The 138,578-nt window shown below is 42.2% G+C and overlaps 2 protein-coding genes and 1 pseudogene across 6 annotated transcripts; 1 reads left to right on the top strand and 2 right to left on the bottom strand.

Annotated features, from left to right (window-relative positions):
• Window positions 1–48,880: 48,880 nt before the first annotated feature.
• Window positions 48,881–77,096, bottom strand: SOX30 (SRY-box transcription factor 30). Of its 3 annotated transcripts, XM_055285453.2 has the most exons (6): window positions 74,067–77,096; window positions 71,626–71,865; window positions 69,613–69,792; window positions 61,215–61,707; window positions 54,917–55,044; window positions 49,817–49,920 (listed from the first exon to the last, which is right to left on the bottom strand). In XM_055285453.2, exons 1-5 carry the CDS (start codon window positions 75,031–75,033, stop codon window positions 54,933–54,935), a joined length of 1,992 nt encoding a protein of 663 aa, XP_055141428.1. In that variant the 5' UTR covers window positions 75,034–77,096; the 3' UTR covers window positions 49,817–49,920; window positions 54,917–54,932. The 3 variants fall into 3 exon arrangements, with proteins under 3 accessions (XP_055141427.1, XP_055141429.1, XP_055141428.1); XM_055285452.2 differs by lacking the exon at window positions 54,917–55,044 and having other exon boundaries at window positions 48,881–49,920; XM_055285454.2 differs by lacking the exons at window positions 54,917–55,044; window positions 61,215–61,707 and having other exon boundaries at window positions 48,881–49,920.
• Window positions 77,097–78,911: 1,815 nt separating this feature from the next.
• C7H5orf52 (chromosome 7 C5orf52 homolog) lies at window positions 78,912–125,898 on the top strand. 3 transcript variants are annotated; one of them, XM_055285463.1, is made up of 4 exons: window positions 78,912–78,998; window positions 115,823–116,044; window positions 119,296–119,404; window positions 125,581–125,898. In XM_055285463.1, exons 2-4 carry the CDS (start codon window positions 115,833–115,835, stop codon window positions 125,728–125,730), a joined length of 471 nt encoding a protein of 156 aa, XP_055141438.1. In that variant the 5' UTR covers window positions 78,912–78,998; window positions 115,823–115,832; the 3' UTR covers window positions 125,731–125,898. The 3 variants fall into 3 exon arrangements, with proteins under 3 accessions (XP_055141438.1, XP_055141437.1, XP_055141439.1); XM_055285462.2 differs by lacking the exon at window positions 78,912–78,998 and adding an exon at window positions 115,498–115,633; XM_055285464.2 differs by lacking the exon at window positions 78,912–78,998 and having other exon boundaries at window positions 115,984–116,351.
• A 9,532-nt stretch (window positions 125,899–135,430) lies between these two features.
• LOC129486092 (transcription factor SOX-30-like) lies at window positions 135,431–137,067 on the bottom strand (annotated as a pseudogene).
• Between the last annotated feature and the right edge of the window lie 1,511 nt (window positions 137,068–138,578).

The raw sequence follows: 138,578 nt of genomic DNA, 5'->3' as shown, positions 1-138,578 counted from the left end.
CTTCAAATACTCCATGATGTAGCCAGGTAGGATGATTATATTCATTTCAATGAAAGGAATTAAAGCCTAAATAGAGTCTTTTACTCAAGTTTTATGGGTATATTAAAGACGTCAGTCTTTATTTCTGTTTTTTTTTTTTTTTCAAATAATTCACAAGAGAAGCAAATCTCCCTAAACCCTGGATAACTCACAAAGCTCATGAAATCATTCATTCAGCAAGTGTTCAATGAGTACCTATTACGTGCCCAGCATCTGCTAAAATCTACAGAGAGTCTGAGATAAGGTTTCCACTATAACAATTATGGTAGGGGGAGGGGCATAAAAGAAAGGAGCTGATAGGAACTGACAGGTAAATTAAGTGACCGATTACAGAGGAAGATCAAGTTTCTTGACATATGACTTGTGTCCTTAGATTTGTCAGCATTGGGTACTGTCCCCAGCGTGGTGCATAATAACTACTATCATATCTGGAGCACCCTGACTGGTTCCAAGCACAGTGCCTACATCATCTCATTTAATGCCCATAACAGTCCCATGAAGAGATCTTAGGTTAAACTATGAGGAAGTGTTGATTTTGTAGGTCAGAAATAGTTAAGCATTGGTAATGTCATATGGTTCAACTGAATAATAATAGTTACTATTGATTGGACAAGGCTTACAATGTGCCTAGTGCATCACCTCATTTTATCCTCTCTGGTAAGTACTACTGATACTCCTACTTTACAGATGAGGCAACTGAGCCTGGAGGTAGTGGTACAATGGGAACTAGAAAATATTCATACAGAGTGAACAGGCAACCTACAGAATGGGAGAAAATTTTTGCAACCTACTCATCTGACAAAGGGCTAATATCCAGAATCTACAATGAACTCAAACAAATTTACAAGAAAAAAACAAACAACCCCATCAAAAAGTGGGCGAAAGACATGAACAGACACTTCTCAAAAGAAGACATTTATGCAGCCAAAAAACACATGAAAAAATGCTCATCATCACTGGCCATCAGAGAAATGCAAATCAAAACCACAATGAGATACCATCTCATACCAGTTAGAATGGCCATCATTAAAAAGTCAGGAAACAACAGGTGCTGAAGAGGATGTGGAGAAATAGGAACACTTTTACACTGTTGGTGGGACTGTAAACTAGTTCAACCATTGTGGAAGTCATTGTGGCGATTCCTCAGGGATCTAGAACTAGAAATACCATTTGACCCAGCCATCCCATTACTGGGTATATACTCAAAGGACTATAAATCATGCTGCTATAAAGACACATGCACACGTATGTTTATTGCGGCACTATTCACAATAGCAAAGACTTGGAACCAACCCAAATGTCCAACAACAATAGACTGAATTAAGAAAATGTGGCACATGTACACCATGGAATGCTATGCAGCCATAAAAAGTGATGAGTTCATGTCCTTTGTAGGGACATGGATGAAACTGGAAAACATCATTCTCAGTAAACTATCACAAGGACAAAAATCCAAACACCACATGTTCTCACTCATAGGTGGGAATTGAACAATGAGAACTCATGGACACAAGAAGGGGAACATCACACTCCAGGGACTGTTGTGGGGTGGGGGGACGGGGGAGGGACAGCATTAGGAGATATACCTAATGCTAAAGGACGAGTTAATGGGTGCAGCAAAACAACATGGCACATGGATACATATGTAACAAACCTGCACATTGTGCACATGTACCCTAAAACCTAAAGTATAATAATAAAAAAAAAATAAAATAAAATATTCATATGGTAGCCAGGTTGGAGCCAAAGCCTGGATTCAAACCACAACGTGAGTAACACTAAAGTCACTGTCTATAAAAACAGTGCTACTCTGATATTACCATAGATGAGCAAACTGAGGCCTGAAGAGGTGATATTGCCTGAGGGAGCCATGGACTGTCATGCCAAGGTTCATGGGTCATCCCAGCTTCAAACTCCTGGCCAAATAAGTTTTTCTCATTGCCTCCTTGTCACTCTGGAAATTGGGCTGAATTCAGGAGGCCTGTCCTTGGAAACACTGACATCTGAATGATGCCTCCTCAGCTCAAAGAAGAGCCAGGAAAGAGGCACCAATGCCTGTTTTCTCCCATATGACCCTAATAGAAACATTTTTTTAATTAATAAACTTTATTTTTAGAGAAGTTTTAGGTTCATAGCAAAATTGAGAAGCTAGTACAGAGAGTTCCCATGTATCTCCTGGCACACATAAACAAAACCTCTCCCCCAACTATCTATATCTCACACTGTAGATTTGTTACAATTGATGAACTTATATTAACACATCATCACCCCAAATTCATAGTTTACCTTAGACTTCACTCTTGACACATTCTATGGGTTTTAACAAATGTATGCCATGTATCCACCATTACAATGACATATGGAATAGTTTCACTGCCCTAAAAATCCTCTGTGTTCTGCCCATTCATCCCTTCCTCCCCACTAATTCTTGATCATCACTAATCTTTTTTACTGTCTTCACAGTTTTGCCTTTTCCAGAATGCATGCAGTTGGAATCACACAGCATGAAGCCTTTTCACACTGGCTTCTTTCACTTAGTAATTGGCATCTAAGTTTCCTCTATGTCTTTTCATGGCTTGATAGCTTACTTCTTTTTTTTTTTTTTTTTTTTTATTATACTTTAGGGTTTTAGGGTACATGTGCACAATGTGCAGGTTTGTTACATATGTATCCATGTGCCATGTTGATTTCCTGCACCCATTAACTCGTCATTTAGCATTAGGTGTATCTCCTAATGCTGTCCCTCCCCCCTCCCCCAACCCCACAACAGTCCCCGGAGCGTGATGTTCCCCTTCCTGTGTCCATGAGTTCTCATTGTTCAATTCCCACCTATGAGTGAGAACATGCGGTGTTTGGTTTTTTGTCCTTGGGATAGTTTACTGAGAATGATGTTTTCCAGTTTCATCCATGTCCCTACAAAGGACACGAACTCATCATTTTTTATGGCTGCATAGTATTCCATGGTGTATATGTGCCACATTTTCTTAATCCAGTCTATCGTTGTTGGACATTTGGGTTGGTTCCAACTCTTTGCTATTGTGAATAGTGCCACAATAAACATACGTGTGCATGTGTCTTTATAGCAGCATGATTTATAGTCCTTTGGGTATATACCCAGTAATGGGATGGCTGGGTCAAATGGTATTTCTAGTTCGAGATCCCTGAGGAATCGCCACACTGACTTCCACAATGGTTGAACTAGTTTACAGTCCCACCAACAGTGTAAAAGTGTTCCTATTTCTCCACATCCTCTCCAGCACCTGTTGTTTCCTGATTTTTTAATGATGGCCATTCTAACTGGTGTGAGATGGTATCTCACTGTGGTTTTGATTTGCATTTCTCTGATGGCCAGTGATGAGGAGCATTTCTTCATGTGCTTTTTGGCTGCATAAATGTCTTCTTTTGAGAAGTGTCTGTTCATGTCCTCTGCCCACTTTTTGATGGGGCTGTTTGTTTTTTTCTTGTAAATCTGTTTGAGTTCATTGTAGATTCTGGATATTAGCCCTTTGTCAGATGAGTAGGTTGCAAAAATTTTCTCCCATTCTGTAGGTTGCCTGTTCACTCTGATGATAGTTTCTTTTGCTGTGCAGAAGCTCTTTAGTTTAATGAGATCCCATTTGTCAATTTTGGCTTTTGTTGCCATTGCTTTTTGTGTTTTAGACATGAAGTCCTTGCCCACGCCTATGTCCTGAATGGTATTGCCTAGGTTTTCTTGTAGGATTTTAATGGTTTTAGGTCTAACATATAAGTCTTTAATCCATCTTGAATTAATTTTTGTATAAGGTGTAAGGAAGGGATCCAGTTGCAGCTTTCTACATATGGCTAGCCAGTTTTCCCAGCACCATTTATTGAATAGGGAATCCTTTCCCCATTTCTTGTTTTTGTCAGGTTTGTCAAAGATCAGATAGTTGTAGCTATGCGGCATCATTTCTGAGGGCTCTGTTCTGTTCCATTGATCTATGACTCTGTTGTGGTACCAGTACCATGCTGTTTTGGTTACTGTAGCCTTGTAGTATAGTTTGAAGTCAGGTAGTGTGATGCCTCCAGCTTTGTTCTTTTGGCTTAGGATTGACTTGGCGATGCGGGCTCTTTTTTGGTTCCATATGAACTTTAAAGTAGTTTTTTCCAATTCTGTGAAGAAAGTCATTGGTAGCTTGATGGGGATGGCATTGAATCTATAAATTACCTTGGGCAGTATGGCCATTTTCACGATATTGATTCTTCCAACCCATGAGCATGGAATGTTCTTCCATTTGTTTGTATCCTCTTTTATTTCATTGAGCAGTGGTTTGTAGTTCTCCTTGAAGAGGTCCTTCACATCCCTTGTAAGTTGGATTCCTAGGTATTTTATTCTCTTTGAAGCAATTGTGAATGGGAGTTCACTCATGATTTGGCTCTCTGCTTGTCTGTTATTGGTGTACAAGAATGCTTGTGATTTTTGTACATTAATTTTGTATCCTGAGACTTTGCTGAAGTTGCTAATCAGCTTAAGGAGATTTTGGGCTGAGACAATGGGGTTTTCTAGATATACAATCATGTCATCTGCAAACAGGGACAATTTGACTTCCTCTTTTCCTAATTGAATACCCTTTATTTCCTTCTCCTGCCTGATTGCTCTGGCCAGAACTTCCAGCACTATGTTGAATAGGAGCGGTGAGAGAGGGCATCCCTGTCTTGTGCCAGTTTTCAGAGGGAATGCTTCCAGTTTTTGCCCATTCAGTATGATATTGGCTGTGGGTTTGTTGTAGATAGCTCTTATTATTTTGAGATATGTCCCATCAATACCTAATTTATTGAGAGTTTTTAGCATGAAGGGTTGTTGAATTTTGTCAAAGGCCTTTTCTGCATCTATTGAGATAATCATGTGGTTTTTGTCTTTGGTTCTGTTTATATGCTGGATTACATTTATTGATTTGCGTATGTTGAACCAGCCTTGCATCCCAGGGATGAAGCCCACTTGATCATGGTGGATAAGCTTTTTGATGTGCTGCTGGATTCGGTTTGCCAGTATTTTATTGAGGATTTTTGCATCAATGTTCATCAAGGATATTGGTCTGAAATTCTCTTTTTTGGTTATGTCTCTGCCAGGTTTTGGTATCAGGACGATGCTGGCTTTGTAAAATGTGTTAGGGAGGATTCCCTCTTTTTCTATCGATTGGAATAGTTTCAGAAGGAATGGTACCAGTTCCTCCTTGTACCTCTGGTAGAATTCAGCTGTGAATCCATCAGGTCCTGGACTCTTTTTGGTTGGTAAGCTATTGATTATTGCCACAATTTCAGAACCTGTTATTGGTCTATTCAGAGATTCAACTTCTTCCTGGTTTAGTCTTGGGAGGGTGTATTTGTCGAGGAATTTATCCATTTCTTCTAGATTTTCTAGTTTATTTGCATAGAGGTGTTTGTAGTATTCTCTGATGGTAGATTGTATTTCTGTGGGATCGGTGGTGATATCCCCTTTTTCGTTTTTTATTGCATCTATTTGATTCTTCTCTCTTTTCTTCTTTATTAGTCTTGCTAGCGGTCCATCAATTTTGTTGATCTTTTCAAAAAACCAGCTCCTGGATTCATTAATTTTTTGAAGGGTTTTTTGTGTCTCTATTTCCTTCAGTTCTGCTCTGATTTTAGTTATTTCTAGCCTTCTGCTAGCTTTTGAATGTGTTTGCTCTTGCTTTTCTAGTTCTTTTAATTGTGATGTTAGGGTGTCAATTTTGGATCTTTCCTGCTTTCTCTTGTGGGCATTTAGTGCTATAAATTTCCCTCTACACACTGCTTTGAACATGTCCCAGAGATTCTGGTATGTTGTGTCTTTGTTCTCGTTGGTTTCAAAGAACATCTTTATTTCTGCCTTCATTTCATTATGTACCCAATAGTCATTCAGGAGCAGGTTGTTCAGTTTCCATGTAGTTGAGCGGTTTTGACTGAGTTTCTTAATCCTGAGTTCTAGTTTGATTGCACTGTGGTCTGAGAGACAGTTTGTTATAATCTCTGTTCTTTTACATTTGCTGAGAAGAGCTTTACTTCCAACTATGTGGTCAATTTTGGAATAGGTGTGGTGTGGTGCTGAAAAAAATGTATATTCTGTTGATTTGGGGTGGAGAGTTCTGTAGATGTCTATTAGGTCCACTTTATGTAGAGCTGAGTTCAATTCCTGGATATCCTTGTTAACTTTCTGTCTCGTTGATCTGTCCAATGCTGACAGTGGGGTGTTAAAATCTCCCATTATTATTGTGTGGGAGTTTAAGTCCCTTTGTAGGTCACTGAGGACTTGCTTTATGAATCTGGGTGCTCCTGTGTTGGGTGCGTATATATTTAGGATAGTTAGCTCTTCTTGTTGAATTGATCCCTTTACCATTATGTAATGGCCTTCTTTGTCTCTTTTGATCTTTGTTGGTTTAAAGTCTATGTTATCAGAGACTAGGATTGCAACCCCTGCCTTTTTTTGTTTTCCAGTTGCTTGATAGATCTTCCTCCATCCCTTTATTTTGAGTCTATGTGTGTCTCTGCACATGAGATGGGTTTCCTGAATACAGCACACTGATGGGTCCTGACTCCTTATCCAGTTTGCCAGTCTGTGTCTTTTGATTGGAGCATTTAGCCCATTTACATTTAACGTGAATATTGTTATGTGTGAATCTGATCCTGTCATTATGATGTTAGTTGGTTATTTTGCTCATTAGTTGCTATAGTTTCTTCCTAGCCTCGATGGTCTTTACAATTTGGCATGTTTTTGCAGGGGCTGGTACCGGTTGTTCCTTTCCATGTTTAGTGCTTCCTTCAGGAGCTCTTTTAGGGCAGGCCTGGTGGTGACAAAATCACTCAGCGTTTGCTTGTCTGTAAAGTATTTTATTTCTCCTTCACTTATGAAGCTTAGTTTGGCGGGATAGGAAATTCTGGGTTGAAAATTCTTTTCTTTAAGAATGTTGAATATCGGCCCCCACTCTCTTCTGGCTTGTAGAGTTTCTGCTGAGAGATCAGCTGTTAGTCTGATGGGCTTCCCTTTGTGGGTAACCCGACCTTTCTCTCTGGCTGCCCTTAACATTTTTTCCTTCATTTCAACTTTGGTGAATCTGACAATTATGTGTCTTGGAGTTGCCCTTCTCGAGGAGTATCTTTGTGGCATTCTCTGTATTTCCTGAATCTGAATGCTGGCCTGCCTTGCTAGATTGGGGAAGTTCTCCTGGATAATATCTTGCAGAGTGTTTTCCAACTTGGTTCCATTCTCCCCATCATTTTCAGGTACACCAATCAGATGTAGGTTTGGTCTTTTCACATAGTCCCAAATTTCTTGGAGGCTTTGTTCATTTCTTTTTATTCTTTTTTCTCTAAACTTCCCTTCTCTCTTCATTTCATTCATTTCATCTTCTATCAGCGATACCCTTTCTTCCAGTTGATCGCATCTGCTACTGAGGCTTCTGCATTCTTCGCGTAGTTCTCGAAACTTGGCTTTCAGCTCCATCAGCTCCTTTAAGCCCTTCTCTCCATTGGTTATTCTAGTTATCCATTCTTCTAATTTTTTTTCAAAGTTTTTAACTTCTTTGCTATTGTTTTGAATTTCCTCTCGTAGCTCAGAGTAGTTTGATCGTCTGAAGCCTTCTTCTCTCAACTCATCAAAGTCATCCTCCATCCAGCTTTGTTCCGTTGCTGGTGAGGAACTGCGTTCCTTTGGAGGAGGAGAGGTGCTCTGTTTTTTAGAGTTTCCAGTTTTTTTGGTCTGTTTTTTCCCCATCTTTGTGGTTTTGTCTACTTTTTGTCTTCGATGATGGTGATGTACAGATGGGTTTTTGGTGTGGATGTCCTTTCTGTTTGTTAATTTTCCTTCTACCAGACAAGACCCTCAGCTGCAGGTCTGTTGGGGTTTACTAGAGGTCCACTCCAGACCCTGTTTGGCTGGGTGTCAGCACCGGTGGCTGCAGAACAGCGGATTTTCGTGAGACCACAAATTCAGCTGTCTGATAGTTCCTCTGAAAGTTTTGTCTCAGAGGAGTACCCGGTTGAATGAGGTGTCAGTCTGTCCCTACTGGGGGGGTGCCTCCCAGTTAGGCTGCTCAGGGGTGAGGGACCCACTTTAGGAAGCAGTCTGTCCGTTCTCAGATCTCCAGCTGCGTGCTGGGAGAACCACTACTCTCTTCAAAGCTGTCAGTCAGACAGGGACATTTAAGGCTGTGGAGGTTCTCGCTGAGTTTTTGGTTGTCTGTGCCCTGCCCCCAGAGGTGGAGCCTACAGAGGCAGGCAGGCCTCCTTGAGCTGTGGTGGGCTCCACCCGATAGCTTACTTCTTTATCCCATTGTCTATATATACTGCAGTATATATATTAATTCCCCTATTAAAGGATACTTTGGTTGCTTCCAAGTTTTTGGCAATTATGGATAAAGCTAGATTATGAATAAACATTAGTGTGCAGATTCTTGTGTGGACATAAGTTTTCAATTCATTTGAGTAAATACCAAGGAGCCTGATTGCTGGATGGTAAAATAAAAGTATGTTTAGTTGTGTAATAAACCGCCAGACTTTGGTGGGATGCAGTGGCTCATGTCTGTAATCCCAGTACTTTGGGAGGCCTAGGTAGGTGTATCACCTGAGGTTGGAAGTTTGAGACCAGCCTGGCCAACATGGTGAAACCCCGTCTGTACTAAAAACACAAAAATTAGCCAGGGGTGGTGGCACATGCCTGTAATCCCAGCTACTTGGGAGGCTGAGGCAGGAGAATCACTTGAACCTGGGAGGCGGAGCTTGCACTGAGCTGAGATCAAGCCACTGCACTCCAGCCTGGGTGACAGAGTAAGACTCCATCTAAAAAATAATAAAAATAAAAAATAAAATAAACTGCTAGGCTGTCTTTCAAAGTGGCTGTGCCACTTTGCATTTCCACCAGTAATGAATGAGAATTCCTATTGCTCCACATCCTCATTGGCATTTGATCTTGTCAGTGTTTTGGATTTGGGCCATTGTAATAGCTATATAGGTAGTGGTATCTTGCTGTTTTAATCAGCAATCCTCTAATAACGTACGATATTGAACATCTTTTTATGTGCTTATTTTCCATCTGTGTATCTTCTTTGGTAAGGTGTCTGTTCAGGTCCTTTGCCTATTTTTCATTTGGGTTGCTAATTTTCTTATTGTTGAGTTTTAACAGCTCTTGATATTTTTTGGATAAAGGTTGTTTATCAGATATGTTTTCTGCAAATATTTTCTCCCAATTCATGGCTTATGTTCTCATTCTCTTCATATTGTCATCACACTGCAGAAGTTTTTATTTATTTTTATTATTATTATTATTTGAGACAAGATCTGGCTCTATCGCCCAGGCTAGAGTGCAATGGTGCACTCTTGGCTCAATGCAACCTCTGCCGCTGGGCTCAGGCCATCCTCTCACCTCAGCCTCCTGAGTAGCTGGGACTACAAGTACGTGCCACCGTGACCAGCTAATTTTTTTTTTTTTTTTTTTTTTTTGGAGAAACCAGGTTTCACCTTCTTGCCCAGGTTGGTCTCAACCTTGGGAGCTCTAGTGATCTTCCCACCTTGGTCTCCCAAAGTGATGGGATTACAGATAGAAGCCACCACACCTAGCCAGAAATTTTTAATTTAATGAAGTCCAGCTTATCAATTGTTGCTTGCAAGAATCATGCCTTTGATGTTGTGTCTAAAAAGTCATCACCATACCCAAGATCATCAAGGTTTTCTTCTATGTTGTATTCAAAGAGTTTCACAGTTTTGCATTTTATATTTAGGTCTATAATATCCATTGTGAGTTAATTTCTTTTTTTTTTTTTTTTTTTTTTTTAAGACGGAGTCTCGCTCTGTCACCCAGGCTGGAGTGCAGTGGCGCAATCTCGGCTCACTGCAAGCTCCGCCTCCCGGGTTCACGCCATTCTCCTGCCTCAGCCTCTCTGAGTAGCTGGGACTACAGGCACCTGCCACCACACCCGGCTAATTTTTTGTATTTTTAGTAGAGACGGGGTTTCACTGTGGTCTCGATCTCCTGACCTCGTGATCTGCCCGCCTCGGCCTCCCAAAGTGCTGGGATTACAAGCGTGAGCCACCGCGCCCGACCGTGAGTTAATTTCTTAAAGAGGGTAAGATCTGTGTCTAGATTCTTTTTTTTTTTACTTATGGGTGTCTAGTTTTTTTGTTATTGTTGAAGTGACTAGCTTGACTCCATTGTATTTGCCTTTGCTTCATTGTCAAAGATCAGTATTTTATGAGTTTTATTTTTGGGTTCTACTACTCCTCATTGATCTATTTGTCTATTCTTTCTCCAACACCACTGTCTTGACCGCTATAGCTTTATAGTAAGGCTTGACAGATAGGTCCTCCAAATTTGTTCTCCTTCAATATGGAGTCGGCTATGCTGGGTCTTTACCTCTCCATATAAACTTTAGAATCAGTTTATTGATATCCAAAAAATAACTTGCTTTTTTTTTTTAAATACAGTTTCACTCTGTCGCCCAGGCTGGAGCGCAGTGGCATGATCTTGGCTCACTGCAACCTCTGCCTCCAGGGTTCAAGCAATTCTCATGCTTCAGCTTCCTGAGTAGCTGGGACTACAGGTGCTCACCACCACGCCCAGCTAATTTATTTTTTCTTTTGTATTTTTGGTAGAGCTGGGGTTTCACCATGTTGGCCAGGCTGATCTCAAACTCCTGGCCTCAAGTGATCTGCCCACCTTGGCCTCCCAAAGTTCTGGGATTATAGGCATGAACCACCACACCCCGCTGTTTGTGTGTGTGTGTGTGTGTGTGTGTGTGTGTTTTAATGGAATTGTGTTAATTCTACAGATCAAGTTAGGAAGAATTGGTATCTGGACAATAGTAAGTCTTCACATTCAGAACATGGAATAGCTCTCTATTTAGGTTTTTTTAGTTTTTGTAGTTTTTCTCATCTAGATCTTGTACATATTTTGTTAGACATATACCTAAGTATTTCATTTTGGGGAAGGTGCTAATATAAATGGCATCATAGTCTGCTTTCTGTTGCTTGCAACAAAATACCTGAAAACTGGGTAATTGATAAAGAAATGCATTTGTTAGAATTGTGGAGGCTAAGAAGTCCAAAGTTGATGGGCGGCATCTGGTGCAGGTTATCTTGCTGGTGGGGACTGTCTTCAAAGTCCCAAGGTAACACAGGGTAGCACGTGGTGAGAGGACTCAGCATGCTAGTCCAGTTCTCTCCTCCTCTTATAAGCCACCAGTCCCTTCCCATGATAACCCATTAATCCATTAATCCATGAATAGATTAATCCATTCATGAGGGCAAAGCCTCTTAAAGGCCCCTTCTCTCACTACTGCCACATTGTGGATTAAGTTTCAACATGAATTTTTGAGGGGACAAACATTCAAACCAAAGTCATATGTTTTTAATGCAAATTCCAATTGTTCATTGATGGTATATAGAAAAGTGACTACCTTTTGTATATTAACCTGTATCTTATAACCTTGCTATAAGTGCATATTAATTCCAAGAGTGGTTTTGGTTATTTTGTTTGTTCTGGTTAATTCTTTGAAATTTTCTTTTTTTTTTTTCTTTTGAGATGAGTCTTGCTCTGTTGCCCAGGCTGGAGTGCAAGAGCTCCATCTTGGCTCACTGCAACCTCTGCCTCCCAGGTTCAAGCAATTCTTCTGCCTCAGCCTCCGGGGTAGCTGGGACTACAGGCATGTGCCACAACGCCCAGCTAATTTTTTGTATTTTTAGCAGAGACAGAGTTTCACCACGTTGGCCAGGCTGGTCTTGAACTCCTGGCCTCAAATGATACATCTGCCTTAGCCTCTCAAGTTGCTGGGATTATACAGGCATGAGCCACCATGCCTGGTGAAAGTATTTTTCTAAATCTCCAAGTATCTGGGGATTTTCCATCTATTTTTCTGTTATTGATTTCTAATTTCATTCAGTTGAAATCTGACTGCAGCCTTTGTATACTTTCTATTCTTTTAAATTTGTTAAGGTGTGTTTTACCGCTTAGAATGGGGTTTATCTTGGTGAATGTTCCATGACATCTTGAGAATGTATAAATCTGCTGTTCTTGAATGAAGTACTATTGGGTTCAACTATGCCCTTACTGATACTCTGCCTGCTTTATCTATCTCTTACCAACAGAGGAATATTGAGGTCCCCAACTATAATAGTGCCTTCATCTATTTCTCCTTGTTGTTCTATCAGCTTTTGCCTCACATAGTTTGATGCTCTCTGTTAGGTGCATACACTTTAGGGACTGTTAGGTCTTCTTGGAATATTGACACCTTCATCATTATATAATGTCTCCCTTTATTCCTGATAACATTCCTTGCTCCGAACTCTGCTCTGTTACACTACAATCACTTTTGATTAGTATTAGCAGAGTGTATTTTTCTCTATCCCTTTCCTTTTAATCTGTATATGTCTTTATATTTAAAGTTGAGTTTATCACAGACAACAAATAGTTGAGTCTTCTTTTTTGATCTACTCTGATCTGTCTTCTAATTGATATATTTAGATCTTTGACATCTAAAGTGATTGTTGATATAGATGAACTATTACCTATCATATTTGTTACTTTTTTCTATTTGTTGCCCTTATTCTGTGTTCCTATTTTTGTCTTTCATATTTTCTCTGGTTTTTGTGGCTTTGAGCATTTTCATGATTTTCTCTCCTTTTTCAGCATATCAAATTGTCCTAGGGTTTGGAAAATACGTTTACAACTAATCCAAGTCCACTTTCAAATAACACTGTACCACTTCCTAAGTAGTGTGAATACCTTATAACAAAATAGTCCTGATTCCTCCCATTCCTTGTATTATTGCTGTGATTCATTTCTCTGACAGATAATCATGCACAAGTATATATAAACATTTATAATTGAATACATTGTTGTTACTATTATTTTGAACACAATGTTATCTCTTAGAAGAATTAAGAATAGGAAAAATAAAAGTTTCAATTTTATTGTCATTTATTTATTCTCTGTTGCTCATTTTTTCTTTATGTAAACGTGTTTCTGACCCTATATCAATTTCATTCTCCCTGAAGAACTTTTAAAAAATATTTATTGGCCAGGCGTGGTAGCTCACGCCTGTAATCCCAGCACTTTGAGAGGTGGAGACAGGCGGATCATGAGGTCAAGAGATCAAGACCATCCTCGCCAACATGGTGAAACCGCATCTCTACTAAAAATACAAAAATTAGCTGGGCCTGTAGTCCCAGCTACTCAAGAGGCTGGAGAATCACTTGAACCTGGGAGGTGGAGGTTGCAGTGAGCCGAGATCACGCCACTGCACTCCAGCCTGGGCAGCTGAGCGAGACTCCGTCTGACAACAACAACAACAAAATGCTTGCAAGGCAGACCCATTGGCAACAAATTCCTTCCATTTTTGTTTGAGAAAGTCTTTATTTCTCTCTAGCATTTTTTTTTTTTTTTTTTTTTGAGACAGAATCTCACTCTGTTGCCCAGGCTGGAGTGCAATGGTGCAATCTCAGCTCACTGCAACCTCTTTGCCCCAGGTTCAAGAGATTCTCCCACCTTAGCCTCCCAAGTAGCTGGGATTACAGGTGCGTGCCACCACTCCTGGGTAATTTTTTTTTTTTTTTAGTAGAGATGGTGTTTCACCACTTCGGCAAGGCTGATCTTGAACTCATGACCTCAGGTAATCCACCCACCTCGGCCTCCCAAAGTGCTGGGATTACAGGCGTAAGCCATTGCACTCAGCCTCTCCTTTATTTTTGAAGAATTCTATACCATGGTGTACAGAATTCTGGATTGGTGGGATTTTCTCTTAACACTTTAAATATTACACTCAATTCTCTTCTTGCTTGCATGGTTTCTGAAAAGTTAGGTCCAATTTTTTGCTCTTTTTTAAGTAAGGTGTTCTTTTTCCCCCTGGTTTTTTTCAAGGTTTTGCCTTTGTGTTTGATTTTCAGAAGTTTTATTATGATATGACTAGGTGTAGTTTTTCGTTTGTTTGTTTGTTTTAACATATTCCTTGTGTGTGACTAGATGTCCCTGTTTTTTGTTTGTTTGTTTGTTTACTTGTCATATATCCTGCCTGGTGTTCTCTGAGCTTTTTGGATCTGTGGTTTGGTGTCTGGCATTAATTCAGGGAAATTCACATATTGCTTCCACTCCTTTCTCTTTTTCTTCTCCTTCTGGTATTTTCATTGTGCGTATCTGTACCTTTTGTACTTGTCTCACAATTCCTGGGTATTCTCTTTTTTTTTTTAGTCTTTTCTTCTCTTTGCTATTCAGTTTTGCAATTTTCTATTCTCACATCCTCAGGCTCAGAGATTTTTTTCTTAGCCGTGTTCAGTCTACTCATGAACCCATCATAGATTCTTCATTTCTGTAACAGTGATTTTAATCTCTAACATTTCTTTTTAATTCTTAGAATTCCCTCCTCTCTGTTTACATTATCTATCTGTTCTTGCATGTTGTCTCTTTTTCCATTAAAGCCCTCAGCATATTAATCATATTTAAATTTTTTTTCAGTTGGTTGGGCGTGGTGGCTCATGCCTGTAATCCCAGCATTTTGGGAGGCCAAGGCAGGTGGATCATCTGAAGTCAGGAGTTAAGACCAGCCTGGCCAACATGGTAAAGCCCTGTCTCTATTAAAAATAACAAAAATTAGCTGGGCATGGTGGCACATGCCTGTAGTCCCTGCTACTCAGGAGGCTAAGGCAGGAGAATCGCTTGAACTGGGGAGGCAGAGGTTGCAGTGAGCTGAGATCACGCCACTGTACTCCAGCCTCAGCAACAGAGCAAGACTCTGTCTCAAAAATAAACTAATTAATTAATTTAATTTAATTTATTTTTCTGCTGATAATTCCAGCTTTCTTGCCATATTTGACTCTGGTTCTGGTGCTTATTCAGTCTCTTCAAACTGTGTTTTTTTATTTTAGTGTGCCTTTTGTGTTTAAAAGTAGACATACTGTACTGGGTAAAAAGAACTACAGTAAATAGTCCTGTAGTAATGTCATGGTAAGGTATGGGGGAAAGAGAAATGTTCTGTAGTCCTATGATGAGGTCTCAGTCTTTTGGTGAGCCTGTGCCCACGGACTGTGAACTTCACAAGTGCTACTCGGTCCCCTTCCCGACCTTAGGTGGGATGAAATGGCTAGAGGGAGTCAGAGTTGGGTATTCTTCTGTCCCCCAGGTAGGTTAGGTTCTGTTAAAACCCCAGCAGGTTAGGGGTCTGGTGAAATAGTTTCTCCTAAGGGCAAGCCTTAAGAACAGAATGCACTGGTCTGTTTCGAAATGATTCATTTTGACCTTCTCCTCCCAGAGTACAAGGGGATTTTTCTTGGATATTCACTGTGAAAACCTAGTAGAGTTTCTGGAGGTAAAACCCACAAAAGTGCAGGGACCACCTATGACTGGGTTCCCCTAGAGTTTTAACTCTCAGAGTTATCCACACTGAGTCTTTAGCAGTTTGTCAATTACAATTCCAGTTTTCTCCCCCCAGCACTTCCCAGGAGGTTCCTGCTGGCGGGTTTCTGCTCTGATGTTATGATTCTCTGTATCTATATGTTTCTCCAGTTTTGTGGGCAGCAGTTTGCCATATAACCTCACTTCTCCGCTGGACATAAGAAGAGCTGATTTTTCAGTTCGTTAAGCTTTTTACTTGTTGTTAGGACAGAGTGGTGACTTCTAAGCTCCTTTCATGCAGGACTAGAAACCGGAAGTCAAATATTTTTAATACATAATGATGCAAAATGTATCATAGGAGCCAGCTTCCTGCAGCTGTTTCCCCTCCTCAGATAGCAGCCACCCTTCCCTAGGTGCTTTTTCCCCTTTCTAGATAAAGCCTCGGTGGGATTTAGAGGTTACACCAACCTTTTGCAGACATTTCACTCCATAATCTTATTTGATCCATTCAAAAAGCCATGTGAACTGGGTGTTAGGATACCATTTCACAGAAGAGAAAATTGGCATTTTAGGGGTAAACAACTTCCCCAAGGTCACACAGCCAGGACACAGTTCCAAGAGGGAAAAGGAGGAAAAAAAGATAGAACCCTAGCATGGGAGTTTTCTCCCACGGGGATGACGTGGGGATACAGATTTCAGAGCAACAACCTTTTGCATTTATAGCCACACCCAAGGGACATCTGGGTCTGTGAATTTTTCATTCAGCTGTATGCAAAGCGCTGTGACTTGCCCTGGAAACAGAGGTTCCTGGGTAAGAGCCCCTGCCTTCTAGAGCCTCACTAGCCCAAATGTGGTCCACAGACCAGCAGCATCAGCAGAACCTGGAGCCTATTAGAAATGCAGACTCTCAGTTCCCACCCAGACCTCCTGAATCAGAAGCGGCATTTGAATAAGATCCAAAAAAAAAAAAAAAAAAAAACCAAGGTGATTTGGTGATTTGGCTGCTACTTAAAGTCTGAAAAGCATTGCTAGGAGACAGTCCAAACTTGATTTTACATATGGTAAGAGAAAACAAGTGTTTTCCTGGAACGGAAGCTAAGGATTGGAAAAGCCCAGAAAAAGAGAGATTGGGTATAAACAAGGACTGTAGGAGGCTTCATGAAGGAGGGGTTTTGAAGTTGAGCCTTGAAACAGAAAAGTGCATATGAACAAAGGTACAGAGATGGGAAGTGTTTAGTGTTTGGGGAAAGGCAAATGGCCTCATGTGACAAGAGGGAGAGAGCGGGAGGTGAAATTAAGAATAATAGGAGCAAATGGTCAAGGATGTTTTCTGTATGGATAATAAGGCAGCTGGAATCCTCTCGGTGAGAGGTCATGAGCTAGTGACCTGTGGGCCAACACAGTGTTGTAAAAATAATTTGGATTGTAGTTGTGTCCAAAATATTTTCAAAATGTTAAAAATTTAATTATCATAAAAATACATAGTGAGCATTTTCCAGGTTTTAATTAACTAATCAGAGAACCAGCAAGATCACCAAGGTGGTTCAAAAAAGGACAGGAAAAACTGGACAAAAGGAACTGTAAAATAAGATTGAGATCCAAACTGGTTAATGACCTACAGGGCAATAAAACTACATTCTTTGGGGTTATCTTCTCTACCAGACAATAATCATTTACAGCTTTACTGGACAAAAAAAAAAAATCTTTGACAATTTATTCGTTTTCTGTAATTTAACATCCAACTTTAGAGAGTTATAAAATGTCAGACCCCTAATTAATCATAAACAGTAAACAGCAGGTGAAACAATCCTGTGTTCCCCTGGAGTTAGACAATGCCCTGAACAGAAAAGACAGTGAGTGGTTAAGGGCAGTGATTCTCAAACCTAAGCTTAAAGCAAAATTCCCTGAAGGGCTCATTACAACACAGAATGCTGATCTCCAACCTCGGAGTTTCTGATTTAGTACATCTGGGGCAGACTGATGATTTGTTCTCAGTTGATGCAGATGCTATTCACCAGGGAATACCCTTTGAGAACCACTGATCTTAGATGCCACTGAATGAAAGAAACTGCAGTCATTCTTTTGCCTCATTTCCAAACTTTGGATATTTTTTCTGAACAGTTGCCAAATGTTCAAAAATCAGAGAAAAAAAAATTCCTGATTCTGCTTCTTATGAAAAATTAGAAAGTCAGACAATAGTAAGTCTAAATTCTCCTGTGGTGACAATTGCTCAAAGCTCAATATCAGCTGCTCGTTTTTTTTTACCACTGCCCCAACCTACACCACTCATTTATTTTGCTAACATTTGATTTTGATATCCCTGCAAAACATGGTGGAAACACAATGCAGAATTTGGAGGAGGAACATGAGCACAGCTGGTTAGCGCCTATATCTGTATCACATCTGATCAGCTCAGGCACCCAGGGCTGGCTTCCCAGAAGTAAAACCCAGGCAGTTGCACAGGGCGTCATTCTCAGGAGAGCCCCACACTTGATTTAATGCTCTGGTATTGCCATTTTGCAATTCTTAACAATTTTTGGAGAAGGGGTCTCACATTTTCATTTTGCATTGGGACCCACATATCATATGACTGTTTTGCAGCCACCTCAAAGTTTGGAATCCACACTTAAAGGTGACCCTCTCATCACCAGATTGCTAAGGAGACGAGGAGGTAATTCCATAATCAGAAACCTAGGGGACACTTTAGAAACCATCTTGTCCTGCAGATAGGGTCACCATTTCATTTTATAGCTAGGGCTACTAAGGTCCAGAAAGAGGAAATTGACTTCCTCAGGGTCATGGACAAATCCTGAAAAGGGAGCCAAATTAAAAGTCTGAAGTGGTGAGTCTGCAAGACTGTGAATACTAAGGCTGCCAGCAAGTTTATGTATCTGATATACCCCTGCATACCAATATGAAAATTCCTGTTTTTCACTTAGCTCAGTCAATTTTGGAGTGATCTGTTTGAAGCAGGAGAAGGATGTGGATAAAACGGGAAGAGTGGGGGTGTGATCTTTAAACAGATCAAGAAACTTGTATAAACAGACCCATTTAGAATAAGGATTGTGAAGGGAAAAAATCTTATATATGAAATCCACCCCTATGTTTGTTACAAAGGACAGATCTCCACCTAAACCCCTTAATAAACTGCAGAGGCAAAAGCATTCAGGAAAAACCCAGCAATATACTACCCACTTAAAAATGGCAATCAGTTCAACATCCCTAATCATCACAGAAATGCAAATCAAAACTATGATGAGATATCATACTCTAGTCAGAATGGCTATTATTAAAAAGTCAGAAAACAACAGATGCTGGCAAGGCTGTGGAGAAAAAGGAATGCTTATACACTGCTGGTGGGAATGTAAATTAGTTCAGCCACTGTGGAAAGCAGTTTGGAGATTTCTCAAAGGACTTAAATAGAACTACCATCAACCTAGCAATGCCATTACTGGATATATATCCAAAAGAAAATAAATCATTCTACCAAAAAGATACATACACTTGCATGTTCATTGCGGTGCTATTCACAATAGCAAAGACATGGAATCAACTAACCTAGGTGCCCACCAGTGGTGAACTGGATAAAGATAATGTGGTCCATATACACCATGAAATACTATGCAGCTATAAAAAAGAATGAAATAATGTTCCTTGCAGCAACGTGGATGCAGCTGGAGGCCATTATCCTAAGCAAATTAATGCAAGAACAGAAAACCAAATACTGCATGCTCTCATAAATAAGTGGGAGCTAAACATTGAGTGCATATGGACATAAATATGGAAACGATGGACAATGCGGACTACTAGAGGGGGAAGGGAGGGAGGGGGGCAAGGGTTGAAACAAAAGCTATTGGATACCATGCTTACTACCTGGGTGAGGGGATCATCCATATCCCAAACCTCAGCATCATGCAATATACCCATGTAACAAACCTGCACATGTACCCCTGAATCTAAAATGAAAGTTGAAATTATTGTTTAAAATGGCAATCAATAAAGCACTTAATTTCAGCTGGCTCCACTTGGCCGGAAAACAGCTCGGTGACTTGTAGGTCTCGGCTGCCTAGTTTTAGGTTAATGGCTGCACACACTCAGAAAGTCGAGTTCCTGCAGCTGGTTGAGTGGTAAGTTGAAGTGAGAATTAGGCAAATAAGTCAGCCCTTGCTAACATCTGCTCTTGTGTTCTGAGTGGGTGGATCTTCTTCTCCTCCCCAACCACTGCTCAGGAATAGTCAAGGACACAAGGCCTGGGTGTAGAACTGCATCATTAAACCCACTGTGCTTGGCTCAGTGATGGATATATGGCCCTAAGCTGGACCAATGGGCATCTTCCCCAAGACTCTTGACAGCTCTATCAAAAATTTGCTTTCTTCTCGTCTGAGATGGTAAGCAATGTAAGTTTGGGGCTATGAGTTGACTTCTTGCTGCCATGTCAGGAAAGAACCTGTCTAAAAAATGAAGTCAAACAGTGGTAAGAGATATGGAGAAAGAGAGAGACCAGGACCTAGTATTATCATTTGAACCTGTGGATTTAGCCACGCCTGAAGTCAGCCCCCTCAACTTTTCGACTACATGAGCCAATAATTTTCTTTTTTGCTCAAGCTAGTCTGAGTTAGAGGCCTGTCACTTGTGACTGAAAATATCTCACTCATGCAAAGGCCTCCTCCATTCTAGGCACTGTGCTAGCTGCTGGGATTATAAGAGTGGACAAAGACACATGTCATTCCTATCTTCATGGTACTTAGCGTGTAATGGGAAAGATGACAGCAAGTGAGCAAATACACAGATACATAAAAAATAATAATTACACATTGATATTTGTAAACAATTGATGCTAAAAGAGAGAATGAGAAAGGAGGACTACTTTAGACAGCATGGTGGGGTAAGGCTCTCTTGAGTTGTTTTTTGAGCTGAGAGTTTGCGGTATGAAGAACAGGGGGAAGAAAGTTTCAGGTGGCAGAGGCAGCAACCGTTCTCGGGCTTGAAAGGCCTCTATTCATTCCAGGACCTGAAAGAAGGCCTTCGTTCATTCACCTATTCAACAAACATCTGTTAGACGGTGTCAAGTGCTAGGTACAAGGACATAAAAGCAGCCCCTGGAGAGTTGATAAGAGACATTGAAAGCTATACAAATGTTTGAACCATGTTATTCAGCAATTCCACTTCTAGAAATTTAGTCAAAAGAAAAAGATAGGAATTTCTGCAAAAACATAGCTATCAGGATGTTCATTGCAGCGTTATTTATTTTTTCAACTCTAATTGAAGTGCCACAAACATACTAAAAGAGTGCACATAGACCGGGTACGGTGGCTCACGCCTGTAATCCCAGCATTTTGGGAGGCCGAGGCGGGCAGATCATCTGAGGTCAGGAGTTAGAGACCAGCCTGGCCGATATGGCGAAACCCCGTCTTTACTAAAAATACAAAAATTAGCCAGATGTGGTGATGCATACCTGTAATCCCAGCTACTCAGGAGGCTGAGACAGGAAAATTACTTGAACCCAGGAGGTGGAGGTTGCAGTGAGCCAAGATCATGCCACTGCCCTTCCGCCTGGGTGACAGAGCAAGACTCTGTCTCAAAAAAAAAAGGGGTGTACATATCACAGTAAACAGTTCAACTATTTTCACAGCCTGAACACACCCACATTATCGAAAAAGAGAAGAGAACATGCCCTGCACTCCAGAAGTCCCCTTTTGCCACCTTCTAGTCACAAATCCCCCTTCAATCAACAGTAACTACTAGCCTGACTTCTAATAATATAGACTAATTTTGCCTCTTTCTACTTTATATAAATAGAATCATCCAGTATATAACTTGGGGGAAAGGGATATGGGAAGGTCTTGGCTTCTTTTGCTTAAGTTTTGTGTTTGTGAGATTTCACTATATTGTTTATGTAGTTACAGATTGTTTATTCTGCGTAGTATTCCATTATCAGAATGAACCACAGTTTATTCATCTGTTCTACCATTTATAGATATTTGGGTTGTCTCTAGACTGAGACTATTACAAACAGTGCTGTTGTGAGCATTCTTTTGGTTAATATATATTTGCATTTCTTTTAGGTATATATCTAGGACTGACATTGCTGAGTCATAGTATATGATCAGCTTTAGAAGATATTGTTAAACGGTCCAAGAAAATGGTTTTATCCATTTACACCTCAATCAACTTTGTAAGAGAGTTCTGGTTTCTTCACATGGTTGATAACACTTGACATTTTCCATTTTTTAAAAAAAATTAGCCATCTGGTGGGTTTGTATTGGTATTGACTTTTGGTTTCAACTTTCATTTTCCTGATGGTGAATAAGATGATTAGTGAAAATCTTGTCATCTCTTTTTTGGCCATTAGATATCCTTTACCGAGGAGCCTGTTCAAGTCTGTTTTCCATTTTTCAAGTGAGCAAGCTGTTTTTTCTGTTGGTTTGCAGGAGTTCTTTAAATATCCTGGCTACAAGCCTTTGGTCAGTCATATATATGAAAATATATTCTTCCACTTTACAGGGTACGTCTTTACTCTCCTTTGATACAAAGCAATTCTTAACATTAATATCTTAGAATTCATCATTTTTATGAGCACTACTTTTTGTATCCTATTTAAGAAATTGTTGGCCAGGTGCTGTGGCTCATGCCTGTAATACCAGCACTTTAGAGGTTTAGAGGCCAAAGCAGACAGACCTCTTGAGCCCAGGAACTTGAGACCAGCCTGGGCGGCATGGCAAAACCCCATCTCTACAAAAAAATACAAAAATTAGTTGGTTGTGGTGGCCCAGGAGGATCACTTGAGCCTGAGAGGCAGAGGTTGTAGTGAGCCAAGATCACACCACTGCACTCCAGCCTAGATGACAGAGCGAGACCTTGTCTCAAAAAAAAAAAAAAAAAGAAAAGAAAAGAAATTGTTTCCCACCCCAGGAGCAGAAAAATATTATCCTATGATTTTCCTCAAAAAACTTCACTACATTCATTTTACATTTAGATCTATAACCTATCTGAAATTTATCTTTATGATGTGAGGTAGTGATCAAGATAATTTTTTCCATTTGGCCATGTTTCCCAAACGGTGCACCAAGTCACCCTTGGGCACTGCAGTAAACTCACAGAGGGGCCATGGGACATTTTACCTTTTTGAGGGAAGCACAGTGACAACTGTTGGATACCATATAAACTGTTAGCGGGAAATCGTTCACAGTTTCGATGTTAAATCATACTCCATTCCCTTCAATGACATGATGTTTTTGCAAAGCAGGGTTTTTTGAGGTTGCTATGATAAAAAGTAAATATCATGTGAAATCAGGAAATGAAAATGATGATGTTGTCTGATTCCAAGACCTGAGAAGCTGTGCAGTGCTCAACAGGAGCACAGTCTACTGTCTATTGGTCAATATTATGGTTACTTAAAAACAAAATACTTTTTCTTCCAATTTACAAGTATTTTTTTTCCAAACGATTACTACGTTGTTAAGATATAATTATTCATTAAGTTGTTTGGATCTAACTACTTAATAAATAGAACTGTTAGGTATTTCTTTTTCTTTCTTTCTTTCTTTTTTTTTTTTTTTTTGACAGTCTTGTTCTGTCACCCAGTCTGAAATGCAGTGGCATGATCTCAGCTCACTGCAACCTCCGCCTCCTGGGTTCAAGGTATCCTCCTACCTCAGCCTCCCAAGTAGCTGGGATTACAGGCATGTGCCACCATGCCCAGCTAATTTTTGTATTTTTAGTAGAGATGGGGTTTCACCATGTTGGCCAGGCTGGTCTTGAACTCCTGACCTCAGGTGGTCCACCTGCCTTGGCCTCCCAAAGTGCTGGGATTAAGAACTGTTAGGTATTTCTTTTGACTGAGGGTTGCCATGAAAAAAATTACTGAGACATTAAAGGTACCATATATGGAGAAAGTGTGGGAACCTTACTGAGACAGACAGACTCCAGGGCAGTCCCCACAGTTCCCACCCTAGTGTTTGTGTTCTTCTGTGATTCCTGCTCTTGAGTGTGGATGGAATCCCTGTCTTGCTTCTAAGCCATAGAATACAGCAAAGGTGACTGATGTATGTGATGGTACATACAGTACATGACTGTGTTACATTAGATTGTAACACCCAACTTGGGAGGAGACTGCCTCCCTTGTTGGCTTTTAAGAAGCAGGCTGCCTTGTTGCGAGCTACTCTGTGGAGAGGGCCATGTGTCAAGGAGGTGAGGGCAGCCTTAAGCCAACAGCCAGCAACTAACTGAGGCCCTCAGTTTCCATCCTGTAAGGAACTGAATTCTGCCAATAACCACACAAGTTTGAAGCAGGTCCTTCCCTGGTCCAGCCTCAGAAAAGACTGCAACGCTGGCTACCACCTTTTTATTTTTTAAGATGAGGTCTTGCTCTTTGCCCAGGCTGGAGTACGGGGGCACAATCACAGCTCACTGCAGCCTCCAATTCCTGGATGCAAGTAATCCTCCTGCCTCAGCCTCCTGAGTAACTGGGACGACAGGTGCACACTACCATTCCCGGCTATTTTTTTTTTTTTTTTCAGAGACAGGGGCTTGCTATCTTGTCCAGGCTGGTCTTGAATTCCTAGCCTCAAATGATCCTCCCACCTTGGCCTCCCAAAGTGCTGGGATTACAAGCATGAACCACTGCACCCAGCTGCTGGCCAACACTTTGACTGCAGCTTTGTGAGACCCTGAGGCAGAGGGCCTGGGTAAGCCATGCCCAAACTCTTGTCTACAGAAACTGTAAGATAATAAGTGTGTGTTGTGTTAAGGAGCAAGTTTGTGGTAATATTGTTACACGGCAATAGATAACAAATGCACTCACCATATAGATAACTTACTGATCCAGCATCATTTAGTGAAGAGACCATTCTTTATAGTGTTTAGTCTTTTTCATAATAGAAGTAGAAACCACCAAAATTTCTTTTATAAAAATGTGTTTTATTAGGCCGGGTGCGGTGGCTCACATCTGTAATCCCAGCACTTTGGGAGGCCGAGGCAGGTGGATCACTTGAGGCTGGGAATTCGAGACCAGCCTGACCAAACATGGAGAAACCCCATCTCTACTAAAAATACAAAATTAGCCGGGCATGGTGGCGCATGCATGTAGTCCCAGCTAGTCAGAAGGCTGAGGCAGGAGAATCGCTTGAACCCAGGAGGCGGAGGTTGTAGTGACCTGAGATCACGCCACTGCACTCCAGCCTGGGCAACAAGAGTAAAACTCTATCTCAAAAAAAAAAAAAAGTTTTATTTCCTTCTTTTTTTGTTTTCCTGGGCTCTTAAAAACCACCAAAATTTCTAATAAAAGTTTGATTAATAGACGGTGATACATTTCGTCCACATGACAGAATAATAGACAACCCATAAAAATTATGTGGAAAATATCTAATAACATGAAAACGTTTTCACAGTAGATTACTAAGTGAAAAATATGAGTTTAAAATCATATGTTCAATTATATTCCAATTGTGTAAAATGTGAGTGTGATGTGTATCTGCATTGTAAAAAGACTGTTTAAAAATGCCTTTGGCAGAGAGAGGATTACAGGTGTTCAACAAGTTTTTTGTGTGTTTTTAAAATTTTCTACAGAGAAATTGCCAACAAATTTCCTATAGACAGAACATATTAGTTTATACACATACATATTCATATACACTTTTTTTTCCTTAAAATAGAGATGAGTCTTGCTATGTTGTCCAGGCAGGCCTCAAACTCCTGGCCTCAAGCGATCCTTCCTCCTCAGCCTCCCAAAGTTCTAGGATTACGTGTATGAGCCTCCATACCTGGTCCACATACTTTTTAAATCAAAAAAAAAAGAAAAAAAACTGCCTGTGTTGAAGGAATTTATAGTGAGGAGGAAGGAGACAGGGTGTAGACAAATAAGAGGGCTGTAACATTAGAGACTGTATATTCGGGACCCTTTAGAGACCCAATGGAAACCGTCTTAACACGGAAGGGAAGATATTGGCTCATGGACTTTGATTGGCTTTGCTTGGGTTATATGTCATCCTTGGATCAATTACAATAGACAGAATATGGCATTCTAGGCCCAAATCAGGAACCTATGCTACAAGCCCTGCCTGTTGTCAGCACCATGTGGCAAGGGGTGGGAGATGGCAAGATCTTTCCCGTTTTCCCAAAAAAGGGTGACAGAAGAAGGGGGATGAGAAAGGTAATTGTGTGAGACCAAGCATGAAGCAGTTAGTTTTGCCTGGAGGAGAGGCGCAAAGGCACAGAGGAAGTGATACTCACGCTGAGTGTTCAAAGACGGAGAGGTGTTTCCAGGCAGCTAGTGTCAGGAGGGCATCTGTAGAGGAAGAGGGGGTATGTTATAAGCAATGCGGAAGGGAGCCAGAGAGATAATCAGAGGCGAGATCTGGATGCGGCTTCTGGGTCAGGTGAAGGTGTTGAGCCTTCATTCTGAGGGTCATGGGGAGCCCCCAAAAATAAAGATGAGGACGTGTGTGTTTGATTGCCTTTGCTTCTGCAGCAAAATACAGTGCCTGGCAAACACTTTTACAAGCAATGATAGTAATAATATGGCTGCCTCCCGCACTAGACTCTATGACTCTCTGATGGCCATGAGGAGGATGGATTTGGGGGCTTTTGACAATAGCCTCCACTAAACCAGTGTGTTTCCAATGTTTTTGACTGTGATCCTCAGTAGGAAATACATTTTACATTACAATTCAGCTAAATTTCACTGAATTATGCTAAAAAAAAAAAAAAAAATCCCCGCCCTAGACTACCAACTCCGTCGTGGCAGTAACCATGACTTATAACTCTTGATAATTACCATAGGTTTGATGTCTGGTGAACTGTCCCATGGTGGGCCTATAATATTACTGTTACTACTAAATGCATAGTTACTGAATGAACAGGTGCAGATATCGATAAATGATTCAAAATATTTGCAAACTACAAAGAGTTATACAGGTGCAAAAAATTGATGTTAGCAACTAACTCAGACACATATTGATGAGCCTGTATGTTAGACCAATTGCCAGAGCAGGCAGCGGGAGGTGATGCTGAGGGCAGATGAAGGGGGTAGAGGGAATTTACTGCCCATGGTGGGTGGTTCTCCATGCACCACATTTCAATGATTCATGCTACTTCCTGGGCCACAGTTCTCCTCCATAACCGCACATCCTTTTTCACAGACTGTGAGTGATTTCAATACTATATGAAAACCACGACTCAGAGGCTGGAAATCAAAGGGTTTTCTTTGAAGGCTGGAAAAATTTCATCTCAACGAGAGTGCAACAAACGCACAAGGTAGTCTTTTTCTCTGAATGGAGACGTGGGTTTAAAACTAGGAACAGTAAATGACACAGGCACAGAGACGGGAAAAAAGCCACTGTTGTAGATATCTTGAAAGTGCATTTGGCTCACGGAGGGTCTCCAAGGACCGCTGAAGCCCATCATTTCCATCCCACCTATTGAAGCTTATTGATTAGTACAGTCACAAAACCCTTCCCATGTGTTCTCTGTAACCAAAGTTCTCTAAGTAAAAAGCCAAGCCCAGGAAACGGCTTTAAAAGGAGAAGTTTACCTAAAGATGAGAAATACTAACTGGGACTGAGCACTGGCTTCCTCCCAGTGTCAATATTCCTGCAGGGTTTAAGGACTGGGATCCCATTTGAAGAAGCACTTGTCGGAAGAAATAATGATTTTCTGTCTTTTTCAAAGAATCGGAAACCTTTGTGATGAACGAAGTCATCATTAAAGATCTTTAGTTCAGGATTGCACTAGCAGTTTGATAGTTATGGATGACTGAGGAGAAATTTCCAATACCAACTACATGGAGCCTTTTTCTTTCTTTCTTTTTTTTTTTTGAGATGGAGTTTCGCTTTTGTTGCCCAGGCTGGAGTGTAGTGGGGTGATCTCGGCTCACTGCAACCTCTGCCTCCTGGGTTCAAGTGATTCTCCTGCCTCAGCCTCCCGGGTAGCTGGAATTACAGGCATCTGCCAGGCCTGGCTAATTTTTTGTATTTTTGGTAGAGACGGGGTTTCACCATGTTGGCCAGCTTGTCAAGAGCTACTGACCTGAGGTGATCCACCTGCCTCGGCCTCCCAAAAGTGCTGAGATTACAGGCGTGAGGCCTACATGGAATCTTTTGCATTCAACAAACAAGCCGACAGTTAAGATAATATTCTAAAAAGGCCTTAGAGTTCCAGATTAAGGGACCTTGGGACCAGGCTGACTTAGGCTAAATTCCACTCTCTCCCCCATGTCACAGGTAAGATCCATGCCTTGGAAGTTAGGTGGTTTTTGCCCTGAACATCTTCAGTAATCAGCTTGAATTTTCTAAATGCAACTTCATCATTCTGCAAATCAGCAAGACTCACTTCAAACACATGACCCTTCAGACTACCAGGTGCAATTTGGGTTCCCTGGGTCCTGGTGACTAGTGTCTTTCCAGTATTTCTTGTACTGAACATAGCATGTGCTTTCACATCATACCAACCTTTCTTAGAAAATGGATCAACCAGCCGGGGGTGGTGGCTCACGCCTGTAATCCTAGCACTTTGGGAGGCCGAGGCAGGTGGATCACCTGAGGTCAGGAGTTCAAGACCAGTCTGGCCAAGATGGTGAAACCCCGTCTCTACTAAAAATACAAAAATTAGACCAGGCGCAGTGACTCACGCCTGTAATCCCAGCATTTTGGGAGGCCGTGGTGGGTGAATCACCTGAGGTCGGGAATTTGAGACCAGGCTGGCCAACATGGTGAAACCCCCGTCTCTACTAAAAAGACAAAAACTTAGCCGTGTGTGGTGGCACATGCCTATAATCCCAACTACTTGGGAAGCAGAGGCAGGATAATTGCTTGAACCTGGGAGGCAGAGGTTGCAGTGAGCCGAGATCATGCCACTGCACTCTAGCCTGGGCAACAGAGCAAGACTCTATCTCAAAAAAAAAAAAAAGAGAGAAAAAAGAAAATTAGCCCAGCATGGTAGCAGGCACCTGTAATCCCAGCTGCTCAGGAGGCTGAGGCATGAGAATTGCTTGAACCCAGGAGGCGGAGGTTGCAGTGAGCTGAGATCATGCCATTGCATTCCAGCCTGGAGGATAGAAAAAGACTGTCTCAAAAAAAAAAAAAAGAAAAAAGAAAAAAAGAAAATGGATCAGCCACTTCTTGGCTCCCTTTTTGCTGTCTTTCATAGGTGCTTGTTCTTGCCAACCACCATGTTGCTGCTCAGAATGATCTTTTCAATAAATGGTACTGAAGCAACTGGACAGCCATATGAAAAAAATGAACTTTGACCTTTAGCTCACATCATACACAAAAATTAATTTGAAATAAATAATAGAGACAAAAGTTGTGAAAATAAATACATTCAAAAGCTGTTGGAACCCCCAAAGCACTTTTTTTTTGTGGCAAAGTCCCACCTTAGCCTCTGAGTAGCTGGGACTATAGGTGCACACCACCACACCCGGCTAATTTTTGTATTTTTTTGTAGAGACAGGGTTTCGCCATGTTGCCCAGGCTGGTCTTGAGCTCCGAGCACAAGCAATCAGCCCACCTTGGCTTTCCAGCATGCTGGGATTATAGGTATGTGCCACCACACCTGGCTTCCAAAAAGACTTTAAACCTTGAGAGAGAACTGACTGTGATCTGAGTCACTTAACACGTAGTTGCAACTTCTGCTTCTTAGATTATAGATCAACTCTCTTTTCTCATTGTTCTTGTGCTATAAATGACTGGGAGAGACCGGAGACCAGATGTCCTCCCCTTCTAATTGTCTCCTGCATTATTCTGTACCTAACTCAACCAGATGCTGCAAAAGACCTCATGACTGTCTCATCTTCAGTGTGGAATGTTAAGTATATCTTTCCTGAAAGAAAAAGATGACCTCCATCAATCAGACCATTGTAATTATGCATTAAGGCTTACGTAAGGCCGGACATGGTGGCTCACAGCTGGAATCCTAGCACTTTGAGAAACCAAGGTGGGAGAATCACTGGAGCCCAGGAGTTTAAGGCCAGCCTGGGCAACATGGCGAAACTCTGTGTCTATAAAAAATTGACTGGGCATGATGGCACACACCTGTAGTCCCAGCTACTCAGGAGACTGAGGTGGGAGGATCACCTGAACTCAGGAGGTCGAGCCTGCGGTGAACCCTGATGGTGCCACTGCATTCCAGCCTAGGTTGCAGAGTGAAAGTCTATCTCAGGAAAAAAAAAAAAAAAAGCCTTATATAAAAAAAGTTAAAATTCTGATATTTTCTCCTAAACTTTGTCTATATAAACCACCCCAAACTTCTGCACTTCAGAGCACATCAGTACAATTCCATCTTTGGAATTTGTGCTTCCTGGGTGGCTGTCCTCAAGCTTTGTGCTCAAAAAAACTCTACATTTAATCATATTTTCTAAATTTTATTATTTTAGGTTGACAAAGTAAAAGCTAAAACTATAAAACTTCTAGAAAAAAATAGGAGAAAATGTTCACAAACTACAGCCTTGAGGTAGACAAAGATTTCCTGGACAGGACACAAAAGTATAAACCGTGAGAGAGAGAGAGAAAAAAAGATAAATTAGACTTCATTAAAATTTAAAAATTGCCTGTACTTTGAAAGATACTATTAAGAAACTGAAAAGGCAGGCCACAGTCTGGAAGAAAATATTTGCAATGCAAATATTAGATAAAGGACTTGTACCCAACATACATAAAGAACTCTTAAAATTCAATGAAAGAAGGCAACTCACAAAAAAAAAAAAAGAAGAAGATTTGAACAAACACTTCAAAAAAGATGATATATGAATGGCCAGCAAATACATGAAAAGATGTTCAACATTATTAGTTATCAGGGAATTGTAAAGTAAGTCCACTGTGAGATACCACTTAGAAGAATATTCAGCTTTAGAAAACAGTTTGGCAGTCTATTTATCCCTTACCCTATGACCCAGCAATTCAACTCCTAGGTATTCACTAGCCTGAGAGAAATGAATCACCTAGGCCCTTTATTTAACTTCTCACAACTTCACTGATTCACTCTGTGACATTGGCCAGGTTCTTCCCATCTCTGGCCCTGTTTTGCATCTGTGGAAAGCAGATGCATTGGTTGGGCTAGGTCAGGGATGGCAAACGACTTTTATCTTCAGTACAAACTCCTTATCACTGCCAGGGACTGCTCAGACCACCTCTGTGATGAGAAGGAATGTCTGATAGAAAGTGAGAGCTCTGTGACCCACCAACAATGTCTGCTAGAGACATGAGAATGACCCAGAAAGGCCACATACTTCCTATGTGCTATATGCCCACAAAAAGATTTGTGCATGAATGCGCATAGCAACTATATTCATAGCAATCGAAAACTGGCAATAACTCAAATTCCAGTTAGATTGTGGTACATCCACAAAGTAGTTTATTACTCAGTAATATGAAAGCTATTAATATATGCAACAACATTGATGATTCCTTTCTTCATATTGAGTGAAGGAAACCAGAAACAACTCTATGAGTCAATGTATGTGAAACTTCCAGGAAAGACAAAACTAAGCTATACTGACAGGAAGATCAGTGGTTGCCTGGGGCTGGGGTGAGAGAGGGGACTGGCTGGAGGTGGCAGGAGACTTCTGAGGGAATGGAAATGTTCTAAATTTTGATTGGGGAAGGTGCACACGTTTGTCAAGGTTCATCAAGTTGTGGCGGGGGGCAGTGGCTCACGCCTGTAATCCCAGCACTTTGGGAGGCTGAGATGGGCAGATCACTTCAGATCAGGAGTTCGAGACCAGCCTGGCCAACATGGCGAGACCTCATCTCTACTAAAAATACAAAAATTAGCCAGGTCGGTGGTGGGCACTTGTAGTCCCAGCTACTTGGGAGGCTGGGGCAGGAGAATCTCTTGAACCCTGGAGGCGCAGCTTGCAGTGAGCCGAGATTGAGCCACTGCACTCCAGCCTGGGTGACCGAGTGAGACTCAGTCTCAAAAAAAAAAAAGAAATTTATCAAGTTGTATGTGCGTTTAAAATGGATATATATTAATATATGTCGATCGTACCTCAAAAAATGATTTTTACAAAAGTAGCTTTGAAACGTGATGAACTGTTCCACGAGCACATAGCAGGAAGAGGGCCTGCTGCCAGGTATGCTATGGGAGAAACATGGAAGTAAGAAAGGACAGGGCACCTTCAGAAACACATTAGTTTGTAAAATCGCTCTCAGCTTTGCCAAGACCTTTCAGGCGTGCTCAGAGAGGCTGGCCAATTGCTTCTCAGATCCCTTGTTAGAAATTTGACCATGGGCCTAACAGGAACAGGGCTGCCACGGAGCGTGGAGAGAGGGCCCGGAGCCCAGGACAGATCATCTGACTTGGTTGTGAGTTCTCCATAAAAAACCTCATGGCCTTTCTCCTCCTCCAGCCTCACGTGCCCCACCTCACTTCCTTAAGAATCTAGGCTCACAGCACGCAGGCAGGCAGCCGTCAACCCCGAGCCCCTTCCCCTTCTCTTTCGGGGGGAAAGCACTGGATGGAATAAGTCCCGTCAGTCCCAGCATTCAGACATTCTCATAAGTACTGTTCTTTTAAAAAGCTGGAAAGTTGGGTTAAGGAGTTTGGGGCTATTATTAGTGCCAAACACTATAAAAAGGAAATGCCACTGATAATCTTAGATGGCTGTATTTTCATACGGGGATAATTCAAGCTTTCTTCTTAGAGTTCTCAGTCATAAGAAACCCTTCATAAAAATACTCCCTCGGGCCATAGCCTCAAACCTAGCATTGCTCAAATCCTTTGGGACTATTCAAGTCAGGACTGACCGGGAGAACTTAGCTGGCATTTTTTAGCCCATTTTTATGGCTGCCTCCTTCTGAGTTGCTCGTGTTGTTCTACCAGAGGAAAATCAAGAATGATTCAACCGATGCACAAATATTTATTTGCACTGCTTATATGGAGGCAGTATAGCAAAGGGCCTTAGGGGGCGGGCTCTTGTCAGGCTTAGCTGAGCTCTGTCCCCTGTGTGGCATCAGGTAAGTTGCTCTTCCTTTCTGTGCTTCCCCACAAAACGAGCTGTCAACCCTAGGAGCTAATGCCTGGTGCCTGCCACTTAGTAAACTCTACACGAATATTAATTTGTTATTACTATCACTGTTATGCATTCAGTTACATCCACCATGGGTACAGCAAAAATACCGTTTCACCTTTGAGAATCCTACATTCCACCTTGCTACACAAAGCGTACAGACAGGAGAATAAGAGAACAACAGAAGTGATGATACCCTACCCTGTGACGAAGAAGCTGCTAAAAAGCATCTCCTTTCATCTTTCATACACTGCTGGTCCCGTGCTTTGAGTGTTATTGAGAAGCAATGTGTCAATATGTGTCAAAAGTCCTTAAAATGTGTTTGCCCTTTGACCCAGATTCCCTCTAGAAATTTTCATAAGAAAACAATTACATTTGTGAGCAGAGATTTCTCCTGGATATTACTGAGAGTAGCAAAAATTTGGTAACAGTCTGTCTGAATGACTAACAACGGAAGTTAAATGCATATTTAGACATTATGATTGATGAACCTTTATGCAAAGCAGGTCACAAAACAATATATGCAGTGTAGGTCCATTTCGAGGGTATGACCTGAAGTAGGATTTTTAAATTCATACATAATAATTGTGCATAATTATGGGGTACATATAATTAGATACAGGCTTATGTGTGATGATCAAATCTGGGTAATTAGAATATCCATCACCTCAAACATTTGTCATTTCTTTGGGTTGGGAACATTTCAAATTTTCTCTTCTAGCTATTTTGAAATATGCAATAAATTATCGTTAACTGTAGTCACCCTACTGTACTATTGAACACTAGAACTTATTCCCTTCTATCTAACTGTATGTTCAGACCCATCAGACAACCTCTGTTCATCCCCCCCTTCCCCACAAATAGTGGTTTGTTTTTTTGTTTTGTTTTATGAGAAGGAATGTTGCTCTGTCACCCAGGCTGAAGTACAGTGGCGCAATCTCAGCTCACTGCAACCTCCACCTTCTGGATTTAAGAAATTCTCCTGCCTCAGCCTCCCGAGTAGCTGGGATTACAGGCATACCACGCCCAGCTAATTTTTGTTTTTGTTTTTGTTTCAGTAGAGATGGGGTTTCACCATGTTGGCCAGGCTGGTCTCGAACTCCCGACCTCAAGTAATCCCGCCCGCCTCGGCCTCCCAAAGTGCTGGGATTACAATCATGAGCCACTGTGCCTGCTGTGAAATCGTGTTTTTGTTAAGGATTTATTGTAACCAGAAACTCTAAGAAGGAAGCTTCAATTATTTCCATATTACAGATAATATCTATGTACATGTATATATAGAAAAGGTATATAGACCTTACTCACCAATGGTTTTATTATGTGTGAGTATTTGAGTGGGTTTTATTTCATTTCATTTATTTGTACTTCTATAGAGTGAGTATTGATTTTAGATAAGGAAAAAACCAGAAAATTAGGAAAAGCCAATTCAAATAATGTAGAAAACCAAAAGAGAGAACAAATACAGCACAATAGGCAAAGTAAGTAGTAATATGGTTTTTCCTTGACATTTGTAAGAATTCTAGGCCTTTTATTTAGCTTCCCACAAATTCACTGATTCATTCTGTGACATTGGCCAGGTTCTTCCCATCTCTGGCTCTGTTTTGCATCTGTGGAAAGCAGATGCATGAGTTGGGCTAGGTCAGGGATGGCAAACGACTTTTATCTTGAGTACGAACCCCTTATCACTGCCCGGGACTGCCCAGACCACCTCTGTGATGAGAAGGAATGTCTGATAGAAGGTGAGAGCTCTGTGACCCACTAACAATGTCTGCTAGAGACATGAGAATGAGGAATGACCTAGAAAGGCTATCCACTTCCTGTATACTCCGTAATGTAAAGGGCTCCTACAACTCTATGAGTCTGGCACATCTTTAAGCAAAAATAATAATCTGAATTTGGAAAGTCATAGGGGTTGGGGGTTCCTAACTACATGTATTCATTTTTGGTTAGGTTGCACTGAATCACTAATTTTCCATCTTACTTCACAGACCCCAAGACATAACTTAGGATTTACTAAAGCAGAAAATGGTCATGGTGGTGGTGTCTCAATTGTATCTGCACCCATTATGTCCAATCCTAAGGACAAGGAATAGATCTGCAGCTGTTGTTTCAGCCTCTTCAACCTGAAACGATCTGAAAGCCACAGCTGTTGCAGGCATAAACCTGATCCTGGCTTTGTCCTTGGTTTATGTCTCATGTTTTGGGGAACTCCGAAAGCCACTCTTCTGGGATTGATTCAGAGAAGGCCACCTTTAATCATTACCCTCCTGGAAAGCAGAAGTGCTAAATGCACGTTTGTTAGTGGACTTTCCAGCACGGAGTGGGACCCACTCCTGTCTTGACTCAAGGCCCACGGAGGAGAGATGACATTCCTAAAATCACGCATGAAGTTCAATCTACGGCCAGCTTTGCCTGCAGGCAAGCAAACATGGATTCTTTGGTAAAAATCCACATCAGGCTGTCAGCGGCTTGCTATTTGGAGGAAGGGGCAGTCTGAAGGGCTTGACTGCATCTCAGCTGAACCACACTAATCTACCATAGCTTCCACAGAGAACAGCGGGCTGTTTTCAGGGATCTCAGCAACAGCTGTGCCTTCCAAAGCAAGACACTTCAGAAAAACGATCTGAAAGTGGGCCGGGTGTTTCAGCAGGATTTGGTGGGACTTTCCTACTCAAATGGCCCTTTGTGTGCTTTTAAAAGACAGGGCATTAACCTCGCGCGTGGCTAAAGCATGATGGATGACTTGGAGTTCTCCATTTACATTTGGCTGGTGGCCACAGAGGAACCGTCAAAACGCCTGGGTATCGGATGGACAGTACCTGGCTTGTTCAGACTTGTTTCTGATGGAGTGAGTGGATCCTGGGGCTTTTGCTCTGCCCAGGTTTGATAAACTAAACATGGCCAGGCTGTTAAAAAGCTGACTCCAGGGTTCCTCTCATGGCAGCAAAATTCAGTGTCCTGAATCCATAGCCTCTTTAATCATCTTTGTTTATATTCAGCATCTTTATCTACTTCAGAGTTACTCTGATCTCTGCCCATTTGTTCCGAGATGTGTGTGGTCCTGCCCAAGACTTGGGCATCAGGAGCACAGGGCCTGTGCTCATGTTGCTTCTACCCAGCTCCATGAAGTCACCTGCTTGATCCTTTTACCTTCTCAGTAAGATGCTTGGCAAGTGAGAGTGAATCTGGATGCGTCAGTTCTCCAGACAATCTTGTCAGGCCAGAGGGAGTCAGAAGTTGACGTTCTGCACCATGCTGGCACCATTATGTGAGAGTATGCAGCACTCTCAGGCAGCAGCTAGCTAGGGTAAATTATTAGGTTCTTTTCTGGCAGATCTGGGTCCTGCTCTTCCATTTAAGAGGAGCTGTTTACGTCAATTGCTCCTCACTGGGCCTCAGTTTGTTCACCTTTCACTTGTGTTTTTCATGAAGCTCAAAGGAGAAAACAAAGTGTTCTGAATGACTTTATACAAACATGAGGAAGTGGCCAGTACCCTCCTAACAATTGTCCCATCACATCTTGAGGAGAGAGAGAAGCTAAACACTAGCGCAAGTGGACACTTAAGTAAGATAAACTTATTTCCCTTCTAATCATTTTTTCAAGCTTGGCCTTATTCTAGCAGCTTGGAGGATTTCAACTGGGTGTCCCAGAGACATATAAAATAGCGCAGAGGGGGGATGCATTGATCTATTGCTAATAACACAAGAAGGGAATACTGGAACATTAACTACTGCTAATAATAATCACAAACATGTTAGTATTTATTATCACCCAATACTATGTATAATCATTAACCTTCCACAGCAATCCTGTGAAGTATGTACAATTATTATTGTTATTGTACAGAAAACTGAAGTTCAGAGAGGCAAAGTTACTTACACGGTGTCACACAGCCCTAAAAGCGATGGAGCCAGGAGTCTTTCCTAGATATGCCTGATCCCAAAGCTGATAGGTGAAAAATGTGCAGTATAAGAAGCATTCCCTGGGCTTCAAGATGTTGACCAGCTTCTTTTTCTTCTTCTTCTTCTTTTTTTTTGTTTGTTTTTATTTTTATTTTTTTTTTTTGAGACGGAGTCTCGCTCTGTCACCCAGGCTGGAGTGCAGTGGCGCGATCTCGGCTCACTGCAAGCTCCGCCTCCCGGGTTCACGCCATTCTCCTGCCTCAGCCTCTCCCAGTAGCTGGGACTACAGGCGCCCGCCACCACGCCCGGCTAATTTTTTGTATTTTTAGTAGAGACGGGGTTTCACCTGGTCTCAATCTCCTGACCTCGTGATCCACCTGCCTCGGCCTCCCAAAGTGCTGGGATTACAAGCGTGAGCCACCGCGCCCGGCCTTTTTGTTTGTTTTTAATCATTATCAGGCAGCCTCCCAGCCAGAGTAGGCTCAGGGACTTCCTTGACTGGCTTCTTGTGTCACACAAGGGGCCTGTTTATATGTCCCTGAGTTTGTCCAGACTAATTCACAATAAATAAAAACCCACTACCACCACAACCGAACACAAAAACAAAAACCTTGAACTAGCGAACTGTTCAAGAACCAGTGAGGATAAGCCCTGCAGGAAATGGAACCAAAGACTCAAAGAGAGTCGGGCTCTATGTCTTCCTGTCTCTGCTTCTGTGTTGCGATGATTTGCTCCTGCCAAAGATGGGTTTTACCCAAACCCCAGAGAACACGGCCAGGAGTAGATCCAGACTCGCATTCTTAGAGAATCATTTTCCGTGAGGAAAGCAGAGTTGCCTGCCCTGGAATGTCCACTTAGAAAAATCCTTGTGAAGGCTCTGACTGGCCCGCTGGGTAGGACACCGAGCCCTGGGCCAGTCGCTGTGACCGGGTGCACTATTGTGATCAGCCGCACCAGAACTAGAGGATCTCTCAAAGGAACAGGCAGGAATGGGGGTGGTTATCTCAAGCAGACAGGCAAGGTAGCAGGGATCCATTGTGCTCTGGCAGGTGGCGATGGAATTAGGGATGCCTTGGTGGCCCCTTTAATCTTGCAGCTACCTTTCATGTTTTCTTCCAATCCTAAGCTAGCTCAGGATCTGGACAGGGCGTTCGTGTCTAGGGAAGAAAGGACTTAATCTGAGAGTTCTACTTGACGTGGATCTTACCCCAGGATTGTTTGTCAGCAAGGTTAACGTGGCAGAGCAGAAAGAGTGCTGAGTTTGGAGGCAGACAGACTTGAGTTCGGGTCTTAATTCTTCATCACTTGCGGGGTGGTTTCGGATATATTGCTTCACCTCTGTAAGTCTTCGATTTTTTCGTTGGCTAAATAAAGATGATAACACTTATTTGCAAGCTTGTTGTAAGGACTAAGTGAGATAATCACATAAACCATCAGATACAGTGGCATGTACTAGGTGCTCAATAAAGTGTACCTTCTACTAATTAATTCAACAGATATTTACTGAGCATGCAATACATTGCAGGCACAGTGGTAGGTGTTAGGGATAATGCATCAAGCAAGAGATATAATGTTCCCATTCTTTTGGAGCTTCTAGTAGTGGGGGTTGGTGGGGAAAAAATAAGTGAAGAAATAAGACAATTACAGGTAATAATGAGTGCTTTGAAAAAAAAAATTCTTTTTTTTTTTTTTTTTTGAGACAAGTTCTCACTCCTTTGCCCAGGCTGGAGTGCAGTGGCACAATCTCAGCTCGCTGCAGCCTCTGCCTCCCATGCTCAAGCAGTCCTCCCACTTCAGCCCCCTGAGTAACTGGTACTACAGGCGTTTGCCACCATGCCTGCTAGTTTTTGTGTTTTTTGCAGAGATGGGGTTTCACCATGTTGCCCAGGCTGGTCTCAAACTCCTGGACTCAAGTGATCCACCTGCCTCAGCCTTCCAAATTACTAGGATTACAGGCATGAGCCACCACTCCTGGACAGAAAAAATGAAATTATTTTTATGCTTATATTTATTATTAGTGTGAAAACCCTCCTGCAACGATGTTTGAATCTCCCTGTTCAGTCTCTCACCACCCATTTATCTATGTGTTGGGAACATTCTCAGAGTGCAACAATTGCTTCAAGCTTGACTTTGGAAAGGGACTGAACTATTAGCTCTTAAAATGACATGAAATAAAGGAAAGGAAAATGGGATGTTGATAGGAGGAAAATCCCAATGTTATCCCTTAGCTCCCAAATTCCTCTTTTTTTTTTTTTTTTCCGAGATAGCCTCTTGCTCTGTCACCTAGGCTGGAGTGCAGTGGCATGATCTCCACTCACTGCAACCTCCACCTCCCAGGTTCAAGCAATTCTCCTGCCTCAGCCTCCCAAGTGGCTGGGATTACAGGTGCGTGCCAATATATCTGGCTAATTTTTGTATTTTTAGTAGAGATGGAGTTTCACCATGTTGGCCAGGCTGGTCTCAAACTCCTGACCTGTGATCCACCGACCTCGGCCCCCCAAAGTGCTGGGATTACAGGCGTGAGCCACCGTGCCCGGCCCCAAATTCCATTTTGCAACTCATTACCTGGTGGATTTCAAAATCACCTCGGAAGCCTTTAAAAGATACAGATTCTCAGGTTGCATTCCAAATATTCAAATGCCAGTGGTTCAGGGAATTTCTTTCTTTTCTCTTTCTTTTATTTTTAAGTTTTGTGGTAATTTATATGGGCAATCAGACATAAGAAGCACTGCTTGCCAGCCAGCCTATGAATTCTATTAGTCAGGTTGAGAATACAGGGCTGCATCTGTTACTCTGCTAGTCAATGTATACTTCTTTTTCTAGTTTCTAGGAGAAGACATCGGTTGTGGTTGGCCCTCAGGGAGCTTAGAATCTAGGGGGAGATATAAACAAAGTTGCTGTTAGAACACAAAGCAGGAAAAATTAGCCTTTGAAAATTAGAGAATACTTTCTGGAGGGAAGAATTCTGAATGAGTTAGAATTTGGTTCAGTTGCATGTGACACAGAATACAAGATTATAGTGGATTAAACTAGGTAGAAGTATATTTTTCTCTCATATAAAAGTTCCAAGGAAAGTAATCCAGTGCTGGTATGATGCTCCCATCTTATTTTTTGACCCTCTGCAGCAGGAGTCCTTTGTGGTCCAAAAGGGTTGCTCACATTCCAACCATCACTTGCATATTCCTGACAGTAGGAAGGACAAAAGGGCAGAGAAGGGCATAACCTCTCCCTTTAAAAGTATTTTCTGGAAGGTGCACATGAAACTTCCATTGTAATGTTATAGTCCAGAACTTAGGTACTTGGTCACACCTTGCACGGGAGATGAAACAAAGTCTTTATTCAGAATGGCCATGTACATAACTAAAAACTCAGGTTCTATCACTAAAAAAGAAAAGGAAAGCAGCCATTGGGAAACAACTGGTAGACCTCTACACTGAGCTATGAAGAATGAGTAGCAATTAGGCAGGGGAAGTCATATAGCAAAGACTGTCGTCCAAGAAGGAAAACTAATGCGTATCATGTCCCCCTTGGCAGGAGGGACACCAAGAACCACCCTTCTTTCCACATCTTCGTTCTCATCCTTCATGTTTTGATCTAAAGCCCTCCTGGATAGTGAAACCCCATCTCTACTAAAAATATAAAAATTAGCTAAGCATAGTGTTGGGGACCTGTAATCCCAGCTACTTGGGAGGTTGAGGCAGAACCATTACTTGAACCTGGGAGGCAGAGGTTGCAGAGAGCTGAGATCACTCAACTGCACTCCAGCCTGGACAACAGGGGGAGACTCTGCCTCAAAACTAAATAAATAAATGAAAAATAAAGTCCTCCTGGGATGAGTCTGCCGGCCCTAGCTATTCAGTGCTTGGATTTACAGTGACCTCAGCACAATTCTGACCTCAAAGCCCTTCATGTCCCTGGAATGATGGCTGCTTTGAGAAAACCCCTCCTTTTCATCTGTCAGTAAGAGAACTCACTCTAAGATCTCATCATTGACATTTACCAGGACAAATTTCTGAAATCTCTTTAGAAGAAATGACAATCCCAACTCTTTGATATGATTAGTTATGGCATATCTGCCTGAAGCAATATTATACAAACATGGAAGGCGATCATTCATGAAAGCATGGAGTATGAGAAACAGCTCGTGACAAAATATGGAGAAAATGCGAGACTGTGCATGTGTTGTGATTATAATCATGTGAAAAATGTGTGTGTATATAAACAAATACTAGAAAGGGCATCATAAAATAAAAATGATTACTGGATGGTTAAAAGCTTTTTTCTCCTTGGAAAATTCCCTTTAGTGTGGTTATGTTGTTTTCATAAATAAAATTTGGAAATAAGTCTTGCAAGCATTACGTGTTGTCAAAAAAATTTTATGGTGTCAATGGTAAATATACTTAAGAATCACCTGAAAAGCTTACTAAAAACGCATATTCACAGGCTCCAGCCCAAGAGATTCTGATTCTATAGGTCTGAGGAATGGCTGCATTTTTAACAAGCATCCAGAGTCATTTTGTTAGAAGTGGTGCGTTGACCACATTTGAAAAACACTGCCATAGATGGTGTCTCAGAGTCACCTAAAAATAGAGTTGGGACATTATCCGTGCCAAAACAGCCTAGCTTTGTGTTGCACCAAAAACTCTAGGCCAGGCCGGGAGCAGTGGCTCATGCCTGTAATGTAAGCACTTTGGGAAGCCAAGGTGGGTGGATCACCTGAGGTCAGGAGTTTGATACCGGCCTGGACAACATGGTGAAACTCCATCTCTACTAAAAATACAAAAATTAGCCGGGCATGGTGGCAGGAGCCTATAATCCCAGCTACTCGGGAGACTGAGGCAGGAGAATTACTTGAACCCAGGTGTGGGGGGGACGGAGGTTAAAGTGAGCTGAGATTGCGCCACTTCACTCTAGCCTGGACAAAAGAATGAAACTGCGTCTCAAAAAAAAAAAAAAAATACTCTAGGCCAATATTCCTCTATCATTGTTGGGGAAACAGTAAGAAAATGTAAAACAAACACTCCAGGTTAAGAAAAATGCACTCTCCCTGGTTTGTAAAGTGAAATATCACTAAAAGGTACAGCTTTGATGATTTTTCTTTGAGTCTTCCAAGTAAACTTAAAGCTGTCTGATAAAAGCAACCCAATTTTGAACAGTTACATTTCTCCAGTTCCCTTAGAGTCCCACACTTCCTGTATCTTATTTCATGCCTTCCTAACAGGTGCCACGCAAGTTCAGCTGTAATCTGCCTTCAAGTGTAAGGCATGGTAATTTCAAGCCCTACAGCTGGATAACATACTCTGCATAAGCCAGCCTTCTGAATAATTCAATATTCATTTTCTTTATTAGTGATGTAGGATGTTTCTTCTTGGTCACTTTGCAGGCTGGGGACCCCTGGCTGGTGACACCCCGCCCAGACCTCGCTCAGCCACACTGGCATGCCCCAGCTCACCTGTGTGATAGTTTGTACCCACATTGGGTGGTTCTTGAGCTCTTGTACCACACCCAAGAAGAATGAAGATAGGCAGGACATTGAAGGGTGAGGAGGGCAGAGAAGAATTTTATTGAGTGATGACACAGCTTTTAGCAGAGAGGGGACATGGGGCTGGTCCCCCTACCTGAAGACGGGAAAGTTCTTCGTGTGGCTGGTTCTGCCTTTTATGGACTCAGAATAAGGATTATGTGCTGATTGCTTTGTGAGTATGCAAAAAAGGTTAAACAAAGATACCACTCAAAGGAGGGCATGATAGTGTAGAAAACCAATTAGGAAAGGGTAGGTATATATAAAATAGGTGAAGAGTAAGGACCAATCAGAGGAAAGCGAACCAAACGGGAAGACAAGTTCTCAATCCAGCCCAAAGATTTAACTCGTAGCTTGGCTTTCAGGCTTTAAACTGTCGCTGGTTTGGAGTGGGGTTTTACCACAGGCCCACCCCTATCTGCCTAGGCATTTGGCAGCCGCCTGCCACTCTAGGGTGACCAACCCATCACAGTTTGCCCAGGAGTTTCCTGATGTTAGCACTGAAAGTCTTATGTTTGGGAACCCCCTGCTCCTCAGTCCTGTGCAAACCAAGACCGGGACAGTTGGTCACCCTAACCTTCCACACAGCTTAAAAGAAAAGACATTCGCCAGGAGGAGGAGTCAGCCTCCACAGTGTCCCCAGGGAGCACAGGCAAAAACTTAGCTTTCTAAAGAGAAAAAAAAAATACAGGTAAGGTGCTGTTCTATAGATAGATATATAGATAGATGATGATGATAGATAGATGATAGATGATAGATTGATAGATAGATAATAGATGATAGATAGATGATAGATAGATGATAGATGATAGATAGATAGATAGATAGATGATAGATAATTTTTTGAGACAGAGTCTCGCTCTGTCACCAGGCTGGAGTGCAGTGGTGCGATCTTTGCTCACTGCAACCTCCAACTCGCCGGTTCAAGCGATTCTCCTGCCTCAGCCTCCTGAGTAGCTAGGATTACAGGCGCGCATCACAATGACTGGCTAATTTTTGTATTTTTAGTACAGACGGGGTTTCACCATGTTGGCCAGAATGGACTCGATCGCCTGACCTCGTGGTCCGCGTGAGCCACCGTACTGGACCTACTGTTCATTATTTTAAGAAATAGGACATTTCGGGCAGGGTGCGGTGGCTCACGCCTGTAATCCCAGCACTTTGGGAGGCCGAGACAGGCAGATCACTTGAGGTCAGGAGTTCAAGACCAGCCTGGCCAACATGGTGAAACCCCATCTCTACTAAAAAAAATACAAAAATTAGCTGGGAGCAGTGGCACGTGCCTGTAATCCCAGCTACTCGGGAGGCTGAGGCAAGAGAATCACTTGAACTGGGGAGATGGAGGTTGCAGTGAGCTGAGATCGCGGCACTGCACTCCAGCCAGGGCGACAGAGTGAGACTCCATCAAAAAAAAAAAAAAAAAAAGAAAAGAAAGAGAAGAAAAGAGAAGAGAAGGGGAGGGGAGGGGAGAGGACATTTCGGCCAGGCGCAGTGGCTCACGCCTGTAATCCCAGCATTTTGTGAAGCCAAGGCGGGCAGATCACTTGAGGTCAGGAGTTTGAGACCAGCCTGGCCAACACGGTGAAACCCCATCTGTACTAAAAATACAAAAATTTAGCCGGGCGTGGTGGCACACTCGTGTAATCTCTCCCAGCTACTCAGGAGGCTGAGGCAGGAGAATCGCTTGAACCCAGAGGGCAAAGGTTGCAGTGAGCTGAGATTGCACCATTGCACTCCAGCCTGGGCAACAAGAGTAAAACTCCGCCTCAAAAAATAAAAAATAAAAAATAATATATATACATAAAAGAACATTACCCTTAAGTGGTTTCAGAGAAGGACCCAGAGATGTAAAGGTGTTGTAAGCACTTTCCTATTTCCCCCCTCTTCTTACAAACGTTCATTACTTTGAGAAAATTTTACTAAGATTTGTGCATGTTAAACTCATCATCACAAAGGAGAGATTTGGAAAGCTGGATCGGGTGGGCTGAAAGCAGAATTCAGAGATAAAGGGTAAAACTGTAAAGAGGATGTGAAATTTTTCATCAAGTAGAATTTGATAAAAGGCAACTCCTACACTTGTTTTTAGATAAGTAGTTTTATTGTGATGCCTTTGAAAATTCTCTTAAATCCTAAAAAGTTATTAAGATGACCCAGAAAGCTAAAAAAAATGATGTGTCCCAGCAGAATCTGTTCCAAAATGTAGGACGAAAAATTTTCAGAATTACTCTGCCCACATCAAAATTATACTACTTTAAAATATTGCAAGCAGTTCATAGAATCTCCAGAAATTCATTTCAAAATCAGTTCCAAACTACAATTTTCAAAAGCAGTTCATATTTTTGGCTCAGAAGTAATCCTACCAACAGCTAGTTGACACAGTGAAAAACATACTTGTGTATCTATTTAGCACATTTGCCTACTTGAATTCTTGGGTGCAATATCAACTTTCCTTAAAAAGCCAGTTTAAATAGAAAAAGAGGGACTCCTCCCTAACTCATTTTATGAGGCTAGTATTATCCTGATAACAAAACCTGGCAGAGACACAACAAAAAAAGAAAATTTCAGGCCAATACCCCTGATGAACATCAATGCAAAAATCCTCAATAAAATACTGACAAAACGAATCCAGCAGCACATCAAAAAGCCTATCCACCATGATCAAGTCGGCTTCATCCATGGGATGCAAGGCAGGTTCAACATATGCAAATCAATAAACATAACCCATCACATAAACAGAACCAATAACAAAAACCACCTGATTATCTCAATAGATGCAGAAAAGGCCTTCAACAAAATTCGACACCCCTTCATGCTAAAAACTCTCAATAAACTAGGTATTGATGGAATGTATCTCAAAATAATCAAAGCTGTTTATGGCAAACCCACAGCCAATATCATATTGAATTGAATAGGCAAAAGCTGGAAGCATTCCCTTTGAAAACTGGCACAAGACAAGGATGCCCTCTCTCACCACTCCTATTCAACATAGTGTTGGAAGTTCTGGCCAGGGCAATCAGGCAAGAGGAAGAAATAAAGGGTATTCAAATAGGAAGACAGGAAGTCAAATTGTCTCTGTTTGCAGATGACATGATTGTATGTTTAGAAAACCCCATCGTCTCATCTCAAAAGCTCCTTAAGCTGATAAGCAAATTCAGCAAAGTCTCAGGATACAAAATCAATGTGCAAAAATCACAAGCATTCCTATACGCCAATAATAGAGAAACAGAGAGCCAAATCATGAGTGAATTCCCATTCATAATTGCTACGAAGAGAATAAAATACCTAGGAATACAACTTGTAAGAGATGTGAAGGACCTCTTCAAGGAGAACTACAAACCACTGCTCAAGGAAATAAAAGAGGACACAAACAAATGGAAAAACATTCCATGCTCATGGATAGGAAGAATCAATATTGTGAAAATGGCCATACTGCTCAAAGTAATTTATAGATTCAATGCTATCCCCATCAAGCTACCATTGACTTTCTTCACAGAATTAGAAAAAAAATACTTTAAATTTCATATGGAACCAAAGAAGAGCCCATATAGCCGAGACAATCCTAAGCAAAAAGAACAAAGCTGGAGGCATCATGCTACCTGACTTTAAACTATACTACAAGGCTACAGTAACCAAAACAGCATGGTACTGGTACCAAAACAGAGATATAGACCAATGGAACAGAACAGAGGCCTAAGAAATAATGCCACACATCTACAACCATCTGATCTTTGACAAAGCTGACAAAAACAAACAATGGGGAAAAGATTCCCTATTTAATAAATGTTGTTGGGAAAACTGGCTACCCATAGGCAGAAACCTGAAACTGGACTCCCTCGTTACACCTTATCCAAAAATTAACTCAAGATGGATTAAAAACTTAAACATAAGACCTAAAACCATAAAAACCCTAGAAGAAAACCTAGGCAATACCATTCAGGACATAGGCATAGGCAAAGACTTCATGACTAAAACACCAAAAGCAATGGCAACAAGAGCCAAAATTGACAAATGGGATCTGATTGAACTAAAGAGCTTCTGCACAGCAAAAGAAACTATCATCAGAGTGAACAGGCAACCTACAGAATGGGAGAAAATTTTTGCAATCTATCCATCTAACAAAGAGCTAATATCCAGAATCTATAAGGAACTTAAACAAATTTACAAGAAAAAAAAAACCCATCCAAAAGTGGGCAAAGGATATGAACAGACACTTCTCAAACGAAGACATGCATGCAGCCAACAAACATATCAAAAAAATCTCATCACTGGTCATTAGAGAAATGCAAATCAAAAATACAGTGAGATACTATCTCACGCCAGTTAGAATGGCAATCATTAAAAAGCGAGAAAACAGATGCTGGAGAGGATGTGGAAAAATAGGAATGCTTTTACACTGTTGGTGGGAGTGTAAATTAGTTCAACCATTGTAGAAGACAGTGTAGCGATTCCTCAGGGATCTAGAGCCAGGAATACCATTTGACCCAGCAATCCCATTACTGGGTATTTACCCAAAGGATTATAAATCATTCTACTATAAAGACACATGCACATGTATGTTTACTGCAGCACTATTCACAATAGCAAAGACTTGGAACCAACCCAAATGCCCACCAGTGATCGACTGGATAAAGAAAATGTGGCACATATACACCATGGAATACTATGCAGCCATAAAAAAGGATGAGTTCACATTCTTTGCAAGGACATAGGTGAAGCTGAAAACCATCATTCTCAGCAAACTAACACAGGAACAGAAAACCAAACATCCCATGTTCTCACTCATAAGTGGGAGTTGAACAATGAGGACACATGGACACAGGGAAGGGAACATCACACACTGGGGCTTGTCAGGGGGTGGGGGGCTAGGGGAGGGATAGCATTAGGAGAAATACCTAATGTAGATGATAGGTTGATGGGTGCAGCAAACGACGATGGCATGTGTATACCTATGTAACAAACCTGCACGCTCTGCACATGTATCCCAGAACTTAAAGTATAATTTTAAAAGCCAGTTTAATAGCCAGTAAATTAACAACAATTATAAGTTTCAGTTTTTCAATCTTTTAAAACCATTAAGATACAATGAAGAAAAGTTTATTCAGCCAGTGCTTTCACTAAGGAATTTGAACTGCCCAATGCAGAAAACCATGTGAGAAGTCAACAATTTTTAAACCAAAGCCACCAGCTATTATTTTTTTCTGAAGGGTGCTCTGTGAGATGTTAGTAGGTAATATGTTAACATAAAAATTTGGGGGGAGTTCACACTAAATAAGATTGGCAAACGCTGAAATAGAGTTTAACATGTTTCTTTACTGTAAAACTTTTGAGACATAACAATGATAATGGACACTGACACTCTTCAAGGTGGGGTGTGACATGTTTTTTCCAAACTTAATTGACCAAATTTTGTCAGAATATCTAAAAGGCTTGGATTCTCACTGTCGAATGTAGAGAAATACTGCTCTTGTCCTCTTAAATTTGGTAACTCGGCTCCTTGAAAGTTCAGACTAACTCTATTTTCAGTCACTTTGCAGTGAAACTAGTTTTTTTTGCAAATAGCCAGAGCAGCTTTGCCCAAAGCATAGAACAGTTTGAGTGACGTTCTAAACATATTGAGATTTCAACATATTTTGAGACTATTCTTATAACAAATGTCATTACCTAACAAACAAGGCAATGAGACCTACTAGAAAGTACTTGTGGCTTTGAACTTGGAGAATTTCACTTTGATGACTTAGAAAGGCAGATGAATTACTGCCAGTGGGGCAGGGCTTTGTTTGGACTGTAGATCTCTAGTTGGTGGTTTGAAAAGCTGTAAATGATCAGATACGGGCGTTTGTAGTTGGGAATGCTTATCTGCAATTGGGTACTTTATAAATGAAATACTCTTATTTCCCAGCCCAAATTGTACTGTGGATCTATAAACAATCCAAACTCCTGGCTTCTGATCCCAGCACTGAGGAAAAGGAGGAAGAGTAAAAAAATAGCCCAGTGCTAGCCATTAAAAGAAAAGTTTAAGGAAAGAATCGGAGAGGGCAGGGCTACCCTACAGACAGGCAGTTAGGATATACCGACCTGTGCTCTATCTTATTCACTGCTTTACACAGTGATTTCATCAACCAATTTGTCTATAAGAATAAGGTCTATGGTAAAAATCCAGTTAGTCACAAAGGTGCTATTAAATGAGATGAGGTAAAATGGGTCAAATTGTTGCATACATTTCTCCTTAATGGTATAGACATCAAATGTGTAGACAATCAAATGTTACTTTAGTTCAGATGTGAAGTGACATAATGTTTGCTTTCTATCACGAAGAAATTAAAGTTTTACTCTTTAACGACATCAAAATGACATTGGGCATAGTAATAAAGAACATAAAACCATGAAAACAAAATTTGTATTGGGAAAGAAAATGTCATGTACAATAAATGTAAGTCTGATGACATGTATTAACAAATTTTGTTTAAGGAACAAACACAGGTTTAGTAAAGGAAGAACGTGGAAGCTTAGAAGAGATTTCCATACACAATTTCCACACAGTTTTAAGTAACAAGATCTCAATTTGCATAAATTATATAGATCACTGAGGGAAAAGTGTATTGGCTGGTGACTATTTCCTAGCATCAATTCACTTTGTACCTTAGAGATCTTTTACCATGATCTCAACTTTCATAGTCCTGATACTGTTCTAAAAAGGCCTTCTCAATCCCTAACTGGGTACTTACCAGGAGGTTATGTCACAGGTAGGGTTTTTTTTGTTCATCGGGAATTAAATGAATTCCACATGCTCTTAAATAAACTTCATGGTTTTCAAGACAGCTGCTTGAGCCAAATCTGGAAGAGCTCTTCCATTCTGGGACGTGCTTAAGTCACATGTACATATGTGTAAAGAGTTTGGAAATGGCATCAGAATGTATGCGCAACTTTGTTGATACGTGTTTAAGTCTCATGTGAGCTAATAGAATCTATGCAATTCTGGAGACTGTCAGGTAAAAATGAATATCTGTATATGGTATAGAAAACAATCTTCTATGCACAATACTCTGTTTGCTTATTTCTATCCCCCAAACAGAAAACATCCAGCAAGAACAATTTTATCTATGTTTATTTAATTACAACAAAGAATAATGTATGCCAAATGGAAAAAAATATTTTAAAATGATAAAATATTTAGAAACAGAAATGACTAAATTTAGCTGAAGAATCACCCAGGTGCCATTAAAACACATTTGGAACTTATAATTGGTTATTAGTGTTAAGTTAAATTTAGCAACCGAGTCCAAGTTCACTAAGAGTTGTCAAAATACTTTCAAAATGTTACATCAAAAATTGACAACATCCATAAGTATTACATAAAAAGCAAACAAAAAATCATTTAAAAAAATGTATCCTGAGATAAAATAAAAATCACACTGTGCTAGATTTATACCCCCTTTCTCCTCACATACAACTGTGAGGCTTCAGTATTTTGCATGTTCCAGGATAAAGTAATAATACATGTTGATACAAATTTCAGCCATTAAAAATAAACTACTTAATAACTTAAATATTCCTACAATGAAACATCCAGACTCTAGTTTCACTAATCAAAATTTTATGAAGACATAAATTGCATTTGGTTTTAACTCCTCAAATCATGCCTGAAAACTTTCAACAAAGAATTCTAGGCTTTTTTTTTTCTCATACCAACTGACCCAGAATATATTTTAAGAAATGTTTATTTTCTGTGCATATTTGTTTTAAAATTATAAATCCCTGAGCACTTTTTCTTCTTCCTCCTCATCACTGTCAGTGACATTGACTTGCTGGATGCTGGAAGGAGTTGATGTCGGGGCTGTGAAGACATTCTCCAAGGTTCCAATGTCCAGCTGAGGCACAGGGTTTAAGTCTTCTTCCCCACTGTAGCTATGACTGTTATGGTAAGAAGTTCCATTCATGTTGTCACAACTCCGAGAATTTTCGCTGTGTGTGCATTCACTTGAGTAGGCTCTAAAAGAATAGTCTCTATTTAAAGCTGAAAATACACCCTCATGTTTTGGGTACCTGTCTTCATAATAACTAAGGCATTCTGGCACTGAACTCGGAAAATTTCCATAGCCAAAGGGAGGCCGACTGTAAGGGCATGTACTGTGGCAGAAAAACACAAACAAGGAATTAGATCTTGCCCACATATTGCCTTGCATACAGACTAACAGAGCAAGTTAATGCATCCTCTTTAGGGTTTGGAAAGTTCGTTTCTGCAAACAATTCATGTATTCCTCTGCTCTTTTACCACAGCTCAGTCCCCACCCACAAGAAACAGGAAAGGAAGCTTGTGACTGGAATACTCAACAGCACTATTATCTATCGTTAGCCTCAGGCTTCTTACCTTTGACAACCATGATAACAAAATTGCTTATTCTGGTCTTTCTCTCATGATGCCTCATACCATATAAGGTTTTGGAAATACAGATGTGTGTTGAGCTATGCTAAGAATTGACACTTGGTGGTTGGGCGTGGTGGCTCACGCCTGTAATCCCAACACTTTGGGAGGCCGAGGCGGGTGGAACATGAGGTCAAGAGATAGAGATCATAGTGAAACCCCATCTCTACTAAAAATACAAAAAATTAGCTGGGCATGGTGGTGCATGCCTGTAGTCCCAGCTACTCAGGAGGCTGAGGCAGGAGGATCGCTTGAACCCAGGAGGTAGAGGTTGCAGTGAGCCAAGACTGCGCCACTGCACTCCAGCCTGGTGAGAGTGAGACTCCATCTCAAAAAAAACAAAAACGAACAAAAAAAACCACAGAATTGACACTTAGTAAACAATGCAATAGTGCAATAGTTGTTTTTACTGGTATTTGAAAGGAAGCTCATGGTGGGGGGGAAATGTGTAACTAGATTGAAATCAAGAGATCCAGAATATTGAGGCACTGGAACAGAAGACAACTTAAATTTTTTCATTGACATTCAATAATAAAGTAAACTTAAAACACTGTTACTACTAGAAAGATTTAAAATTGATAGTAAACTATGGTATTAAAGGTCTTTTCCAAAACATTTTTTGGAGGGCAGGAATGTGAAGAATCAAAAAGACATTTTGCAGTTTTACAAATTACGGTTTTTTGGTCGGGCGCAGTAGCTCACGCCTGTAATCCCAGCACTCTGGGAGGCCGACGGGGACAGATCACAAGGTCAGGAGATCGAGACCATCCAGGCTAACATGGTGAAACTCTGTCTCTACTAAAAATACAAAAAATTAGCCAGGCGTGGTGGCGGACGCCTGTAGTCCCAGCTACTCAGGAGGCTGAGGCAGGAGAACGGCATGAACCTGGAAGGCAGAGCTTGCAGTGAGCTGAGATCACGCCACCACACTCCAGCCTGGGCAACAGAGTGAGACTCCATCTCAAAAAAACAAAAAACAAAAAACAAAGGCAAATCCAAAATTTCTGCCACTTGCTGGGCACGGCAGTGCATGCCTGTAGTTCCAGCTACTCAGGAGGCTGAGGCAGGAGGATTGCTTGAGCCCAGAAGTTTGAAGCCAGCCTGGGCAATATAGTGAGACCCTATCTCAAAAAAAATTTTTTTTTTAAAGATTATACCTCAAAAATTATGCTACTCAAACCCATTTGTCAATTTTTTTTAAGTATTATTATCTCTTTCAAAGGCATAGAGCAGGAATTATAGGAAGAGGTAGAGTCCAACCATCTAGTGACAGATAACATAAACATAATGACCATACTCATCAGCAAAACCCATGGCAAGTTAAGTGTTTCATTTCTGGCCTTCACACACACACACACACACACACACACACAGAGTCAACTCTGTTACCTTACTTTTAAAAACCTAAGTATGACAGACATACTAGACTATTATCTCAACCTCTGAAACTATGCCCTACCCCCAAATCTTCAAGTGCTAGGTACCTTGCTCATGTTAATTATAACAAATGAGGTAAAGTTTCTAAAATTTTTCAGGTTTCCATGCCTACTGCCACTCTTAGTTCAGGCATTTTAAATTTAATACACATGTCCTAAATATACTGTGCTTTTTTTTTTTTTTTTTTGAGACAGAGTCTCGTTCTGTCACCTAGGCTGGAGTGCAGTGGCATGAATTTGGCTCACTGCAAGCTCTGCCTCCCAGGTTCAAGCAATTCTCCTGCCTCAGCCTACCAACTAGCTAGGATTACAGGTGCCCGCCACCATGTCTGGCTAATTTTTGTATTTTAGTAGAGATGGGGTTTCACCTTGTTGGCCAGTCTGGTCTCGAACTTCTGACCTCAGGTGATCCGCCCACCTCAGCCTCCCAAAGTGCTGGGATTATGGGTGTGAGCCACTGCGCAAGGCCAAATACACTGTGCTTCTGGCTAGCACAACTTTGCTCATATAGCAGGTCTCTCTATCCATTGAATTCCACAGATAATTCAGGGATGAAAAGAGGCTATGGGTACAAACATACAGTTAGATAGAAGATGTAAGTTCTAATGTTCAGTAGCACAGTAGGGTGCCTGTAGTTAGCAACAATGTCTTGTGTATTTCAAAGTAGCTATAAGAGAGGACTAAAAATGTTCCCAATATACAGAAATGATAAATAATCAAGGTGACAGATAACCCAAATGCCCTGACTTGATCATTACACATTTTATACATATTTATGACATGTACCCCATAAATACGTAAAATGTTATATATCAATAAAACAAAAATCTATCCCTTCCACAAAGCCTTCATTTCAGCTAGAAATAATTCACCCAATAACTATCTTCTTCAGGACTCAATGTAGGCAAGATGCTATGTAAAGCTTGGTAGATAATTTTTTAAAAAACATAAAATCTAGGTATATATTAGACATGTGCTAAAGTCTATAATGCCAGCATTATAGTGACTATTTTGGTGTGGTAAAGACGAGTTAGTGTTATATTCAGAGAACAAAAAGATCAATTAAGACAAAGGCAATCCTAGAAGGTTACACGAGTGAAAGTAAAAAACTATAAAAGCATCATGGTGTAGGGGGAAAAACATTAATTAGAATAGTTCAAATAATAATATTATCCAATATGTAAGCATTTACTATTTTTTAGGCATTGGCCAAGGAGTGTATATGTTATTTCAATATAACACTGAACAACACTCAGAACGACCCTAAGACATAGATACTATAAATATCTCCACTGTACAGATGAGGAAATGGAGCTTTAAAAAGGTTAAGTAACTTGCTCAAAGTGATATAATTAGTAAGTGGTAGACAGAATCATGCAATTTGACTCCAGAACTTGTTCTCCTAACTACCATGCCACCCTACCCAGGCTCTAGTTCTAGCTATGCCACATAAGAACCTGGTAAACTTAAGTAAATCTTACTTTATCTGATCCTTGTATCCTTCTTATATAAAATAGGGATAGCAATGCCTGTTCTGTCAACCTAAAAGGTCTGTCATAAGGAACAGGAGAATACAAGTAATGGAAACTAGAAACACTATTTCAATGTATGATTGGTAAGTCTTATAAGAAGTTACTGCAATTTGTAGCTTGAAGATATGTATTTGGTTCTTTTTTTATTTCTATCTCCTTATTGATATGATCTATTTGGTGAAACATTGTTCTTCTGGTTTCCTTTAGTTCTTTGTCCATGGTTTCCTTTAGTTCCTTGAGCACATTTAAAACGGCTGATTTAAACTGTCTATTAAGTCCAATGTCTCAGCTTCCTTGGGGATAGTTACTATTAATATTATTTCTTTGTGAATGCCCTACTTTCTTGTTTCTTTGCATATCTTGTAACTTTTTTGTTGAAAACTGGATGTTTTGAATATTATAATGTGATGCCACTAGAAATCAAATTCTTTCCCTTATCCAAGGTTTGTTGTTGTTGCTTGTTTGGGGTTGTAGTTGTTTATTTGGTTTTCTAGAGTATTTTTGTAAAGACTGTATTCTTTGTTATGCATGGTCATTGAAATCTCTGTTCAATTAGCTTAGCAGTCAGAAATTTGATAGAGATTTCCTTAAAAACCTAGAAACAAAAACGAAACAAAACATATTTTCCTGGTCTTTACAGATTGGCTTTGAATTGGGGCACTCCTTAAATACTTAGCCAGGCTATTTTCAATTCTGCCTTAGTCTTTACTTCCTGCTTATACAGAGCCTACAGATCAGTCAGAGTTAAAAGCTTGGGGTCTTTTTGTGTATTTTCTGAACATGGGTCTAGCTCTGGATATGTGTGTGGCCTTCTGGATTTCCCATTTATATATATATATATATATATATATATAAAATAAATATTATCATTACTTATATATATCTATATATATATTATATATATAATTTAAGAGATGGGGTTTTGCTCTGTCACCCAGGCCAGAATGCAGTGGCATGATCATAGCTCACTACAGTCTCAAATTGCTGGGCTCAAGCAATCTTCCTGCCTCAGCCTCCCAAGTAGCTGAGACTACAGGTACACCACAACACCCAGCAACTTCCAGAGACTTGAATGATTGGTTTTTAAAAGTAGTTTTCACCACTTACACTCGTTTGCTGGAGAATGGGTCCACGGAGCTCCCTGTGCTGCCATCTCAAAAATGAACCGTACTCTCACTTACCTTTTTAATTATTTGATTCTATTTCTATTCTTGAGCTTTGCTCTTGGGTGCAGTTAAATTACTTAAAAACAAGTTGGTCCTTTCGGGTCTTGCTTTTAAGAATTTTGAGCTGGGCGCGATGGCTCACACCTGTAATTGCAGCACCTTGGGAGGCCGAGGCATGTGGATCACCTGAGATCAGGAGTTTGAGACCACCCTGGTCAACATGGTGAAACCCCGTCTCTACTAAAAATACAAAAATAAGCCGGGCATGGTGGTGCGGCCTGCAGTCCCAGCTACTCCGGAGGCTGAGGCAGGAGAATTGCTTGCCGAACCCGGGAGGCTGAGGTTGCAGTGAGCCAAGATCGTGCCACTGCACTCCAGCCTGGGTAACAGAGTGAGAATTCGTCTCAAAAAAAAAAAAAAAAAAAAAAAAAAATTAGAGCACAATGGCTCATGCCTGTTAATTCCAGCACTTTGGGAGGCCAGGAGTTTGAAACCAGCCTGGGCAACAAAGTGAGGCCCTGTCTCTACAAAAAAATGAGAATATTAGCTGGGCATGGTGGTGCACACCTGTAGTCCCAGTTATTCAGGAGGCTGAAGAAGAAGGATCACTTAGGTCCAGGAGTTCGAGGCTGCAATGAGCTATGATCATGCCACTGCACTCCAGCCTGGGTGACATAGCAAGACCCACCCCGTAACTAAAAAAAAAAAAAGAATTTTTAGTTGTGACCACAGCAACATTTAGGCTAAGGCTATCTGAAGCAACACCCTTCTGAGTACCCAATGTTCTGTGCCCCATAAAAGTTTTCCAATCTAGTTGGTGGAACTATTCACAGCACTGTGTTAGTGCATGATTGCCAGATACTGTTTTCTCTAATCCTTTCAGGTGGTTCTTTCACTGCCTTGGGTTTTTTCTTCACAAGCATGCACTAATTAGTACTTCGCTGAATACTCAAGAGGGACCCTACACAGTCATCTGGAGTTCCCTCTGTGCGTAGCTCTCTTTTCTCTGGTACTCTATCCTGAAAAGTCTAGCTAATCAGGTCTCATTGGACATCCAGTAGAGATGGGTGAAACCCCATCTCTACTAAAAATATAAAATTAGCTGGACATGGTGGTGGGCATCTGTAATCCCACCTACTCAGGAGGCTGAGGCAGGAGAATCACTTGAACCCTGGAGGCAGTGCAGTGAGCTGAGATCGTGGCATTACACTCCAGCCTGGGCAAAAAGAGTGAAACTCCATCTCAAAAAGAAAAAGAAAAAGAAATGTCTGCATCCAGTGGACAGGGTGATTTTAGACTCTGAACCAATGTGTGAAACACCTTGGGAATTTTATTTCTAATGAAAATCACATAGAGTCCTGAGTAAAAACAAGATTCTTTCTGTGCTTTACCTGGATCAATGACAAAAATGTTATATTCCTTTTATCAAGGTTAAGAAGTCCTTCCAGCCAGGTGTGGTGGCTCATGCCTGTAATCCCAACACTCTGGGAGGCCAAGGCGGGCAGATCACTTAAGGCCAGGAGTTCAAGACCAGCCTGACTAACATGGCAAAACTCAGTCTCCACCAAAAATACAAAAATTAGCCAGGCATGGTAGCATGTACCTGTAATCCTAGCTACTCAGGAGGCTGAGGCACGAGAATCGCTTGAACCCCGGAGGCAGAGGCTGCAGTGAGTCGAGACCACACCACTGCACTCCAGTCTGGCAGACAGAGCAAGACTCTGTCAAAAAAACAAAAGAAAAATTCCTTCCAGGGTCTCGGCTTTACAGAGAGGTTTTAGTTTCAGTACCTATCCCCACCTTGAACAGGGGAGCAGAGCACGGTCAAGACCTCATCTTTTTCCCCTTCACAGACATTAAAACTCAAGTTTAGGTTTTTTCTGTTTTTGTTTTTGTTTTAGAGACAGGATAACAATTTGTTGCCAAGACTGGCCTCGAACTCCACCTCAGCCACCCAAGTAGCTGGGACTACAGGTTCATGACAGCACATCCAGCTTAAAACCCAAGTTTATAACCAATTAAACTATTTCTGAATCTGAAAATCATCTCTAGGACCACTATAACTAGTTTTCAACTTGTTGATCATTTTGGCACATGGTGAGTTCCTAGCTGGTGAGTTCAGGTAGGTATTAAATTGTTCATATTTAAATTCAACATTTCTAGCTAGTTATAGCAGAAGGTATTCTATGTTAACTAAGTCTATCATGTTTTGGGACTGTAAGTTTCCCTCCTTCATAAAAGTTTAGGGAAAAGTTTGTATATGTATGTAGATATGCATTATTATGGAAGAAGTCCATAACTTCAATCAAATTCTCAAATGGGTCTCTGACCCAAACAAAGGTTAAAGAGAATTGCTTTTAACCTTTGATTCATTTGCCTAAAATTTTACAGTTTAGATGCTATTTCTACAAATCCAGGAATTATTTGAACTTACTTTCCCTACCATATATCTGAGTGTATTTTCCATATATTTCAAGCTAGTAAATCCCCATTTGTCTTCATATCTTTTCTTTATCCCTAATTACATAGATTTTAAACATATTTTTTACTCAATGGCCAACAGAATGAAGATCCTATGTATCTCCCTTGAATGTGAAAGCCCAATATACTGCAAGAGGAAGGAAGAGGAAGGGGTAGGGAGAAAAGAACTAGTCTGAAGAATTAATGTAGTCCACAGAAAGAGAGCATTTTGACAAACACAGTATGATGATGGTTAAGATCTGAAGGCAAGAATAAGATGTTAGTCCCAGAGATGGGGAGCAGCACTTCTGAGTGTCCATCTGTTTTGTAAAATGACTCCTTGATTAAACCACCTAGCCTACTTGATTTTTACTCTACATACACAGGGCAAAGTGAACTGTTTAGCGAAAGGAAACATTTTTTGGTTTTTTGAGACATGGTCTCACTCTGGTGTCCAGGTTGGAGTGCAGTGGCATGATCTTGGCTCACTGCAGCCTTCACCTCCCAGGCTCAAGTGATCCTCCCACCTTAGCTTCCTGAGTAGCTGGGACTACAGGCACATGCCACCACGCCCAGCTACTTAAAAAAAATTTTGGGGGTGGAGACAAGGTCTCACTAAATTGTCCAGGCTGGTCTCAAACTCCTGGGCCCAACAGATTCTCTCTCCTTGGCCTCCCAAAGTGTTGGGATTACAGGCGTGAGCCACCATGCCCAGCCAAAATTTTTTAATAATGAATAATCATAAATATATACATATATACACAAAATATGCATATATATCTCAAATGTCCATTACAATTCTAACATTGAAATAGTTGGAAAATTCCACATATAAATAACTAGAGTAGGAAGGAAATATATATATAGTTTCACTCTTGTTGCCCAGGCTGGAGTGCAGGGGTGTGATCTTGGTTCACTGCAACCTCTGCCTCCCAGGTTCAAGCGATTCTCCTGCCTCAACCTCCCGAGTAGCTGGGATTACAGGTGCCCACCACCACACTTGGCTAATTTTTGTATTTTTAGTAGAGACAGGGTTTCATCATGTTCACCAGGCTGGTCTCAAACACCTGACCTCAGGTGATCTACCTGCCTCGGCCTCCCAAAGTGCTGGGATTATAGGCGTGAGCCACTGCATCTGCCTAGAAATATTCCTTACAGAAGATTCCATTATCAGTTGGGAGAAGAGAAAAATTGAGAGAGAATCAATTAATTTTGGCATTTAGAGTTTACTGAAATATACTATCTAGACAGTCATAAATAGATTATCTATTTCCTTAGGAAAATTATCATCAGACACATACAGGTAGAGTCAGAAAAACAACTGAAAAATATTATAATTGATAAGGCCAGTATTCTTTTCTAAAAAACTATGCATAGCTTAATGTTTATAGTTGACATACTGCTCTGACATTCTTAAATGAAATAAAATTCAGTATAATAGCTAGTCACTTCATTTGGTTCTTCCAATAGCATTATTATTAATTAGCAATAATAGTATTAACAAAAAGGTAGTTTCTGTCTTCTAAGAACTTACTTTTGGGTGGGAGCAGTGGCTCATGCCTACAATCCCAGCAGTTTGGGAGGCTGAGGCAGGTGGATCACCTGAGGTCAGGAGTTCGAGACCAGCCTGACCAATATGGTGAAACCCCATCTCTACTAAAAATACAAAAATTAGCTGGGTGTGGTGACAGGCACCTGTAGTCCTAGCTACTCGGGAGGCTGAGATAGGAGAATTGCTTGAACCCAGAAGGTGGTGCAGTGAGCCAAGATTGCACCACTGCACTCCAGCCTGGGCAACAGAGCAAGACTCTGTCTCAAAAAAAAAAAAAAAAAAAGAACTTACTTTCAAGAGCTTCCTTTTAAAATGTTCCTTAAAGTGTCAGATAATTTATACATTAACAGCCAAATCTTATAAGCCTTGTCCTGAATGAGTAAGATAGACTTCTATGATTTAATCTATGTAATATGTAAGGAAACATTACCTGCCCCAACGTCCACTTGACTATGTGAGGTTTTTATTCAAAATATATTTTTTCCATATGATTTTCTGCTAGCAACTAACAGCTGCCAATCAAAAGGAGCTGTCATAAAAGAAGTCTTACTGATATAGTAAAAAAGACAAATATGAAATTCAAAATCAATCAAACCTGAATTTGACTATTGGCTCTGCAACTGTATAATCTTGATGAGGCTATTTATTAATCCATTTATTTAACTGAAAAAGTAGGGGAATATTATACCCAAGTCACAGGATTGTTTTAAAAACTACGTGTAAAAATTCTTGGCTCTCAAATCACTAAAAAGAAGAAAAATACAACAAACAAAAAAGTAGTAACAGCTAGAGTGAGACTGTGGTACATAGCCCATTGTAATTGACTCTTCTTTGCCTATCCTGTGAGTAAATAGGGTCCAAGCATTTCCCATATTACAAAATTAATTATGTAGCAGATACAATTTCCACAATTTTTGTTATAGGCCTCAAGATTCTAACTAAGGCCAAGTGTTCCCAAATTTACTCATTCATTAAATTCAATCTACATCCTTCATATTCTTCTTATATGTAGGAAACATTTTGTAAAATTCTTCAAAATTCCTGTAAAATCCTAGATCCTTGCAGATAGCAATGAAAAGAGATTATCAACCTCCCTGGCCTTAAATTAAAAGTCTCTTGAGGTTTGATCCCTTGAACTAAAATACTTATTAAGGCTGCAAAAGATAAAAAGATTCTACATAAAACAAAACAAACCCTAGATGACAAAAATCTTCCTTTCTCCTGATCTAATCCTCTGGTTCCACTTTCTTCCAGTCCTGAGCTAAGGACCCAAAAGCAAGCAATCGATTATAAACTGAAGCAACATAATATATACCTCAAGAGTTGTTTCTATTGAGGTGTAGGTATACCCTAGTGGGAAGTAGATTTACTTGTTAAGTAAGAAACAATAAAAGATTGGTGTTAGACACTTTAATACTCCCGTCTCAACAGAAACCATCTTTGTCTACACATTTAACAGTAATTGAAAAGTAATGGCTAGGCTGGGCATGGTGGTTCACACCTGTAATCCCAGCACTTTGGGAGGCCGAGGTGGGCAGATTATCTGAGGTCAGGAGTTCAAGACCAGCCTGACCAACATGGAGAAACCCCATCTCTATTAAAAATACAAAAAAAAATTAGCCAGGCATGGTGACGCATGCCTGTAATCCAACTACTCAGGAGGCTGAGGCAGGAGAATCGCTTGAACCCAGGAGGCGGAGGTTGTGGTGAGCCGAGATCGCGCCATTGCACTCCAGCCTGGGCAACAAGAGCAAAACTCCGTCTCAAAAAAAAAAAAAAAAAGGAAAGTAGAGGCTAATACTACTCTATCAAAATACTTCCAAGGGAGTTAAATTTCTATCATTCCAAAATGAAGTTACACATTTGTTTTCCCTAGATACTTCTCTATGAAAATTAATTCCTTTATCGGTAATTTACGTGGGAAATTTTCTAATTTGGTAAAAAGGGCACAAAGAGGTAGTATAACTTTGGTCTAGTCATTTAACCTAGGTAAATAAACAATTTTTCACTTAGACCAAGTGCCCTCCTCTATACCCTTGCTATTCAAAGTGTGGTCCATAAACCAGCAGAATTGGCAATCACTTGGGAGCTTGCTAGAAATGCCAAATATCAGGCATACTATAGCCCCATATGGGATACTACTATACCCCAGACCCAATGAATCAGAATCTGCCTTTTAACAAAATACCACATGATTTATATACACAATAAAGTTTGAGAAGCACCCCCTCTATACAATAAGCACACCTCAATACATTTGACTAAATGATCTTAAGGTCCCTTATAGTTATTTTGCATGAAAAATTGTATCTGACAACATTAAAGCCTATATTCTCGTTCTTTTTTTTTTTGAGATGGTCACCCAGGCTGGAGTGCAGTGGTGTGATCTCAGCTCACTGCAACCTCCGCCTCCCAGGTTCAAGTGATTCTCCTGTTTCAGCCTCCTGAGTAGCTGGGATCACAGGCACATGCCACCACACCTGGCTAATTTTTGTATTTTTAGTAGAGACAGAGTTCTACCGTGTTGGCCAGGCTGGTCTCAAACTCCTGACCTCAAGTTACCCACCCACCTTGGCCTCCCAAAGTGCTGGAATTACAGGTGTGAGCCACTGCCTGAAGCCTATATTCTTATGTAACAAGAGTCAGCTAGAGCTGAGTTAGAGCTGCACTCTCTCTAGCTCCCCCAGTCCTCACCTGGCCCTCTCCATCTATTTATGTTAACTGCTTGGCTCCTAGTCAGCAGAATTGAAGAAGTCTGCTTTTCAGTAGTTAAAAACAAACAAACAAAAAAATGTCACAGGTAAAAACTCATTAGCTGAATGTTTAGGTAAAAGGAAAAAAATGTTAATTTACCTTGATGGGAAGTAGTGAGGTCCGGGTAGGAAGTAAGGGTGATGAAAAGAGAATCTTGGTGGTGTCCCGAACAGTGTGGCTGGATGGCCAAGGGGAGGGGGCTGGTAGACATGTGGGTGTGGAATGGCAGAAGCCTGGGGGATTGGAGCACTTCTGGGACAAGGGGAAATGCTGGAATACTCCTTAGGAGGTTGGATGGTCGAAGTTGCAAATCTGGCATGGGCAGTACTTGCACTACTTGAAATCCTGTTGGTGCTCTCTAGAGAGACAGGGGTGGGTTGCTTCACAGTGTGAGCGGCTTCAGAATGCAGCTGATGAGTGTCTGTTTGGGAAGGCTCAGCAAAGCGTTGGGGTGGGAGTGCTGGATAGAGAGGTAGACTTGGATCCTGGACAGCCACCTGAGCAGCACTGGAGACGCTGGGCTGGAAAAGTGTGACAGGGCTTGAGCGCTGGACTGCAGGTGTGGGCAGCTGGATAGCAGGTGAGGTTTCACCTTTAGAAACAGAAATAGCATAAATCAAGAAATAACTGAGTCATTCCATGTTTTTCTTCTTTTGGTAAAGTTTAATAAATTGTATAAGCAGAGACCTTCATCAATCACCTTACCTAACTGCATCATCATATCAAACCACTCTATTTCATTTGCAGCATTTTGAACAAACTGAAGTTATCTTGTTTTCTTGTTTATTTACATTTTTTGTCTCTCTCCCTCTCAACTAGACTCTAAGTACCATGAGAAGAGCAACCTTTTCTGTTTTGTTTGCTGCTGTATCCCCAGGGCAAAACATTCTGTCTGGGGCAGAAGAGGCCCTCAACAAATATTTTTTAGATGAATAAACAAATGAACAAAATTATTGATAGATATATTAAAAGACAGAAAACACATAAATGCTGGTATGCATATATACATTTAAAAATAATACTAATATGAAGCTATTGAAACTAGTTACCTTTAAGGAGCCATGATCTAAGAGAGGGGACAGGGCAGTGGGGCAGGAGGAAAAGCTAGACTTTCATTTTATACCTACTGGTACTATTTGAATGTTCTGTTTACCTAAATATATTAATTTTATTTTTAATGTTACTAGGGGTTTCAGAGCAGCAGTATGGGTCATTTTTCTTTTCTTTTATAAACTTCTCTATATTAAACTAAATTATAAATGACATTTAATTTTTTTATTGAAAAAAACTTACACAACAAAATTATTTCACTGTATTGTATTAAATATGAATACGAAAGGAAATTTCCAAGTGAGAACAGGACTTGCCACATGCCAACCATTGGTGACAGATATAAAAGGAATACTATTGCAGCAGAGCATGAAAGATATGGCAAAATTTTTAAAGGTAGGTGAAACAATTAATGTGTTTTAGCTTTCTGTTCCTGAAGAAGACAGGACTACTGATTGAGCTGCTAAGTGACCCAAATGACACACCCAGCCTAAATTTAATTCAACTTTCCTGAAGAAATACAGATGGATGCCACAGCAAGAGAGTCATGATCTAATGCATTGCAGTACAGTTCCGAACCCATTAATAAAGAATATGCAGTCTAAGAAATTCTGCGGTTGGACATGTCTCTGTCATAGACTGAAATAAATGTGGATCTTTTTCCAGCCTCATTCAGGTGACTTCCCTCTCCTTTCTTTTCTCCAGATAAGGCAGATAATGCCCCTCTTAGAGCAGGAAGTAGGGAATTAAGGGACATAGCCACCTGTCTGAAGATGGGCTCTGACCCAGTGAAGTAGAGAAACAGGATGTAATGATGCTGCCCTGATTCTCACCTGATGAGGTTATATGGACTAGCCCTCCTATCTGTGAGGCACAGGCCCTACTCAGGCCCTTCCTGATTTATCAAGCACAGGTTAATTTCCCTTGTCCACGTTCCCTCCAAACCTTGTAAACCTATCACCTATCATGAAATAGTGTAAATCTTTGTGATTATTTGCATGTCTGCCACCCCAACCATGATCACCAAACTGGGAGATTGAGAGCAGGAACTCTCAATTTCTATTCGTATCGCAGTATCTAGCCAGAACCTGGTTAATAAAAAATAGTTAAGAAAAGTATGAATGGATACACCTTTTATAAAAGTTCCAAAGCCTTTAAATGAATAGGAATACTCATATAAAAGGAGGATGCTGGCATAACTGGCATCACAGACATGTAATCAAAGATCTGAAGAGAATTCCAGACTACCATGCTATAAGCGAGACAGGGTAGTGGGGTGGGGGGGATCATCTCATCTTCACTCACATATTTTTCCATACATGCCCACTGACCACCAGACCTTGCAACACCACCCCCACTGACACCATACCCATTGACTAGACCTTACAAGCTGTCTGAAAAAACTAAGATAAGCAGCATTCCACCATAAATCTTACTCAAGGGAATTAACTCTATCGCCTGCATGTGCACAAGGGCTGCATGTGAGAATGGCCTCCTGGCAAATTCTAGAATGACAATCTAGAATTAGAATGACGATCCTAACCCCTAGGATTGTAATACTAAAATCTCTAGGATTGAAATACTAAAATCTCCACCCAGGGAGATTTTCTGATCATGATCAACATATGAGTTAGCATGATTCCTTACTTGTCTGCACACCCTGCATTCCACCTCGCATATGTAATGACACTCACCTACCTCATGAATTGTGCATATCACCCTCGTGAAGACACCATAATGTACTCCCTTGGAGAGCCAGCCAGAGAACCCTTTCTCCTGCGCTGTCTCTCTTAACATCCAATCTTTCCAGGCATAAGCCCTAACAACCCCTGTCTAGGAAAAGTTTGCCTGGCCTCTTGTTAATTTCTATTACACTGACAGCCAAGAACCTTGCGCCAGTAACATAAGCACTTTCAGAAACTAGAAACAGGTTGGGTGCCATGGCTCACATTTGTAATCCCAACACTTTGGAAGGCCAAGATGGGAGAATCACTTGAGTCCAGGAGTTTGAGACTAGACTGGGCAACCTAGCAAGACCCCATCTCTACAGAAAAAAAAAAAGAACTAGAAAGAGAAGAGGAGCTTGGGAGATAGTACTAAATGTGAGTGACAGAGTAAACAATGCACCAGACATAAAAATAATACCAGACAAGGGCTGGGCATGGTGGCTCATGCCTGTAATCCCAGCACTTTGGGAGGCCGAGGCAGGTAGATCGACTGAGGTCAGAGGTTCAAAATCAGCCTGGCCAACATGGTTAAACCCCATCTCTACTAAAATACAAAAATTAGCCGGGCATGGTGGCATGCACCTGTAATCCCAGCTACTCCAGAGGCTGAGGCAGGAGAATCGCTTAAACCTGGTAGGTGGAGGTTGCAGTGAGCTGAGATCACGCCACTGCACTCCAACCTGGGTGACAGAGCAAGATTCTATCTCAAAAAATAATAATAATAATACCAGACAAGAAGGTAGATTCTATCAAAGAAATAGTAAAAATAGTTATATTTATATCTATACTTGCTACGACTACCTAATGAACTCTTTGACAGCAAAGACTATAAAAAAACTTTATATAGTGTTCCTAGCAGAGTTTGCCCCCATAATAGGATTTAAGAAACCTTAGTAGTGAAGGTGGCAGGTAAGCAGGCATACAAATGTGCCACTGGAATTTACTCAGAAGATATCTGAGATAAAACTCACTGTTACAGGGGAGAATACCAAATTAAACTGCCAGATTTTGAATATATTTACTGAATATCTTAATGTGATAAAAGTGTACTGGGAAGATCTAGTACAGGACAAATGATTGATTAGAACAAAAAGGTTTGGTAGAATACACAGTAAAATGAAATCAGCTTGAGGGCCGGGTGCAGTGGCTCATGCCTGTAATCCCTGCACTTTGGGAGGCTGAGACGGGCGGGTTACTTGAGTCCAAGAGTTCAAGACCAGCCTGGCCAATGTTGCGAAACCCTGTCTCTACTAAAAATACAAAAATTAACCAGGCATGGTGGCGCTTGCCTGTAGTCCCAGCTATTCAGGAGGCTGAGGCAGGAGAATCACTTGAACCTGGGAGGTGGAGGTTGCAGGGAACCAAGATCACGCCACTGCACTCCAGCCTGGGAGACAGAGTAAGATTCCCTCTCAAAAAAAAAGAAGCAGCTTGATTGAGAGCCAAATAATGGAGAAATATTACTAGAAAATCCATAAATTCAGTGTGTGAAATATTATGCGGTAGTAATCACAACATATTTAAATTTATGATCCTGGCTAAAGAGAAAGTCAAAAAAAATCTACCCTGGGGTTATTCAATTTTTGGAATATTGATATTGGCTAGGGAAAAAGGCTGATAGAGATTAAAATAAAAAGTCCATAGAAAAATAGGGATTATTTTACATGACAATGCTAAAAACACAGAAGAAAGAAATATGCCTCAAAGTCATAGTTACTATGGCTAACTGGCAAAAAAATAAATAAATAAAAAATAACAAAAATAACAACAACAACAACAAACCTTCAAAAGCTTGTCCAAATGTACAAATGAGCCCAACTGCGGTGAGGCAAATGCAAAAAAATTAGGTAGTCCAAAGGAAAATTGAAGGAGCCACATCTGAGAGACCTCAAAGTCAATACTAATTGACTCCAAATATTTTTACAAAAAGGAGAGAATCAGTGGAATTATTTAGTCATTACAGTATAAACAGCAACTGACAGAGAACAGAGAGACTCAATAAATCCTTTCTACTAAAGAAGACCTTAAGAAGATTTCTGAACCCTAATTTTCAAAGTAAATAGGTTAAAAATATTAGATCAACTACAGTATAATGACAAGTTCAAAGAATGTTCTAATCCAATTGACAAAAGGAATGTAAATAGATCTTAGATGGCATTCACCTAAGAATTTTTTTTTTTTAAAGAAGAAAATGGAAAAAACAACCACAACAACAACAAAAAAAACCTCTGTCCAGGCATGGTGGCTCACACCTGTAATCTCAGCACTTTGGGAGGCAGAGGTGGGCAGATCATCTGAGGTCAGGAGTTTGAAAAACCAGCCTGGCTATCATGGTGAAACCCTACTAAAAATACAAAAATTAGCCAGGCATGGCGGTGCATGCCTGTAATCCCAGCTACTTGGGAGGCTCAGGCAGGAAAATCACTTGAACCTGGGAGGTGGAGGTTGCAGTGAGCTGAGGTCGTGCCACTGCACTCCAGCGTGGGCGACAGAGTGAGACTCTGTCTCAAAAATAATATAAACATAAATATTAAAAATTGTTTTAAAAAATCTCAAGCGTGGAACTGAGAAAATTTTAGACAAAGTAGGTACAAATGGCTTCTGCCAGAGATTTTTAGAAAGTTAACATGACTTCCAGCTATTGAAACTGATGACCTTGAGAACTCTAGCTTGGTGTGTCTATTATCTACACCTGAAATGGTGGTGAAATGTATACAGTATGATATTAATGCACAAAGCTTGCTACAGAAAAAGAGCAAATTGTTTCTGTATGAGAAAAATCATATACCTCACTATCTTGATATCTTTCTTCCATGGAAATAAAGCAAACATGCTTGAAAAACAAAATTACCATAACTTCATATTTAGAATATGAAATTACTTGAAACAACAAAAAAGTATATAAATTAACAACTGTATATGACAAGATATTAAAATTATGATTCCCCAAGATTATAGCACACAAGATATGTGTACTATAATCTGCTCTAACTTAAGCTTCACAAATGATTTAGAATATTAAATATACAGTGAAATTTCCAAATTTGCAAGTGATACTTCTCTAAATAATATAACGCCAAGTTGATGAGAACAATCTATAAGAATATATTTCAAAGCTATATGATTGGGGAACAAAATAGCAGATAAATTTTATGATTTACTGTTAAGGTGTATATCTTAATAATTCCCAAATTATGCTTATAAGATAATGTTCTCTGTTTATCTTTTGAGATGCAAGAAACAATTTTGTTTGTTTGTTTTTAGAGACAGTGTCTTGCTATGTTGCCCAGGCTAGTCTCGAACTCCTAGGCTCCCAAAGCACCAGGATTACAGGCATGAGTCACCACAGCTGACCCAAGAAATAAATCTTTACTGACACTATATGTCACCAGAAATAAGGGATATTGTAAAAAACAAAACAAAACAAAAAACTAAGCACAAACAAAAAAATCATTCTTGTCTTAGATTTGATTACTGTTGTGCATAGCTCTGAAGTGCTTCCTATAATTCTGCCTACCATACTTAAATACAACATCATGGAGAAAGAACCCTACCAACATTAGAAGAAATCTTCCAGCTTCTACTCAACTCTTATCTTTGCTCAGAATGGCATAAAATTAACGTATCAAATGTCAGCTGCTTCAAATAAGAACATTGTTAATTCTATTTCTGGGAATAGAAAATATACAGCATTTAACAGTAGGTAGAAGCAGATGTAAGTGAGGTCTTAGAAAAAGGGATAAAAAGAAGAAACTTACATTATGAAAACAGAAATCATAACATAACACAAGCTGGGCATGGTGGCTCACCCTGTAATCCTGGCACTTTGGGAAGCCAAGATGGGTGGATCACTTGAGGCCAGGAGTTCAAGACAAGCCTGGCTAACATGGTGAAACCCCATCTCTACTAAAAATACAAAAATTAGATGGGCATGGTGGTGTGCACCTGTAGTCTCAGCTACTCGGGAGGCTGAGGTGGGAGAACTGCTTGAACCCAGGAGTCAGAGGCTGCAGTGAGCCGAGATCGCGCCACTACACTCTATCTTGGGTAACGGAGCAAGACTCTGTCTCAAAAAATAAATAAATAACATAACAGAAAAACAAGGTAAGCGAACAAAGTCACAATTAAGCCTGGGTTGAAATACAAGATTAAAGAAGTCACTATCAAACAGTGAAGACTGAGAGTGCCTGACTGTGCTAGGACAGAACAGGGCTATAGGATCAGCTTTCTGCACCTCTCTCTTGAGTCTAGACATCTGGAATGTAGCTTGTTGCTATCAATTGCTAAAATGATATATTAAAAACAACAACAACAACACTGAAAATGCCTAAGCTTCTAATAAGTCAGTTTCCAAGGTATCTAAAACTCTCAGCTCACATGGGTGGCTTTATTACCAGAAGGATTTAAACAGGTTAAAAAAAAAAAATAGAAAAAGCAGGTTTAAGCAATCTTAGTAGTTTTAAGAAAGTGGGCCGGGTGTGGTGGCTCACACTTATAATCCTGGCACTTCGAGAGGTCAAGGTGGGTGGATAATTTGAGCCCAGGATTCGACACCAGCCTGGGCAACATAGCAAAACCCCATCTCTAAAAAAATACAAAAATTAGCCAGGCATGGTGGTGTGCACCTGTAGTCCCAGCTACTAGGGAGCCTGAGGTGGGAGAATCACTTGAGCCTAGGAGGGCAAGGTTGCAGTGACCTGTGATCCCACCACTGCACTCCAGCCTGGGCAACAGAGTGAGACCCTGTCTGAAAAAAAAAAAAAGTGACAGCAAGTAGTGAATGTATAAAGCTCTCCCTTAAAGATGGTTAAAACATGTTCTGGGGGCCAGGCGTGGTGGCTCACACCTGTAATCCCAGCACTTTGGGAGGCGGGGGCGGGCAGATCACCTGAGGTCGGGAGTTCCAGACCAGCCTGACCAACATGGAGAAACCCCATCTCTACTAAAAATACAAAATTAGCTGGGTGTGGTGGTGCATGCCTGTAATCCCAGCTACTCAGGAGGCTGAGGCAGGAGAATTTCTTGAACCCAGGAGGCGGAGGTTGTGGTGAGCTGAGATTGCACCATTGCACTCCAGCCTGGTCAACAAGAGCGAAAACTCTATCTCAAAAAAAAACTGTTCTGGAAAAACAAACCAATGATGGATAACCCTATAACAAGTTATTAAGATATTAGGTTCTCAATTTTTGGTTCTTAAAATCAATAACAGGAATGTAAAGAACTCAGAGGCGACATTTAGAGAGATTAATATAATGAACCAAACAAATATTTGGTAGAAAATAGATTACTTCCACTGCTTTTCTAGAGCAGTGAGAGAATGGTCTCAACAAATCAGTATCATTACTAAGTTCCAGGACAGGATGCCTCATACCCCATTAGCAAGGCATTGTTTTATGCTGTTAGTAAAAAGACTCTCCTTTTTCCTATTGAATTACCTCAGTCATTTCCTGCATTATCTGCCTAATCTATGGGCTCATCCTAATTTGCTTAAAAGGTCTGAGGTTTTACACATGGATTATTTGCTACTCTGGCAAACCAAGTGTTTTGATCTCCACTGAAATTTTTCCTTCTCCTATTTAATGTTCTCACTTTCCCTCTTCCTTTTTTCTTAATATTGTTGTTACAAATTCTTAAGACTAACAGAAAGAACACTTCAAACTTGAGGTAAAATTTTCTTGCAGCTATTTAAAAAATAGTAATCTACAATAAAACTAACTCACCAACTGGATGAGTGATGGGATTCTGTAGGCTGGGAATTACCACAGAGTATGTAGGTGAGCGGTAAGGATAAACTGTTGTAGGATTTGTAGAGACGATATTCTGTGTGGTACCAGAAAATACATTGGGAACACTTAGAGGGAATCGTTTTCGCTTCCCTGGACGAGGCTGATAAACCCAACCTATAGAAGACAAAAGATGTTTAAATGTGTAGACTCCATTTAGCCTTTAAATAATTTTTTTCATACTAAAATGCAAAGCACTTTAAAGTGTTTTAAAAACAAATTATTGTCTAAAGTATCTTTTCCAGCTCCGGGATATTATTTCAGTGAATGACTTCTCCACTGTGTATTTTAACATACATATCCAAATAGCTCCTGACTAGTGGCCAATGTTATAACTCATCATTGAAAAGAAGAGGGTCAATTTTTTTTTTTTTTGAGACGGAGTCTTGCACTGTTGCCCAGGCTGGAGTGCAATGGCACAATCTCGGCTCACTGCAACCTCCGCCTCCCAGGTTCATGTGATTCTCCTGCCTCAGCCTCCTGAGCAGCTGGGATTACAGGTGCATGCCACCACACCCGGCTAATTTTTTATATTTTTAGTAGAGACGGGGTTTCTCCATGTTGGCCAGACTGGTCTCGAACTCCTGACCTCGTGATCTGCCCATCTTGGCCTCCCAAAGGCTGGGATTACAGGCGTGAGCCACTGTGCCTGGCCAAGGGTCAAATGTTTTATAACCAATGACACAGAATGAATCTGTAGTAGAGTCAATATCAAAACCACTGTATTTGAATCCCAAAGCCTTTCCTCCACCTTATCAAATAATGCCTCACTATGGCACTATTCATCTCATTTCCTCACTTTCCATAAGTTACAATCGTCTATATCTTACAATGCAATAGTCACTAATGATCAGTCACTATTTTTTTTTGAGACAGAGTCTCACTCTGTCGCCCAGGCTGGAGTGCAGTGGCACGATCTCGGCTCACTGCAAGCTCCACCTCCTGGGTTCACGCCATTCTCCTGCCTCAGCCTCCCAAGTAGCTGGGACTACAGGCACCCACCACCACGCCCAGCTAATTTTTTTTTTTTTTTTTTTTATTAGAGATGGGGTTTCACTGTGTTAGCCAGGACAGTCTTGATCTCCTGACCTCGTGATCCACCCATCTTGGCCTCCCAAAGTGCTGGGATTACAGGTGTGAGCCACCACGCCTGGCCGATCAGTCACTATTTTTATGCTTAGTTAAAGAAGAGTCACTCTCCTAAACTCAGCAATCTCCAAGTCCACAAATAATTTCTTCCAAAGTCAGAACAGTGGAACTGTGGCTTTTGTAGCCACTGTGTAATCAGAACAATCACTGGTTCCCTGTAGTTGCTGCCTCTGACCTTCATTCCTAGAACCTCTCTGCCAATGTTTCAGAAAATAATAAGTTTTGTCCTATCTTGCACAGACATGCTGGCCATACACTGCGCATTTTCCAAGCTTAATCCCAATGTTCCCACTGCTAGGGAGAAATCGGACTCATTTCACACTATATCATGACAGGGCTAAATCTATCAATCAAAAGGCAGGACCATGTTCTGACAATCTGACAATATGTTAAAATGGAATATGGTGACAATCCCTGCATTCTCATTAAGCGTAGACTGCATTTTTTTTCTGTTGCTATCATTTTAACACTTCTATAGTTTACTTGCAAAATTATAGCCTAAAGCTTTCGAGATGTACTTTCATTAAATTTATATCTATCTAAATCAAAACCACAATAAAACTGTGTTTCCTCTGATTTGTATGGGTTGGTGAATATGAAATCAGATATCCCTTTGCTTGGTTCTATTTAAGGAAACTCATACCCAGTGTCATTTCAATCATTGTTATAATATTAGTCATTATTCTCTTTATTGTACATATCAGAAAAAAATTATATATTTTTGTCTTTCAATCTCAACCTACCCTAATCTTTAAATAAATTCACTGAAAAGAAGTAAGAGGCATTATTTAATTTGATTACCAGGAAATTCCTCTCTGTGCTTTTCTTTAATCTTTTGTGCTTCATCGTAATAGGGTTTCTTTTGTTCTTCACTAAGTTTGTTCCACTCTAACCCAAGCTGGACACTGATTTCTGCATTGTTGGCTGCTGGGTTAGCTTTGGCTAGTGCTGGTCGGTGGATCCTTGCCCAAACCATAAATGCGTTCATGGGTCGCTTCACATGACCATTTCTGTCCTTACTGAAGGGAGTATCTGGTATGCCTACATGACAAAAATTAAGAGGTTAAATTAATGTGCCACACACACACACACAATTTTAAGGTAAAGTGCACCTCCGTCTATACTTATTTTTGAAATATCCGGAGGAAATATACACTTCAATATAACCAAAAAACCTGCCAGTATTCCACAATTCCTTACATCCCCTGAACTCGCCCTTCTGAACTGTAGTTTAGAATGACTCCTTTTCCTCAAAGAGAATAACATTGTTGAAGATACTGTGGAAATAATCACGTTGAAGAGAGTAAATTGTTGGCTTATTACTTCTTTGATCTGTATTATTAGTACCTCTAACAATAATTAACATTTAGTTTATTTACCAATAAAAATATTCTATCATTAAGGAACAGGAACCACGCATGACTTACTCATGACTATAATCTTAGCTAGGTAGAGGTTCTCTAAACATTCACAGGATCTCATCTACATGCTGCTCTTGTGTCCTTTCAAGCAAAACTATTTATAATGTTATACTACTATATTAGTTGTATTTCACTATGAAGGTGAAGCTCCTACCAAGTGGAATCATCAACACTAGTCCTGTGTCCCGGGAGAAAAATGAGAGAAAACAATAAAAATAATTTTTTGGGCCGGGCACGGTGGCTCACGCCTGTAATCCCAGCACTTTGGGAGGCCAAGGCAGGTGGATCACATAAGGTCAGGAGTTTGAGACCAGCCTGGCCAACATGGTGAAACCCCATCTCTACTGAAAATACAAAAATTAGCCGGGCATGGTTGCTCATGCCGTAGTCCCAGCTACCCGGGAGGCTGAGGCAGGAGAATCACTTGAACCCAGGAGGTGGAGGCTGCAGCGAGCTGAGATCACGCCACAGTACTCCAGACTGGGCAACAGAGTGAGACTCAGTCTCAAAAAAATAATTTTTTGAAAGTCACAGAAGGCAGGCGCAATGGCTCACACTTGCTTCTGACCTTCATTCCTAGAACCTCTCTGCCAATATTTCAGAAAAAAAATGAGAGAAAATAATAAAAGTAATTTTTTGAAAGTCAGAGAAGGCAGGCACAATGGCTCACACCTGTAACCTCAGTACTTTGGGAGGCCGAGGTGGAGGATTGCTTCAGCCCAGGAGTTCGAGACCAGCATCTCTTTTTCATAAAATAAAATTTAAAAAAAAGAAAGTCACAGAGCCAGTAGAAATTTCAACAAAGGAAGTTATCTAAATTCACATCTCTCATGTATTTTATCAAAAATAACTGTCCATAAATTTATTATATTATTTTAGGATTACTTCATATATTAAAAATTTCTTAAAAACACTAAGGATGAAATAAGTAGTATAAAGCTTTCCCTTTCTTTCCTTTAGAAAACAAAAATAAAATCTAAAAACTACTAAAGATAAAGGCAACAGGGTGGAGTGGAGAGGAACAATCAATACAGAAAATTATAAAAAAAAACATAAAGTTAATGAAAATATGAACCAAAGATTAATACGACTTTCCAAGATGTTCATTGGCAAAGTGTTCTGTGTGAACTAAATCTTAAAATTAGAATTTGCTAACTATATATCTGGAAATACTGAATAGAAATAAAAACATGTATTTGTACTTGTTACTGCTACAGCTAGTCATTTCTTTAAAAACAATATTTATGGCTCATTCTACTGTATTCTTTTCAATATTTCTATAAGTCATTACCTTTCAGAGGAATAAACACTAAAATATTACATTGAATCACGTATTGTTTTCTTCTAGGAGAATGTTTATTGTTCATTTTTAAAGATCGCCTCTATAATCGGTATAAACTTTCCTGTTTAATTATAATCACTTTTTTCATTAAACACCATTATTCTATTTCTTGATACATATAAAAGTACTGAGCTGTTATACTACAATATTTTTAATCTTGATTATTTGTAGCATATAAACTGAGGGCTCTGCACTGTCTAGCAAGAATACTTCTATTTTTGTGTACAAAAATTAGTGCTATCTAAATACTGGGCCTTAAAATCTATTTTTTAAAAAATACTTGAGAATCTTGAAGGCATTCGTGTATTTTACTGCTATATGTACAAGTCGATCAGAAGTGATACCTGTGCAGACTCTGCCCTGAAAAGAATCAGTTCCATTACTTTACTTTTGTAGTTTAGACTTGGGAACTGCTGACAAAACAGCTATGGGCAACACAGACGCAGTTTTGAAAACCCGACTCCCCTGCTGTCTAATACCTGCATCTGAGGGCAACACGGTGAGCGAGACATCTTTGGTTTCAATTTTTACAGAAGGCTCCAGTAGGGACTGCATTTTAATAGGCACTGGTGTCAGGGGGACCTTGGTCAATCTTATCAGCTCTGAAGGCGGAGCTCCCTGAAACTGGATCCGGGCCCCAGGGGGGACCGTGTGGAGAGTCAAAGGGATCCTAAGGTCTTGCTGGTGCGGCCCAAAGGCACCGGACGTTGGGGCCAAGATGACCTCCGCGCTGCCATGAACCAGGCCATTGGACGCGGGCTCCGCGCCAAGCCTGCAGTCCTCGAGGAGTCTCTCGGGTTCCTCCGTTTTGATCACACCTTCTCGGATGGCCGCCGGGCTTTTGCCTTCCCCGCCTTTCATCGCTTCTTTCATGACCTCCTCCGCCTTCAGCTTGCCCTTCTCGTCCCCTCGGAAGTAGCCGAGGGCCGGCCCAGGGCCTTCCAACTTGACCACCCTGGAGGCTCTAGGACCGGTTTCGACGGCCCCCCGAGGCCCCACTGACTGATGCAGGCTGGGCCCCAGCTCCTGCTTCTTGGCCTTGAAGTGCAGCACCAGGGGCTGCACCGGGTGCAACTCGGGCCTGGAGGTGGCGCCGTCTAACGCTGCTGGCGGCGGCAAGAGCCGCAGGTCGGGCCTGAACTGCAACAGCCGCGCCTGCGCGGGCGAAGCAGCCGCTTCCTCGTTCCGGGCCTGAGGCTGTGGTAGCAGCAACACCTGCTCTGGCTTCACCTGCAGCAGCCGCCGCACCGCGGGCTGTAAGCCGGACGCCACGGCCTCCCCGCACGACGAGGCCAAGGGCGCACTGGCGGCCGCGCTCAGTGTGGGAGACGACGGAGGAGGCTCCATGGCTGCTGCCCAAAAGGAGGTGCCCTCGACCGGCAGCGGGGGCGGACCGGGACGCAACGGGCGCGGCTGAGGCGACGGCTCCGGTCTGGCTCTCTCCATGGGGGAGGGGGACGCCCCGGCCTGGATTGTGAGCTCAGCCGTTTGTTGGCGACCTTCCCCCTCCCCCTTTCGGTTAAGAGCCTTGCAAGGCCTTTGCTACCCAGAACCCTACGCGGTTCAAAACGCAGCTGTCTGTCTGGGCCTCACCCAATCACAAGCGACCGATACCCGTGGACGGCCAATCACAGGCGGGTTTTCCGGCTCTTCCCGGTCCCTACTCTCGCCTTGTGCTGAGTCCTCGAATCACCTGCCATGGCAGGAGCCGCCGCACTTGTTGCACATTTTCGCTCTGACACTCTCTTGTGGAGTTCTCTCCTGGCCGTTGTCTGTAGTCATCCCTCCCCCGCCCGGAGCTGCGACAATGGCGTTGCCCAGGAAACGTTGCGCTTCCAGGCCACTGACATCCAGAGAATGAAGTCTTGCGTCACAAGGCGGGTGATGGCCTTGTGCACGTGCTCTGTGCGGCCTGAGTAATCTGTCGGCCCTGAGTATCACCAGGGCTTTTGAATCTTTGCCAAGGGAGAATGGGGAAGATTTTGCAACTTATCAATAACCTATTAGCTAATCTTGCTGGGGAGGATCTTCGACTTTGTGTGATTATTGTGCTAAAGTTTCAATTAATCACCAGGGCCTGTGGCCCTACTTCCAAAATATTATACATCCCAAATTCATCCACTGTTTTGTGTCTCTACCTGCCATTATCCTGTTCCAGGCTCCCAGCATCTTTCACTGGGATACTGCTGTGACCCTGTAAATAGTCTCCCTGCTTGTCACCCTTGCCCCACTACACTCCAGCTGCCAGTGATCTGTCGAAAACGCAAATCTAAGGTTGTCACACTTTTCCTAAACTTTCCATGGCTCCCCACTGATCATGTAATGAAAGTCTAAAATTCTTAGCAAAGCCTTAAAAATCCCCCAATGGCTTGGGATCTAACCTCCTACTACTGCTACTATTAAATTGGTGCAAAAGTGATTGTGGTTTTTGCCATTAAATAGTTATTGAGTCTTTGGGTTTCAGTCACATTGGCCCCCTCATCATTCTCTTTCTACTGAAGGGTGTTTAAACATGCTCAGCAAGCTACTCTTTCCTTTGTGTCTCCTTAATTCCTCCTGCACATTTTTCAAATTGCAGCTCAACTGGGACTTCTCCAGAGAAGCTTTTACTGGCTCTGAAAATCAGATAAAATCTTGGTCTACTTATATCTCTATCACTTCGTTTGCTTACCACAATTTGTAATTAGAGTTTTTATGTGATGATTCCACTGCCTCTCCCACTTGACTATAAAGTCCTTGAAGGCAGAACAGTTTGTGTTTTGCCCATCACTGAATCTGCGATGCAGACCATTGAGCCTGGTATATAGTACTCAATAAATACTTGTTGAATAAATAAATGAATAGCGACTGTGATAGGGTAATAATAAAATAGTAATAATCACTACCTGTGTTAAGGGCTTACTCTTATGCTAGACACTGTTCCAAATCCTTTCCATGTATGTGTTTCTCCTTTTACCAGGATTATGTTTATTTCCATTAAACATCACCAAGAAAAACAAAAAGAAATCCTGTATTAACATTTGCTGCATTTCTAAATGACATTCTGGCCAAAAACTATAGTTTATCTTGACGTAGTTGATTTTTGCAATCAAAACAAGTTATCACTCAAAGAAGACCACTCCAATTTCTTGTCTAATCCTCTGGTAACAAATGTGGTCAATAGGAGTTCTTATACCCGGCCGATAGACAAGGGCAATGGTTTTCAAACTTTTATCTCAAGAACTCATTATACCCATAAAAACTATTGAAGATCCTGGGCTGGGCACGGTGGCTCACGCCTTTAATCCCAGCACTTCGGGAAGCCGAGGCAGGCAGATCACTTGAGGTCAGGAGTTCGAGACCAGCCTGGCCAACATGGTGGAACCTCGTCTCTACTGAAAATACAAAAATTAGCTGGGCGTGGTGGCACATGCCTATAATTCCAGCTACTCAGGAGGCTGAGGCAGGAGAATCACTTGAACCTGGGAGGCGGAGGTTGCAGTGAGCCAAGATCGTGCCACTGCACTCCAGCCTGGGCAACAGAGCAAGACCCTGTCTCAAAAAAAAAAAAAAAAAAAAACTATTGAAGATCCCAAAAAAGCTTTCGTTCATGTGGATTTTATCTATCAATATTTACCATGTTGTAAATAAAAACAAATTTTAAAGATAGTTAGCAACTCATTTAAAACATCAACAATAAAACCGTTCTGTGGTAACACATTTTCATAGGAAAAAATTATATTTTCCCCACCTTACGCTCACAAGAAAATGAAGTGAAAAGAGCAAATATTACATTAGGATTATTATGAACATAGTTTTAACCTAGCTGACTCTGAAAGTGTCAGTCCCCACACCACACTTTGAGAACCACTGTACTAAGGTTTAAATGGGAGAGGCAACTGTATGCATGAGCAAAAGCTGATAAAAGAGGCAAATAAATTGTCAGAGGTGTGTGAACCAGAGCACCTCCATCTTGAGTAGGTGCTGGGTAAAATGAGGCTGAAACATACTGGGTCGCATTCCCAGACAGTTAAGGCATTCTAAGTCACAGGATGAGATAGGAGGCTGGCACAAAGTACAGGTTATAAAAACCTTGCTGATAAAACGGATTGCAATAAAGAAGCTGGCTAAAACCCACAAAAACCAAGATGGTGATGAGAATGACCTCTTGTCATCCTCACTGCTGCACTCACACTGGCAGCATGACAGCTTACAGATGCCACCGCAATGTCAGGAAGTTACACTATATCGTCTAAAAAGGGGAGGCATGAATAATCCACCCCTTGTTTAGCTTATCATCAAGAAATAACCATAAAAATGGGCAACCAGCAGCCCTTGGGGTTGCTCAGTCTATGGAGTAGCCATTATTTTATTCCTTTGCTTTCTTAATAAACTCGCTTTCGCTTTACTTTATGGACTCGCTCTGAATTCTTCCTTGTGCGAGATCCAAGAACCTTTTTCTGGGGTCTGGATCTGGACCCCTTTCCTGTAACATCTTTCTGGTGACCCAGGTGGGATTATCGTGCGTAAGCCCCCAGTAAGTGGTGAGGTCCTGTAACATCTTTCTGGCAACTATGGAATGGACAACAGTATGGAAACCCTGACCCAAAGGCTAACCTTGGGTAAGTGGTGGGGTCCAGTAACGTCCTTCTGGTGAACCCTAAGGGGACGATACTTAGGAGACTCCTGACTCAAAGGAAATAGACTATAGCACTGATTGGACAACTTTGGGTAAGTGGTGGGGTACCCAGATAAAGAATGGAATTGGGTTAGAGGCCCAACTTAGGAGGGTTAGAGTCCCTTCTAAGATTTAGGGGGCTAGAAGCCCCTCTCGGTAAAGTCCCTTTTGGCTAAGAACAGGTTTGGCACTATGGGATGTTAACTTCTATTCTCCTTGTAATAATCTGCCTTGTACTCTTTGCTGACGGATGCGGATGACAGGGTTAGGCAGGTACAGTATCCTGGGACATGAGGAGCTTTTTCCTCCCGTAAAGGGGAAACTTGAGAGCCGATGGGACTGCTGGAAAACATCCCTTCACTACCAAGAAGTGGCCACCTGAACTCTTCACTGTCACTGCAGTGGGTGGATCTTTCTGTGGCTTCCCTGAACGCCTGGCCTTCCCCACCTTGCCTCAGGCAATGCTATCATCTCTCTCTGTGCAAACTGGGTGTAGGAATGGTAAAAATCACTGTTTCTTACAAAGTTTTGATTAATGGAAGAAAGGATTTGTGAGGCTAGTCTTAAGGTGTAGCCAATCTGGTGTGTTTCCTGTGTCATTCTGTATTGTTCTGTCATAAAGATGGGTACCTTAGGATAGAACATGGGCTTAGGACACCTGTAAGCCTGCTATTCAAGATGGCCCAGCAAACTGGTCTTACAAACTTTGCTGCAGGTCCCTGAAAAAAACTGGATGAGGTTTCCCTCTTGTCTTGTATGTCCTTGGGAGCTTGACCTTGTAACCATGTGGCTGTGCTTTCTCTTTCACAGTGGTGGCCCCGGTTCAGGGCTCAATTCCTATCTTAGGAGATGAGTCCTTTATCTTCTGTCTGTGTATTTATATGTGTCATGTGTGTGGTATTTGTATATAACAGAGCTTTGATTAATTGGTTAAAAATAATAAGTGCTTAAGTCATATTTTTGTGAGAAAAATTAAACGTATAATGCCTTTTATATAGTTCACATGACTTAAGTAATCTTTGGGAAATGAAGACAGTTTTAAATATTATTGGTAAAATAAAAATATCTTAAAATGTAAACATTTGGTCTAAATTATGCAGGTCAGATATTAGGTTTGCTAAATGCTTTAAGGTCATAAGCTGCTGCTTTCACTTTTGAAAATTGTTTAATTTACCTACTTTGACCATATTAGAGTCTAGATAAGGCCTGGGGACATGTGATGTTAGCCATACCCCAAGCAATGCTAGAAAAAGTCAGACCTTGAAGGCACTTCTGTGTCCTAGGCGCCACACCTAGTACATAATTAAAATGCTTACCAACCAGGGTTTTCACCAAAAGTAAAAATTGCTGAAAGTTAACATTGTAACATGTAATTGAGACTACTGAAGAATAGTTCTACACATAAGGTGTGTAAGGAAAGTGAAATGTGTTTTTGGGAAAAGATTATTAGAAGTCATGAGAATGTACATTTTCTTCCTTAGATTAAATGGTTAAATTATTGTTTTAAGTTAGCTAGAATGAAGCTGAAGGTTTGAGCAAGTATTGGAAAGTTTGTGAAAAATTAATTGTAAGACATTCTGTGTGTTAATATATTGGTTAAAGTTAAAGGAGTATTCAGTTTTTCTATAAATTAAACATTGGAATAAAAGCACAAGTTTTTTTAGAGCAAAAACCTGCTATGATTTGCTCTTTAACAAAAATATATAAAGGGTTGTAAAAGGTTTATGAAAATCTTACCTTATAGTCAAACTGATTAAGATTGAATACATTTGTCTATAAGGTTTTATAAAGAATTGGGTTTGTCATCAATAATGCACTAATGCAACAGTCACATTTGGCTTATTTGGTACAAAAATCATACAGGAAGCATTATCAAATGTAAAATGGTGTTTGGATTTTTGGGGGCTGTAATTGTATAAATGTATGATTGGTATATATTGAAAATTATTTTAAAAAGTCTTATAATTCTGATATGACTTAGTGTATATTGTGAATAATTATAATTGTTATATAAAATCATTGTATACCACAGAAGGAAGCAAATTTCCTTATCAACTGTGACTTTAATAGTGGCTCTCCTAAGACTTTTTGTCATCCACACACAATTGTTGTCTTCTTTTAATCCTCTTCAAAAGTTGGTTTATAATCAACTGTAGAACTCTAACAGGTGTTCTTAAATGCAGGTTTCTGATAACTTTGGAAATTGTGATATTAAAATAAAGGAAAACACTTTCAGAATACTCATGGAGAGCTGAAATGTTCAGGAATATCAAGCAGAACAAAAGTTAACTGCATTGACTGAACTAATAGAAGACTAAAGTAATCATTTTTTTAATTATACTTTAAGTTTTAGGGTACATGTGCACAACGTGCAGTTTAGTTACATATGTGTACATGTGCCATGTTAGTGTGCTGCACCCATTAACTCGTCATTTAACATTAGGTATATCTCCTAATGCTATCCCTCCCCACTCCCTCAACCCCACAACAAGCCCCAGTGTGTGATGTTCCCCTTCCTGTGTCCATGTGTTCTCATTGTTCAGTTCCCACCCATGAGTGAGAACATGCGGTGTTTGGTTTTTTGTCCTTGCGATAGTTTGCTGAGAATGATGGTTTCCAGCTTCATCCATGTCCCTACAAAGGACATGAACTCATCATTTTTTATGACTGCATAGTATTCCATGGTGTATATGTGCCACATTTTCTTAATCCAGTCTATCATTGTTGGACATTTGGCTTGGTTCCAAGTCTTTGCTATTGTGAATAGTGCCGCAATAGACATACATGTGCATGTGTCTTTATAGCAGCATGATTTATAATCCTTTGGGTATATACCCAGTGATGGGATTGCTGAGTCAAATGGTATTTCTAGTTCTAGATCCCTGAGGAATCACCACACTGACTTCCACAATGGTTGAACTAGTTTACAGTCCCACTAACAGTGTAAAAGTGTTCCTATTTCTCCACATCCTCTCCAGCACCTGTTGTTTCCTGACTTTTTAATGATGGCCATTCTAACTGGTGTGAGATGGTATCTCATTGTGGTTTTGATTTGCATTTCTCTGATGGCCAGTGATGATGAGCATTTTTTCATGTGTCTTTTGGCTGCATGACTGCCTTCTTTTGAGAAGTGTCTGTTCATATCCTTCGCCCATAAAGTAATCATTTTAACTTTGCTTAAAATGCTGCTGATCCTTCGTTTTGTTTTTCAGTCAAGGAAACTTATCTTTTGAGCTATTCGCAGCTTGTAGCAATTGAGTAAAGTCTATTGCTGTGAATAACATTTGAAGCATATTTGGTTCTCTCTACCTAATTTCTACAGAATTAGGAAACTATTTGTGAGTATTCTTACATTATATATAGTTATTTGCATAAGTGCAATAAGAACCTGTTTTCTTTTGCAACAGGACACAATTGGAAACCCTGGTTATTTTACCAGCGCTTTGACTGGAATAGTGTGTTTTCCTTTAAGGAATCCAACTTGACTTGTAAAGCCAATAAAAGCCCCTTGGGGAATTGGCCTCAGACCTTGTCTACAACAGCCCCTGTACAGGGTTTCTGACCTGTGGTAAGTAAAGAATGTCACTTTCTAACAGGTCCAGGATCCCCAGGTTATCTTGGGACTCCAAGAGGAGGGGAATTTACTCACCTCATAGTTATTTGAGGGTACAAACCTATGGCAGGGCTCAGCTCTAAAAAAGTCTTATCTGAGATTCCTTCTATGGAATAAAGTTGCATCAAAGCCAATTTAAAAAGAGGTTATGTAAAAAATAATTATTCTCATTGCACTTTATACAAATAATCAGGCCAAGTATAATAAAGCAAATCAGTCTTACCATAATTTGTCTTTAGTAAAAATGGGAAACTGGAGAGAGAAACTATGTTTCAGAAACTGTGGTAAACTTATTATTAAATTCTAATCTCATCAGTGGTTTTTAAGTTTGTTTCTGCAATTTAGGCTAACCCTGCTTATTCCTGTGAACCAACTAGTGACATCTGACTGCTGCTCAGAGGAAACAAGAGGGATGGGTAATGTAAAAATCTAAATCGGTATTCTAATTCTGAGCACATATTGGAATCAGATAACAACCCCATGTCAGCTTGGTTCCAACAGCTGCCCAATTCATGGAAAGCCCTCTAATTTAGTTTACTTGGAATAATTTTATTTCTTTTGCTTTACTGTTGTGGAATATATTGCTGTTGTACTCTTTGTGTTAGGAATAAGGATAAACTTACTCGTTTTCTTAAGTTAAACACTTATGAATCTTCCAGATATCACCTTTTGTCAAAACTTGCAGTTATGAATTGCCCTCACCATACTGATGCTTTCTGACTGAGCTCCTGTCTACCCTGAATACAAGAGACTCTCATAGTTAAGCAGGATTATCATTGCTCCTATTCAGCATGAAGAAGTTGCAGAAGATGGAATTTCAACCCTCTACAACCCTTAGGATTAAAATTATACAAACCCTTAGGATTATAAAAGGGAGGGGGTAATGTCAGGCATGTGAACCAGAGCAACTCCATTTTGAGTAGAAGCTGTGTAAAATGAGGCTGAAACCTACTAGGCTGCATTCCCAGACAGTTAAGGCATTCTAAGTCACAGGATGAGATAGGAGGCTGGCATAAAATACCGGTCATAAACAGCTTGCAGATAAAACAGGTTGCAGTAAAGAAGCTGGCTAAAACCCACGAAAACCTAGATGGCAACAAGAGTCGCTTCTTATCATCCTCACTGCTACGATCCCACCAGTGCCATGATAGTTTACAGATGCCATGGCAACATCAGGACATTACCCTATATGGTCTAAAAAGGGATGCATGAATAATTCACCCCTTGTTTAGCGTATCATCAAGTACTAACCATAAAAATGGGCAACCAGCACTCTGTCTATGGAGTAGCCATTCTTTTATTCCTTTACTTTCTTAAACTTGCTTTCACTTTACTCTGTGGACTTACCCTGAATTCTTTCTTGTGTGAGATCCAAGAACCTTCTCTTGGGTTCTGGACCTGGACCCCTTTCCTATAACATCTTTCTGGTGACCCAGATGAGCCTATAGTGCAGATATTCCCAGTAAGTGCTAGGATCCTGTAACATCTTTCTGGTGACCATGGAATGGTCCCACTATACTGTGGAAACCGCCAACCCAAAGGCTAACTTTGGGTAAGTGGTGGGGTCCAATAAGAAAGTTGGTGTTAATTTTGTGCAAGGTTTCAGTTCATATTCTGATTTCAATTATCAACATGTAATTGACAATAGATGCATGGGTGTATTTCTGAATTCTCTGTTCTGTTCCTTCCATTCCTTCCATCTATGTACTGTAAACCAAAAGTATCTGAGGCAAGCCTCAATCAATTTAGAAGTTTATTTTGCCAAGGTTAAGGACATGCCCATGACACAGCCTCAAGAAGTCCTGACAACATGTCACCAAGGTGGTCGGGCTGCAGCTTGCTTTTATACATTTTAGGGAGACATAGGACATCATTCAATACTGTAAGATGTACATAGCTTCAGTCCAGAGAGGGGTGACAACTCAAATCAGGGCTTCCAGATCACAGGTGGATTCAAAGATTTTCTGAATGGCAATTGGTTGAAAGATTTATCTAAAGACCTAGAATCAACAGAAGGGAGTGTCTGGGTTAAGATACGGGGTTGTGGATACCAAGGTTCTTATTATGCAGATAAAGCCTCCAGATAGTAGGCTTCAGAGAATATCAGACCTAAAAAGTCTATTCTGTCAGTCTGAAGGTCGCTGTTTCTATGTTAATGCTGGTCAGCTGTGCCTGAATTCCAAAGGGAGGAATGTTTAATGAGGCATGTCTGACCACCCATTCCCACTGTAGCCTGAGCTAGTGTTTTAGGTTTACTTTAAAATGCCTTAGCCTGGAGCAGTTGTTCATGCCTGCATTCCCAGCACTTTGGAAGGCTGAGGCAAAAGTATTGCTTGAGTCCAAGAATTTTAGACCAACCTGGGCAACGTGGCAAAATCTCATCTCTACAAAGAATACAAAAATTAGCCAGGCGTGATGGCCTGTACTTGTAGTCCTAACTACTCGGGAGGCTGAGGCTGGAGAATTGCTTGAGTTCAGGAAGCAGAGGTTGCAGTGAGCTGAGACCGCACCAGTGCACTCTAGCCTGGGTGACAGAGTGAGACCCTGTCTCAAAAAAATAAAATAATAAAATAAAATAAAATAAAATAAAATAAATAAAATAAATAAAATAAAATGCCCTTGGCCAAAAGGTGGGGTCCATTCCATTGGTTGGGGCATTTAGAATTTTATTTTTGGTTTACAGTATCTCTTCTTTTTTTCTTTTGTTACAAATGGGGTTCTTACTGTGTTACCCAGGCTGGATTACAGGCATGAGTCACCGTGCCAAGCTATATACATATTTTTATGCCAGTACGACAGTCTTGATTACTCTAGCTTTATGGTAAATTTTGAAATTTTGAAATCATGTAAGTCCTTGAACTTTGTTCTTTCATAAAATCCTATTGGCTTTTCTTGGTCCTTTGGATTTAAAAGAAAAATTTTAGGTTCATCATATCAATTTCTTTTAAAGCAAACCTTAATGGCATTTAGATAGAAATTGTATTGAATCTATGGATTAATTTTGGGAAAACTGACACCTTGATGATACTATATTTTCCTATTTGCAAACATGGGACATATCTCCATTTATTTAGGTCTTAATTTCCTTTGACAATGTTTTATAATTTTCAGTGTACTGTCCTGTACTTCCTTCATTAACTTTATTTCTGAATACTTTATTCTTTTTATGCTGTTGTGAATGTAATTTTTTAAAATTTCCTTTGCAGTTGGTTGTATGTTGATTTTTGTATTTTTATTTTCTCACCTTATTGCACTGGCTGGAACTTTTAGTCCAAGGTTAAATAGAAGTGGTGAAAGTGTACATCCTTTTGCCTTGTACCCAGTCTTAGGAAGAAAGAATTCAGTCATTCACCTTTAAGCATGTTGTTAGTCATAGGTTTACGTAGCTGCCTTTTATCAAAGTAAGAAAGTTTCCTTCTATTCCTAGTTTATTGAGAATTCTACCATGAATAGTAGTTCAGTTTTATCAAATGCTTTGTCTGTGTCTATTGAGATGATTATATGGCTTTTTCCTTTAAGGGTCAGCAAAATTTTCCAGAAAAGGCTATATAGTAAATATTTTTGGTTTTGTGAGGCATATGAGCTCTTTTGCAACCAATCAACTCTGCTTTTGTAGCAGAAAGCAATCATAGACAATATGCAAATGAATGGGCTTGGCTTTGTTTCAGTAAACTTTATTTGCAAAAACAAATGTCATGCCAGATTTGGCCCAGGGGCTATAGTTTGCTGACCACTGATTTATTCTATTAATATATGTATTACATGAGTTGATATTCAGATGTTAAGCTAAAGAACGTTCCTGTAATAAATCGACCACACTTGGTAATAGTGTATAATCCTTTTTGTACATTACTGGATCTAATTTGTTGTTATTTAAACAATTTTAGCATTTACATTCATGAGGAATGTTGTTCTATAATTTTCTTGTGATATCTTTGTCTGTGGCTTTTAGTATCAGGGTAAAATGAGCTGTGAAGTGTCCCCTTTTCTTCTATTCTTGAAAAAATTTCCAATGGATTGGTATTATTAATTATTTAAATGTTAATAGAATTCCGAGTAAAACCATGCAGGCCTGGGCTTTCCTTTGAAGAAGATTCTAAAATAATTTAATTAAATACTTTAATTAAAGGCTTTATTTCAGATTTCACTGATATATATCTATGCAAATTTTATAATTTCTTTTTGAGTCTACTTTGATCATTTCTGTTAATGAATCAGCCCATTTCATCTAAGTTGACAAATTGTTGGCATAATGTTGTTCAAAATATTCCTTTATAAGCCTTTTAATTTTCATAGGGTTCAGAATGCTTCCTCTTTTAATCCCAATTTTGGTAATTTCTGTCTTCTCTTTTTTTTTCTTGGTCATTTGACTAAAAAGTTATCAATTTTGTAGATCTTTTCAAGGAATCAACTGTAAGTTTCACTAATTTTCTCTACTGTTTTGCTGTTTTCTTTTTATTGATTTCCGCTGTGGTCTTTAGTCCTTCATTCTAATTTGGCTTTTCTTTTTGTAGTTTCTTAAGGTGGAAGCTTAATTAGTTTTTCTAGGTTATTAAAGTCTTCCTTTCTAATTTTTAAAGCTATAAATTTCTCTCTAAATATTGCTTTACCTGCATTAATTTTGATAGGCTCTGATTTTATAGTCATTCAGTAGAAAATATTTTATAATTTCCCCGGAGGTTTTTTCTCTGATGTGTAAACCAAAAATAAAATTCAAAAGCCTCCCCCACAAAAATCTGATTGGACTTTCTCCTCAGTCAGGGAACTCTAAAATTTAACCTGAAAGACTGGTTCAGGCCATGAAAGGAAGTAGGGGTTGGACATGCCTCATTATATTCCTCTAGCATTAACCAACACAAACCTTATATCTGATAAGAAACATTGACAGTCTTCTCTCTAATGCCTGCTGGAGGCTTTGTCGCATGATAAAACCTAGGTCTTCAAAACCCTTTATCATAACCCAGACATTCCTTTCTACTGATAATAACTTTTTCAATCAATTGCCATCGGAATATGTTTAGGAATAAGTTGAATCCCTGAATAGACCAATAACAGGCTCTGAAATTGAGGCAATAATTAATAGCTTACCAACCAAGTAGGACCAGACGGATTCACAGCCGAATTCTACCAGAGGTACAAGGAGGAGCTGGTACCATTCCTTCTGAAACTATTCCAATCAATAGAAAAAGAGGAAATCCTCCCTAACTCATTTTATGAGGCCAGCATCATCCTGATACCAAAGCCTGGCAGAGACACAACAAAAAAAGAGAATTTTAGACCAATATCCATGATGAACATCAATGCAAATATCCTCAATAAAATACTGGCAAAATGAATCCAGCAGCACATCAAAAAGCTTATCCACCACGATCAGGTGGGCTTCATCCGTGGGATGCAAGGCTGGTTCAACATATGCAAATCAATAAACATAATCCAGCATATAAACAGAACCAAAGACAAAAACCACATGATTATCTCAATAGATGCAGAAAAGGCCTTTGACAAAATTCAACAACACTTCATGCTAAAAACTCTCAATAAATTTGGTATTGATGGGATGTACCTCAAAATAGTAAGAGCTATCTATGACAAACCCACAGCCAATATCATACTGAATGGGCAAAAACTGGAAGCATTCCCTTTGAAAACTGGCACAAGACAGGGATGCCCTCTCTCACCACTCCTATTCAACATAGTGTTGGAAGTTCTGGCCAGGGCAATCAGGCAGGAGAAAGAAATAAAGCCTATTCAATTAGGAAAAGAGGAAGTCAAATTATCTGTTTGCAGATGACGTGATTGTATATTTAGAAAACCCCATCGTCTCAGCCCAAAATTTCCTTAAGTTAATAAGCAACTTCAGTAAAGTCTCAGGATACAAAATCAATGTGCAAAAATCACAAGCATTCTTATACACCAATAACAGACAAACAGAGAGCAAAGTCATGAGTGAACTCCCATTCATAATTGCTTCAAAGAGAATAAAATACCTAGAGATCCAACTTACAAGGGATGTGAAGGACCTCTTCAAGGAGAACTACAAACCACTGCTCAACGAAATAAAAGAGGACACAAACAAATGAAAAAACATTCCATGCTCACGGATAGGAAGAATCAATATCGTGAAAATGGCCATACTGCCCAAGGTAATTTATAGATTCAATGCCATCCCCATCAAGCTACCAATGACTTTCTTCACAGAATTGGAAAAAACTACTTTAAAGTTCATATAGAACCAAAAAAGAGCCTGCATTGCCAAGTCAATCCTAAGCCAAAAGAACAAAGCTGGAGGCATCATGCTACCTGACTTCAAACTATACTACAAGGCTACAGTAACCAAAACAGCATGGTACTGGTAACAAAACAGAGATATAGATGAATGGAACAGAACAGAGCCCTCAGAAATAATACCACACATTTACAACCATCTGATCTTTGATAAACCTGACAAAAACTAGAAATGGGGAAAGCATTCCCTATTTAATAAATGGTACTGGGAAAACTGGCTAGCCATAGGTAGAAAGCTGAAACTGGATCCCTTCCTTACACCTTATCCAAAAATTAATTCAAGATGGATTAAAGACTTAAATGTTAGACCTAAAACCATAAAAACCTTAGAAGAAAACCTAGGCAGTACCATTCAGGACATAGGCATGGGCAAGGACTTCATGTCTAAACACCAAAACACCAAAAGCAATGGCAACAGAAGCCAAAATTGGCAAATGGGATCTAATTAAACTAAAGAGCTTCTGCACAGCAAAAGAAACTACCATCAGAGTGAACAGGCAACCTACAAAATGGGAGAAAATGCTTGCAATCTATCCATCTGACAAAGGCCTAATATCCAGAATCTACAAAGAACTTAAACAAATTTACAAGAAAAAATCAACCCCATCAAAAAGTGGGCAAAGGGTATGAACAGACACTTCTCAAAAGAAGACAGTTATGCAGCCAACAGACACATGAAAAAATGCTCGTCATCACTAGCCATCAGAGAAATGCAAATCAAAACCACAATGAGATACCATCTAACACCAGTTAGAATGGAGATCATTAAAAAGTCAGGAAACAGCAGATGCTGGAGAGGATGTGGAAAAAAAGGAACACTTTTACACTGTTGGTGGGACTGTAAACTAGTTCAACCATTGTGGAAGACAGAGTGGCGATTCCTCAAGGATCTAGAACTAGAAATACCATTTGACCCAACCATCCCATTACTGGGTATATACCCAAAGGATTATAAATCATGCTGCTATAAAGACACATGCACACATATGTTTATTGTGGTGCTATTCACAATAGCAAAGACTTGGAACCAACCCAAATGTCCATCAATGATAGACTGGATTAAGAAAATGTGGCACATATATACCATGGGATACTATGCAGCCATAAAAAAGGAGGAGTTCATGTCCTTTGTAGGGACATGAATGAAGCTGGAAACCATCATTCTCAGCAAACTATCACAAGGACAAAAAACCAAACACCGCATGTTCTCACTCATAGGTGGGAATCAAACAATGAGAACACATGGACACAGGAAGGGGAACATCACACACTTGGGCCTGTTGTTGGGTTGGAGGAGGGAGGAGGGATAGCATTAGGAGATATACCTAATGTAAATGACGAGTTAATGGGTGCAGCACACCAACATGGCACATGTATACATATTTAACAAACCTGCACATTGTGCACATGTACCCTAGAACTTAAAGTATAATTAAAAAAAAAAATATATATATATATATATATATATTGACATACCCGACAGGCACAGTGGCTCAGGCCTGTAATCCTAGCTCTTTGGGGGGCCAAGGAGAGTGGATCACGAGGTCAGGAGTTCAAGACCAGCCTGGCCAAAATGGTGAAACCCCATCTCTACTAAAAATACAAAAATTAGATGGGCATGGTGGTGCATGCCTGTAATCCCAGCTACTCGGGAGGCTGAGGGAGGAGAATTGCTTGATCCAGGTCCTGGGAGGCAGAGGTTGCAGTGAGCCGAGATTGTGCCACTGCACTCCAGTCTGGGTGACAGAATGAGACTCTGTGTCAAAAAAATAAAACAAAATAAAATAAAAACTGAAAAGAAATATTGACGTACCCAAATATAATTACTGGATAGTCTTTTTTTTTAATTCTGTCGATTTTTCTTCTGCATATTTTGGGGCTCTATAGTTAGGTGCAATTATATTTGTAATGCTGTATCTTTTTTATTAATTAACCCTTTTTATCATTATGAAATGTTCTGCTCAGTCTCTATGATAGTTCTTGTATTAAAATATATTTAAATATAGTCTCTCCAGATCTCTTGTGGTTACTGTTTGCTTCATATATCTTTTACCATTAAATTACTTTCTTTCTATTGTATTTTAAATATAAAGTTTTTTTCTATGGAAAAAAGTACTCAATCTCATATTACTACCACTGCCTATGAGTGGAGTTTCTAGTCCAGTAAAATTTAATGTTAAAAATTATTGGTATACTTAGATTTATGTTTGTCATTTTAGAACTTGTTTTCTATATACTTGTTTTTTCCTATGGTTCTCTTATATCACTTTTCTTTGATTATACAAATACGTTTTAGCTTACCATTTCAATTCCTGTGTTAGCGTTTTTTAAGCAAGTTTTTGAGGTTTAGTGTGTGCAAGTGTGTTTGCATGTATCCTTAACCCATCACAGTGCTCTCCAGGTTAATACTAACTTAATTCTGGTCAAATACAGCTACATGTCACCAGTAGGTCTCCGTTTCCTCCTCCTCCCTGTATGCTATTATTGACATATATATGGTGCCTATATATATTATAAACTATGTAATACAGTAATACATTTATTGCTTTAAACAGATTGTTTAAAGAAATTAAGAGAGAAAAATTATATCATTTTTTAAATTTAGCATTGATGAAAATAGTCAAACTCTGTAAAATATTTGAAGAGATTAATTCTGAGCCAAATATGAGTGACCATGACCCATGACACAGCCCTTAGGAGGGCCTGAGAACATGTGCCCAAGATGGTTGGGGCGCAGCTTGGTTCTATACATTTTAGGCAGGCATGAGACATCAATCAAATACATTTAAGAAATACATTGGTTTGGCCGGGCGCGGTGGCTCACGCTTGTAATCCCAGCACTTTGGGAGGCCGAGGCGGGCGGATCACGAGGTCAGGAGATCGAGACCATGGTGAAACCCTGTCTCTACTAAATGTATAAAAAAAAAATAAGCCGGGCGCGGTGGCGGGCGCCTGTAGTCCCAGCTACTCGGAGAGGCTGAGGCAGGAGAATGGCGTGAACCCGGGAGGCGGAGCTTGCAGTGAGCCGAGACTGCGCCACTGCACTCCACCCTGGGCGACAGAGCAAGACTCCGTCTCAAAAAAAAAAAAAAAAAGAAATACATTGGTTTAGTCCAGAAAGGCGAGACAACTCAAAGTCAGGGCTCCAGGCTATAGGTAAATTTAAGCATTTTCTGGTTGACAATTTGTTGAGTTTATCTAAAGACCTAGGATCATAGAAAGGAAATGTTCAGGTTAAGATAAAAGATTGTGGAGACCAAGTTCTTTTCAAGACTTATAGTGGCTGCCCTTAGAGACGATAGATGACAAATGTTTCCTGTTCAGATCTTTAAAAGGTGCTAGACTTTTAGTTAATCTCTTTAGGATTAGGAGGGCCTAGAAGAAAAAGATCTAGCTATGTTACTAGAGATTCTGTACAGATGCAACTTTTCCCCCACAAAAGACAGCTTTTCAGGACCATTTTAAGATATGGAAAAGAAACATGTTTTGGGGTAAAATATTTTGATTTTCTTCTTTGTCTTGTAATGTTATGCCAGAGTCAGACTGGAAAGTAAGTCACAATATATAGGGTTAAATAAAACCCATCTGATGAGAATTTATGATTTGTAGGGCATGACTCCTCAGACCTCTCAGATAGGAATTTGGGCAAGATTAAAAAATCAGAGTTTATTCCTCATTAGCCACATATTTACCATTTCCCACATTGTTCTTTCCTCCCTGCATATCCAAGTTATTGTCCAGAGTCATTCCTTTAATATTTCTTGGAAGACAGTTCTCCTAGCAGCAAATGCTCTCAATTTTTGTTTATCCACAAATATCTTTATTTACCTTCATTATTGAAAGGTTAGCTAACTGGATATAAAATCCATGGTTGGCTTGTTTTTCTTTTTTTTTATTATTATACTTTAAATTCTAGGGTACATGTGCACAACGTGCAGGTTTGTTATGTATACACGTGCCATGTTGGTGTGCTGCACCCATTAACCCATCATTTACAATAGGTATATCTCCTAATGCTACCCCTCCCCTCTCCCCCAACCCAACAACAGGCCCAAGTGTGTGGTGGGCACCTGTAATCCCAGCCTACTTGGGAGGCTGAGGCAGGAGAATCGCTTGAACCCAGGAAGTGGAGGTTGCAGTGATCAGAGATTGTGCCACTCTACTCCACCCTGGGTGACAGGGTGAGGCTCCATCTCAAAAAAAGTTAAAATTAAAATTAAAAATACAGTGAAAGATATCATTGAACTCAGATTAGGAAATAATGCTTCCCAAGCAAAAAACTCATGAATTATTTATTGGATTTTCTTCTACCTTTAATTTCTAATGCATGGGAATGAGTAATAGTATAAGCCAAATTGGAAAGTCAATTCACATTCCAGATTCCATTTTTACACGGGCATGAAGATTTCAAATTATTTTATTCGATAAACCATTCTAGTCACAGGAAAAGATTAAATTGAAACATCTGCCTACATCAATCTCTCTACCAACGTATGGCCCTTTCAGAGCTGAATGATTATGGGCCCCTCTATATGCAGCCCTGTACCTTGTAGCTATTTGGTGAAATTTGCACTTCAGTGAATATGACTCTGCCTCTGTTATCAATAATAATATCTTTATATTATATCAAGATGTCTTAATGCCTTGTCTTTTCTAAAACGTGTTAAAGCTCTTTGTGATTTAGGACTTCAAAACATTTTATGGACAACAAATTCTTTCTTTCTTTCTTGTTTATCCATCTCTTCCTTTTAATCAGCACTGTATCTGAAATATCAAAATAGATTCTCAGTATCCTAGCCACCTCCAGGTTTTCTTCACCTTTGTTTATCATTCAAACCACAGCCAGATTCATTTTTTTAAAAGCACCATTGGATAGATTAAGATAGAAATTCTTAGCTTTTACTTAGTATCCTTAAGTCTGATTTTGCCTTTTGCAACTTCCTACTCCCAGCTTTCCTTCTTTTTTGGGGTCTCCACGTTTCCCTAATCGATCTTGCATATATTATTCACCCTCCATATCCAAAAAGCCATTCTATTTCTTTCAAATTCATCCCATCTATATGAATTGCTTTTGATCCAACTCAAACCTAATAAACAAATTGGTGAGTGGGATTTCTATTGTTCTGAATTTATACCAAAGGCCCAAAGCTCAAAATATAAAATATAAAGGAGTCAACTCTGCAGATCAGAGACCACTAGTAGTTTGGGGCCAGCTACCTCCTTGAAAGAAAGGGTTTCTGAAAGAAACAAGAACCAGAGGTGCCACATCAATAACCTCCTGACCCTGCGTTGATAGAAGAATAAACGGGACTGAGAGGGAGAAAGACACTTGTGTGAGGGGTGCACAGTGCTTGTAACCAATCTTTTTTTTTTTTTTTTTTTTGAGATGGAGTCTTGGGCTGGAGTGCAGTGATGTGATCTCGGCTCACTGCAGCCTCCATCTCCCAGGTTCAAGCAATTCTCTGCCTCAACCTCCTGAGTAGCTGGGATTACAGGTGCCCACCACACCCGGCTAACTTGTGTATTTTTAGTAGACACGGGGTTTCGCCATGTTGACCAGTCTGGTCTTGAACTCCAGACCTCAAGTGATCCACCTGCCTCGGCCTCCCAAAGTGCTGAGATTACAGACGTGAGCCACCATGCCTGGCTAGCCAATCTTGAATACAAATACTAGAACATTTTTCTGCCTGGGAAGTTGTGGGATCTTCTCAAGATTCTGGTTTTTTGTTTGTTTGTTTTTGTAGAGACGGGATTTTGCCACGTTGTCCAGGCTGGTCTAGAACTCTTGGGCTCAAGCAATCTGTCCACCTCGGACTCCCAAAGTGTTGGGATTACAGGCGTGAGCCACTTTTCCCAGCCATGCTCCAAGGAAATTACTAACCAGTAAGAAAGGAGAACATGAGAGAATAGTTACTGGGAAAAATAAAGTTACTTTTTATTTATACTCCCCAGTGAATTGAGACTTCTAACAAACCAGTTACATATACAGAAAACAAAAACAAAAAAAGGAATTTATCAGCTCAATTGTTCAACAAATATTTGTTGATTGCTTCCCTTGTGCCAGGCACTGTTCTAGGCTTTGAAAAATATTAAGCAATGTCCTCCCCTCCAGGAACTTATGAGTCGAAGGGTAGCACTGGCTCCATGCATGGTGCTCAATGTTATCACAGTTTTTTTCTCCATCTGTCCTATTTTCTTTCCTTTGTGTAAACTGAAATCTTGGGCGGTCTCTTACCTCTTGAAGGCAACATGGCCACCAGTGTAACAATTCTAATGGGAGGAGAGCCTGTCTTTCCTAGTCATCGAGCAAAGGGCCAGACTGTCTCATTGACCTGGCTTGGGTCAGATCCACATCTCAGAACCTTACTGGCTAGGTCTCAGTCATTAGGAAGGCCACAAATATTTGTGCAGGTTGTTCATTCCAAAAAAGGACAAGCAGGGGCTGAAATCCAGAGAGGGCCGCATTCACCAAGCCTTTATCCTGGTGCAGGACTGCGTGTGACAGGACAGAGGGATCTTTATCCAGTTCACACTAGGACATGACAGTGGTCTTGGCCGTGTGCTCACCCTGGAGCAACAGGTGAGGAGGGATTATCTCCACCTGGACTACATGACCTGAAGGTGGGGAAAGGACAGTTGGGCTTCCCTGGTCCAAAGTCAGAAAAATGAAATGCTGGGCAGGCAAAGACAACAGCTATCTACTTCATTCCTCACATGCATGGAAAGGCAAGGTGGCAGAGTGGAGGGGACCTTGGACTTGGTGTCAAAAGGCCTGGGTTCTAATCCTAGTTTGGAAAGTTGTGGGACATTGGGCAAATCACTTAACTAATCCCCACAACATTTGTTTCCTTTCTTATAAAATGGAGAATATTATTGTCCTACCTCCCCTACAGATTCACTTAAAGAGGAAAAAAATGAATAACATATGAGAATATGGTTTGGAATAAGCTTCTTATACCCAGAAGGTATTATTATTATCAATTATATCCTCCTAGTCAGTACCTATGGACACAAAGTTCTTTTTCTTTTTTTTTTTTTTTTTTTTTTTTTTGTCTTTTGTCTATCTCTTCCATTTAATCAGTCCTGGATATCTGAAATATCAAAATGATTCTCGGTTGGCCCAGACACCTCACACATCATCCAGTGCCCTCACACATTGAAGGTGCTCAATCAGTGTTTATTAATTGGCTGACCTATGATATAGAAATTCACACTACTCGGGATTCCTTTCCAAAATCTTATACAAGCAAAATGTTGTGGCAAAACGTTCACCCAACATTACGATTCCAAGATTCCAGAAACCTGTAAGCATGCTGTCTTGTGATCTCATTATCGGGTCTCAGTTTAAGTACTGCTTCTTCAGGGGAAAATTCATGGACTATCCCCAGCCACACCCGCCCCCGGCGCCAGGGCCTCTACCTTGATTCACAACACTTCACACAATTGTTTGTCATCAGGTCTGTCTTTCCCAACTGACCACGAACCCCACCGGGCAGGCAGCATGGCTGTCTTGTTTGCTGTTGCATGATAGCCTTGGTGCATGGTACATAGAAATAAATCAAGAAATACTTGTTAAATGAATGAGTACATTTGTGGAATTAAATGGAACAAGGTCAAGTGGGACTAGGCAACATACATTTAATTTCCTCTTTCTCTTTTCCTAACATCTTTTTCCAAGTCCTCCGTCAACCACGTCCTCACGACTTCTGGAACCCCTGTTAAGTAGAGAAAGAATGAGTAGTTAACTTGAACGTGTCCTTTTAAGGACACACAATCAACGACTCTTTAGAAATAAAATCCATTCACCCTGACCTATGTAAGCAATGTCTAAAAAATGCAGGACAAATATAATAATTATAACTCCCTGTAATCATAAACTTATTCTGGAATAATAGTTCTAAATTTTACACACTTGTATATCCTGGTATGTCCTAATGCTTTTATCTGCCTGAAAACCAAGACAGACCTAGGCAGTCATTCCTGGAATCATATACATTACTACAAGCCAGAAATTAGATTAGAGTGGTTCAGAGGAGAAAGGAGATTTTAGACACAAATTATTTTTTTTTCTTCCCCCTCCCCACCGTCCATGCTGCAAATTTCATTTACATAATGCAGCTTTTAGCACAAATGAAATGAGTCAGCATCAGGGAAGACAAACTGAAATATGACTTTCATACCAAAGGCAACTATTTTTCTTTGTGTCAGCCTACGGTGAGCAAGAGATCTTCTAAGTAACAAAAAATTTAAGAAATAAAAATAGAGGCCAGTGTCCAGTTAGGTCATAAATACCGGTTGCAAGCAGAATTTTTAATTTATTTTTAACTATGCTAAGATACACAGAATATAAAATTTACCATCTTAACCATTTTAAGTATACAATCCAGTAGCGTTAACTACATTCACATTGTTATGAACCAATCTGCAGAACCCTTTTCACCTTATAAAATAGAAACTCTGTACCCATCAAGTAACAACTCCCTATTCCCTTCTCCCCAGCCCCCTGGCAACCACCATTGTACTTTCTGCCTCTATGAATTTGACTACTGTAGGCACCTCATATGAGTGCAATCACACAGCTTTTGTCTTTTTGTGACTGGCTTATTTCATGGAGCATAATGTCCTCAAGATTTATTCATGTTGTAGCATGTGTCAGAATTTCATCCCTTGTTAAGGCTGAATAATATTCCACTGTGTAGACATACCACATCCTGTTTCTCCACTCATTCATTAATGGACACTTATGCTGCTTCCTCATTTTAGCTATTGTGAATAAAGCTGCTATGAACATGGCTGTACAAATATCTCTTTGAGACTCTGTTTTCAATTCTTTTGACTATGTACCCAGAAGTGAAATTGTAGGATCAATGGTAATTTGATTTTCAATTTTTAATTTTTTTTGTAAAGATAGGGTCTTGCTATGTTGCCTAGGCTGGTCTCGAATTCCTGGGCTCAAGCAATCCTCCACACTGAGCCTCCCAAAGCACTGGAATTACAGGTGTGAGCCACCATGCTCAGCCCTGTATTTAATTTTTTGATGAGTTGCTATACTGTTTTCCATAGCAGCTACACCATTTTACATTCCCTGTGTACAGAATTTTACAAAACTGGGAGTTTCAAAGAAATTTAGGGTTTACTTACCACCCTCAGTAACATTCTTCCTGGGTATTCTCATGGTGCTTTGTCTGTGGGAACTCTACGACACCCACCATGTTTTCCCTTGCAGTATAGTTGTCTTACCTTCTCCAGCTGTCAGGACCCTGAGAGTAGGTGGGATCTAGGTAGAATTCACCTCTAAAGACAGTGACCTGGATGAGTCTCCCAGCTTCCCTGGTTTCCTGTATATAGTATTGCAGGAAGTTATTGTATCTCTTGTAGGTATCTGATAAGTAAGGAGAATGATGCCTCTCAACAAGATGGCTGAGAGGATGGGTCTAGATAATGTATCCTGAGTGCTTAGCACAGCACCAAGGACATGGTATGTGCTAACTATTTTATGAAGCAGTAGAGTGTTGTGGCTAAAAGTGCAGACTTTTAATCCCTATAAGCCTCTGTTTGTTTTCTCATTTGTAAATTGGATTATTCTGAAGATGAAAAGGGATGACCTGTAAGAGGTTTACAGAGTGTCACAAAGCAATCTGCAAGTGCTCAAAAAAATAGCGGTTAGTTTTATTATTTATTTATTTATTTATTTTTGAGCCAGAGTCTCGCTCTGTTGCCCAGGCTGGTGTGCAGTTGCACGATCTCCGCTCACTGCAACCACCGCCTCCTGGGTTCAAGCGATTCTTCTGCTTCAGCCTCCCAAGTAGACGGGACTACAGGTGTGCGCCACCATGCCTGGCTAATTTTTGTATTTTTAGTATATACGGGGTTTCACCATATTGGCCAGGCTGGTCTCGAACTCCTGACCTCGTGATCCGCCCACCTCGGCCTCCCAAAGTGCTGGGATTACAGGCGTGAGCCACTGCACCCAGCCAGTTATTTTTATTATAACCTGTTTCTTGATTCATCTTAGTTCTATATTGATCTATTATGTTTCTTCTATCAGTACATTTAAATATGCCCTGTCAAATCATTCTGGTTCATACCTTACCAACATTTTGGGCAGATTTCCTAATCTTCCTGTCACTTTGATAATTTAAAGCTGTTTCTGCAGTCCCAATCTGTGATCTCAATTCTTTTTTTTTTTTTTTTTTTCAATCAGATTCTCGCCCTGCCACCCAGTCTGGAGTGCAGGGGCAATATCTCAGCTCACTGCAACCTCCGCCTCCCAGGCTGAAGCAATTCTCGTGCCTCAGCCTCCAGAGTAGCTGGGATTACAAGTGTTCCCCACCACGCCCAGCTAATCTTTTTTTTTTTTTTTTTGACCTCTCTGTCACCCAGGCTGGAGTGCAGTGGCGCAATCTCAGCTCACTGCAGCCTCTGCCTCCCAGGTTAAAGCAATTCTCGTGCCTCAGCCTCCCAAGTAGCCAGGACTACAGCCGTGCACCACCACACCCAGATAAGTTTTATATTTTTAGTAGAGATGGGGTTTCACCATGTTGCCCAGGCTGGTCTCAAACTCTTGACCACAGGTGATCTGCCCGCCTCTGCCTCCCAAAATGCTGGGATTACAGGCGTGAGCCACGGCGCGTGGCCCCATAATCTGAATTCTATGTAAGCCCTATTTCTTCCTTCCTTTCCCCCTACTCAACCCTGGCACAGGCCAGGCCTGTTACTGAAGGGGCTTAGAGTGGGAGACCCTGAGTCTGCTCATTCACTCGACTCCCATTCAACAGCTGGGATGCAGATGGGAGGCATGGTCTGGTTCTGAGTTCCTCTGTACCATGGGCCTCTCTTCAAGTCTTCATTCCTGTTGAGGGCTGGGCTGTAGTGTAGGGAAGGCAGAGGCTCCTCATGTCAGTGACCTTCAGCCTGGTGCTGAGAAGTGCTCTGTCTTCCTGCTTCACATGGTGCATGGTGCTTCTGAGCCATTTTTACACCATCCTGATCCTCCGTTGTTCCTGATGATCCCTTGCAGAGGAGCACCTTTAGCTCCCTTTGGCCCAGCCGGCTTTCTCTTTTTTCAAGCCCTCTCTAGCAGGGATGACTTTACTTGCCCAGTGACCTTATAAAAAACTCCGAGTTCCTCCAGCTCTAACCTCTGAGCTCCCACTTGTAAGGCCTGTGATGACTTTTTCCAGGCACCAAAGGCTGAAAGGGACTCAGGTATCCCCATCTTTTGTCAGTCACACCTTATCACTGTTGCTTGTCATCTATTGACCCAGGCCACTCCAGAAACCTCAAATTGTGATGCAGTCACTGGTCTCTGCATTCACACACATTCCCAAACTTGGGAGGGTGTGAGGCGTGGCAGAGTGACATCTATCAGGATTTGGGATCTCCCAGTGACCCTGCTGGTACCTTTCTACACTGGCAGCTGCAGGAAAACTGCAGGTCCCATCTTCCTAGAATCCGTGGACAGGGAGGAAGCAGTCCTCCTTTTTCCTGCCGTAGAAACCCCCCTTCCTGCCCCCTCCCACTACTTTCTTTGCACCGGCAGCTGGGGGGTGAGGCAGATGGTGGTGAAGACAAGTATAGAAAGGGAAAGGAGTTAACATCTCACTAAGAATTTCCAGCCAATCTTCCTATCCCTTCCTTTCCCTCTCTATCTTCTGCTTCTATAGACTGTCTGTTGTGGGACTGGGAGAGATCAGGGGTGAGGGTTCAGGCTAACAGGGTTTGTTAGACTGCCCCTTTAAACCCCCTGTTGGCTTCTGTGGCAGAAGCTTCCAGTCACCCATCCAATATCATTTTCCCATCTTTCTTTTTAAAAAAAAAAAAAAAAAAAATAGCCGGCTGGGCACGGTGGCTCACGCCTGTAATCCCAGCACTTTGGGAGGCCTAGGCAGGCAGATCACAAGGTCAGGAGATCGAGACCATCCTGGCTAACACGGTGAAACTCCATCTCTACTAAAAATACAAAAAATTAGCTGGGCATGGTGGCAGGTGCCTGTAGTCCCAGCTACTGGGGAGGCTGAGGCAGGAGAATGGCATGAACCTGGGAAGCAGAGCTTGCAGTGAGAGCCAAGATTCTGCCACCGCACTCCAGCCTGGGGGACAGAGTGAGACTCCATCTCAAAAAAAAAAAAAAAAAAAAAAAAAAGCCTATATTGTTGGAGGTGGCTAAGCACCCAGCTAAAAGAACTACATTTCCCAGCCTCCCTGTTAGATAAGAAAGACCAAAAATATGTAAGCAGAACTTGTGCAGCTAATGTCAGCAAAAACCCCACAGAGAGAGATGTTTCAGGTGGGAGATATGACCCTCTGCTCCCTTCCTCTTTCTTCTTCCTGCCTGGAATATAGATGCAATGGCTGGAGCTCCGGCCATCAAACATAGAAGCCACACACGAAAGTTGCAGAACCCAACCTCTAAGGGCAGTATGCAGAATAAATGAGACAGCCTAGGAAATGCGACTAGTACAGTGTCTGCCACAGAGCACATGCTTAACAAATGGCCTCTGGTATTGATGCTAACCCTAAGGGAGAGCTCAAGAGAGTTCTGCATGGCTTTTAATCTGTGCCTCCTCTCCAACATTTTCATAAGTCACCAGAAGAGGGAGGGAATTCTGAGCCACATCTAGTTCTGCTGCTGACTTCTTACATGAGTTTGAATGTGTCTGGTAATGTTAAGAGCTTCCTTTTCCTTGTGGGCAAAGTGAAAAAGAAAACAAAAACTCTCCTACCACAAAGAATGAGCATACTGGAATTTCATTTATTCTAATAGTCACTCTATTTTTGGCATGTGAGACTGATTTTCCATTTATAGTAACGACAAAGTTTTTCTTTCAAATAAACTCAAATGTAAAAAAAAGAGTTGAAAAAATGGACAACGGATTTGAACATGTTCTTCAATAAAGGCTATCCAACTGGCCAAAAAGAATAAGAAAAGATGGCCAAGCGCAGTGGCTACTGTAATCCCAAGACTTTGGGAGGCCAAGACAGGCAGATCATTTGAGCCCAGGAGTTCAAGACCAGTGTGGGCAACAACATGGCGAAACCCCCTCTCCACAAAAAATACAAAAATTATCCTGTTGTGGTGGTGCAAGCCTGTAGTCCCAGCTACTCGGGAGGCTGAGTAGTGAGGATCACTTGAGTTCAGGAGGTTGAGGCTGCAGTGAGCCATGATCACATCACTGCACTCCAGCCTTGGTGACAGAGCAAGATCCTGTCTCAATAAAATAAAAATTTTAGGAAGTTTGGTATTATACATCATCATGAAAATGTACACCACAAAAGATCCATTACATGCAGGCCAGAATGACGCAACACAATTTTTTAAAGGACTAATAGTATCAGTTGTTGGTGAGGATGTGGAGCAACAAGAACCCTAATACCCTGTTGTTGGGAATGTAAACTGGCAAAAAACACTTTGGAGAAAGTATGAAATTATCTATTAAAAGTGAACAAATGCAGCCAGGCGTGGTGGCTTATGCCTGGAATCCCAGCACTTTGGGCGGCTGAGGCGGATGGATCACCTGAGGTCAGGAGTTCCAGACCAGCCTGACCAACATGGTGAAACCCCATCTTTACTAAAGATACAAAAAATTAGCTGAGTGTGGTGGTGGGAGCCTGTAATACCAGCTACTCCAGAGGCTGAGGCAGGAGAATCACTTGAACTCGGGAGGCAGAGGTTGCAGTGAGCCGAGATCACGCCATTGCACTCCAGCCTGGGAGACAAGAGCGAAACTACATCTCAAAAAATAAAAATCAATAAATAAAAGTGAACAAATGCATTTTCCCATGACCCAGAAATTCCAGTGAGGTATACATCCAACATAAACGCATGCATGTGTACACCACACATGCACAAAAATGTTCATAGCAGCTTTACTCATAACCACCCCAAACTGGAAACAACCTAAATGTCTATTCAGCAATGTGATGGATAAACTGTGGTATAGTCAGATAATGGGACACTATACACTTTTCTGTCTACATATGTTTCTTTTCAATAAAAAGATTTAAAAAGAAGAGAGTTGACAAATAGGATAATATAATTTAAAAAGTAGTACATAGACATGACAAAATTCATAACGGCTACACATGAATAAACTATGTTCAGGAATTAAAGAACTGGATGAGTTAAAGGATTGGATGACTCACATCCCTCTTTGGATTCAGGGTGCTAAAATGATTAACACAGACAGCAACTATTGTAGAGCTGGTGAATAAAAATATGGAGAGAAGAGGAGGTGGTGCCAGGCAGTGGCTAAGAGTTCAAGCTCTGCAGTTAAAATGCCTGGATTGGAATCTTTGCACCACCACCTACTGGCACTGTGACCTTAGGCAAGTCACTTAACCTCTCTCCACTCAGTTTCCACAACTGTAAAATGAGAGTAATGATGGCATCGATTTCCATGCCTCTCTCCTAGCTTCTGATGATGGAGGACAATCCTTGACCTTTCTTGGCTTGTAGATGCATCACTCCAACCTCTGCTTCCTTCTTCAGGTGCCATTCTTCCTCTCTGTGTGTGTCTCTGTTTTCTTATAAGAAAACCAGTCATATTGGACTAAAGGCCCACCCTAATGACCCCATTTTAATTGCTTACAGTAGCCAATAGGGCAAAGACTCTACTTCCACATAAACTTACATCCACAGGTATATGAGTTAGGACTTCAACATATTTTAGGGGAGGCACAATTCCACCCAAAACGTAGAAAAGTTAAAAAATTATAATAAATACCCATAAAACCACCACTAGATTCAGTAGTTGTTAATATTTTGCCACTTTTGCTTTTACTATCAATCTATTTTTTTTACTGTTACTATCTCATCCCTAAAGACTTCTTAATGTATCTCCTAAGATTAGTCTTTTACACACCACATCAACATTATCATACCTGTAAAATTAACAATTCCCTAATATCCACTAATAAATAGTTGCAGTAGATTGTATCATTACTCAAAATTATTCATTTTCCTCTTCCCTATAGGAAGATGATACACTCCTGCCCTATAATCTTAGCGCTTGACCATATTGCTTCGGCAAACATATTGTGAGCAGTGAGATGCACACTGCACAGTACAGAAGCTTTTCTAATCATTTCCTGGGTTTTGGAATAAGACACAGTGATCAAAACAGCTATCAAAAATATACCCATAGTCAACTGGAAGTACAAGTGACTTGAAATAAACTTTTGTTTTACAAACCACTAAAACCTAGGGTTGTTTGTAATTGCAGATTTCCCCAGTGAATTCAGAGCTGTTTTTAATGGTTTTTAGGCCAGTATCCAGTCAAGAGTTTTGCATTGTATTTGGTTGTTATGTCTCCTAAATCTCTTATTCTGGAACAGTCCCCACTTACCTTTTCTTTCCTTCCTTGTTTCTCCTCCTTTCTCATTTTCTTCATTTTTTCTCCTAGGACACATGTTCAAAGATACTGTTCTTCTTGAAAAAATTTACTTTTTGAAGAAGCCAAGTCAGTAATCTTACATAATATCCCATATTCTGAATATGTCCGATTATGTTCTTTTGGTGTGTTCCAACATCTTCCTCTAAGCCAGTACTTCTCGATCTTAGTTGCACCTTGACATCACTTTGGGAGCTTCAACAAAACACTAATGCCTAGATCCCACCTGCAGAGGTTCTAATATAATTAGCTTGGGTGCAGCCTGGGAATGGGGAGCTTTAAAATGCCCTCAGTTTATTTTAACGTGTGGGGAAGGTTGTGACTCATTGATCTAATGGTTAGATCAGTCTTAACCCATGATTCTGTACATGCCACACTGCAGGACATCAGGTGCTCTGTAGATTTAGGTTACATCACTGTTCATGATACTAAATTTGATGACTGGCTGAAAGTGGTGACAAAGGTCTCCTTGTAACTGTAAATTTCTCTCTGTAAATTAGCAAATAATCTGTGGGGCAATGTCGTAACATTTTGGGACTATCTTGGTTCCCAGAAATCTTATAAGTACTGCTTTTGGCATCCATTAGTGATCCTTGCTTGAATCGATTATTTCATAAATATTTACAAAAAGCTGACTTTCTAAGTCTATCATTCTGCATTTTAAACTAGCCAACATTTTTATGTAAAGACTTCCCTTCATCAACTGAGGGTTAACTGTAGTTCTCCCTAAGAAGGCAAGGTAGGGCTAGGTGCGGTGGCTCACGCCTGCAATTCCACCACTTTGGGAGGCTGAGGCGGGTGGATCGCCTGAGCTCAGGAGTTCGAGACCAGCCTGGGTAACATGGCAAAACCTTGTCTTTACCAAAAAAACAGAGAATTAGCCAGGCATGGTGGTTCACCTGTGGTCCCAGCTACTCAAGAAGCTGAGATGGGAGGATGGCTTGAGCTTGGGAGGTGGAGGTTGCAGTGAGCCGAGATCGCATCATTGCACTCCAGCCTGGACCACAAGAGCAGAAGTCCACCTCAAAAAAAAAAAAAAAAAAAGAAAAAGAAAAAAAAAAAGACTACTTCTGAGGATGGTTCTGAGATCCTGATAACCCTTCTCTTGTGGACTGCACTGGGCCCTTTTACAACCTCAGAATGGCTTTTCTTCTGGGTATCCATGAAATACCCCTTTAGCATACCTTTTTCACAACAAGAAACTGGTTACTCCCTTGCTCCTCTGAAAATTATGACAGAGCTGCAATTGTCCTAAGAAACCTGGGGAAGCCTCAGCCACTCCCCTAGGACCCCATCAACTCTGCTCTGGCCCTGGCCCTAGTCATTTGTAACCTGTATCACCTTTCCCTCCCCGCTCCGGCTTAATGAATTCCAGTGAAGCAGCAGTGAAAAAATTTTTACCCGGCTGGGCGCGGTGGCTCATGCCTGTAATCCCAGCACTTTGGGAGGCTGAGGCAGGTGGATGATGAGGTCTGGAGATCGAGACTATCCTGACCAATATGGTTAAATCCCGTCTCTACTAAAATACAAAAAATTAGCCAGGCATGGTGGCATGTGCCTGTAGTTCCAGCCATTTGGGAGGCTGAGGTAGGGGGATCACTTAAACCAGGAGGCAGAGATTGCAGTGAGCCGAGATCACACCAACCTGGGCGACAGAGCGAGACTCCGTCTCAAAAAAAAAAAAAAATTACCCAAGAGCCATTTATCTCAGGTGATTATTCATGATAATCACATCGCACAACGAATCTATGAGATGGAGGTAAAGTAGCCACAAGCTTTTGCATTAGAGAATTTTACTGGCTTGACCCATATTCACTTCATTCTCCCTACATGCTGGGGGATCATAAAGGTGATAGGGAGTCATCAAGGTGCTCTAAGGCGGGCCCCATTTACAGAGGAGGCAATTAATACTCAGGGTTACTGACTTGCCTAACGTGTCTGAGAAAGCCAGAGAGGAAGACTCCATTCTCTTGGATCTTTTTTCTGAAAGCACATTGTCTATTTAGGGAATCCATGAATGGATTCTTATTTTCTCCCATACAGTCTTGGGTCTTAGGCCAGGCACAGTGGCTCACACCTCTAATCCCAGCACTTCTGAAGGCCGATGCAGGCGGATCACTTGAGGCCAGGAGTTCAAGACCAGCCTGGCCAACATGGTGAAACCCTGTCTCTATTAAAAATACAAAAATTAGCCAGGTGTGGAAGTGCGCGCCTGTAATCACAGCCACATGAGAGGCTGAGGCACGAGAATTGCTTGAACCTAAGTGGCAGAGATTGCAATGAGCCAAGATCATGCCACTACACTCCAGCCTGGGCAACAGAGCAAGACTTTGTCACAAAAACAAACAAACAAAAACAACCAAACTGAAGTCTTGGGTCCTAGAGTTTGAATCGGCATCAACACATTCCTGTCAGTTTTTTCCTTCCAGGAGTATCCCCATTTTCCAGATGAGAACTGAGGCTCTCCTCCCACTTTTTGCTTGGGACAGGTACTGTGTTGGGCACTAGGAAGAGACAAGTGAACAAGATGGACTCCAAGAACATACACATTGTTTCAAGCAGAGCAGGGAGCCCAGGGTTGAGCCCAAGTCGAAAACAGTTGGAGGCCGGGCATGGTGGCTCACGCCTGTAATCACAGTGCTTTGGAAGGCTGATGCGGGCTGATCACTTGAGGCCAGGAGTTTGAGACCAGCCTGGGTGACAGAGTGAGACTCCATTAAAAGAAAAATAAAACAGTTGGAGTTCTTTAAGAGATGGTGCCAGATCCTCTTGAAGATCACAAACACCAAAAGAAGAGTAAGGACCTGGACATTTCTCTGCTACACTTCCATGCATGTGGTGGAGTGGAAATAGATGGGCAAGCCAGCTTTGTGTGATCCTGGGTGAATCACACTTCCTGCAGACTCTGCTTTCTCATTTGTAAAATAGGATCTATTAAGATCCTCTCAGTTGCATGTAATATTAATTGAACTTGAACTACTTCAAGCAAAATAAAGAGGTTGGGTTTACACAATCAAGGACGGACAGGGCAGAGTCGCCAACATTTTGGGGGAAAGTAGCCAGGGGCTATACTACCACGAGGTATGTCTTCCATTCTCTGTCATTGTTTAAAATATATATTTTAAATATATATTTATTTTAAACAAATATATATTTTAAATATATATTATTTTAAACAAATATATATTTATTTTAAACAAAATATATTTTAAATATATATTTATTTTAAACAATATATATTTTAAATATATATTTATTTTAAATAAATATATATTTTAAATATAGGCCAGCATCATTCTGATACCAAAGCCTGGCAGAGACACACACAAAAAAGAGAATTTTAGACCAATATCCCTGATGAACATTGATGCAAAAATCCTCAGTAAAATACTAGCAAACCGAATCCAGCAGCACATCAAAAAGCTTATCCACCATGATCAAGTGGGCTTCATCCCTGGGGTGCAAGGCTGGTTCAACATACACAAATCAAGAAACGTAATCCAGCATATAAACAGAACCAATGACAAAAACCATATGATTATCTCAACAGATGCAGAAAAAGCCTTTGACAAAATTCAACAACGCTTCATGCTGAAAACTCTCAATAAATTAGGTATTGATGGGACATATCTCAAAATAATAAGAGCTATCTATGACAGACCCACAGCCAATATCATACTGAATGGGCAAAAACTGGAAGCATTCCCTTTGAAAACTGGCACAAGACAGGGATGCCCTCTCTCACCACTCCTATTCAACATAGTGTTGGAAGTTCTGGCCAGGGCAATCAGGCAGGAGAAGGAAATAAAGGGTATTCAATTAGGAAAAGAGGAAGTCAAATTGTCCCTGTTTGCAGATAACATGATTGTATATCTAGAAAACCCCATTGTCGGCCGGGCGCGGTGGCTCACGCTTGTAATCCCAGCACTTTGGGAGGCCGAGGCGGTCGGATCACGAGGTCAAGAGATTGAGACCACGGTGAAACCCCGTCCCTACTAAAAATACAAAAAATTAGCCGGGCGCGGTGGCGGGCATCTGTAGTCCCAGCTACTCGGAGAGGCTGAGGCAGGAGAATGGCGTGAACCCGGGAGGCGGAGCTTGCAGTGAGCCGAGATTGCGCCACTGCACTCCAGCCTGGGCGACAGAGCGAGACTCCGTCTCAGAAAAAAAAAAAAAAAAAAAAAAAAAAGAAAACCCCATTGTCTCAGCCCAAAATCTCCTTAAGCTGATAAGCAACTTAAGCAAAGTCTCAGGATACCAAATCAATGTGCAAAAATCACAAGCATGCTTATACACCAATAACAGACAAACAGAGAGCCAAATCATGAATGAACTCCCATTCACAATTGTTTCAAAGAGAATAAAATACCTAGGAATCCAACTTACAAGGGATGTGAAGGACCTCTTCAGGAGAACTACAAACCACTGCTCAATGAAATAAAAGAGGATACAAACAAATGGAAGAATATTCCATGCTCATGGGTTGGAAGAATCAATATCGTGAAAATGGCCACACTGCCCAAGGTAATTTATAGATTCAATGCCATCCCCATCAAGCTACCAATGACTTTCTTCACAGAATTGGAAAAAACTACTTTAAAGTTCATATGGAACCAAAAAAGAGCCTGCATTGCCAAGTCAATCCTAAGCCAAAAGAACAAAGCTGGAGGCATCACGCTACCTGACTTCAAACTATACTACAAGGCTACAGTAACCAAAACAGCATGGTACTGGTAACAAAACAGAGATATAGACCAATGGAAAAGAACAGAGCCCTCAGAAATAATGCCGCATATCTACAACTATCTGATCTTTGACAAACCTGACAAAAACAAGAAATGGGGAAAGCATTCCCTATTTAATAAATGGTGCTGGGAAAACTGGCTAGCCATATGTAGAAAGCTGAAACTGGATCACTTCCTTACACCTTACAGAAAAATTAATTCAAGATGGATTAAAGACTTAAATGTTAGACTGAAAACCATAAAAACCCTAGAAGAAAACCTAGGCAATACCATTCAGGACATAGGCATGGGCAAGGACTTCATGTCTAAAACACCAAAAGCAATGGCAACAAAAGCCAAAATTGACAAATGGGATCTCATTAAACTAAAGAGCTTCTGCACAGCAAAAGAAACTACCATCAGAGTGAACAGGCAACCTACAGAATGGGAGAAAATTTTTGCAATCTACTCATCTGACAAAGGGCTAATATCCAGAATCTACAATGAACTCAAACAAATTTACAAGAAAAAACCAACCCCATCAACAAGTGGGTAAAGGATATGAACAGACACTTCTCAAAAGAAGACATTTATGCAGCCAAAAGACACATGAAAAAATGCTCACCATCACTGGCCATCAGAGAAATGCAAATCAAAACCACAATGAGATACCATCTCACACCAGTTAGAATGGCCATCATTAAAAAGTCAGGAAACAACAGGTGCTGGAGACGATGTGGAGAAATAGGAATGCTTTTACACTGTTGGTGGGACTGTAAACTAGTTCAACCATTGTGGAAGTCAGTCTGGCAATTCCTCAGGGACCTAGAACTAGAAATACCATTTGACCCAACCATCCCATTACTGGGTATATACCCAAAGGATTATAAATCATGCTGCTATAAAGACACATGCACACGTATGTTTATTGCAGCACTATTCACAAAAGCAAAGACTTGGAACCAACCCAAATGTCCATCAATGATAGACTGGATTAAGAAAATGTGGCACATGTACACCATGGAATACTATGCAGTCATAAAAAATGATGAGTTCATGTCCTTTGTAGGGACATGGATGAAGCTGGAAACCATCATTCTCAGCAAACTATCGCAAGGACAAAAAACCAAACACCGCATGTTCTCACTCATAGGTGGGAATTGAACAATGAGAACACATGGACACAGGAAGGGGAACATCACACACGGGGGCCTGTTGTGGGGTTTGGGGAGCAGGGAGGGATAGCTTTAGGAGATATACCTAATGTTAAATGACTAGTTAATGGGTGCAGCACACCAACATGGCACATGTATACATATGTAACAAACCTGCACGTTGTGCACATGCACCCTAAAACTTAAAGTATAATTTTAAAAAAGTAAAACAAAATAAAATTAAATATATATTTATTTTAAATAAATATATATTTATTTTAAATATATATTATTTATATTAAATAATATATATTTATTTTAAATAGACATTATTTATATTAAATAAATATATATTTATTTTAAATATATATTATTTATATTAAATAATATATTTATTTTAAATATATATTATTTATTTTAAATAAATATATAAATATTTAAATAAATATAAATAATTATAATTTATAATTTATTTATAAATTTATCTGTAACATAAATAATTATAATTTATAATTTATTTATAATAAATAAAAATAAAACTATATGGAGCCCTTAGGTGTTTTAGGTACTTAACATCTATTATGCATTATTACCCCCATTTAATAGTTCAGGAAACTGAGACTCAAAGAGATGGAGGAAATTCACTAAGATCACACAGTGAGTCACTGCAAAGTTGCAAACCCTGGTCTGACTGACCATCTTGCAGGATATTCCCTTTTTTTTTTTTCTTAGATGGAGTCTCACTCTGTCACACAGGCTGGAGTGCAGTGGTGCGATCTCGGCTCAAATTTCAAAGCAATGAAATTCTTGAAAGCCACTTAGTTATTGGGAGAGAAGAAGATTAAAAGAAAGAAAATTAGTGAGTGAAGAATGGAGAGGTATTGGATGGGAAGATATTGTGGGAGAAATGGAATCTTGAAGCTAAGGAGATTGGCCAAAGGTTTTTGTTTGTTTGTTTGTTTGTTTTGAGACAGGGTCTCACTCTATCACTCAGGCTGGAGCACAGTGGAACAATCATGGCTTGCTGTAGTCTTGACTTCCTGGGCACAAGCGATCCTCCCACCTCCACCTCAGCCTCCAGAGTAGCTGGGACCACAGGCACATGCCACCATGCCTGGCTAATTTTTGTATTTTTGTAGAGAGAGACAGGGTCTCGCTATGTTGCCCAAGCTGTTCTCAAACTCCTGGGCTCAAGAGATCCTCCCATCTCAGCCTCCCAAAGTGCTGGGATTGGTGTGAGCCACTATGCCCAGCTGAAAGATTCTTTAGTCCAGTAGACACACACACACACACACACACACACACACACACACACACACACCCCTACCTCAGTTCAAAGGAAATCTCACCTGGGATCCCATTCAGGTCATTAAAATCATTAGCATATTAACATTTATTGAGCCCTCATGTGCCAGGTATAAGGCCCAGCTCTTTTCAAACATGATCTCATTGAATCCTCCCAACAGCAGAATAGGTAATTTTATTAGCCCCATTTTATGGATGAGGTTTTTGGTTTTGTTTTGTTTTGAGATGAAGTCTGGGTCTGGCGCCCAGGCTGGAGTGCAGTGGCACAATCTCAGCTAACTGCGACCTCCACCTCCTGGGTTCAAGCGATTCTCCTCCCTCAGCCTCCTAAATAGTTGGGATTACAGGCATGCACCACCACACCCAGCTAATTTTTGTGTTTTCAGTGGAGACGGGGTTTCATCATGTTGGCCAGGCTGGTCTCCAACTTCTGACCTCAGGTAATCCACCTGCGTTGGCCTCCCAAAGTGCTGGGATTACAGGCGTGAGCCACCATGCCTGGCCAAGGTCAGCTCTTTAACATCAAAGCTGGACTCCAACCCAGGTGTCTCTTCCACCAGGTATCTGAAGAACTTGTCACCCACTCTGAGATGGACAGGCCATTAGGGAGAGTTAGGCTGGGTTAGGGAGATGTGGATGAGGGAGAGGCTCACCCAAGAAGTGGAGGGATGGGACATAGGAGTCCTGACTACTGCCCCCGACTCCTGTGAAATAAAGAGATGAGCTCAGCTTGTCACTGGAAAATCTCTGTGGAGTATTCCTTGTGCCTGAAGTTCTATGATGATGGCAGTGGACAGATGAAAAGTACTATCTCTTAAAGAGATTAAGTATGTTTGAACACAACTTCATTTGTTGTTGAAAATACATTTCATTTCCCCTCCCTTCATTCCCCCACCAAATGCATTTCACTGCTTTGGAGTACTTGGAAAAACCAGTTTAAAAACCTTGAGGCTGGGTACAGTGGTTCATGCCTGTAATCCCAGCACTTTGGGAGGCCGAGGTGGGCGGAATCACCTGAGGTCAGGAATTTGGGAACAGCCTGGCCAACATGGTGAAACCCTGTCTCTTCTAAAACTACAAAAATTAGCCGGGTGTGGTGGCAGGCCCCTGTAATCCCAGCAACTTTACTCGGGAGGCCGAGGCAGGGGAACCACTTGAACCCAGGTCACAGAGGCTGCAGTGACCTGATATCGTGCCACTGCCCTCCAGCCTGGGCGATAGAGCGAGACTCCATCTCAGAATAAATACATACATACATACTTACATACGTACACACATACAAACCTTGCTGGATGCACAGTACACTTTGTTCCTACCCTCTACAGCATTTCTCCATGACCTGGAACAAAAGGAAAGGAACTTCTGTTTACTGAGCACCTATGACCTGCAAGGCATTTTATATCTTACCTCATTCATTCCCCACAACAACACTTGTCAGGCATCACGCCTATCTTACAGGCAAGAAAACCAAGGCACAGAGAGGTGGAGGAACTTAATGTCAGATGTGAACCAGGCCATACAATGCACAGGGCGTGCTCTTCCCATGCCAGGCTGCCGTCCCAGTGATTCTCAGCTTCATTATGAGCACAGAGTTTATTTCAGCCATTATTGGCCAAAGGAATTGCTCTGTGAGGGATGCCCATGGTTGGAGCCTTCATTTATGGTCCCTGGCCACTGACTCTTCTCCTACAGCTGTAGCTGTTGAGCACAGTGGTTGATAACGTGTCAAGAAGGAAGCCTGGGATGAAGACTTCTTCCCCACACTGCAGATCCTAGCTCCAGGCTGTCAGGCAGGGGCAGTGATTTCAGAATATGAAGGATTCAGAATTTGGTGGGTCCAGAGGATCCTGCCAAAGGGTTAGCCAGCTGGAATCAGAGGGGTAACTTGTCCGGGAGCAGGGTGGGTAGGTAGCTGCTGAAGTTGCTGCTAAGAGTGATTCCAAAGTTCTGACATATCTGTCTCATCCATCCATCCATTCATCCATCCACTCATCCATCCATCCACTCATCCATCCCTCCACTCATCCATCCAACCACTCATCCATCCATCCATCCATCCACTCACCTATCTATGTGGCCCTTGAACACACAATCAGAACATAAAGGTGGAAGAACGGATTTTCTTCTTTGCTGTGACACTTCTGGTTTTTCCTGATCAGTGATGGGGACCTGCAGACTGGGAGTGCTTCAGCTCTGGTTCACTCTGATCTTGGGCAAGTCACCTCTCCACTCTGAGAGGCTGGGAAGATGGAAGAGACCATATAGCTGTCTTGTGAAGATCGCCTCTCCTATTTCATCGATAGGTGACTGAGCCTGGGAGTAGGAAGGTGACTTGCCAAGGTCAGGTAAGGAATTAGTGGTAGATTTGGTACTGGATCCCAGGATCCTGCTGCTCATTTGTAAAGTGAGAATGGGAATCCTGGCTCTCCTCACTTCCCAGGATTGTAGAGAGGACCCCATGAGATAAGTGGTGGGAAAGCATTTTGACAGGTGAGGTCACGAGGCCAAAAGGTGCCAAATGTGCACCTGGGGCTCTGGCTGCTAGACTAGGGCAGATCCCACAGAGACCAAAAAGGGTCAGCAGAGGCTTGTGCTTAAATGCTCAGCTAGGATCTACCGCAAGGCACAATGCCTGGGTGCTGGGATTGGGGAGGGAGGCAAAGTTATTTAATTGATTTATTTTTATTAATTAATTTACTTGTTTTTTGAGACAGAGTCTTGCTCTGTAGTCCTGGCTAGAGTGCAGTGGCACTATCTCGGCTCACTGCAACCTCTGCCTCCTGGATTCAAGCGATTCTCCTGCCTCTGCCTCCTGAGTAGCTGGGATTGTAGGCAGGCACCACCACACTCGGCTAATTTTTGTAGAGATGGGGTTTCACTATTTTGGCCAGGCTGGTCTTAAACTCCTGACCTCTAGTGATCTGCTCTCCCCGACCTCCCAAAGAGTTGGGATTACAGGTGTGAGCCACCGCGCCCATCAATTTTATTTATTTATTTATTTATTTATTTATTTATTTATTTATCTGAGACAAAGTATTTCCTGTCGCCCAGGCTGGAAGTGCAGTGGCACGATCTTGGCTCACTGCAACGTCCGCCTCCCGGGTTAGACTGATTCTCGTGCCTCAGCCTCCCTAGTGGCTGGCATTACAGGTGGGCGCTACCACGCCTGACTAATTTTTTTATTTTTAGTATAAACAGGGTTTCATTATGCTGACCAGGTTGGTCTCGAAAACTCCTGACCTCAAGTGATCCGCCCGCCTTAGCCTCACAAAGTGCAGGGATTACAGGCATGAGCCATGGCACCCGGCCTAGCCATTTTTCTCTAGAATTCCAGGAACAGGCTGAGTGGGGATGGGCGTGGTTCCAAGGCTACTGAAGAGAATAGCCAAAGGTTGTATAGGTAAATCCTACCTGCCAATGCCCTAGACTCAAATGCATCAGGCTCACCCCAGGAAGGGCAGCTAGGGCTGCCTTGTTCTAGAGACGATATGAAGGGCAAGGAAAAAGCCTTCTGAACCCAGGTGGAAGCCTAAATGCTAAGGGATGTTCTGGATCCTCATCATCAGATAATCCAGAGAGAAGTGAACTGATGGCCCCTCAAACCAGTGAGTCATGGGAATAAAGGATGTGCTGTTCATCACAGCAACTAAAAGTCTGCAGGAGAGACAATGCTCTTGAGGGTAAGGGTAGTGATGGGAGGAGGGTCAGTCATTTTCATGCTAGTTAAGAAATATTTATCAGGCACTATATTAGGTGTTGGAGATACTGAAATGTACAAGACAGTCATGGCCCCTTTTCTCAGAGCTCAAAGTCTAGTGGGGGAAACAGACATTAAATAGGCAATTACAGGCAGACAGAGCTTAAAAAGAGGATAACAGTGGCTACCTTAAAAGGATGTTGTGAAATTTAATGAGATAATCCAGGTAAAGAGTTTTATCAGGGCTTGGCACAGAGTAAGCCCTCTAAAAATGATAACTATTTTTTTTGCTTTGGATAGGAAAGTTAAAATGAAGGGCTCTGTGGAAATGAAGTGTAAAGAGAGATCTATTCCAGGTCTGAGGCTAGGGAGTCCCAAGACCGCCTGAAGAAATCACAAGAGATCTGAAGAACTTTTAGCTTGAGGGAGAGGGAGGGGAGAAAAAAATAGCAACTCGGTAGCAGTTCAGTTTCACCACTTTACAGCCTATGAAGTCTTTGGCTTCCCTCATCTGGTTCGATCTTCAAACCTAACCAGACCGGCATCTAGAGTTAATATTTCCATTTTACACGAGAGGAAAGTGAGACCCAGTGGGAAAAATGGCTTGTTCAGAGTCATAAAGCAAAGTCCGGAAGCAAGTCTTTGTGGTCCATTATGTGTGGGAAAAGTGAACAAACACCGCGGGGCGTTACCGAAATACTAGGTTATAAACGTGGAACAAAGTCTAAGAGTTAACGAGAGCGAGGCACCACTTATAAGGGTGGGCCAGGTAGGTTTCCCGGGGGAGCTGGCATTGGAATAGGCTTCTTCGCCTCCTCGGTGTCAAGACCCCACAGGAGAGTGGCGGATTGGTTCAGGAAGCAGCCGCCCCGCGAAGCCTGGGGCAAGGGTCTTCCGGAAAGAGACCAGTCTTGATCCTGGAGCCTCAATCCCCGCTGGCCTAGCACTTTGGTTTCCATAGCAATTGTCTCGTCGCAGAAAGGAATCGCCTGTGCCGGGTCTTCAGAGAAATCCAGGCCTCAGCTCCACGCCCCTGAGCAGCCCCACCCTGGCTCAACCCGTTACCCGCCCCTCCAGCAAGCCGGGGTCACTGCCGTCCCCGCGTCGAAGCGGAAAGTGTCTGCTCAGCTCACCTCACCCCACTTCTTCCAGACCCGTCCGTGTTCACAGAAACGCGCCGGGTCTCACCATGGCGGACGCCGAGGGACAATATTACCGCGTCCGTGGCCTCCGGGCTCTGCGCGCATGTCCAACAGCCCCCATCCCCCTCCCGACAGCCAATATGTGTCTCCCAGGCAACGCGCCGCTCTCGGTTCAGGGCTCCGCCCAGGGACTCACTCCGCATCAGCACGCGCCCACCTAGTTGGGCTGGCAACCAGCCTCCAGTTTCCAACTCTTTCTTCAACAGGGAAGCCGCAATGACACAGCCGACTAGGCCCTTGGTCACCTGTAACCTGGGATCCTCCACGATCTACGGGACCGCCGCCCAGGCGACCACCAGTTCCGGCGCCACCTCGGGTTCGAACTACCAGCGCGATAGACTCGGCCGCCGCCCAGAAATCGGCGTAGGGGGTCAGCCGCAGATCTGCTTCCCGCGGCCGAGGTCCGCGCAGCAGCCGGTGCTGTTCAGGTGTGGCCCGCCTGCCCAGAGCGTTCGTCAGACCCTCGGACCTGCGAGGGAACCCTAACTCTGAGACTCGCGCTCTCCTCAGCCCGACCCCGGCCCTTTTTCACACCCCATCATAGTCGATTTCTCGTAGCCCCATGCCCCAGCTCCTTCCCAGTCTAGCTCTTCGGATCCCCTGGAGCCCGAACTCCCTCGCCCCGGAATCCCGGGAGAACCTGGAATCCCCATCTCCAGTCGACATTTTCTCAGAATCGGTCCCGGCCCGTCAGTCCCCCAGGCATGACATCGTGTGGCCGCAGCGCCCTAGGGGGTGAGCCCTGACTCTTAGAACCTGGCGAGGCCCAGGTCCTCCCAAGTTCGAATCTGTCTCATATGCCCCTTCTCAGCCTCTCTGTTCCCCAGTGGTCCTGGAAAAAACCCTAGTTCCCTCTGCCTGGCCCGGATCCTCACAAACTCCAATTACCCGCGCTCCTTTCCATTCCACAAACCTCCCTCACTGCATCCTTCAGGCTCCTGTCCATGGAGAACTTGAGATGGAAAGCAATTTGGTTCAAAATGACCTTTATTACTTGAAAGGGAATATTTCCAGTCGTTGCCACCCTCTTCCCCTTCTAGTATTGGTAAATTTGGTGCATCCACTGCGTGGGTGAAGAGTTTTATGTGTCCTTAAATGTTTTAGGGATTTTCCAGGATTTGGGGGACTTTTATGTTTGAGCGTCTTGATCTCTAAACCAGCCTTTTCCATCACCTCATACCTAGGATGTGCATAGAGGTCAGAAAATGTAAATGGGAGACTGGGAAATTGGATTGTTCATATTAGTTTGTAAATCTAAAAACATACACGACACTCCAGTTCCAAATTGGCTGAAAATGAATTGCGATTCTCCTGCCTCAGCCTCCTGAGTAGCTGGGATTACAGGCGTGTGCCACCATGTAATTTTTGTATTATTAGTACAATTTTTGTACTAATAATTCGGCTAATTTTTGTATTATTAGTAGAGACGGGGTTTCACCATGTTGGCCAGCCTGGTCTGGAACTCCTGACCTCAGGTGATCTGCCTGCCTCTGCCTCCCAAAGTGCTGGGATTACAGGTGTGAGCCACTGCACCTGGCATCAGTTAGAAAAAAATGCTAGTCCTTCAAAATGTTTTACCCTTCCACAATTGTCTTTTTTGTCCTAATTATAAAAGTAGCATACACTTATGGATAAATAAGGCCAGGTGCAGGGGCTCATGCCTGTAATCCCACCACTTTGGGAGGCTGAGGAGGGTGGATCGCCTGAGCTCAGGAGTTCGAGACCAGCCAGGTCAACATGGTGAAACCCTGTCTCTACCAAAAATGCAAAAAATTAGCCGAGCGTGGTGGCTGGCCTGTGGTCCCAGTTACTCGGGATCCTGAGGTGGGAGGATTGCTCGAGCCTGGGAGGCAGAGGTTGCAGTGAGTGGAGATTGCGCCACTGCACTCCAACCTGGACAACAGAGTGAGATCCCATCTCAAAGAAATAAAAATAAAATAAAATAAGAAAAATAAGACAGACTAGCAGCATGACTGGTTAGGGACAATCACTGTTAGCATTTTGGTGCATTTTGTTCAGGCTTCATTCATATATAATATATATATGACAACATACTTATACTTTAAAAACAATACATCACAAAAAGTTCAGTTTCTAGTAACCTGCTTTCTTCTCCCATCTAATACACCACCCGTGTCTATGTTTCATATACAATTACATGTATTTTATTTTATGACATACCAAAATTTATTCAATATTGTACATTTTGTTTCCACATTTTAGAAAGAAAATATGAACGATTTTTTTTTTTTTTTTTTGAGACGGAGTCTCACTCTTTCGCCCAGGCTGGAGCACAATGGTACAATAGTTCACTGCAACCTCTGCCTCCTGGGTTCATGTGATTCTCCTGCCCCAGCCTCCCGAGTAGCTGGGATTGCAGGCGCTCACCACCACGCCCAGCTAATTTTTGTATTTTTAGCAGAGACAGGGTTTTACCATGTTTGCCAGGCTGTTCTGGAACTCCTGACTTCCAAGTGATTCGCCTGCTTCAGCCTCCCAAAGTGCTGGGACTACAGGCGTGAGCCAACATGCCCGGTCCTGAACAATTATTTTTAAATGGACAAAACCATTTAAAGGTATATGTTCATAAGACTACTTCGTGGTGTAACCAAATTATCAAAAAGTGAAAACTCAGTGCCTGGAAGTGTATCCACTTTTCACCATTTTCTCATTTTGACCAAATTGTTGTATTTTCATCTGGAGTACTTGGCTCCATTCTACCCCACCCCACCCCATCTTTCACCTCTCACCTTTCAGAGTCTCCTAAAACCCCGAGTCATCCCATACCTCCCTCACTTTTCTAAACTCCCCAAACTTTCTTCCAGAATTTCCCTGTTAACCAGCGTAACACCTGTCCAAGCTTTTCATTTTCATTTCTCCCTGCTCTGTTTTATACTCCCCCAAACCCCCACCTCCCAGATCCCCTTGAGGCATATGCTCTAGAGCAAGTGCCCCCCAAGCTAAACACCTCTCAGATTCATCCTTCTGAATCCTACCCTACAACTTTACTCCTCTCCTCTAAGACTCCTCTCACCATTTCATCCTTAAGAAGGATCATCAAGATGACTGCTTTTGGCTGGGTGGTCATGGTGGCACTTGCCTGTAATCCCAGAACTTTGGGAGGCTGAGGTGGGTGTATCTCTTGAGGTCAGGAGCTCAAACCCAGCCTGTCCAACATGGTGAAACCCCGTCTCTACTAAAAATACAAAAATTAGCCAGGCATAGTGGCAAGTGCCTGTAGTCCCAGCTACTCAGGAGGCCGAGGCAGGAGAATTGCTCGAACTGGAGGTGGAGTTTGCAGTAAGCCAAGATTGCACCACCACACTCCAGCCTGGGAGACAGTGAAACTCCATCTCAAAAAAACAAAAAACACAAAAAGGATGACTGCTTCTGAGGATGGTTCTGAGTTCCTGATAATTCTTCTCTTGTGGACTGCACTGGGCCATTTTACATCCTCAGAATGGCTTTTCATGGTATCCATGAAATACTCCTTTAGCATAACTTTTCCACAACAAGAAACTGTGGTTACTCCCCTGTTCTTTTGAAAATTATGGCAGAGCTGCACTTGTCCTAAGAAACCTGGAGAAGCCTCAGCCACTCCCTCAGGACCCCATCAAATGTGCTCTGACCCAGGCCCCAGCCGTCTGTAACCTGTGCCACCTTTCCCTCCCTGCTCCAGCTTAATGAATTCCAGTGAAGCAGCAATGAAAAAAACTTTACCCAAGAGCCATTTATCTCGGGTGATTATTCATGATAACCGCATCGCACAACGCATGTATGAGATGGAGGTAAAGTAGCCACAAGCTTTTGCATTAGAGGGTGTTAGTGGCTTGACCCATATTCATTTCATTCTCCCTATATGCTGGGGGATCATAGAGGTGATAGGGAGTCATCAAGGTGCTCTAAGGTAGGCCCCATTTTACAGAGGAGGCAATTGATACTCGGGGTTACTAACCTGCGCAAGGTGTCACACCTGTTCCTGGGCTAAGGGAGCCAGAGACAAAGACTCCATGTCTCTTGGGTCTTTTTTTTCTGAAAGCATATTATCTCTCTATTTAGGGAATCCATGAATGGATTCTTATTTTCTCCCATACAAAGTCTTGGGTCCTAGGCCACACGCAGTGGCTCATACCTCTAATCCCAGCACTTTGGGCGGCTGAGGCAGGAGGATCACTTGAGGTCAGGAGTTCGAGACCAGCCTGGCCAACATGGTGAAATCCTGTCTCTACTAAAAATACAAAAAGCAGCCAGGTGTGTGGCAACAGAGCAAGGCTCCATCTCAAAAAACAAACAAACAAACAAAAAAACAGAAAACCAAAGTCTTGGGTCCTAGAGTTTGAATGGGCCTCAATACCATCTTGTCCATTTTTTCCTTTGGGGATTATCCCCGTTTTCCAGATGAGAACTGAGGCTCTTCTCCCACTTTTTGCTATGGACAGGTAGAGTCTGACCTGCTTACTCGAAATCCTCAGTGCTATCACCCCACTGTTCCCATAGACCCTGACTGATGAATTCATTAAGCCTATCCTTAGGGCCTGCTTGGGACAGGTGCTGTGTTGGGCACTAGGAAGAGACAAGCGAACAAGATGGACCCCAGGAACACACTCATTCTTTCAAGCAGAGCAGGGTGCCCAGGGTTGAGCTGCTGCCACCTTCTTTTCTTTTTTGAGACAGTGTTTCACTCTTGTTACCCAGGCTGGAGTGCAGTGGTGCTATCTCAACTCATTGCAACCTCTACCTCCCGGGTTAAGCAATTCTCCTGCCTCACCCTCCCAAGTAGCTGGAATTACAGGCATGCACCACTACGCCCGGCTAATTTTTGTTTTATTAGTAGTGGGGTGGGGGGGGGTTCACCATGTTGGCCAGGCTGGTCTCGAACTCCTGACCTCAGGTGATCCACCCACCTCAGACTGCCAAAGTGCTGGGATTACAGGAGTAAGCCACCACGCCCAGCCTCTGCCCGCTTCTTGACTCTTTTGAGCTTCCCTCCGTGTTCCAGGGTCAAGTCTGGATGGGCCCGTGGGATTCTAACATTAAAAACAATTAGAGATCCTTAAGAGATGGTGCCAGATCCTCTTGAAGGTCACAAACACCAAAAGAAGAGTAGGGACCTGGGCATTTCTCTTTCTGCTACACTTCCATGGGTGTGGTGCAGTGGAAATAGATGGGCAAGCCAGCTTTGTGTGACCCTGGGTGAATCACACTTCCTCCAGACTCTGCTTTCTCATTTGTAAAATAGGATCTATTAAGATCCTCTCAGTTGCAGGTAATATAAACTGAACTTGAACTAGTTCAAGCAAAATAGAGAAGTTGGGTTTACATAATCAAGGATGGATAGGGCAGAGTCGCCAATGTTTTTGGGGAAAGTAGCCAAGGGCTGTACTATCACCAGGTATGTCTTCCATTCTCTGTCATCATCTTTGTATCCTTCTCTTTTTTTTCTTTCCTTTTTCTTTTTTACTTTTTTTCTTTTTCATTCTTTTTTTTTTTTTTTGAGACAGGGTCTCACTCTTTTGCTTAGGCTGGAGGGCAGTGGCACGATCACAGCTCACTGTAGCCTCAGCCTCCTGGGTTCAAGCAATCCTCCCACCTCAGCCTCCCACGTTGCTAGGATTACAGGCACGTGCCATCATGCCCAGCTAATGCTTGCACATTTAATAGAAACGGGGTTTCACCATATTGCCCAGGCTGGCGTTAAATTCCCGGGCTCAAGTGATCTGCCCATCTCTGCTTCCCAAAGTGCTGTCATTATAGGCATGCCCCACCGTGCCCAGCTCTTTGTGGCTTTCTGAACACTGGTATCCTTATCAGACTGGCTGAACCTGGAGAGAAAAGCCACAGGAAACCCTGGCCTGTAGACCACAAGGAGTGCTTCCACTGCTGTTCCAGTTAGACAAATCCTGGAGCAGGAATCCAGTTGGCCCCACTTGGTTCATGGGCCCATCCCTGTTGCAATCATTGTGGTCAGGTGGTGTGGAGTATTTTGAGAGGCCTATGATAAGCTGGGGGCCAACTCAGTGAGTGGGGAATGTTGTACGCCTTAGGTGAGGCGAGGAACTCTGCAATTCTCTTAACTGGAAGCTCCTGGGTTGGCTTTATGTATCGCTGAGGGCTGTGCCAACTTTCAGCTGCCCAGAAGCTTCCTTTTTTTTTTTTTCATTTTTATTTATTTATGTTTTTGAGACAGAGTTTCACTCTTGTTGCTCAGGCTGGAGTGCAGTGGCTCCATCTCAGCCTACTGCAACCTCCACCTTCCAGTTTCAAGCGATTCTCCTGCCTCAGCCTCCCAAGTAGTTGGGATTGCAGCCACCACACCTAGCTAATTTTTGTATTTTTAGTAGAGACAGGGTTTCACCATGTTGGCCAGGCTGATCTCGAACTCCTGACATCATGATCCACCCGCCTCGGCCTCCCCAAAGTGCTGAGATTACAGGCATGAGCCATCGCGCCCAGGCCTTTTTTTTTTTCTTGAGATGGAGTCTCCTTCTGTCACCCAGGCTGGAGCATGGTGGCACCATCTCAGCTCACTGCAACCTCCACTTCCCAGGTTCAAGCAATTGTCCCGCCTAAGCCTCCCAAGTAGCTGGGACTGCAGCCATGTGCCAGCACAGCTGGCTAATTTTTGTATTTTTAGTAGAGACAGGATTTCACCATGTTAGCCAGGCTGGTCTCGAACTCCTGATCTTAGGTCATCTGCCCGCCTCAGCCTCCCAGAGTTCTGGGATTACAGGCATGAGCCACTGCACCTGGTCTCAGAAGCTTCCTTTTAAAGCTATATGGAGCACTTATATGTTTTAGGTAACCTGACACCTATTATGTATTATTACTCCCTTTTAATAGTTCAAAAACTGAGACTCAGATGGAGGAACTTCACTAAGATCACACAGTGAGTCACTACAGAGTTGCAAACCCCAGTCTGACTAACCATCATGCAGGATATTCTCCCTAAGGACAGACACTGGCTTCTCCAGTTTATAGACCTAGTGACTAACGGAGAGGCCAGCTTGTAGGAACTCAGAGGATTTGAAGGCCTCTGTGACAATGTGGCAGTGTTTCCGTCTCTCTAAAAGTGTGATCACATTAGGGGAAGAGGTGTCTTTGGCTAGCCATGGATTTCAAGGAGGACAGCTAGGTTCTAGCATCCTAGGCATCCCCTGAGTATGCTCTGAGAACAGTGAATGGTGGCTGCTATTCCTTCATCTATGGCTGCAGTCCTCAAGAGGTTTTGCCCCTCAGGGAATATTGGCAATGTCTGGAGACATTTTGATTATTACATTTTTTATATTAACGATGATAGTGGTGCTACTATCATTTAGTAGGTAGAGGCCAGGGATGCTGCTGAATATCCCGCAGTGTATGAGACAGCCCTCCACCACACACTGCCTAGCTCAAAATGTCAGTAGCGTCAAGGTTGAGAAACCCTGATTGGTAAGAGTCATGCTCAAGGTAAAATCACTAGTTGAGAGAGGCCAAAAAGCCTACTGTCATGGGGTGGACTAGAAAATGGTGGTAAGCCAGGGCGGTGGCTCATGCACTTTGGAAGGCCGAGGTGGGCGGATCACCTGAGGTTGGGAGTTCGAGACCAGCCTGACCGACATGGAGAAACCCCTCTCTACTAAAAATAGAAAACTAGCCGGGTGTGGTGGCACATGCCTGTAATCCCAGCTACTTGGGAGGCTGAGGCAGGAGAATTTCTTGAACCCGAGAGGCCAAGGTGGTGATGAGCCAAGATCGCATAATTGCACTCCAGCCTGGGCAACAAGAGTGAAACTCCCTCTCAAAAAAAAAAAAGAAAGAAAAAGAAAAGAAAATGGTGGTAATAAGGTTGGGCGCAGTGGCTCACACCTGTAAGCCCAGCACTTTGGGAGGCTGAGGCAGGTGCCTCACTTGAGGTCAGGAGTTTGAGACCAGCCTGGCCAACATGGTGAAACCCTGTCTCTACTAAAAATACAAAAATTAACCTGGTGTGGTGGCTTGAGCCTGTAATCTCAGATACTTGGAAGGCTGAGGCACAAGAATCGCTTGAACCCAAGATGTGGAGTTTGCAGTTAACCAAGATTGTGCCACTGCACTCTCTCTAGCCTGGGCAATAGAGTGAGACCCTGTCTCAAAAAAAAGAAAAAGAAAAAAAGAAAATGGTGGTAATAGCAGCCACTTGGTAATGGCTGGATCAGAATAATCTCAGGTGCATGACAAAAGTGGAGATTGCTGGCCCCCATCCAAACCCTATTAAGCAAGAATCCTTGGGGCCTACGTTTGTATCAAGCAACTGAAACACTTCTGATGTTCAGCCAGGTTTGGAGAACACAGACTTGAACTATGTCATTTAGTACCCACCCTCCCTCTTTAATTCCTCATGTCAAGTAATCATGTCAATATTGACTGGACTTTATGAAGAAGTCCTTTGCTTAACCTTGTGCTAGGTCTTCAGATAATGTTAGTGCTTACCAGAATTCCCTGGAGGGCTTGTTAAAAACGTACATTCCCAGGATCACCACCCACCACATTGTTTCTACATGCCCCAAACCTCCCCATCCTTCAAAACCTAGCCTCAGTTTATGTGCTAACTTCTCTGGGTAGCTTTACTTTTCTTTTCTTTTCCGAGACAGAGTCTCGCTCTGTCACCCAGGCTGGAGTGCAGTGGCACAATTTTGGCTCAATGCAATCTCTGCCTCCTGGGTTCAAGCGATTCTTGTGCCTTAGCCCCCTGAGTAGCTGGGATTACAGGCGTATGCCACCACACCCAGCTAGGCTTTTTTTGTATTTTGAGTAGAGATGGGGTTTCCCCATGTTGGCCAGGCTGATCTCAAACTCCTGGCCTCAAGTGAGCCACCTGCCTCAGCCCCGCAAAGTGCTGGGATTACAGACGTGAGCCACAGCACCCAGCCAAGTGAAACTTGTTGTGATATCTCCCTTCCTTGAACTCTGTGCTTCTTTTGGAAGTGGATCACTTTCTCTCTTAGAAATATTTGGGCATGTGGGCCGGGCATGGTGGCTCACGCCTGTAATCTCAGCACTTTGGGAGGCCGAAGCGGGCGGATCACGAGGTCAGGAGATCGAGACCATCCTGGCTAACACGGTGAAACCCCGTCTCTACTAAAAATACAAAAAATTAGCCGGATGTGGTGGCGGGCGCATGTAGTCCCAGCTACTCGGGAGGCTGAGGCAGGAGAATGGGGTGAACCCGGGAGGCAGAGCTTGCAGTGAGCTGAGATAGTACCACTGCACTCCAGCCTGGGTGACAGTGTGAGACTCCATCTCAAAAAAAAAAAAAAAGAAATATTTGAGCATGTGTCTTACCTCCTGACTACACTGGAGTTACTGTGAAGACCTGTGGCAGTTTTTCTTAGTATCCTCTCCTGTAGCTAGCTCATTGGAGTAAATGAATAAGACATAGGATGTTGGCTTCCCACACCTTACCATCTTTTCGGGGACAGGACAGAAGTTATACAATAGAAGAAATAAGTAGAATTCAGTGTGAGACGGAGTCTCACTCTGTTGTCCAGGCTATAGTGCTCTGGTGCGGTCTCGGCTTACTGCAGCCTCTACCTCCTGGTTCAAGCAACTCTCCTGCCTCAGCCTCCTGAGTAGCTGGGATTACAGGTGCCTACCACCATGCTTGGCTAATCTTTGTATTTTCAGTGGAGACAGGGTTTCACCATGTTGGCCAGGCTGCTCTCAAACTCCTGACTTCAAGTGATCCACCCTCCTTGGCCTCCCAGAGTGTTGGGATTACAGGCATGAGCCACTGTGCCAGGCCTTGGAGTTATCCAGCTTAATGCACGCTTTTTACAAATAGAGAAATAGGCTCCCTGTGAGTCAAAGTATATGGAATGTACATAGGGTCCAGCTGACACTTTTCCCACTCCCATATCAGTAGCACACATGCCTGCCCTGCTGTGAAGTAATCCTAATCTCACCTCTTTAGGATCTTGATCCTAATCTCACCTCTGTTTTTTGTAAGGTGAGCGCTTTAGAGAAGACCAAGAAAAAGATCAGCCACTACTATGAACACCTGAAAAAAAAGTTCATGACAGAGCAGCTCAGAAAGCTGGGGCGATGGAGAGAGGAATCCGTGAACATCGACCAGTACTTAACCTTCGGGATACCATGACCAGTTTAAACTCCAGTCTCCCAAGAAAGGCCAACCACCCTAGTTCTGGCAAAGGGATCTGCCCCAGGGTCACGATGACACCAGTGTGACCCCAGGAGAACTAGTAACTACGACCTACACAACTGTAGAACAATAAACAGAAACCAGCAGACAGCGGAGCATAACAAATCCTCAGCAATCCTCATATTCCTTGCCCATGCATCCCCTCTATTCTGGTGAAGGAGGTCCTGATAGTCTCGTAGATGCTCAACTCAAAAATGTGGGATCAAGCTAGCTTCCATGCTTAAGGCAAAGATTGACCTCTCGGTGCCCACTTGTCTGAAGGTGACATGCCAAGCCAAGTGTGCTGGGACAGTGGTACCTTAGATGGAAGGCCTCAGTAATGCCACTGCCTGGCATTCCAGTGGTAAGGAGGTCAGGGGGAGGCATCAGAAGGACCTGGCTTAAGTGCTATTTCTACCACCAGTCAGCCTTGTGACCTTGTCACCTCCTTGGACCTCCACATCCTTATCTGAAAGAATGTGGTAGTAGTAAGGGAACCTACTTCCAAGGTCTAGCATGAGGATGTAAAGTGCTGAGCCCAGGGCTCATCATTTCCAGTGGTTCTCACCATGATGGCTCCAGTAGCCTTCCAGTGGTCCCCACTCCCTGTTCTGCCTGCTCTCCAGACTACACCCGGATAGTCCCCGCACTGTAGCTTTATTTGTGAAGATCCTTCATCTGGAATGCCCCTTTAGCTCTCTCTTCATCCTTCAAGGCTTATCTGTATGTCATTTCCTACATGGCATTTTTTTCTTTTCTTTTCTTTTCTTTTCTTTTTTTTTTTTTTTGAGATGGAGTCTCACTCTATTGCCTAGGCTGGAGTGCCGTGGCACAGTCTCAGCTCACTGCAACCTCCGCCTTCCAGGTTCGAGTGATTTTCCTGCCTCAGCTTCCTGAGTGGCTAGGATTAAAGGCATGCGCCTCCACACCTGGCTAACTTTTGTATTTTTAGTAGAGAAGGGTTTTCGCCATGTTGGCCAGGTTGGTCTCGAACTCCTGACCTCAGGTGATCCTCCCTTCTTGACCTTCCAAAGTGCTGGTATTACAGGCATGAGCCACCGTGCATGGCCACCAAAGTCATTTAATTCCTGGAGACCCCTAGCAGGAACACTTTCCAGCCCAGCCCTTTGTTAAGTCAGAAGTGTTACTCTGCCTATTAGAATTCTGGGCCTGGTCCAGCTGCTGACTTTGAAAGTCTGCAGACCTATCAGGGCTGAGGGGACAGAGCCAGGGGCAGGCCTTGGACTGGGACCTCCTGTCTCCCTCAGTAATCTCTCTCTGGGTTTCAGCTCTCCCACTTGCTCTTCAGGAATGGTGGGGCTGGTGGGTGGTTTCTGCACTTCCTTCCATTTCTCAGATCCTGAGATGTGGCACAGAGCTTTGCACACATAATGCTTCATGAATGTCTGCTGAGTGGAAGGAAACAAATCCTGCTCTGAGCAAAGCAAGAAAGTCCAGGCTTATCCAAAATGATCGCTCAGGGAGAGTTTAACTTGACTAATCACTTTACAAAGTGATTCCCAGTGGTATTCCTTATCCAGCCTGCTCATCCAGGAGCATTTTCAAAGCTTCTGTCACCAAGCCACTGTCATTCAAGTTGGGTCTCCCAGCTAATGGAAGTACCCCTATACAGGAGCTTTGCGCGATGGTCTAAGTTTGGCCAGGCGCAGTGGTTCATGCCTGTAATCCAAGCACTTTGGGAGGTCCAGGTGGGAGGATCACTTGAGGCCAGGAGTTTGGGACCAACCTGGGCAACGTAGTGAGACCCTGTCTCTACAAAAAAAATAAAATAAAATGAAAAATCAGCCTGGTGTGGTGGCGTGTGCCTGTACTCCCAGCTACTCGGGAAGCTGAAGTGGGAGGATTGCTTGAGCCCAGGAGGTCAAAGCTGCAGTGAGCCAAGATCGCACCACTGCACTTCAACCTGGGTGAGAGAGCAGAAACCCTATCTCAAAAAACAAACAAAAAAAACTCCCTATGGTTAAAAAACATTCACCTTCCACATCATCCAACACATGTTTATTTATTAATAGCAACTTATACATACCAGGCACTCTTGTAGGTGCTGGAAATCATTAATGAACAAAACGGACTCAAATCCTCTGCTTTCATGAAGGCACGATCCTCAGCTCACTGCAACCTCCGCCTCCTGGGTTCAAGCGATTCTCCTGCCTCAGCCTCCCAATAGCTGGGATTACAGGTACCCATCATCATGCACAGCTTTTTTTTTTGTTTTTTGTATTTGTGTAGAGACAGGGTTTCACCATGTTGGCCAGGCCGGTCTTGAACTCCTGACCTCAGGTGACCTGCCTGCCTCAGCTTCCCAAAGTACTGGGATTACAGGTGTGAACAACTGCACCCAGCCAAAGCTTATATTTGAATAGTCTCGGTGTGGTGGAGAGGGGAGTAGGAAGAACAGGAATCAGATGAAACAGGAATCAGCTGCTGGAGTCTGGTGCCTCTGGCTGAAGGCAGGATGCCTCCTTTGGGCTTTATGGGGAGAATCTGGTTTGCACAGTATTTTCTCTGTGCAATTCTTTGGCGTCTGGAAATGCTGTTCACAAGCCTGGAAGGCTGTGTGTGTCCCTCCCTGCTTCAGTGAGGTTTCCTTTATCTGATGTGCACAATCTTTGCAGTCAAATGGCTCTGATTTGGAATCTTGGCTCTGCCTTGCAGAAGAATGTCGTTTTGCCCCTTAGATCTTCACCTTCCTCACCTGGAAACTGGGAGTAATTGTAGTACCTATCTTATAGGCTTGTTCTGAGAACCCAGTTAGCTTGACAAGAACCTAGCCCAAGGCCTAGCATCTTGTAGGTGAATGGGAAGGGGGTTTTGTTGGGAATTGTAATCGTTGCGTTGTACCTGGAGTTGACACATACACTTCAAGAGGCAGCCTGGTGCGGGGGAGTGAGCCTTGGAATAAGAATCTAGAAGTGGGAGTTCAGCTTGTATGACTCCTCAATTTCCTCTGAGACCCTGAGCAACATACATTCCCTTTCCGAGCATTGATCTGCTCTCTTCCCTCATATTCAGTTAATCCCCTAGGAGGAGGAAATTGGGTTGAGATAGATCCATATCCTCCAGGCGGCCTTGGAGCATCCCAAGCCAGCATGTGCCTATTGGGAACCTGGTCAGGAGCAATGGTTGGTCACTGGGGTTCCAACCAAGCCCTGCACAGTTACTTCTGGGGGGCTGAGTGCACTCATTCCACAAGAATGAAATGGTCACCAGGAAGAATTCTTCCTTAGCTTTGTCATATTAGACGGCTGGGAGGGCCTGATTCCCTGGAACCTGCCTTTTCAACCTGATTTCCCACACTTCTTCCCATGAGCCAAATCCCATGAATTCTCTCACTTCTCCAAACAGGCCCCTTGATTTTCCACCTTGGAACTCACTTTCTTCCTCCCTCTCTCCCTTCCTTCCTTTCTTCCTTTTGTTCTTCCTTTCTTCCATTTTTTCTTCCCTCCTTTCTTTCCCCCCACCCCTCCCTCCTCCTCTCCCCTCCTCACTTCCTCCCACCCCTCCCTCCTCCTCTCTCCTGCTCACTTCCCCCCACCCTTCCCTCCCCTCCTCTCCTCTTCCTCTCATTGCCCAGGCTGGAGTACAGTGGCATGATCATAGCTCACCGCAGTCTTGAAGTCTTGGCCTCAAGTGATCCTCCCACCTCAGCCTCTTGAGTAACTAGGACTATAGGCATGTGCCACCATGCCCCACTAATATTTTTTACTTCTTGTAGAGACAGGGGTCTCACTGTGTTGCCCAGGCTGGTCTTGAACTCCTGGCCTCAAGTGATCCTCCTGCCTGGGCCTCCCAAAGTGCTGGGAATACAGGTGTGAGCCACTATGCCTGGCCCACCTCAGAACTTTTGATTCTACTATTCACCCTGAAAGGAATATAGATTCCCCCTCATTTCTACCTGAGGAAATTCAGCTCAGACCTTTCAGGGCCTGCCCTGACATGAGCTCTGCCTTCCAAGACTAGACTCTGTCCATCTCCCATCAGACTAGGAGTTTCCACCAGGCAGGGGCTGGACACGTCAGGAAAACAGAGGCTTGTATGGATAACCCTTTCTTTGTAAAAATTGCATTATGCAGAACCAGCCATATTCTCTGGAGCTCTCAGGTAATTTCCATGGTGGTCCCCCCAACCCCTCATTGCTTTAGAGATTCTGCATACTTCACTAAGGAATCATTGACTCCTCTGAGAGGTTTTCAGATAAAACCTGTCACTATCACTCTAAGCAGAGGTCGCTAATTAATAGTCCTCCTGGGACCAATAGTGGGGCATTGATTTGATCAAACACTTTGCTTCTCATGGTATTGAATTTAAGTACTTTGGGTGTGGTATGGAAGCTGCAGTTAGCTGCAGCTCCCACCACTGCCATCTCCCTAAACCCAAGGGCACTTAATCTCCCTGGCCCCTGAAGGTATGTGAGTTTGTGATCACTCCAAAGTGTTAGAACAGCAGTTCCTTGAAAATAACTAACAGATTTTAAAAACTTTAAAATCGTAATACAAGCACTATATATAAAATTCCATTTAAAGTGTATTCAATAAAGGAAATTTCCCCTCCTCCTCTCCAGGGCCACAGCAATAACCATTTCTCTGTATCCTTCCAGAAATGTTCTAAGAGCGTAGGCCCTTAAGATGCCCTTTATGGGCTTCATAAATTATGTGCAAAACTTTATTTTTATGTATTTATTTATTAAGATAGAGTTTCACTCTTGTCACTCAAAAAAAAAATTAGCCAAGTGTGGTGGCACATGCTTGTAGTCCCAGCTACTTGGGAGGCTGAGGTGGCAGCCGTGACTGCACCACTGCACTCCAGTCTAGGTAATAGAGTGAGGTCCTATCTAAAAAAAAAAAACAAAAAAAACAGAAACAGAAGAAAAGAAGCCACCAGCCTGGCACTGCCCAGCTCAGTCAACAAAACATCCTTTTTTTTTTTTTTTCTTCAGGAAAAGTCATTACAAATGTTTGGCCAAGGGCAGGTCTAGCATGTCTCCCAGAAATGGGCCTGCCTTAGTATCCCTTATATACCCAGGAACTAGCTAAAAAAAGCTTGAAGGAAATCTGGTCTCACTATAAACATGATGATGGATTTCATAGTGCAACAGTTGGGAGCCCGTAGTCAATTTTGCTTTCTGTAATTAGAGGTCTGTGGGGTGCATTCCTATGCACACATGGCATTGTGATTCCCATTTTACAGAGTAGGCAGAATTTCAGAAAAATTCCAGGGTCTGCCTAAAGTCAAAGCCAAGTGGTGGAGCTGGGCGTGGGGCTCATGCCTGTAATCCCAGCACTTTGGGAGGCCGAGGCGAGTGGATCACTTGAGGTCGGGAGTTTGAGACCAGCCTGACCAACATGGAGAAACCCCGTCTCTAGTAAAAAATATAAAATTAGCCAGGAATGGTGGCGCATGCCTCTAATCTCAGCTACTCGGGAGGCTGAGGCAGGAGAATCACTTGAACCTGGGAGGCAGAGGTTGCAGTGAGCCGAGATAGCGCCATTGCACTCCAGCCTGGGCAACAAGAGTGAAACTCCGTCTAAAAAAAAAAAAAAAGGCCAAGTGATGGATGAGTCAGGATGAGAATCCACACCTCTCAATATTCATCCCAAGCTCCTTCCTAGGTGATACTGGGCCACAATTCAGAGGTGGAGGGTAATGGATTCCTATGATTTTTTTTTTTCCTATTTTTATTTATTCATTGAGGCACCACTGCACTGCGTCCTTGGCAACAGAGTGAGACCCTATTGCCCAGGATGCAGTGCAGTGGTGCCATCGTAGCTTACTGCAGCTTCAACCTCCTTGGGCTCAAGTGATCTTCCCACCTCAGTCTCCCAAGTAGCTGGGACTACAGGTGTGCACCACCACTCTGGGCTATTTTTTTTTTTTAACTTTTTGTAGAGAAGGAGTCTCCCTATGTTGCCCAGGTGAAGGGGGCGAGCCCCTCCACACCTGTAGGTATTTCTCATCAGGTGGAACGAGAGACTGAGAAAAGAAATAAGACACAGAGACAAAGTATAGAGAAAGAACAGTGGCCTAGGCGACCGGCGCTCAGCGTCCAGAGGACCCACACCAGCACTGGTCTCTGAGTTCCCTCAGTATTTATTGACTACTATTTTCACTATCTTGGCAAGGGGAATGCGGCAGGAGAACAGGGTGATAGTGGGGAGAAGGTCAGCAGGAAAACATATGAGCAAAGGAATCTGTGTCACAAATAAGTTCAAGGGAAGGTACTATGCCTGGATGTGCACCTAGGCCAGATTTATGCTTCTCTCCACCCAAACATCTCAGTGTAGCAAAGAGTAACAGAGCAGCATTGCCACCAGCGTATCTCGCCTCCAGCCACAGGGCGGTTTTCTTCTATCTCAGAACGAATGTAAAATCGGGTTTTACACCGAGACATTCCGTTCCCAGGGACATGCAGGAGACAGAGGCCTTCCTCTTACACTAATCCTCCTCAGCACAGACTCTACGGGTGTCGGGCTGGGGGACGGTCAGGTCTTTCCCTTCCCATGAGGCCATATCTCAGGCTGTCTCAGCGGGGGAAAATCTTGGACAATACCCAGGATTTCTCGGGCAGAGGTCCCTGCAGCTTTCCGCAGTGCATTGTGCCCCTGGTTAATCGAGACTGGAGAATGGTGATGACTTTTACCAAGCAAACTGCCTGTAAACATATTGTTAACAAGGCACATCCTGCACAGCCCTAGATCCCTTAAACCTTGATTCCATACAGCATACGTTTCTATGAGCACAGGGTTGGGGCTAAAGTTACAGATTAACAGCATCTCAAGGCAAAACAATGTTCTTAGTACAGATCAAAATGGAGTTTCTTACGTCTTCCTTTTCTACACAGACACAGTAACAGTCTGATCTCTTTCTTTTCCCTACACCCAGGATGGTCTCAAATTCCTAGGCTCAAGTGATCCTCCCACCTCAGCCACCCAAAGTGCTGGGATTACAGAAATGAGCCACTGCGCTTGGCCTCTAAGGGCATTTGGATTTAGCATTCCAGGATAGGAAAGCAGGGCTGCGTGCTTCAAGGTCAAGAGTTACCTGCCCCTGGGATTTGATCACCATTTCAACAGAGGTCATTCTGAGAAATCCTCAGGGCCAACAGCAGGTCCCTGTTTATCTGACAGGTATTATAAACTCCCCAGAAACTTAGCAAACCAAATTTAATTGACTTTGGAAAGAAAGTGATTTCCTCACTTTTGGAGTGGAAAAGTTAAAGGTTCATGAAATCAAACAGAGGCCTAGAATCCCTGTTCCAAGCCAGGCTATTAGGCAATGGGGCCATTTCATTCTCCCCTACTATAGGACTGCATTCAAACCTCAACATGACCTTCTTCCTGGGTTGTCTGAGTAAAAGGCTGCTCTACTCTGAGTCCAAAAGAACAGAGTGAACTATTTAGGAAAAGGATGTGGACCATCTCAAAAGCCCTCAACCTTAACTTCTTAGGTTAAGAAGGATGTGAAATCCTGGTCACACCATGTCCAATTCTGAATATTTAAAAAGAGATTTAGGCTGGGCGCGGTGGCTCAAGCCTGCAATCCCAGCACTTTGAGAGGCTGAGGTGGGCAGATCACGAGGTCAGGAGATCGAGACCATCCTGGCTAACACGGTGAAACCCTGTCTCTACTAAAAATACAAAAAATTAGCCAGGCATGGTGGCGGGTGCCTGTAGTCCCAGCTACTCGGGAGGCTGAGGCATGAGAATGGCGTGAACCCAGGAGGCAGAGCTTGCAGTGAGCAGAGATTGCACCACTGCACTCCAGCCTGGGGGACAGAGCCAGACTCCGTCTCAAAAAAAAAAAAAAAAAAAAAAAAAAGATTTAAAAAGGAGCAAGGAGCAATGGCTGCCCAGTGGCTCAGACCTGTAATCCCAGCACATTCAGAGGCCGAGGCAGAAGGATCACTTGAGCCCAGGAGTTTGAGACGAGTCTGGCCAACATAGCAAAACCCCATCTCTATTTTGTATAAAAATCTAAAAAAAAAAAGTAATTAAAACTTTGAAAAGAAGGAATGAAAATTATGTTTTCTCAACTATGAAAAAAATGCTCAGGAGGAAGGAAATATATCACAGTACTAAGATGTTGACTAGGTTAGGAGGATGGGGATATTGTGGTTGGACTATATTTGTTTTCCGTTTTCTACAAATCAGCATGTAAAATAAATTTCTGACCAGGCGTGGTGGGTCACGCCTATAATCCCAGCGCTTTGGGAGGCCAAGGCAGGCAGAGCACTTGAGCCCATGAATTTGAGACCAGTCTGGGCAACATGGTGAGACCCTGTCTCTACAAAAAATGTAAAAAGATATAAAAGATAATAATTAGCTGAGCATGGTGGCCAGTGCCTTTAAGTTCCAGCTACTCAGGAGGCTGAGGTGGGAAGATCACTTGAGCCTGAGAGGTTGAGGCTGCGGTGGGCGGTGATCACACTACAGGATTCTAGCCAGGACAAGAGAGTGAGACCATCTCTAAATAAATAAATAAATAAATAACTTTCAGCCGGGCACGGTGACTCATGCCTGTAATCCTAGCACTTTGGGAGGCAGAGGCGGGCAGATCACCTGATGTCAGGACTTCAAGACCAGCCTGGCTAACATGGTGAAACCCTATCTCTACTAAAAATACAAAATTAGCCAGGCATGGTGGCATGTGCCTATAATCCCAGCCACACGGGAGGCTGAGGTGGGAGAATCGCTTGAACCCAGGAGGCAGAGGTTGCAGTAAGCCAAGACTGTGCCATTGCACTCCAGCCTGGGCAAAAAGAGAGAAACTCTGTCTCAAAAAAATAAATGAATAAATAAATAAATAAATAAATAAACTTCTTGGGGTTCCAGTTCTAAGTAAGATAGAGTAAGCATAGTCTGTTTCTCCCACTGGCTGAAACTAAAAGCCCTGGACAGGATGCATGAAGCAGCCATCTGAGGACTCTGAAATATTAACAAGGCTGGTGTGGTTGCTCATGCCTGTAATCCCAGCACTTCGGGAGGCTGAAGCGGGAGGATCACTTGAGGTCAGAGGTTTGAGACCAGCCTGGGGAACGAAGTGAGACTCTGTCTCTAGAAAAAAATAATGTTTTTTGGCCAGGCGCAGTGGCTCACACCTGAAATCCCAGCACTTTGGGAGGCCGAGTCAGGCAGATCAGGAGGTCAGGAGATTGAGACCATCCTGGCCAACACAGTGAAACTCCGTCTCCACTAAAAATACAAAAAGTAGCTGGGCTTGGAGGCATGTGCCTGTAATCCCAGCTACTCGGGAGGCTGAAGCAGAAGAATCGCTTGAATCAGGGAGTTGGAGGTTGCAGTGAGCCGAGCGCCGCTCCAGCCTGGCGACGGAGTGAGACTCCGTCTCAAGAAAAAAAAAAAAGAAAAAAGAATTTTTTTGGTAGCAGCAGTATCAGTAGCAGCCAGAAAAGCACCTAAAACTCTGACAGAGCAGAATCCTTTTATCTGACCAAAGGATCTGCGTTCTGAAAAGTGGAAGAGGAAATCTCGATTGCCTTTTTTCTCTCTTCATCCTGTCACTTGGCCCAAGAGTACACCTGGCCATGAGGCCACGTAACAGAGCAGGGAGACTAAAGGCCCCAATTTCTAGCTAGAGGACCACGAAAATGTCTATCAAGAATACTTCTATTTTTGTGCACAAAATTAGTCCTATCTAAATAGTAGGCCTTAAAATCGATTTTTAAAAAAATACTTGAGAATTTTGAAGGTGTTCGTGTATTTTACTGCTATATGTATACGTCGATCAGAAGTGATACCTGTGCAGACTCTGCCCTGAAAAGAATCAGTTCCATTACTTTACTTTTGTAGTTCAGACTTGGGAACTGTTGATATACCCTATGGGGCAACACAGGCGCAGTTTTGAAAACCGACTCCCCTGCTGTCTAATACCTGCATCTGAGGGCAACACGGTGAGCGGGACATCTTTGGTTTCAATTTTTACAGAAGGCTCCAGTAGGGACTGCATTTTCATAGGCACTGGTGTCCGGGGAACCTTGGTCAATCTTATCAGCTCTGAAGGCGGAGCTCCCTGAAACTGGATCCGGGCCCCAGGGGAAACAGTGTGGAGAGTCCAGAGGGATCCTGAGGTCTTGCTGGTGCGGCCCAAAGGCACCGGACATTGGGGCCAAGATGACTTCCGCGCTGCCACGAACCAGGCCATTGGACGCGGGCTCCGCACCGAGCCTGCAGTCCTGGAAGAGTCTCTCGGGTTCCTCCGTTTTGATCACACCTTCTCAGATGGCCGCCGGGCTTTTTCCTTCCCCGCCTTGCATCGCGTCCCTCATGACCTCTTCCGCCTCCAGCTTGCCCGTCTCGTTCCCTCGGAAGTAGTCGAGGGCCGGCCCGAGGCTTTACAACTTGACCGCCCTGGAGGCTCTAGGACCGGTCTCCACGGCCCCCCGAAGCCTCACCGACGGGTCCAGGCAAGGCCCTAGGTCCTGCTTCTTGGCCTTGACGTGCAGCGCCCGGGGCTGCAATGGGTGTAACTCGGGCCTACAGGGGGCGCCCTCGGAAGAGGCCGGCGGCGGCAGGAGCCGCAGGTCGGGCCTGAATTGCAGCTGGGAGAGGAAGCGGCGCCCTTGCCCGGAGCGTGGGGCTGTGGTAGCAGCAACACCTGCTCCGGCTTCACCTCCAGCAGGCGCTGCGCCGCACACGGCACCAAAGCCTCCCTACACCAGGCGGCCACGGTCGCAATGGTGGCTGCGCACAGCGTGGGCGGCGACGGAGGGGTCTCCACGGCTGCTGCCCAAAAGGAGGTGCCCTCGACCGGCAGCAGGGAGGGAGCGGGACTCAAAGGGTGCGGCTGAGGCGGCGGCTCCGGCCTAGCTCTCTCCATGGGGGTTGGGGAACGCCCCGGCCCGGATTGTGAGCTCAGCCGTTTGTTGGCGACCTTCCCCCTCCCCCTTTCGGTTAAGACCCTTGCAAGGCCTTTGCTACCCAGAACCCTACGTGGTTCAAAAGTCAGCTCTATGTCTCGGCCTCACCCAATCACAAGTGACCGATACCCCCATCCGATCAATCACAGGCGGGTTTTGTGGCATTTCCCGGCCCATACTCTCGCCTCGTGCTGAGTCCTCAAATCACCCGTGATGGCGGGAGCCTCAGGACGCATTGCCAGTTTTCACTCTGACTCTCCCTCTCTCGTGGAGTTCTCTCCCGGCCGTTGTCTTTAGTCATCCTTTCCCCGCCCGGAGCTGCGACAATGGCGTTGCCCAAGAAACGTTGTGCTTCCAGGCCGCTGACCTCCAGAGAATAAAGTCTTGGGTCTCAAGACGTGCACGGCCTTGTTCGCGGGCTTTGTGCGGCCTGAGTAATCTATCGGCCCTGAGTATCACCAGGGCTTTTGAATCTTTGCCAAGGAAGAATGGGGGAAGTTTTGCAACTTATCAATAACCCATTAGCTGATCTTGCTGGGAAGAGTCTTCGACTTTGTGCCGTTCTTGTGCTAGTTAAGCTTTCAATTAATCGCCAGGCCCTGTGGCCCTACTTCCAAAATATTTGAATATTGAATATTGAATTCCCAAATTTATCCACTCCTTTGGGTCTCTACTGCCATTACCCTGTTCCAGGCTCCCACCATCATTCACCTGGATACTGCCAAAGCCCTGTAAATAAATCTCCCTGTTTGTGAGCCTTGCCCCACTACACTCCAGCTATCTTTTGAAAATACAAATCTAAGGTTGTCACACTTTTCCTAAAGCTTTCCGTGGCTGCCCACTGATATGTGATAAAAGTCTAAAATCCTTGGCAAAGCCTTAAAATCCCCAAATGGCTTGGGATCTAACCTACTACTACTACTACTACTACTACTACTACTACTAGGTTGGTGCAAACATAATTGTGGTTTTTGCCATTAAACAGTTACCACTCTAGCCCTGAGTCTTTGGGTTTAAGCCACATTGGCCCCCTCATCATTCTCTTTCTACCGAAGGGTCTTTAAACATGCTTAGTGCGCTACTCTTTCCTTTGTGTTTCCTTAATTCCTCCTGTATATTTTTCAATGCAGCTCAACTGGGACTTCTTCAGAGAAGCTTTTACTGACTGAAAGTCAGATCAAATCTTGGTCTACTTATACCTCTGTCACTTCGTTTTCTTACCACAATTTGTAATTAGAATTTTTAATGTGATTATTCCACTGCCTCTCCCACTTGACTATAAAGTCCTTGAAGGCAGAACTGTTTGTGTTTTGCCCATCACTGAATCCCCAGTGCAGACCACTGAGCCTGGCATGTAGTACTCAATAAATACTTGTTGAATAAATAAATGAATAGTGACTGTGATAGGGTAATAATAAAACAGTAATAATCACTACCTGTGTTAAGGGCTTACTCTTACGCTAGACACTCTTCCAAATCCTTTCCATGTTTATGCTTCTCCTTTTACTAGGATTGTGTTTGTTTCCATTAAACATCACCAAGAAAAACAAAAAGAAATCCTGTATTAACATTTGCTGCATTTCTAAATGACATTGTGGCCAAAAGCTATAGTTTATCTTGACGTAGATGATTTTTGCAATCAAGACAAGTTATCACTCAAAGAAGACCAACCCCAATTCATTGTCTAATCCTGTGGTATCAAATGTGGTCAATAGGAGTTCTTATACTTGGCAGATAGACAAGGGCAATGATTTTCAAACTTTTTTTTAATCTCAAAAACTCTTTATACCCATAAAAACTACTGAAGATCCCCAAAGAGCTTTTGTTCATTTGGATTTTATCTGTCAATATTTACTATGTTATAAATAAAAACTGAAATTTTAAAGATAGCTGTCAACTCACTTAAAACAATAAT

Source organism: Symphalangus syndactylus, chromosome 7 (assembly GCF_028878055.3).
Source record: "Symphalangus syndactylus isolate Jambi chromosome 7, NHGRI_mSymSyn1-v2.1_pri, whole genome shotgun sequence".
NCBI lineage: Eukaryota > Metazoa > Chordata > Mammalia > Primates > Hylobatidae > Symphalangus > Symphalangus syndactylus.
This window is presented reverse-complemented; position numbering and strand designations above follow the sequence as displayed.

Bases quoted from the DNA above. Each gene is read 5' to 3' on its own strand.
- C7H5orf52 (XM_055285463.1), top strand. From the start codon at position 115,833: ATGACACAGCCGACTAGGCCCTTGGTCACCTGTAACCTGGGATCCTCC. The intron at 116,045-119,295 runs GTGTGGCCCGCC...TCCCTGCTCCAG, and splicing joins CAGCAGCCGGTGCTGTTCAG to CTTAATGAATTCCAGTGAAG. The intron at 119,405-125,580 runs GTAAAGTAGCCA...GTTTTTTGTAAG, and splicing joins AACGCATGTATGAGATGGAG to GTGAGCGCTTTAGAGAAGAC.
- SOX30 (XM_055285452.2), bottom strand. From the start codon at position 75,033: ATGGAGAGAGCCAGACCGGAGCCGTCGCCTCAGCCGCGCCCGTTGCGT. The intron at 69,793-71,625 runs GTAATCAAATTA...TGTCTTCTATAG, and splicing joins GCACAGAGAGGAATTTCCTG to GTTGGGTTTATCAGCCTCGT. The intron at 61,708-69,612 runs GTGAGTTAGTTT...CTGTTTCTAAAG, and splicing joins TCCCATCACTCATCCAGTTG to GTGAAACCTCACCTGCTATC.